We start from the raw sequence: 143,126 nt of genomic DNA on the forward strand, positions 1-143,126 counted from the left end.
TTGTGATAAAAGCATCAAATTTGGTACACTCATTGCTGAATACATGTTTAATGAATCTGGATATTGGGCCATCGCAAAAAAAATTCTGATGGCTGTGGCGGCCATTTTTAAAAATGGCCATTTAAAAGCAGCCATTTTTAAAAATGGCCGCCGGTGGTTACTGGCGAGGAATGCTTTGCCTACCCTACAGCTGCTGTTTCATGTTTTCAGCACCACAAATATAATTTAGAGACATGTTAAAGTGACAAAAGCTTTATTACAGTCTCATAGAAAAGAACATTAACTTTGTATAACTTTTTATTAGGTCTTGATATTCCCATTCACAGGCTACGGCCTCCTCTTTGGCTTGTATTCTTCTGTTTTAAACAAAATAAAAGGTTACTGACACTGTTATAAGTAATAAGACATCACTATAAGTAATAAAAAAAAAAGTCATTATAAGTAATAAGACAGTGTCTTTCACACCCAACAGCCACTGATACATGTTCCAAGCTAACTAGCTAGCTTAAGTACCTATTTTTGCTATCTTGCTAGTTTACTTTTCCGCCAAGGCCCATGATGATTGTTTTTCTCTTTAGCCTTTATGATGTTCATAGCATATTTTATTCATAATTATAACAGGTGAAATAAAATATTTAGACATACCTTGATGGACAGTCCACTGCACTGCTTGTCCCAGGAAGCAAATGCTAGCTAGCTCATTTGCTAGCTTCTGTTGCTCCTTAAAAAGAAAAAATAATTTTCAATATTGTATGACCTGCAACAATAAAAACAAAACACATTTAGACAGAGAAAAAAATCATACATTTTAAAAATTCTACTAGGGTTACTTGTAGCACGTTACTCTTTCTGGCAAAATCCTTGTTCTGAGGTGTGTGACTTAGTCAGGCGGCTTAGCCAAATAAAGGGGACACGCCGGACAAAAGCACCACATTTTTTCCACATACTCTCTATCATTATAGGTTTAAATTTTAAGTAGGAGCCACTTCATCAAGATTGCGGTGATGGCAGCCATATAAAGTCTATGAGAAATGCTATATCTTCCAATCCACTTAGAAGGTCAATCTTGGTGTCAAAATATACATTTTCTGGGTCAAAGAATCATTTAAAGCTATTGAGAATATCACTAGATGATTATTTGATCAAATAGATATGTTCATTTTCACTCAGACTGGGCAACTCGCTTCAAGTGCTGCAGCAGGGAATCCTGAGTTGAAAATGTTTGGAATCAATGTTCACGGGAGAGTGTGGATTAGCTGCCATGTACACTGCTCAAAAAAATCAAGGGTATGCTTTCATCTCATGTCAGATCTTGATCAACAAATTATTTACAGTGAGTCATCTAGTGATATTCTCAATAGCTTTAAATTATTCTTTGACCCAGAAAATGTAGATTTTGACACCAAGATTGACCTTCTAAGTGGCTTGGAAGATATATTGGTTCTCATAGACTTTATATGGCTGCCATCTCCGATCAGCAATCTTGATGAAGTGGCTCCTACCAAAAGTTGAAACCTTTGGTGATAGAGAGCATGTGGAAACATTTTGGTGCTTTTGTCCGGCGTGTCCCCTTTCTTCTCAAATCTGGTCCTAAGCCGCCTGACTAACTGTGATGGAGTTATAAAATATATTTAAAAAAAGAAAAAAAGAACCACATGGGCAAAGGAGACATATGACATATAGTGTGTGTGTGCCTGTGTGTGTGTGTGTGTGTGTGTGTGTGTGTGTGTGCAGAGAGGGATGTCCACATTCCACAGGACATAATTTAACAGTGTCTTATTAAGACACTGTTATAAGTAATAAGACAGTGTCTTTCACACCCAACAGCCACTGATACATGTTCCAAGCTAACTAGCTAGCTTAAGTACCTATTTTTGCTATCTTGCTAGTTTACTTTTCCGCCAAGGCCCATGATGATTGTTTTTCTCTTTAGCCTTTATGATGTTCATAGCATATTTTATTCATAATTATAACAGGTGAAATAAAATATTTAGACATACCTTGATGGACAGTCCACTGCACTGCTTGTCCCAGGAAGCAAATGCTAGCTAGCTCATTTGCTAGCTAGCTCGATGGCTAGCCCGATTGTGGTGGGGCAGGAAAAATAACTGAAAGAGTGTCTAACTGGATTTTTGTTAATTTAATATGTGTATTTACATTTTTTAATTTACGTTTGTATATTTAGTTTAAATTTTTTAAATATTTTAAGAAATAATTTAAATATTTTTAGTAATTTTAACGAAGAAAATGACTGCTATGGCCACTAGGGGGCGAATTTGCGATGGCCTAATATACAGATTTGTTTGAAACATATCCACCAACACATCCACCAAATTGTGTGCTTCTATCACAAAATAAACAATTCTTGTGATTTATTAAGCTAATCCGCCCCACAGGGGATGCACATTTTTGGGGGGTGCTACCCACACGTTTAGCCCCGTTGCTCATTCCATGAATGCACGATCCTTACAAGCTGTACCTCGTTGTAAAGGTGACTAATCAGGCTTTCCAACAATATACAATTAATCACCAGTTGGTATTATTAAAAGGGCAGTTTTTATTCATCATTGATTTATTTGTATAACAAATGCCTGCCACGGCCACTAGGGGGCGCTTTTGAGGTGGCCCAATATCCAGATTTGTTTGAAACATATTCACCAACACATCTACCAAATTTCATGCTTTTATCACAAAGTGAACGATTGTTCAGCTAATCCGCCCCACTAATATAAGTGTTTATACTGGGAAGTACTGGGTCTTTTTTCCAATGTAAGTCTATGGGGAAAAAGGATTTTTGGGCTTGATGGCATTAGTAATAGGCCCAGAATGAGTCACTCCACAGCTTGGCCACGATGTCAAATTGGCTTCAAAGCCCACCAGTGTTCCTGGGGGTTTGCTTCATTCTGCACATTCTGAAACAGGTCTCAGTTTTACACATGTGATGACCATTGTGAATTGAAACAACACTATTTGGTTGGGTTTAGGAAACAATCATGGCTTGGGTAAAAAGAAGTATGTTTGTTACCTAACTTAAGTCACATATAAATGAATTAACTGTGTTTTGTTTTTTTATCCTTCCATCCACCCCGACCTCCTTCCTACATGGACTTTGTCGCTCTCAATACAACAGCATCTAAATACCTCCTTTGTGCCTGTCATAATTACTATGGCCATTAGAGGTCGCCCCCTCTCAATTCTGAACCTCCCTGAAGTGATCCAGCTTATAAAAAAATGATAATGGCCAACTAGAAGGTAGAGCAGGGCAATACCACCTCAAACGGACAATAGGTGCATTTCCACTATAGTCTCCCTCGCCAAAACGCCCCAATTTGAATGTGAGCTGCCCCTAGCGGCCGTTTGACTGGCCGTTTTTTGGCCATGTCGAAGAGCAGGGCCATTTTTCTCCCCTGAAAAAAGGCTGGTTGCTGATTGGATAGAACGGTAAGCGGGATGTGTGGCGGCCATTTGAGAGGGCGTGGCCTGAAACTTTCCCGGCGGACACTTTTTACCCTAATGGAAATGCGCCTAATAGCAGCTGATAATGGCCATTAAATGGGTTGATAACATTAAAAGCAGGTGATTCGGTTGTTTTACATTACATATCAACAGGATAGCATGAAGCTGAAAGCAGGAATGTGTATTAGCCTACCAGGGCCAGCTCTAGGCATAGGCGACATAGGCGGTCGCCTAGAGCGCCATCTGCCGGAGGGGCGCCGCCAGTCAACCTCGAGGGGAAAAAAAAACAAAAAACAATAATAATTTTCGATGCCCATTGTCGCCCTCCCTTCGTGTTCTGTCTTGAAAATTATAAATATGAACAAAAATAAAGAAAAAGATTAAACAGGGCTTTTTCTCACTTGTGGTGCTGAGTCACGTGACGTGTGGTTATTGCCTGCCCCCCTTTAGACGGTCAGATCGCTGTCACAGAGGTCACGTCAAGTGACAGACAGGTGATGTTTTGATAACTTTTGCTGTCTGGTGAGTAGTATCGAAAGAGAAGTAAAGAGGAGGAGAGGAAGTCCCAATATAAAGGTTAAACGTTATGTCATCTTTTTTTAAATGCTGTTTTTTGTGAAGACGTTTCATTTGTATTAGCTTGCTAGCTAGGTTGAAATAAAGCAACGCTACCTTAACACAGTTAAGCACATTTTTCGCAGGGTTTGCACTTTCATTGTCTCTCTTGTCTCTAAGGTCTCCAGCTGTGCTTCTTTGTTTTCTGTTTACTTTGCTAGTTGTTTGCTTTGTAAACCTTGATTAACACGAGAAGTCACACACCACAGTAGGCTACATCATTACAAGGGAAATTGAATCCCTGCCTCAGAGTTTGGAGTGTATGAGGGAGCAAGCCTCCAGTCTGGAGATAAGGAAGTCTTCCTGCTTTCAGTGAAGCCTACGTGCCGGAGGTCTTGTCTCGGCGGGGCCCGGCCTGCCCTGGCTGGATGGAAAGTAGCGGTTTCCTCCGAGCAGGGAGGGACCGAGACAAGCGCGAGCGGGCGGAGTGAAAGTGCACACGTGGACAGTAGACACCTGAGATTGACGTGGACGTCAGCCAATGAGAGCACGGACTGATGACGCCAACTCACCTCTGTTATCCAATGGGACAGTTTATTGGCCAGTAAAAGTCTAAAATGTTTAGAGTCGGAAAAATTTAGAAAAAAAGGTTGTGAAACGAGTCTGGAGGCTGCTGGGAGTCAGACAGAGCAGACAGCTGATGTTTACTTCGTGTCCTAACGAGGAGCAGAGGAGATTTCTATCTTCCTTGGAAAAAATGATGAGAAAATGAGGATGCTTTGAGTTTCCTGACAGAATATACTTCGCAACTTTTCATCTCCAGAGATAAACATACTTGGGTAAGACCCCCCTTTTTTCTTTCTACTTTAAAGGAACTCTAGACTACTGTTTCCTGTTTAGTAGCTCAATAACAATGCATACAATCACTGTGCTTACGAAAAACGGGCTATCTTTGTACATATACTCTTGTTTATACCTTTATAAAAAAAAAAAGATCATAAAAGTTGTTTTTACAGTAGAAGCTTTCATGTTGGACTCAATACACCACAAAACTCACCTTTATGTTGATCTTTACACCCAATAATATCAGATGGCAAACTCAGTGATTACATGGTAAAACATTTAATAAGTTACTCTTTAGGTCCATAAGAACTGATACAGTCTTTTATTATAAACTTTATAGCTTTTCCCCCCACAAGCTTAGTTGTTGTCAGTATTTCTTTTCTTTTCGATGGGAGGCTAAAAAGTGAGTAGTAGTACAGTAATTTATAATTAAAAAGCATAGGAGATTTAGATGGAGGTTGGAAAACTATAATTAACTGCAATCAGAGTTTATTGTATGGTTTAGGCAAGGGCAGTGATGGGCAACTTAAATGCTGGAGGGGGCCACGATTTTTCATGGACGCTACCACATATAGGACCGTGCACTTAACCAGATATGATGAAACTGCAATTTTAAATATGTTTACAGTGCAGTACCTTAACATATTTCATGCTCAATGCATGTATAACAGTATAAATAGGAATGCAAAAGGTTTGAAGCAAATAAAAGCCGCCGTATGTGGCCCCCGGGCCTCCAGTTGCCCATCCCTGGGCTAGGGCATAGCACAGTAATATGCTCCTATTGTTGTTTTGTCATATCATGTTATAATATGGGTTTTTTGAGTGTATATTATTTTTATTTTTCTTTCACACCATTTACTTTTATTCCATTCAGTCATTTTGCAACTGTCAATTTATTGACATTTCCTAACACAATATTTCAGTTACTTGATCTATGATGAATGCAAGAGGTGAAGAAAGAAAAAACTGTGAAGTAATTGTATTTTCTTTACTTCCGTGGTTTCTAAACTAGAATCTATACCACCCTGTCAGAAAATATTGCTAATGTTGTAACTCTATGGTATTTCTTTGCCATCAAAAAAGTACACACAGTTAGTTGAGTTATATACTAATTAGCCTTGGGAAAACATTAATAGATTGCACCTTGGGGACAGAAATGGAACAACGAACGAACCAGGGTGTGGCCAGTGGGACTGATCAGGGTTCCAGAGTTTATAATTTTTTAATTTTTATCAGTATTTTGTCATTTTAGAGATTTTGTAGCCACCTGTATTATCTCAATATAAAATCAAGTACTTGAAATCAGAAGAATTTGCGATATTTTGCTTAAATTATATGTTTAATTGAATAGGAAAATTTTGATTTCATGTGACTTTCCACAATTGCCCATGGTGCCAGTTACAGCCTCTGTTTATATAAAATTGTGACATAAAATCTAAAAAAGGAGAAAAAGTGCATTATTTTAACCTGAAATGTAGTAAAGTTGAAGTTTAAAGTACTATAAAAAAGTTTTAAAAAATCTCAAAATTTTACACTAGCCCAGTACTTGAATGTACTTAGTTAACTTCCGCCACTGAGTATAATAAAATGTGTATTTATTCAGTGAAATCTTTTCCTGAAGAAGAGTTGGAACAGTTTAATCTGGCAACGGTGCTGCACAGATGTTGTCGTTGATTACGAGTAAATCAGCCAAACACTGAAGAGTCTTCCAGCAGCTCTCCAGTGACACAAGGGAGTGATTGCCATGGTGACTTAAGTGTTTTCCTCAGTCTGGAGAGGTTGCACAGGTAAAAGATCCGTCGGACACAGATGAGCTCAGTTTAACATCTCAAACAATCTGTTTCTATTCAGAGTCCTCCTTCAAAAGGTTCCCTTTGTTGCCAGGCAGAATACTGTCTGTCATCTCCATCACAAAAGACAGTGCGACCGTGCACCTTATTCTTATTCTCTGCTCACTATTGATATCACTCCTGCATTGCTCTCAGAGTTTACAAAGCATTATTTATTAATAAGGGGACCAAGGTCAAACAGGTTCATGAAGCCTCTTTATTCTCTTAATTTCATATTTACAGTGAAACCATGAGGAGGCACACAATGGATAAAAGACCACAACACATGACTGACTTTGAAATGCCAGCCTGTTTGTTTTTGATCATTTTCCTTTTATTGGACGTACAGTTGTTCCCTTGACAGAATAGACATGTAGCGGTAAACAGCAGGTGATGGCAGCCTGGTCTGCACAAACACGCACTAGTACATGTATCTATCAGGTGCATCTTTTCCCGCTCTAAAAAAAACATCTAAAAAATAATTTGTTGAGTTGTGTACAATCCCAATTATACGTAAGAGAATTGGGGCCAGGTAGGAGAATAAAATGATGAGAGGAGGATTTTTTTCTTCATTATGCAGTTCAAGAAAAAAGGAATCGTTTTGAGGAAAATCTGCTTTTATGTAATTTATGTGAATTTTTTTAGACATATAACTAAACTTACTATCTAAAATTACTGTGAAAATGTCCTTCGTTTTCTTCTTTGTCAAATTTTTTCATACATAAACCTTTTGGTTGATATGAAATCAGTTTCATCCATCTGATTTTCTGAATTAATAACTTTGTTGGGGCTGCGATGGATAAGGCAAAGAAAATAAAGGTGACCTTTTTGAACCTAAAAGTAATAACAACTAAACTAAAACTAAGAATTTTCAAAAAAATAAAAACAAATGAAAACTAGCAAACTCACTCTAAAAATGAATAAAAACAAACTGAATTTGAAAACAAAAATTCACAATGAAATTAAAACTAAAACTAACGAAAAATCCCAAACTATTATAACCTTGGTAAGAACATTATAGTTGGGTCAAAAAATCTAAGTAAATGTGTCCAATAATCTTTAGACCAAGTGAAATCCCTCATTTTAATCAAGGCAAGGATTTGCACCTATCAATGGCTTCATATCCTAAGTTAAGTTAACAGCAGCCGTTTGAAACACATCCCCTCTGAGAAAGACAGATTTAATGTAAAATGGCTTTATTCAATGTTTTTACATAGGTCCTCCAAAACATGCTACCACATGGTCAGTTAAAAATAGCGACCTACCACTGGTAGGAGATAATTTGTCTTTGTACCCAGTTGTCGCTGTTTGAAACACGTCGTTAATGTAAAGGAGTCACAGTTTGGTCAGGTTAAGGCAGCAAAACTATTGAACTACTTGCTTTACCTTAAGTAAAAAAGTACAAACATGGTAGAAAAAGATAGTTAAAACAGTAAAATAAAGAAACAATATATTTTTCGTATAGTCCGATCACAAACACAAATATAATATATAAACTGCCAGTTTTAAAGTATCTGTACTGAAAACTAAAGAAACTAGAGATTAGTTCAATATTTTTTTTAACATATGAAGTAAATAACAAAGCAAATTAAATAAGATGAACATAGAAAATTAGGAATATAAAGTATAAATAAAACAGTGTTATTCAACAGTACAACAAATGTAGAAACGAAAAGAATATAAAATAAAAGTGAACTACTTTACTGTCCTGAGTGTTTTTGCAGGTATGCAAGACCCAAAATAAACAAATTGCGATTTGTTAATGTTAGAAAGCCCATGCTGTTAATGTTTGTTTACTTGTTTATTTAACTAAGTTCCATTTATTAATGACTTGTTTCTCTGTAAGTTTTCATATGTCCCACACTCTTGAACGTTCCGAAGCCATTCCGACGCTATTGAATGCACCATACCTGTGTGTGAGCAGGAAAAGGTAATCTCTGATTGGTTGTTGTCACGGCCATTTCCGACATGTTTGATCGAGTAAATATGCTCACAGCTGATCACTGTAATGGACCTGAAATTTCTCGTGATCACTAATCGTTATATAATCTCCCAGGCCAAAAATTAAGATAACTTTAGGTTTCACACAGGACACAAACACTGGTTGTCCTGTGTTTGTTTGTTTGAGCCTCCACCCACTTTATGTGGACCTTATCATTCTTTATACTTGTGTCCTTGATTTGGCTTATGCTTTTACACTCTGTAACACCACTGCACTGTCCCTCATAATTACTATGACCACTAGCGGGTGCCCTAACTTCAATATAAATATGTTCCAAACAGAAAATCTACAGACATGTTTTTACATATTTTAAGTTAAAGGTGAAAGCTTTTAGACGTCCCTAACAGGTCTCTTTCCCTTTCCAGACACAAGCCTACCAAGGTCAGTCAAAGGGCTGTTGCCAGCACACACACACTAATTATGGCTGATTATGCTGTTTAACTAAATTGCAGGCACTCCTCCACCTTTCCCTTCCCTTTTCTTGTTTCTTCACATATGCCAGCCAGGCTAAAAATAGTGCATGCTAATGCTAGAAATATATATGCGGTAAATTATCTTGTTTGTTTTGATAAATGTACTACCTGCACTTAAAAGAAAACAACTTATTTTTCTTGCTGGTGTAATATTGACGCAATATTAAAAATATAACCCTGGTGGGTGCTGAGTAGAAATCTGTGTCTTCTGTTGTAGTGCAAGAAGAAATAACATTTTCTTAAACCACTAGGATAGCAGCAATCATGTTTTCCCCAAATTATCCCTCTGCAATAAGGCAGTTATCCATAACAATGCTAAAAGATTTTTTTCCTCCTATGATTCAGGTGTGGTGAGTCATGGGAAGCTTCAAGGGTCATGCGCTCCCCGGAAGCTTCTTTCTGGTCGCTGGGATCTGGTGGACATTGAAGCACTCGCTCTGGCACGCCACCCGCAGGAACAAGAACATCGGTTCCACTCGGCTGGCCAGCAGAGCCTCACAGCGCCGCCTGGAGATCATTGAAAACTCTGTTGTGCTCTTCTTTTCTTTTGTTGGTAAGTAGATTTTTCTATGTTATTAGGTACATTTACTCAAGTACTGTACTTCACTACAATTTTGAGGTACTTGTACTTTATTTGAGTAGTTCAATTTTATGTAACTTTATACTTCTAGTTAGAAGCAAATATTGCACTTTAACTCCACTAAATTTAGCTGACAGCTTTAGTTACTTTACAGGTCGAGATTTAACATAAAAACATGATCAATTAAAAGTGATTAGCTATTTATATAAATGAAACCTCATAACAGAATATTAAGTAGTTAAAATGAGCCCTATCTTGAGAAAATTACCATAAATGCGTCAATAATAATAATAATAATACAATAATATATTTAGAATATATATAACAATTTGAGTGGGATCATTCTGCATTTAGAATACTTTTATATTTGATACTTTAAGTACTTTTTGATGCTGATACTTTTGTACTTTTACTTCAGTAAGTTTTGAATGCAGGACTTTTATATGTATTGGAGTAATTTCACAGTGTGGTATTAGTACTTTAACTTAAGTAAGAGATCTGAATACTTCTTCCACCACTGATTTCAAATGAGCCTCTTGATGTAGCCATAAAATTTTACACTTTGGCTACTCAAGAGTCATCTGCCCAAATCCAGCACACACCAAAGCAATGTTAATGTATACCCTTTAATGAGTATGTGCTGTTTGCAAAGTATGATCCAAGTAGGCGTTTACAGTCTTCACTCTTTAATTAAGGAGATCTGAGTGTTTCCTCTGCTGTGCTCTGCAGGGATGCTGGCAGAGCAGTTTGCAGCAGATGGACCGAAGCTCCAGCTGTACGACTCGACAGAGAAACACTGGGAATATCTGATGAACTGGCAACACACCACCATGTATCTGTTCTTTGGCCTGTCTGCTGCTGTGTCTCTGGTTTTACACACCACAGAGGCTGCCCCACTGGCACTGGATAGGCTAATGCTGGCTATTGCTTTCTTTAATGAAGGTAAGAACCAACACTATTATAATTACGAAAACTAACGAAATAATGAAAAACTAGAACTGAAAAGGCATTTTCGGTTACTGAAATAAAAATAAAAACTAAAGTTTTAAAAAAAAGATAACAAACTAAAACTGTGTTGTGTGGTTACAAAACTAACTAAAATTATAGTGAAAATGTCCTTTGTTTTCTTCTTTGTCAACTTTTTTCATACATAAACCTTTTTGGTTGATATGAAATCCGTTTCATCCATCTGATTTTCTGAATTAATAACCTTGTTGGGGCTGAGATGGATAAGGCAAAGAAAATAAAGGTGACCTTTTTGAATCTTGCACCCAACAAATACCCCATTACAAAAAACTAAAAGTAATAAAACTAAACTAAAACTAAGCATTTTCAAAAAAATAAAAACAAATGAAAACTAGCAAACCGACTCTAAAAATGAATTAAACAAACTGAATTTGAAAACAAAAATTCACAACGAAATTAAAACTAAAACTAATGAAAAATCCCAAACTATTATTGTTATAAGAATTTTCAGAGTGACCCTTCAATAAAGACAGTTGGATTCAGCGTATCAAAGTTTAAGTTGAATTTAATTAAAGTCTTGTACAAGAGGAGCATTTAAATCATGCAACACAGCGAGTAAGGTTACAGAGAAAAAGGCTCACATGATAGTCAAAACTATTGGCTTATATGCATCCTATAGTGGGAGGTTTCCAACGTCTAGCTTACCTGTCTGACACAGATGCTGTTATTCTCAGTTCCCCAAAGTCAAAGGTATGGTCAGCAGAAATACGTCTGACCCGTGTCTGACTCCCCCTGTCATGTGTACTTCCCTTCATCTTAACATATAGTGAACCTTATCTAGCCTGCCAGCCTTTAGCAGAAACACTGGTCTGATGTAACCCAAAGCCAGTATCTCCACATGCAGCAGGCAGGGACACATTTGCTTAATATGATTAAAACGTTGGAAAAACCCCAGATTAATACCAATTTTTATAACATTTATAACCTTGGTAAGAACATTATAGTTGGGTCAAAAATTCTAAGTAAATGTTTACTGAGGTAACAAATCAAGTAAGAAGTAGGACCATTTTGTCATAGACTTTGATGTCATCAGACTTCCTTTTGCAGCCAGTGGAGTCGCCCCCTGCTGGTAAATAGAAAGAATGCAGATTGAAAGCACTTCCTTGTTGGCTTCACTTTTCAGGTCTGGAGGTTGTCGATTGGCATGTGACCAATGCTGGGCTTTCACCAAACGATTTTCCCAGTCCCAGACTAAAAACTGAAAGTCTTTAGTAAATCTAGGAGTCTTACTGGAGTCACAGCGCGCTCCCGTCATCCCGATCGTTAAGTGTAAGGTAGTAATCTGCACTGTTTCATATCAGTCTTTTCCTAGTCTTTGGTTTGCGATCATATCAAACGTGTTTGATATTATCGCAAGTCGCAGTGACGGAACACAATCAACAACCAATAGATGAGCAGACCGGCCAGTAAAACCACTTCGACAGGAAAAAGTTACATCACAATAATGTTAGTAAGCTCAAGCCTAAATACAAATATAGAGATGTAATATATTTACGGCCGCAAGCGGGATTTTGGGGGCGCTGTTTCATAGTAAAGAGAATAGTAAGCAGACCCAGTTAAAATGTATCAATAAATGTATACATAAATAAGTAATAAATAATTGATGATTAATGTGTGATTAACTAAATGAAAGTTGATAGAGCTGATAAGTATAATTATTCTTATTAAACAAATAAATTAAATATAATTAAATAGGACATAAATGTATTTCATGAATTATTTTCTAAATTTTCCTTTCCTTTATTCTTCCTTATCTATTCTTCTTGTCTATTTTTACTGTAAAATAGTCAACTTTTCATGTCAGAAAAACAGAAACCCCTTTTCAGCTTTGTGAGGGGAATTTTGTGGCGTCTTCTTTTCTTTTCTTTTTTTCCAACACAAACCACTGCACACACAAACTTTGCATGGTTGGTAAAAAATGCTAAAAGAATCTAGTTGTAGTCTTGTAAACAGTGACCCTGCAAGATTCACAGTCTCTGTAGAATCTCAGTCTGAGACTAGGCTGGGACTAAAAACACTTGTCTTTAGATGTGAGCAGGTGTGAGCTGATAGTCTTGCAGGAGTCTTTCCAAATCTTTTCAAAGTCTTCTGTTGTATAGGTAGCATAAGGGCCTGTTTACACGACAACACTCTCGGGGGGAAAACGACAAAATATTTTATCAGGTGTGCCTTTTCGTGTAGACGGCGATGGCATTTAAGGGGGTTTAAAACGCAAAAAAATGAAACCACCCTCCAGAGTGGAAATCTTAAAAACACTCCATCGTTGCATTTCCATCTAAAGGGTTATTAATACAAACATGTGCTCTGATCAGCTCACGCTGGCTCTCGTCTCGTACGCTTTTTTTAACATCCATGTGCAGTCCAGGCAAACGACAACAAACATGTTGGACTATTTCCATCAGTCAGACATTCAAGTTGCCCTAGCTGCTCTGATAACTATCCAGGAGTCATTTCAGCAGTTAAGCAGAATTTTCACAGATAATGTAAAAGAACAGAGACGGCAACTGTAGGCTATTTCGCACTACTAGGAAAAGAAGTAGGAAAAAAGAGAGTCTACGCAGTACCACCTACGCAGATTTTCCCCTGAAGACACTCGTCTAAACGCGGAATAAAAGTGAGAACGCAACGCCACTTTCGCGTTTTTTGTCCAGATGGTCTACATCTAAACAGGACCTAAAAAGCAATAGATAGAAGAAAGGATATTTTTCTTCACCTTTGTTATCTGTTTTTTTATTGCTGACTGTGTCTTGTTTTTGCAGGATTTCTTTTCTTCTACCACCTCCATGGCAGGACTATGCTCGACGTCCATGTGCACCAGCTCCTTCTCTACGCCATCTTTGGCGAGGCTCTTGTTGCCTTCTTGGAGATCTTCCATCGAGGTAATATCATTCTGGAGCTGCTGCGCTGCACCCTGACTGTCGTGCAGGGAAGCTGGTTCTGGCAGGTAAATGTGAATGCCTGTTGTGGATGAGCAGATGTTTACAGCAGTGCTTTTACCTCCTGACGTTGCCTTCTCATTGGCTGCAGATTGGTTATGTGCTGTACCCTCCCCATGGCCCTGAGTGGGACCTAAAGGATCACAACAACATGATGTTCGTCACCATGTGTTTCTCCTGGCACCTCGCCTTCGCCATGCTCATCGTGAGCATGCTCTATTGCACTGCCAGCTGGTGAGAACCGCCTCCACACCACGCATCCCATAAACTGCTGGTAGACTAGCAGAATCATCCACTTGTCCCAACAACCTGAGTGCTAGGCAGGGCGTTTGGAAGAAACCTGCCAACTCGGGAATCTATAACGTTAACCATCAATTAATCGATTAATTTTTTATATTTTTATACATACTCCAGTATGTATTAAAACATGCATACAGGGGTAAAATAAAAGATATATATACAGTACTATGCAAAAGCCTGTTTTGATAACATACTCTTTTGTTTTGAAAGGACGAAAAGAGACTTCCTGTTGATTGTAAAACTAATTCAAGTGAGATTAAACTGTGAAGATAATGTCAAGGAGTTCAATGTTTTATGTGAAACCCCAGAAGAGGCATGAGTTTAATTTTCACAGTAATCTTGCATATTTAAGTGTGTTTTGTGTCTAAATAACTTTTGGATAGAATTAAATTCATGCTAGCAATGTTTGATACAGTAAGCTTGTTTTTTTTTTTTTTTAAATGAATCCTCTTGTATTTCTGTGTATTTTATAATTGTTATTGCAACTTTCAGTTTGCAAACTTTAGCTTTATCCATCTTAATTCTAATTGGCTTATTGACGTACGGCCGCTTGGCCATGTTTCAGTTCAGTGAGTACTGATACTCAGTCAAAGATAAAATTAAAATAAAACATAGACAGATCAATTAAAAATCCCACGTGATCGACCAAATTCTTAAAGACCATTAATCGATCATTGATTCCCATCCCTACTGAGTGCTTCTAATGGCGGAACAGTTTATGTTATGTGTGACTGTTTGTTGTGCTTTCTCTGCAGTGTGGTCCGCTCCAGATTGAGGAGGACTCCTCCAATGGAAATGGGACTTTTGAAGCCCAGAGACAGGGATCCAGACTCAGAGGATGAGATTTTATGAAGAGGACTGTTAAACACCTACATAGTGACTTAAATCAGGGATATGAAGTTTGCAGATCCATCAGCAGTACGACTAGAAGCGTGCAGACAGAAGAGGGATAAGGACATGGTTTCTGGGTGCTTTACTTTAGAAATATATCTCTACCTCTGCCCTAATTAATCAGCTGTAAACTCCAGCCTTACTCTCATTGTTTTTGCTATTTATTTTACAGTGACCTTATACTTTTCATATACGCTGTCATATCATTTTTTTCATTATAATTTTGCACAAACAGTATAAGTGAACATCAACTAATAAGGGTGAGCTTTTTACAGATTGCATGCTTTTCATTTGACTCACCAAAGTTGTTGGTGCTCAGTAACGCCATCTTGTGGCTTTTTTTTTGTTTGTTTCATAATGTTGAGTCTCACATGTCAGTCAAACTTAAATGCCAAAAAATACGAATTTTATTAAATTTGTTTAAATTTTCTATTTGACGTTATAACAGATTATATTTTGATTGCTGTTGTTGTTTATGCATGTCTTTTTTTGTGCAGAATTTATTAAGGAGGGCTTAAAGGAAGAGTTGGGGTTGTATGAGGTACTACAAAGTAATTTTGGAGAAACAGACAGGAGTATTGATGCGGAAGCTAAGTAATGTACTGCTGTGGACAGGGACAGCAGCAAAAAAAATCAATATCATTTTAAGTGTACGCTATATTTAGAATATTTCCACCACTTTACGTTGCTGTCAGACAATCCTGTTAAAGTTTACACAGGAGAAACTGAAGCGCTATCTATGCTGCCTTCAAAGCCACCAGTCTCCATTCACAAAAACAGTAATTCTACCTTGCAGAAAACAGGAGTTGCTGGTCTACGAGTGCCTTTAATTAAAAAGGTTATAATAGGACTAGTCACATGTATTAATTTGTGAGAAACTATGAGGTATATCTGACCGAAATCTGTGTCTTTATAAATGGTGTTTCCTATTCCTCTCTATTTAAATAAGTTAATATCAAATTGAAAGTAAATGATCAGTCATGCATCACAGAATCATCACAGTAAGAGGTAGTGCAAGTATCATATCACCTATGAATTGCCCCTGCAGACTCCTTTTTGTTGGGACAGCACAATACAACATAGTGTATCTCCTTGAAATGGCTTCAACAAAGATTGCGTGTGCTTAAAAAGACCAATCACTCAGTTAAAAACGTGTCATATGTCATCTTCTTACTATCTTAACTATTGATTATATTTTTAGTATCAAATTAATTGCCAATTATTTTCTCAATTACAGCGTGACACCACAGGCAAAATATCAGTTTTCTGGACAGATTTTGGGCTATTTTATTACACTATTCTAGTCTATTTGTGTCTGTATATTTCTCCAAAATTCACCAAAAGATTGCACTACAAAATGTCTTATTTGCATCATTTTCAGAAAGCAAACATAAAACTAGGACTGCAAGCAGTACTGAACGAGCCCTCGCAGTACACGCGTGTTGGGGCATGCTGCCGTCGGGGTGTGTGCGTTACAGGGGCCAGTCTATACCACCCCTATGAATTTCATTGCCTTAAGTGTTATAGTGTGGCCACGGTACCAAATATGAAATTAGACTGCCACCACAGTGCCACCTAGGGGCCGATCAATAAAACCTTAAAGGGTTATCCTCAGGAGGGCATTGACAATAGTTGTACCAAGTTTTGTATAATAATGCACAAACTATCCCTTTAATCCTCATACAGTTTCTGTAGGAGGACTCTTAACTGATATGTATAAGTTAGAAGAGGCAGGTAGCAATGGTGGAAAGTAACTATGTACATTTACTCAAGTACTGGACTTAAAGTAAAATTTTGAGGTACTTTTATGCATGTACATTTTATGTAACTTTATACTTCTACTCCACTACATTTTGAGACATATTGTACTTTTTATTCCTCTACATTTAGCTGACAGCTTTAGTTACTTTTCAGGTCAAGATTTAAAATGAAAAACATGATACATTTAAAATGATTACCCATTTTTATAAATTAAACCACTTAAAAGTTTATTAGGTAGTTAAAATGAGTGGAGTAGAGTCATTTCACAGTGTGGTATTAGTACTTTTACTGAAGTAAAGGATCTGAACACTTCTTCCACCACTGTCTTTTTTACTTCTTTACTTTTTTTCTAACTTTTTTTTACATTTCTTTTTTTTCTTTTTTTGTTTGTTTTTTTATTCTTTATTTTTCTTTATTTAATTTTTATGTATTATTATTATTTTTTATTTATTTATTTTTATTATTCATTTATATTTTTGCGCTTCTGCGCATGCGCGGCCTTATTTAGCTTCTGCGCATGCGCGGCTTTTTCTCCGACTCTACGCCAAATCAGCGCATGCGCAGAAGCTGGAAGAGCCGCGCATGCGCAGAAGCGGGGAAACGCTCATGCGTAGAAGCGAAAAAGGCCGCGCATGCGCAGAAGCGAAAAAATAATTTAATTAAAATTAGATAAAAAAACAAAATCCTCAATAATTATGACTTTTTATCTTATAATTATGACTTTTTATCTTATAATTAAAATTAAAATTTATCTAATAACTATGACTTAATCTCATAATTTCGCCTTTTCGCCTTTTGATATGGACAACAACAAAAAATATCTCAACAAAGCCAAGTTTTTTTTATTTGTTTAACTGGCGGAAATGGCCTTCCATAGTTTTGCTATAAATCCATTGAGGTAAATGAAAAAAATCACAGTGAGACCTCTGTGCTGCTCCTCCCAGCTATGACTAACCCTCCTGAAGTGATCCACCTGGCCAGGTAAGCTACCTGACAGCTCCTTGGCAGCAGCAGCCACGTGACGTTGTTGTCCATCCACGCAGATTTGAGGAAACCGGCAAATTTTCTCTCGCGCTCCAGGAAACAGCCACATTTGTTTTTCACCTGTGAAGTCGATCTTTGAGGGATCCTCAGTTATGGATAAATTAAAATCGGTTCTGAGCGGTGAGGAGGCGCGCAGAGAAAACAGAACCGTCCTGGAGGTAAAAACCAAACACCATCTTCAGCCTACACTCTGCTTAAACTCTGATTTATTAACTGATGATTCAACCCAAACTCTGATTTAACAGACTGTCAATGAAGCCTCGACGTTAGGCTGGGGCAACCGTGTGAAGGGCTTCGTCGCCTGTTTCGTGGTGGGGGGTGCGTGCACAATTTTGGTAAGCATCTGTAATCTTTTTGTCTATTAAACAATCATTTTCTTTCGATGTCTTGTGCTCCACGCAACAAGGAAGAGTCTACAGGGAGAGGTGGTGTGGCCCTACTGGTTCTTCTTGCTCTGAGGAATGTTGTGATGTTCATTCATTTAGCATCACAATGCAGTCCTGCCTCAAAGTGCCAGATACAGCTGAGAGATGAAAGATTATAATGTGTCACCCTTAAGGTGAAAAAGCCACAGATTAACTTTATTTTTGTCTGTCTTATAGGGAGTGTGTTGTCTCTTCATCCCCAAGATCGGGCTCACTCTCTTCATTGTGTTTTACACTTTTGGAAACATATGTGCTCTCTGCAGGTCAGTGTCCATAACTATTATTGTGGCTATTTGTAAGATGGTTCTTTCACTTTTAAAACTTGCCTAAAAGGCCACTGATGCACCAGTTCGATTAGGATGTACTCAGGCAAAAAGAAGTCCATTGTCCAGGCCGGATTCAAGTTTTGGTTGATTTAATTTCCAGTTCAAAGCAAACAAACATTTAATGCTTGCTCTCTTTGCTCCCTTCTGGTGCATTACCTGTCACTGCCACCTGCGACCTTTATCAGTGCCCAATGCATGTTTGGCCTGGTGCTTAGTGCCCCTAGTGTACACAAAAATAAATACAAAATAAACAATAATAATATAATAATCAACTAATGTAATAGCTCCTACAACTATGGAAGACATTTTATTTCCTTAACTTTTTTGGGATAACAAGTTAATTCTATTTGTTTTCTCGTTATCACAAGTTTTTCATGTTATTATCTCAACAGTGTAGAGACTTTTTAAACTGGGATGGGCCAAATGAGGGACTGACACACACACACACACACACACTTCACAATAATATTAATTTTTGTCTTTGCTGCTCTACTTTAATTACTTAATGACAAAATCTTGAAGTTTCTTAGTTCCTGTGTTTAAAATGATAATTTAAGGTAAACAGACCTACCAATCACAGCACAACAGTGCAGTAGTGAAAGAAGTATTCAGATCGCTTACTTAATTAAAAGTCCTAATGGGGAAATTACTCCACAATGTTTAATTTGACTAGTAGTTAGCATCAATGAAGGCAGCATATGCATATTGATTATAGACTTAATAACATTTATTTACATTTTAAACATTTTTAAATTTAAATGTTTCTATGATTGTGTCCAACAGCACCATGTTTCTGATGGGTCCAATGAAACAGCTGAAACGGATGTGTGACAAAACAAGAGCGCTGGCCACCACAATAATGCTTGTGAGTGCACAAACATTATTACAAATGTTTCCTTTTACTCTGTTGCATGCCTCATTTACTGTCAGTCTTTAGACTTCTCACGGGAAATTAATTTGGAAAATATGATTACGACAATGATTACCTTTTGTCCCTTTTTTTTGTGTCATTGCTGTCTAGACTTGCCTTGTGTTGACTCTCTGTGCAGCCTTCTGGGTGAGTGTAGTAGACATAGAATTTTGATCACTTCGAATGAATTAAGAACGTAATACAGTATTGGTTAAGTCTGATCTCTCCACTGCATTTTTTCTTACAGTGGAAGAACTTCGGACTTGCTTTGTTATTTGTCATCTTGCAAATCTTGTCGTTTGCCTGGTGAGTCATGATTTTTCCTCATTTATTTCTGTCTATAATGATTAGACCTAGACAGACTTGTCATTCAGTTATACATACAAATATGCACATTGAACAAAATTCTGATAAATTTGCTTACATTGATGAGAGAGGTGTAAATCCCCAGGGGCCCCACTCTACGATTTTATCCCAATATTTGAGTCACGATACAATATTATTGCGATTTTAAGCAGTTTTGCGTTGTTTTTTTTAATCCACAAAATTAGATTCAATCAAGAATTGTTTTGTCAAATAAGAGAAATTTCTCTGTTCTGAATTGCGAGGCAGCCATGTATGTGAAGAGGAGACTTATTGGAACCCAGAGAGCCTATTTTAGTTGAGATAGCATGATGTCAAAGGTCACATGATTGCTTTGAAGATCATAGATCTTTTAGTTTCATATGATACCAGTATCTCCAGTATATTCCTAAAAGTGAGCCCGCTATGGCCTCTGAAATGGCAGGCCGTCGAAACGCTAAATATTGATACTTGGTGGCCATGAATTGATATAATATTGCCACGCAAAATATTGCGATACTATGCTGTATCAATTTTTTCCCCCACCTCTAGTGAAAATATAAAACTGTAAAAATAAAATATTGAAATTGCACAGATGTGTAGCAGCAGAAAGTGTTTTTGTACATAGACAATAGACATAAAAATATAAAAACAAGTTCACAGTGAAGTATAGTTATTATTATTATTATTATTATTATATTAAGAATAATAATCAATTTGTGATATAAAATGTGCTTTGTCTGCAGGTACAGTCTGTCGTACATCCCGTGTGTGAGGTTTGTCATTTAAATATTCATTCAGCTGCAGAAATGTTCAGAATCAAAGTGTCAATCATGCCCATTCATATGCTGATGTCTGATTTATATGAACTTCTTTCCAGGGAGGCGATACTGAAGATGGTGTCGTTGACTTGCTTCAAGTGAGCCCCGCGTTTGTTCCAAGGACTCCGGCTGAATGACGTGTGTTTTAGAAAGGGGCAGGTCTCTCTTACTGAAATTACTGAAACGGCCTCTGCATGAGTCTGTGACTCTTCTGTTTTATCTCATAAGATTTCTTTTTATTGTTTATACTTCATTCATTGATCAATTGTTTTTTGTAATGTATTGATACCAACTTTAATGAGTGTGGGCTCGGCTTGTAATATGTGTAAATATCTGAAATAAATAAATAAATATATTAACGGTTTTATAAATGGATACGACAGCCTCATTATTTTCATTACTAAGAAGTCAAAGTGTACCCTTCAGTTCAGACTGGCAGAGTTGAAATTGGGTTCTGTAAAATTCAAAATGCAGTTGTCTGCATCATTAAATGACAAACTTGGTGCCTGAAAGTTATTTTTGATCCAGTCTAATAATCTGTAGGAATGTCTGCCACAATATTTATCCTGATTCAATCTGTTTTTTTTCTGTACGCCTGCAAAGAAAGGCCCTTGTCCCTGTAGTGGAGGATAAAAAATGTACTTATTTAATTAAAGTGGTTTGGTAGTTATGGAGTTGTGCACCAGTTTTATGTTCAAATGAAAAGATGCTTAAAGCTGAACTCAATGTGAATCTGGTGAGGTATGTCTTAACCAAAAATAAAGTGACTATTAAACTACAAAATATAACTCTTATTTTAAATGGACTGTACTGTAGACATTTTGCAAAACATGCATGGGCAGCATTCTATGTTCACTCAGTTATGCAGGTGTCTTAAAATCATGTCTACAGCTGGATTCAGAATTTCAAAATTTTGAAAGACTAATTAAACAACTACTGATTTTCATTCATCACCCAAAAGATCAAAGTAATTCAGATTCAACAAACACATACACAGCTTCATATGCCACAGGATATTTATTTAGAACATAGCCAAACTGGCATTTCACAGCACAAACATTGGAACCAACATATTTAAAACCACAATGCCCTGTTAAACTAGTGGCCTCATGTTCTTTCTAATACTCCTCGCCCTCTTCTTCACCCTCACCCTCAACAGATTCAACTCCAACCTCCTCATAATCTTTCTCCAGAGCTGCCATGTCCTCTCTGGCCTCAGAGAACTCTCCCTCCTCCATACCCTCGCCCACATACCAGTGAACAAAAGCACGCTTAGCGTACATCAGATCAAACTTGTGATCAAGCCGAGCCCAGGCCTCTGCGATGGCAGTGGTGTTGCTCAGCATGCAAACCGCCCTCTGGACCTTGGCCAGGTCCCCACCAGGAACTACAGTGGGTGGCTGGTAGTTGATGCCCACCTTGAAACCAGTGGGGCACCAGTCCACAAACTGGATGGTGCGCTTGGTCTTAATGGTGGCGATGGCAGCGTTAACATCTTTGGGCACCACATCACCACGGTACAAAAGGCAGCAGGCCATGTATTTGCCGTGGCGAGGGTCACATTTCACCATCTGATTGGATGGCTCAAAACAGGCGTTAGTGATTTCTGACACTGTTAACTGCTCATGGTAAGCCTTCTCAGCAGAGATGACAGGGGCATAGGTGGCCAGAGGGAAGTGGATACGTGGATACGGCACCAAGTTGGTCTGGAACTCTGTCAGATCAACGTTAAGGGCACCGTCAAAACGGAGGGAGGCAGTGATGGAGGACACGATCTGACTCATCAGCCTGTTCAGGTTGGTGTAGGTGGGACGCTCAATGTCCAGGTTCCTGCGGCAGATATCGTAGATGGCCTCGTTATCCACCATGAAGGCACAGTCAGAGTGCTCCAGGGTGGTGTGGGTGGTCAGGATGGCGTTGTACGGCTCCACCACAGCTGAGGACACTTGAGGAGCTGGGTAGATGGCGAACTCCAGCTTGGACTTCTTGCCATAATCGACAGACAGACGCTCCATCAGCAGGGAGGTGAAACCAGAGCCGGTGCCACCGCCGAAGCTGTGGAAAACCAGGAATCCCTGAAGACCAGTGCACTGGTCCGCCTGGGGACAGAATGCAGTAACATAGTTTAGATGATGAGAATCACTTGAGACCAAGTCATTTGATTGGTATAACACAGTAATATTAAATTACTTCATTGTTCTTCACATCAAAAAATCAAAAACAATGGCCTCTTTACACTGACCTGACTCTGTATAGTACTGAAGATAGAGTCAAAGCCACAATTGAACCTAAATTTGACATTAAGCTTCAATGTATATATCACTTATAGTGTCATTGTTAACTCAGGGTCAATGTTACTCATCTTATCTTTTTTAGACTTACATGATAGCTGTTGCTGGCAACTTTATTAGCTTTATCAACGAAAAAACCCCATTAAATCTATGAGCAAACTAAAAAATAAAGAATTTCTTTCTTGTTTGGTGAGATTAAACTTCCTGCTAGTTATTGTCTATAACCTTGTGTTAAAGGGAGAAATCTCAAAGACAGGTTGAATAACCTGGAGAAATTAAAAACAATATATCTGCATGGATCGGATATCATTAGAAGTGAGAAAATTAACCTACTTTTTATATGGAAAATTATTTAGTGCCCTCTAGTGTCACAAACTGTGAACTGCATAATTTAAGTTTAAATTGATTACACTGTCTGCACTGTTTGCACTTTCCTGATACATCAGTCATTAGGAATAATAATTAATCACAGGCTCCTGGCCCCATTATTAAAGTACCCCTCCTGCTGTGAAGCGACTCACCAGTTTGCGGATCCTGTCCAACACCAGGTCAATGATCTCTTTGCCAATGGTGTAGTGTCCACGGGCGTAGTTGTTAGCAGCATCCTCCTTGCCAGTGATCAGCTGCTCAGGGTGGAACAGCTGCCGGTAGGTCCCAGTTCGCACTTCATCTGAGGTAATAGGTTAGATGAAAAATTAAGGGTCTGGCTTACCCAAATCAAACAGAAACTATATTTAATAATGAGTTTACCGATAACAGTGGGCTCCAGGTCCACAAAAACAGCTCTGGGGACATGCTTTCCAGCTGCAGTCACGCTGAAGAAGGTGTTGAAGGAATCATCCCCATGGTTCTTCTCACTGGGCATCTTTTCGTACATCTGTCCATCAGGCTGGATCCCATGTTCCAGGCAGTAAAGCTCCCAGCAGGCATTTCCAATCTGGACACCTGCCTGACCAACGTGCACCGAGATACACTCACGCTGGAGAGAAAAAAGAAAAGGCAAAGTTAAATATTTAGCCAGTTCATTCAACTCAGATGCTTCAACACAACCAAGAAAGATAAAACTGGCTTCAATTGCAGGGAGGAGGGGGTCTGTATAACTACTAAAAAAAATGAATAAGAAGAAGTTTTGGTGAGTTTTTATGACTATGGAAGTAACCAAATTGTGAGAATAAGTCTCAGACTGCCACAGTGTTTGGTTTTCTCATGGGATTTGTAGTTTCATATGTATTCACATAGAAAGAAAATCTCTAAGGTTTCAGTAAAATGTAAACAATGCTGTAGTCTGTAGTCAAGGTTCATACACTTTTTGAGTGGTCAAATTCGAGCACTTTTCAGGGACTTACAACGGTTGTAAGTTGCATGTTTTAGATGAGTACTTACATGCTAAAAGGGGTAATTTCACTAAACCATACTGACAGCGATGGTTTTACACTTTTAACAACCAAAAGTACAGTTTGCTAATCTCAATATTCAATTTATTATTTTTTTCATTGAACATGTGATTATCTATAGTCAGATTGCAAGAGAAATACAGTAAGAATTTCAAGCATTTTCAAGCACTTTATCCAAAATCCAAACACCTTTCAAGCCTTGAAAATACAACATTAAAATTATAACCTTACTTAATGGAAAAAATATGTTTTGGGTTATTTCAATTATTTAAGTTACTATTATATACAATAATTACTTCATTCTTACTTATGGCACTTTCACTACAATTTATGTATTCATTTTCATGTGTTATATTTAAGTTGATATTACTTCTCCCCTTGCCCAAAGTTTATTAGTTCCTACCTGCCCTTGTTTTTGGGGACAATTATATGTGAGGGGTAGTCAAGCGGATGCAGGAGTTTCGCGGGGTTTCTCTTGTGCTGCGGCCCGTTAAGTGGAATGTTCTATGCTGTCCTGCCGATATTAGTTATTAAAGAAGATTTAGAATTAAGTGTCGACCGATCAGCCGAGAGACTGGAGAACGTTACCCCGACAAGAAATAAGGGTTACAAAATTTAAGCATTTTCAATGATTTCAAGCATCCATGTGAACCTTGTGTAGTGGATGCCGATCTGCCTTTGTTAATGAAAATTAAAGCAAAAAAAATGCTTAATTTTCTCAAAAAGTCGGACAAAAGGAATTTTGAGTTATGGACTCCTGCCGTTGAAAACCGTTGATGGTGGAGGAGTCTATTACCGTCCGCCATGTTTTCTACCGTTATAAACGGTTATAAGGTTAGCATCTCTCCTTTTACCAATCAGGGGAAAATAAAACTAGTTTTGAACTGAGCCTTTCCATTATAAGAAATACACCAATGACTATTTTAACACCAGCTAGCGGACTAAAGTTGTACATTGACTAACCTGAAATAAATGTCAACTGCTGAAGTTAACTGAATCATGATTCAGCAAAATGAGTTTGCTAACATTTAGCCGGTTTAACAACCCAACATCTAATAAACTTTACTAAATAACGTTAAATATATGAACTAAATATGATTCCATACATACCATGGCTATCGAGGATGTGAATTGTGAAGATTAGATTATAAAGAATATTAAAGATTTTATGTGAATTTCCGTCTCTATCCTAATTTGGGCTGTTTTAATGTCTATGGTTTAAAACGTACTTGCGCGGGGAAAGGGTCCGCTGAATCTGATTGGTCGAGGGTCAGAAAAGATCTTATCCTATTGGTTAACCAAAAACTCGTCATCTTCAACAAGGCGTCAGCCTGTTTGCTTTCAGAAGTGTAACGTCTCTCGTTAATATAACAGGGTATGAAGTTCATATTTTACCTTTTCAAAATTAATCAGCATTAACAGGGCCATATACTCTAATAAACGTCCAGTGCTCATTAACCATTTTCATGTCAAACCTTTTATTGACTGTATAACACTTCAGTCTGGTTCTGCATTTAAAGATACGCCACCGATTTAAACCCCAATGCCTATCTCTCCATCAAATGTCCCCACATGCAGGGGTGAGTGTAAAAAAAGCATCAAATAGCAAAATAATATCAACGACCACGATAAACTCAGAAGAATGTACACATGCAGTTACAGTATTTTAATAACACTGAACAATTAATTCAAATGTACTTGAAACTGCAGTTAGTTATAATAATACAAATATACAAATATGAAAACTTAAAAAACAGTATGAGAGAGCATTTTGTCCTTGGGCAGACAGAGAGGGATCATTGACCATGTACATTATGGGTCTCGTGTTTCGTTCTCATCTCTGACAGGTGTGATTGAGAATCCAAAATTTCCCCCAGTCTTCCCTCTGTTTGATGTAACTTCTATCTTCTATTCTGAAAATCTGAAAATATTGCAGCTCTACATGAAGGCTTGCTTCAAGTGAGCCCCGTGTTTGTTCCAAGGACTCCGGCTGAATGACGTGTGTTTTAGAAAGGGGCAGGTCTCTCTTACTGAAATTACTGAAACAGCCTCTGCATGAGTCTGTGACTCTTCTGTTTTATCTCCTAAGATGTCTTTTTATTGTTTATACTTCATTCATTGATCAATTATTTTTTGTAATGTATTGATACCAACTTTAATGAGTGTGGGCTCGGCTTGTAATATGTGTAAATATCTGAAATAAATAAATATATGAACGGTTTTATAAATGGACACGACAGTCTCATTATTTTCATTACAAAGTAGTCAAAGTGTACCCTTCAGTTCAGACTGGCAGAGTTGAAATTGGGTTCTGTAAAATTCAAAATGCAGTTGTCTGCATCATTCAATGACAAACTTGGTGCCTTAAAGTTATTTTTGATCCAGAGGAACAGTTTCATAATCTGTAGGAATGTCTGCCACAATATTTATCCTGATTCAAACTGTTTTTTTTTCTGTACGCCTGCAAAGAAAGGCCCTTGTCCCTGTAGTGGAGTATAAAAAATGTACTTATTTAATTAAAGTGGTACGGTAGTTATGGGGTTGTGCACCAGTTTTCTGTTAAAATGAAAAGATGCTTAAAGCGGAAATCAATGTAAATCTGGTGAGGTATGTCTTAACCAAAATAAAGTGACTATTAAACTACAAAATATAACTCTTATTTTAAATGGACTGTACTGTAGACATTTTGCAAAACATGCATGGGCAGCATTCTATGTTCACTCAGTTATGCAGGTGTCTTAAAATCATGTCTACAGCTGGATTCAGAATTTCAAAATTTTGAAAGACTAATTAAACAACTACTGATTTTCATTCATCACCCAAAAGATCAAAGTAATTCAGATTCAACAAACACATACACAGTTTCATATGCCACAGGATATTTATTTAGAACATAGCCAAACTGGCATTTCACAGCACAAACATTGGAACCAACATATTTAAAACCACAATGCCCTGTTAAACTAGTGGCCTCATGTTCTTTCTAATACTCCTCGCCCTCTTCTTCACCCTCACCCTCAACAGATTCAACTCCAACCTCCTCATAATCTTTCTCCAGAGCTGCCATGTCCTCTCTGGCCTCAGAGAACTCTCCCTCCTCCATACCCTCGCCCACATACCAGTGAACAAAAGCACGCTTAGCGTACATCAGATCAAACTTGTGATCAAGCCGAGCCCAGGCCTCTGCGATGGCAGTGGTGTTGCTCAGCATGCACACGGCCCTCTGGACCTTGGCCAGGTCCCCACCAGGAACTACGGTGGGTGGCTGGTAGTTGATGCCCACCTTGAAACCAGTGGGGCACCAGTCCACAAACTGGATGGTGCGCTTGGTCTTAATGGTGGCGATGGCAGCGTTAACATCTTTGGGCACCACATCACCACGGTACAAAAGGCAGCAGGCCATGTATTTGCCGTGGCGAGGGTCACATTTCACCATCTGATTGGATGGCTCAAAACAGGCGTTAGTGATTTCTGACACTGTTAACTGCTCATGGTAAGCCTTCTCAGCAGAGATGACAGGGGCATAGGTGGCCAGAGGGAAGTGGATACGTGGATACGGCACCAAGTTGGTCTGGAACTCTGTCAGATCAACGTTAAGGGCACCGTCAAAACGGAGGGAGGCAGTGATGGAGGACACGATCTGACTCATCAGCCTGTTCAGGTTGGTATAGGTGGGACGCTCAATGTCCAGGTTCCTGCGGCAGATATCGTAGATGGCCTCGTTATCCACCATGAAGGCACAGTCAGAGTGCTCCAGGGTGGTGTGGGTGGTCAGGATGGCGTTGTACGGCTCCACCACAGCTGAGGACACTTGAGGAGCTGGGTAGATGGCGAACTCCAGCTTGGACTTCTTGCCATAATCGACAGACAGACGCTCCATCAGCAGGGAGGTGAAACCAGAGCCGGTGCCACCGCCGAAGCTGTGGAAAACCAGGAATCCCTGAAGACCAGTGCACTGGTCCGCCTGGGGACAGAATGCAGTAACATAGTTTAGATGATGAGAATCACTTGAGACCAAGTCATTTGATTGGTATAACACAGTAATATTAAATTACTTCATTGTTCTTCACATCAAAAATCAAAAACAATGACCTCTTTACACTGACCTGACTCTGTACAGTAAACTGAAGATAAGAGTCAAAGCCACAATTGAACCTAAATTTGACATTAAGCTTCAATGTATCTATCACTTATAGTGTCATTGTTAACTCAGGGTCAATGTTACTTATCTTATCTTTTTTAGACTTATATGACAGCTGTTGCTGGCAACTTTATTAGCTTTATCAACAAAAAAAACATTAAATCTATGAGCTAGTCAAACTACAAAATAAAGAATTTCTTTCTTGTTTGGTGAGATTAAACGTCCTGCTAGTTATTGTCTATAACCTTGTGTTAAAGGGAGAAATTAAAAACAATATATCTGCATGGATAGGATATCATTAGAAGTGAGAAAATTAACCTACTTTTTTATGGAAAATGATTTAGTGCCCTCTAGTGTCACAAACTGTGAACTGCATAATTTAAGTTTGGACTTTCCTGATACATCAGTCATTAGGAATAATAATTAATCACAGGCTCCTGGCCTCATTATTAAAGTACCCCTCCTGCTGTGAAGCGACTCACCAGTTTGCGGATCCTGTCCAACACCAGGTCAATGATCTCTTTGCCAATGGTGTAGTGTCCACGGGCGTAGTTGTTAGCAGCATCCTCCTTGCCAGTGATCAGCTGCTCAGGGTGGAACAGCTGCCGGTAGGTCCCAGTTCGCACTTCATCTGAGGTAATAGGTTAGATGAAAAATTAAGGGTCTGGCTTACCCAAATCAAACAGAAACTATATTTAATAATGAGTTTACCGATAACAGTGGGCTCCAGGTCCACAAAAACAGCTCTGGGGACATGCTTTCCAGCTGCAGTCACGCTGAAGAAGGTGTTGAAGGAATCATCCCCATGGTTCTTCTCACTGGGCATCTTTTCGTACATCTGTCCATCAGGCTGGATCCCATGTTCCAGGCAGTAAAGCTCCCAGCAGGCATTTCCAATCTGGACACCTGCCTGACCAACGTGCACTGAGATACACTCACGCTGGAGAGAAAAAAGAAAAGGCAAAGTTAAATATTTAGCCAGTTCATTCAACTCAGATGCTTCAACACAACCAAGAAAGATAAAACTGGCTTCAATTGCAGGGAGGAGGGGGTCTGTATCACTACTAAAAAAGAAAAAAATGAATAAGAAGTTTTGGTGAGTTTTTATGGCTATGGAAATAACCAAATTATGAGAATAAGTCTCAGACTGCCACAGTGTTTGGTTTTCTCATGGGATTTGTAGTTTCATATGTATTCACATAGAAAGAAAATCTCTAAGGTTTCAGTAAAATGTAAATAATGCTTTAGTCTGTAGTCAAAGTTCATACACTTTTTGAGTGGTCAAATTCAAGCACTTTTCAGGGACTTTCAAGGTCCATTTTCAAGCTTTACAGGACCTTACAACGGTTGTAAGTTGCATGTTTTAGATGAGTACTTACATGCTAAAAGGGGTAATTTCACTAAACCATACTGACAGCGATGGTTTTACACTTTTAACAACCAAAGTACAGTTTGCTAATCTCAATATTCAATTTTGTAATTTTTTTTCATTGAACATGCGATTATCTATAGTCAGATTGCAAGAGAAATACAGTAAGAATTTCAAGCATTTTCAAGCACTTTATCCAAAATCCAAACACCTTTCAAGCCTTGAAAATACAACCTTAAAATTATAACCTTACTTACCGGTAATGGAAAAAATATGTTTTGGGTTATTTCAATTATTTAAGTTACTATTATATACAATAATTACTTCATTCTTATTTATGGCACTTTCACTACAATTTATGTATTCATTTTCATGTGTTATATTTAAGTTAATATTACTTCTCCCCTTGCCCAAAGTTTATTAGTTCCTACCTGCCCTTGTTTTTGGGGACAATTATATGTGAGGGGTAGTCAAGCGGATGCAGGAGTTTCGCGGGGTTTCTCTTGTGCTGCGGTAGTTATTAAAGAAGATTTAGAATTAAGTGTCGACCGTCGACCGATCAGCCGAGAGACTGGAGAACGTTACCCCGACAAGAAATAAGGGTTACAAAATTTAAGCATTTTCAATGATTTCAAGCATCCGTGTGAACCTTGTGTAGTGGATGCCGATCTACCTTTGTTAATGAAAATTAAAGTTTAAAAAAAATGCTTAATTTTCTCAAAAAGTCGGACAAAAGGAATTTTGAGTTATGGACTCCCGCCGTTGAAAACCGTTGATGGTGGAGGAGTCTATTACCGTCCGCCATGTTTTCTACCGTTATAAACGGTTATAAGGTTAGCATCTCTCCTTTTACCAATCAGGGGAAAATAAAACTAGTTTTGAACTGAGCCTTTCCATTATAAGAAATACACCAATGACTATTTTAACACCAGCTAGCGGACTACAGTTGTACATTGACTAACCTGAAATAAATGTCAACTGCTGAAGTTAACTGAATCATGATTCAGCAAAATGAGTTTGCTAACATTTAGCCGGTTTAACAACCCAACATCTAATAAACTTTACTAAATAACGTTAAATATATGAACTAAATATGATTCCATACATACCATGGCTATCGAGGATGTGAGTTGTGAAGATTAGATTATAAAGAATATTAAAGATTTTATGTGAATTTCCGTCTCTATCCTAATTTGGGCTGTTTTAATGTCTATGGTTTTAATACGTACTTAAGCGGGAAAGGGTCCGTTGAATCTGATTGGTCGAGCGTCAGAAAATCTCTTATCCTATTGGTTAACTAAAAACTCGTCATCTTCAACCTTTTATTGACTGTATAAAACTTCAGTCTGGTTCTGCATTTAAAGATACGCCACCGATTTATAACCCAATGCCCATCTCTCCATCAAATGTCCCCACATGCAGGGGTGAGTGTAAAAAAGCATCAGCAAATAATATCAAGGACCACGATAAACGCAGAAGAATATACAAATGCAGTTACAGTATTTTAATAACACTGAACAATGAATTCAAATGTACTTGAAACTGCACAGTTAGTTATAATAATACAAATATACAAATATAAAAACTTTGAAAACAGGTATGAGCGATCACTTTGTCCTTGGGCAGACTCTGTTTGATGTAACTTCTATCTTCTATTCTGAAAATATTGCAGCTCTATATGAAGTGCTTTCGAGTCTTTAAATCTATTTTTTTTCTTAAATATTGGACCTAAATGATATTGTTTATATCATGAGAGCGGTGGTGGAATGTAACTTAGTAATGTACATTTTCTCAAGCACTGTACTTAAGTACAATTTTGAGGTACTTGCACTTTACTTGATTATTTCCATTTTATGTAATGTTATACTTCTACTCCACTAAATTTTGAGGCAAATATTGTACTTTTTACTCCACTACATTTATCTGCCAGTTTTAGTTACTTTTCAGGTTGGGATTTAACATAAACAAACATGATACATTGAAAGTGATTAGACATTTGTTTTTAAATGATACCTCATAACAGTATATTAGGTAGTTAAAATGATCCCTGTCTTTACAAAATTAAAATGCTGCTTACATAATAAATCAATACAAATAATCTAATAATTTATCTAGAATATATATAACAATCTGCATAACGAGTACTTTTGATACTTGTACTTTTACTTCAGTAAGTTTTGAATGAAGGACAGTGTGGCATTAGTACTTTTACTTAAGTAAGGGATATGAATATTTTTTCTACCACTGTTCAAATCTAAACCTTTAACTCAGAAATGCAGCCGATGGATACATTTTAATGATTACATTTTGTATAAATAAGTAATGACGCCACTCTGACACTTGAAACCGGCGCGCGCCTTTTCCCCAACCTCACGTGACCCAACCAGGAAGCACAGTCGGAGTCAGGAGGACTCACTTGTCTGTACATGTCTTTGCTCGAGAAAGTTGTATGTTTCTGTTAGCTCTCTCGGTCCAGAAACATGACAGACATTTTATTAAAAATAAAAAACGGCGTGGCCGAGAAAAAGAAGACAGCTGTGGCTCAGAGCGACCTGCAACAGTGGGGTTTAAGAGGTGCGGAGGCTTTTAAACTTAGTCGTAAAGTTTTTAATTCATGTTGAGTTGTTTCATTCATTTAGTAAGATAGCGTTAGCTAGCTAGCGGGTATGTTTAGATTGTGTTTATGATAGTTTAAGTCTTTGTTGTGGACAGCTTCTGTGATTCACCTCTAAGTGTTATGTGAGGACAATCCCTTCAGGATGAACTCAGACATCTGGCGTTATCATTTTTGTTTTTAATTGCTGTTGTAACAAGACCTCATTGAGAAAGCTTTATGCTGACATGGGAAGCATTATGGTTTCCCAGAAACATCAGACCTTTAAAAAAGATTGATTATTTACTGTAAAAACTGAAGGCATTTGTAAACTATAAAATGTTATGGTTTTGAGAAGCCGGGAGCTTAGTTCTGTGCTTTCCATCAAATGATTACTATTATTATGTGCATTAAAGTTTGGTGTTGCTGTGTTGTGTCCTCTCAGGGATCCAGCTGAGACCTTACCAGCTTGACGGTGTGCAGTGGTTGACTCAGTGTCTGAAGAACCAGCAAGGATGCATTTTAGGAGACGAAATGGGTTTGGGAAAAACCTGTCAGGTATGAGATCCACCAGTCCTCCTTAAAAACTAATAATGCCTGACTTTTGTTTTAAAACACATCAGAATAACTGATACATTCACTGGTATTAATGGGTGATACAGACACTTTTTTTTTATTTCATAGCAATACCTCTGCATGCCTATTTTTCTCCAGCTTTCTTCAATTTAGTCAGATGCCAATGTTTTAAGTCAATATATGTTCTAGTAAGCCATAACAGTGTCACATTGAGCTATCATGCACATCATCCCTGATAATCAAAGTCAAAGTCCATTTATTGTCATGAACGAAATGTTGTTGGTTGAACATGCAAACAACAGACATACAATGAACAATATAATAGACAATATATTGCAGATAGTTATTTAAAGTGCTGTGTGCAAATCCAGCAATAACAATGACTAAAATCAGATGATAATAATAATAATAATAATAATAATACATTTAATTTATAGGCGCCTTTCATGTCACCCAAGGTCACCTTACAAAGTCTAAAATCATAAACATCTTTAAAAACAAGACAACAAGGTAAAAACATCACGACATGGTAAAAACAAGACAATATGATAAAAGCAAGTGAACTAGTGTCCAGTTAGAGTGTATGCCAGTTTGAACAGGTGAGTTTTGAGTTGTGACTTGAAGGTTGTGATGGTGTCAGACTGTCTTATGTGTGGGGGGAGGGAGTTCCAGAGCCTGGGTGCTGAGCAGCTGAAGGATCGGGCACCCATGGTACTGAGGCGTGATGTGGGGGTGATTAATAGTCCAGCAGAGGATGAGCGGAGGGAGCGGGAGGGAGTGTATTCTTGAAGGAGGTCGCAGAGGTAAGTGGGGGCTAGGTTGTGGAGAGCTTTGTAGGTGAGGAGGAGGTTCTTGTAGTGGATGCAGTATTGTACCGGGAGCCAGTGGAGTTGAATGAGAACAGGGGTGATGTGGTCAGTTGATTTGGTGCGGGTGATGATCCGGGCGGCCGAGTTCTGAATTATTTGCAGTCTGTTGATGAGTTTGGTGGGGAGTCCAGTGAGGAGGGCATTGCAGTAGTCGATGCGTGATGTGACAAATGAGTGGACCAGGATTTCGGTGCTGGATTGGGTCAGTGATGGGCGGAGTCTGGAGATGTTGCGGAGGTGGAAGAATGCAGTCCGGGTGATGTTTTGAATATGGGGTGCAAATGAGAGGGTGTTGTCCAGAATTACGCCGAGGCTCTTAACTTGGGAGGAGAAGGGTACAGGGAATCCGTCGACGATGATGGGTGGAGCTGGGGTGTGTTGTGATTTGGTGAGGGTGGATTTGGATTTCAAATGCTGCGCTGAGGTCGAGGAGAATGAGAATGGTGAGTAATCCAGAGTCGGCTGCACGGAGGAGGTCGTTGGTGATTTTGACTAGGGCTGTTTCAGTGCTGTGTTTTGGACGGAGCCGGATTGGAAGGGTTCATGAAGATTGTTTTTATCGAGGTGGGACTGTAGTTGTGTGGCGACCACCCTTTCAAGTGTTTTAGAGATGAAGGGCAGGTTGGAGATGGGTCGATAGTGGTTAAGGTCAGCTGGGTCAGCACCGGGTTTTTTCAGGATGGGTGTGATGGCAGCCAGTTTGAGAATGGGGGGTACAGTACCAGTAGTGAGGGAGGAATTAATTATGTTGGTGATCATGGGGGAAATGGACGGCAGACATGCTTTGACAAGGGAGGTGGGAAGAGGATCGAGCTGGCAGGTGGTGGTTTTTGCTTTATGGATGAGTTCCACGATGGTGTGGTCTGATACTGGGGTGAAGTCAGAGAGGGGGCTGATGTGAGGTTGGCCGGTGGTGGTCATCCAGGGTGGGTCGTTTGAGGGGGTGCAAGATGAGGCCAGTTGTTGGTGAATGGTGTTGATTTTAGATTTGTTGGTGAATGGTGTTGATTTTAGAGCTGAAGAAGTCCAAGAAGGCAGTAAATAAATACACAGGGATAAAGTAAATAGTTGGCTAAAACAAATAAAATAAAAACACTATAAATATAAAAGTGCAATAGCAGTGGCGATAAGCTTGCAGAGTGAAGGGGCAGTAAAGGCTAGATGAAAAAATGTGTGTGCAGTTTGTGCATCGTAGGAGTGGACTGTGTATGTGAGAGACTATATATCTATATACTACCTGTTGTTGAGAAATGCATTGAGGAAACCTTTAAAATTAAATTATCTGACTCCAACACAAAATCCTCACCTATTTCTCTGTGCCAAGCGTGTGATGGGGAATGATGAGCAGGAGACGTCCGAGTTCTCAGTTTAACTTCACTTTTATTACAATACGTCAAGAAATGTGCAGTTTACAGAATGTAAACTATATAACAAGATGAATATCTAACACTTCTTAATCTAAAGTTTTTAATCTTGGTAAGAAACATATAATTTGCAGTGCACTCTGCTTGGGCCAGTTCATGCTTATTTCTCGATTTAATAATCTTAATTTAAGAAATCTTGTCAAGTGAAATTATCTGTCTATGCAGCAAGATAATTTTCCTCAGATTTAGTGTTTTTATCCTGTTTTTAGACACACCTTTTTTGCAGTGCAATAAAAAACGTAACATAACCATATACCATATACGATTTTCAGAAATTCGGGTCATAATACTAAGCTAAGGTTTACAATTGATGATTATTATGATTGATGTTATTGTTTCCTATGATAAAAATGCATTATTTTTAGGTTTTGCTGTGTAGGTTGGACAAAACAAGAAATATAATAACATCTCCTTTGGCTTTAAGAAATTGTGATAATTGTGATGGACCTTTTCTACAAAAATACTGAAACAGGCGCTCTTAATTGCTGTATAAAAGCTATCAAGATGCATATTGTATTATTGTAATATATTTTGTCCCTTCAGACGATCTCTCTGCTGGTGTACATGTCGGGAGCTCTCGGGAAGAAAGGTCCATTTTTGGTGCTGAGCCCACTCTCTGTCATGGAGAACTGGAGAAAGGAGTTAGAATGGTATAGTTACATTCATACATGAATCCACATCCACATATCTATAGCTGAATTCATAGTCAACTCACAACACAGTCCATCACAGTCTATAAACTACAAATATAATCTTATTTACAGCTTCGCCCCTGCTCTGACTGTGCTGTGTTACAAGGGAGACAAAGAGAGACGAGCTGAGCTTCAGAGGGAAACAGACTCTCAAGACTTTAATGTTCTGCTCACCACATATGAGGTCTGTAGTCATTTAGTGAGAAGAAAATAAACTGAAGTTTCATCTGTGTTGAACTGATGTTTTTTTTGTCTTTTTCAGCTGTGTCTCAAAGATGCTTCATTCTTGAGACGGTAAGTTTGTTCTGAATTTTAAAGATATCATAAGAAAGTTTTATTGGATCTTTTGGCACATACTCAACAACTTATCTAGAGGCCATTAGGCCAATATACACGTACAGCAGCTATCTAATAGATGTGGGGAATAAAAATCGATATACAGCGTAGTATTGCAATATTTTACGTGGCAATATTATATAGATTCATGGCCACCAAGTATCGATATTTAGTGTTCTGACGTTTTTTTGCCTTTTTTTTCAGTATATTGCTCACTTTTAGGAATATACTGGAGATACTGGTATCATATGAAATTAGAAGATTTAAGGAATCTTTAGGGTCCATGCATCAGGATAACGTGTCGGGAAGTTGTCGAAATAACGCTGCAAATTTAGGCTATTTTTTTATGTTTCATTGTGATTTTCAAAGCGCTCATATGATCTCAGCGATCTATCATGCGATCTAAATGAAAATAGGCTCTTTGGGTTCCCACAAGTTGACTCTCATTGTGGAGAAATAAATAGACTGAAGTCAGATGAACAGACTGAGAATTTTCTCTTATTTGACAAAACTATTCTGGTTTAAATTTAATTTTGTGGACACAAAATGCTGTTAAACAGTTAAATGGCAATATATTGTATTGCAATATTCAACATATCGCAATAATATCGCATTGTGATTCAAGTATCGGGATAAAATCGTATCGTGGGGCCTCTGCTGATTCACACCTCTACTATCTAATATGTTATCTGTGCACTAGAAATATGGTATGTGTGTGAGCAAGTAGAAGCATTTATACATTTGCATAATAAATATTGAAGAAGATTGCTTGCTTGAAATACATCTCATCATAATGTTTTCATACAGTAATGCTGCTTTTTCTATATAATCACTCACTCAAAATAATCACTCTGCTCCTCAGGTGGAAGTGGAAGGTGCTTGTGGTAGACGAAGCTCACAGACTGAAGAATCAGAATTCATTATTGCACAAAGTCTTGACACAGGTACGGAGCTGTGCCTGGTTTGGGCTGTCAAGTATTTGTTTCATTGTCTTTCCCACCATCAGCTCTAACTTCCCTCTGGTCATTTCTTGTGTAGTTCTCAGTTGGTTTCAGAGTCCTGCTGACAGGGACCCCCATCCAGAACAACCTGCAGGAGCTCTACTCCCTGCTGAGCTTCATTCAGCCCAGCATCTTCACAGCTGATGGGACGGACAACTTCACCGACTCTTACTCTAACGTACGAAGTCAACCTGCCCTCGGTATGACGGATATCATTGGTGTTACTTTCTATATTACTTAAGGGCGCTTTCACAACCCAAAGTTTAGTCTATTTTAATCTAACTCTGGTACGGTTAAAGTCTTGTTATGGTTTGTTTGGTTGCTTGTGAACACTGCAGTTGTACCCTGGTCGTACCCCAGACCAAAACAACTGGTCCAAGACCACTTGCAGAGAGAGTCTCGGCCCCTTTCCAAACGGACCCTAGTGCGGTTGGATTCCACTGTGAACGTAATCCGACCAGAATCCGACCCAATTAAAGGAAATTAACTAAAACACAGTGGATTGTGGGCCACCTGCGCGGTGAGATGTACACAGATAATATTGTAAAGATTAAGTTTGTGTCCTTCAGTTTCACTCTGTAGGCTACCACTGAGCTAAAGCTAATTTGTCATTGCAGAATTATCAACAATTGCTCAAAATAACTTAATATTTGCCTTTTGTGGTAGAAGCACATCGTGGTAGGAGCATCAAGGCACTTCTCTGATTATACAGCTGTCTGATTGCAGCACGTTGGAAATAATGGATCAACACATTATTGACAACCCGGAGCCTCAACAGGAGCTCATTCTGACCGTTTCTCTCCATATTAGTTTGGTCGGAACACCAGAGCAGATTACGGCCGCTTATAGTTAAAGGTACTTGGTTTGCACTCGGTTCCACGTTTCTTTGTTTACATTTTCACCACCAACTTTTCAACCAATAACAAATAATAGTGTGAGTAGATTTTCAGCCCTCCACCTTCGTACATGCCCCTCCTCAAATCTTTTTATTTTATTTGGTCCGCTTACATTTCTGGACTATGAAAGCAAACCAGACTAAATACAAAACGAACCAAATGTATCAATTTCGCTCTGATTCCGACTAACCAAACAGACTTTGGTTGTGAAAACGCCCTAAGTAACGTAACCTTATCCACCACCTCATCTTCCAAAACGAAAAGAAAAATACTGTAATAATTACATCAATTGGGATGTATCTAATGTCGGTTTTAGCAAAAAAAGTACATAATCACCCTGTAAATGGCTCATTAAATCACCACTGGCCGATTCTGTCCCTCACACTGTGCTTCTGCTTTCAGCTGCTGAGCTGCAGAGCATCCTGGAGCCCTTCTTGCTTCGTAGAGTCAAGTCAGAAGTAGCTGTAGATCTACCGAAGAAGACAGAACTGTTGATGTACCATGGCATGTCGGCCCTGCAGAAAAAATACTACAAGGCCTTTCTGATGAAAGATCTGGGTGAGACTTCTTTAAAGCTGGTTCTGGTATTGACATTTGAGAGTTTGAAAAATCGAATACTCTAATAACGATTTTACAGTGCTTAACAAATTTATTAGACCACCGGTTTGTGCCACAGCTGTCCTAAAATAACAGCATTAGTATTTGCCAGAATAATTTTTTATGTTTCTGTAATGGTTGATACACCAGTATGTAGAAGCTCTTTAACCAAAATGATATTTTTAATGCTGAAATATAAATTATTATTGTAATCCATGAATTTTCAAATGAACTGGTTTACAAAGAAACTTTAAAAATATAAAGCATGTTATTATTTCTTGATGAAGATGTCATATTATAGTTATTTACTTGCATTCCTGAACAATAAAATTAGTTTTAGTGGTTGAATGTTCTGCTTGATTAATCTCTGACTTCTCAGAGAAGCCCAGTGAGCCGGCTCAAATCTGGCTATAAAAAGGTGAATTCAGTTTGTTATTTGCCAAATAAATAATAACATCTTTAGTTTTAAACAAGCTTTCTAAAGATTTCTAAAATATTTATGTTTTTATGACAGGTGGTCGAGTAAATTTGCTAAGCACTGTATATCAGCTAATAGTAATTTCTTAACAAAAACATAAACCAACAATCTTTATTCGATCCCTTAGATTTAAAAAAAGAAGAAATGTAACGAAGATGCATTCAGAGTATTGTATAGCATTGTATAGTTGTAAAATCAGTGGGGACAAACTGCTAAATTATTGAACATTATTGCACTTTTGGCATTATTGATTGTGCATTGTACAAAGGGCAAAAATACCTTACAAATAAGTCAATTATTGTACTTCTGGAAACTGTTCGGGGTGTAAATCATCACAGAATCACCTCACATTAATCTCTATTTTTTAGAGGCTTTTGGAAATGAACAGGGCATCAAGAACCGGCTGCTGAACATCTTGATGAACCTGAGAAAGTGTGTTGACCATCCGTACCTGTTTGATGGTGAGATGTGCTCTCAGATAAATGAAAGCTGAACAAGATAATCATCCTATACGATATATATGTCAATATTTTTCCATGTTTCTTGGGTAAGGTGTGGAACCGGAGCCTTTTGAGATGGGGGAGCATCTTGTTGAAGCCAGTGGGAAGCTTTGCCTTTTGGACAGCATGCTGACTTATCTTCACAAAGGGTGAGTCAGTCTACCTGGTATTGGGCTCCACCTGGTGGCAGTTTAGTCTCAGTCTGACTGCCATAACATGCTGACACAATGTACTGATAACTTATTTTATTTATTTATCAAATTTTTCAAAAGAAAAAACTCTTGAGGCAGTTAATTGTACTTGCTGTCATATTTTATCTAATATATTGCTCCATAAACATTAATTTTCTTTATTTCTCTTTTCATGTCTGTGTGTGAAGGGGCCATCGGGTCCTTTTGTTCTCTCAGATGACGAGGATGCTGGACATCCTTCAGGATTACATGGAGTACAGAGGTAATTGTAGGTCTTCTAGCAATTGAGATTGTTACTTGCACTGGTTTGAATTGTCTGATGTAGCAGCGACTTTACGGCACGTTTAAAGATTTTTCTAAGCTTACAGAGTATGGCGATAGAACAGTGACAGTTAACTGAGGTATTTAAAATAAAAATTGGCATTGAAACAATAAGTTTTGGCACTGACAAATGTTCAACTGAAAAAAAATAAAACACAAACATTAAAAAATTACAATCTAACAATCATGTTATGTTATTTCAGTTTTGATATTTTATGCATTTTGATTGGTTTTTCATTTTCATTCTTATACATTTTTACTTGATGTCTCCCTTTTTTTCAATGACAGTTTTTTTTTACGGTGTCAGGACTTTTACAATGTCACTGGGTTTTCAGTTTCGACTTTCTGTCACTCTTTTGGCGTGGAGAGGAGGGGCTTGAGGGGAGTTTTAAATTTAAAAAAAAATTTTTTTTTTTACGATTTTTTTTGGGCATTTTGTAGCTTTATTGATAGGAGAGATATTAAGAGTGAAAGGGGGAGACAGAGGGGAAGACATGCGGGAAAGGGCTCCGAGCCGGATTCGAACCCGGGCCGTCCGCTTACGAGGACTGGGCCTCTGTGGTATGCGCTCTACCAGGTGTGCCACCGGGAACGCCCCTTTTACATTTTTTTTATTCTTATGTTTGTGTTTTATTTTTCAGTTGAACATTTTTCAGTGCCAAAACTTGTTGCATCAATGCCAATTTTTATTTTCAATACCTCAGTTAACTGTCACTATTCTAGCTCCATAACAGAGGCAACTATCTAAACAGCAAAAATAAGTGCTTAATGAAGATTTTCTGTTCAGGATATAGTTATGAACGTCTGGATGGGTCCGTCCGCGGAGAAGAGAGAAATCTAGCAGTGAAGAACTTCAGCAGCAAGGATATCTTTGTCTTTCTGCTCAGCACTAAAGCAGGTGACTGACAGACTAAACCATGAACAGGAAGGCAAATTGTGTGATTTTGTTATGCGTAGGAGTAAACCGAACATTGTCAGGTATACATAGTGTTCATATTGTGTTTATGAAGAATCAGGAATGCTGAATATGGAAAGCATTTTTGGCTTCTTTTTTGTTTGATTTTATTTGTAATGCAAGTTGATTTTCAGAGATTGATTTATACTAAATGTATGATCAGTTACATCACAAACATCATCAGCCACAAAGTATAATTTATTTATTTCTCTGTAATACAAACATATATCTCACACACACTAATGAGGCAGTTTTACATCATTTCCAATTGTTTGATTGTGTTTCTGTACTAAATGTGGCAAACCATCATTCAAGATGTCACAGGCTTGACTTGCATCTTCTAAACCACATTGTGGGATCTACATTTGCAGATAACAGTCGTTTTGTATGAAAAGTAAACACTCACTGAGCAGCATATGTAAATCTACAGCCGGTTTCGTAGAAGCAGAGAGTAGAGAGAGGAAAGGGGACTGATCAAACAGTGATAAGAGCGGCAGCAGGATGACACACTGGTGTAAATAAGGCCAGCCACTTCTCTCACTGTTTTATATGCACAGTGTGAAAGAGAGAAAGAGAGAAACACAATTTCCTGTCACAGCTTGTCACTTTTGTGTATAATTCTTGAAGTTAGATAGGTAAATGAGTATGTAAATATTGAGTGTGCACTGTTTTTTTCAGACATTGTGTGATTTAACAAGCTGTCTCTGCAGGGGGAGTGGGCCTGAACCTCACAGCTGCTGATACTGTCATTTTTATGGACAGCGACTTCAACCCTCAAAATGACCTGCAGGCTGCTGCACGATGCCACCGGATTGGTCAGAACAGGTGATTGCTGAGAAATTGTTCTAAGCAGGCCACAGTGCAGTGTTCTGCTTTGACTAGCTGTGCTATGTACTATTTGTTAAAGGGGCATGCCCAGACTTTACCCACAAAGGTCAAGTTTACCAATCATGGAGAGTACTACTCACACTGTATAATGGCTTCTTTAGCTATGGAGGTACTTTCTAAATATATATTATGCTAGTGGAAGTAGCCACAATGACATCACCCACTAGTTTGTGGACAGTTTTTTGAAGCCTTGAGCTTTAGCATTGTGGCTGTCAATGACAAAAACATGGTCGTGAGTCGTCAATCACAAAGTAGCCACACTCTCAAGCACACATGCTTTATTGTCTATTTGACTCTAAATGGGACGAAAAAATGTACAAAATTAACATTATGATATATTGAAGAAGACTTGAAAGTAGCAACTGAGAACATAAACGCATCAGAAAAAAATCAAGAGATAAGTAGGGTAATTTTCTCATAGACTTCTATACAATCAAACCAGTGGCGTCACCATTGCTGGCCATTAGAAGTAATGCAGGTTTAAGGCACTTCTGCTTTGGCTTCACTTTTCTGACCTGGGTGGTTGCCGCTTCTTGTCGAAACCTTGCAGCTCCATTAACCACAATGCAACTGACAGGCCACTGACAGTTCAGCTTAGAACTACAGACGGTCTTGTCAGCTCACATCTATCTGATATCCTCCAACTTGTATTCATCAGACTCAAATGATGCTGACTCAGGTGGCATCTCTGATTTTCTGACATAGGTATAACCAACATCACACAGGAGACACCAAAGACTTCAAAGAACATACTCCCTTAGACCTGTAAACAGACTTTGATGTGGGAAACCTGTGGGGTTCCCCTTAAAGACCTAAAATGTATGTAAATGCAAACTTGCAATATAGATTAAGAGCATGGAGTTGGAGAAAAGATAAGATAAGGACATTCAGTAGGCCCGGGGACTCTCTGGGTATCTCAGCCTCTGCTCTGTTGATATTGAATATCATTTTTAGATGCTGTCTCTCATGAGTCACTTAACAGCAGGTTAATGCCAAATTGCTGGAGAAGCCCTTTAATCTGTGAGTGACTGTGACACATTACAGGCCTGTCAAAGTGATCCGCCTTCTGGCAAGAGACACTGTGGAGGAAATCATGTACTCCCGTGCTGTATCCAAGTTGCATCTCACTAACACTGTTATTGAAGAAGGACGCTTCTCTTTGCTGGACCAAGCTCAGTCTGCTGCTGCAGGACTGCAGGTTTGTGACCTTTGACATATTGCACGAAAACTCAAAACCACGCAGTTCCCATGTCTGTGTCTGTTTTTATGCAAAACCCCTCCAGTTGTCTTTGTTTTCACCACTGATGTTTCCTGTCCCCAACAGCTTAGTGAGATCTTAAAGTTCGGGGTAGATAAGCTTCTGTCATCAGAGGAGAGCTCTGTACAGGATGTGAAACTGGAGAAGATCCTCGGCCCGTCATGTGACGGACAGTGGGTGGATGAAGACTTCACTTCACTGAGAGAAGAGGAGGAGGAGAAGCAGGAGGAGGGGGAAGAAGAAGAGAGCGGCTCTGAATCTGACAGGCACAGTATGTTTGATCTTTAGATAATAGCACCTGACTTCCTTTATAAAGCTTTCCGAGATAATCAGCGGTGTACGGTACTCTGTTGTTAAACAGATTGTTCAGCCATAAGAGCATTTCACTTTTACTTTTGTTTCTCACCCTGCAAACATAACCACACATGAAAATATACCACACATTTCCTCTATTGGGTTGGTTTTCCAAGTAGAACTTCCTCTGCTTGTGCTGAATAATAACACTCACCACCATGCTGTTCCACCCTTCAGACCACATGTACTACTTTGAGGGGAAAGACTACAGTAAGGACCCCAGCTCTGAGGACCAGAAGAGCTTTGAGCTGTTGTTGGAGGAGCAGATGGTCGAGTTCCAGAGAGCTGCAGGAGAGGGCCGAGCTCTGCGACACAAAGCCGGAGTAAGATTCTCTGTCTCCCTCACTCACAACTGATGGGCACAACTGTGTGTGTGTGTGTGTGTGTGTGTGTGTGTGTGTGTGTGTGTGTGTGTGTGTGTGTGTGTGTGTGTGTGTGTGTGTGTGTGTGTGTGTGTGTGTGTGTGTGTGTCCCAAACAAGGTACCAGTAGGTGCAGTAGATTCTCAGAAAACCAACAAGACCCAGCATTCATGATATGCACGATGTGCAAGGCTGTGCTGTGCAATTAGTTGAAAGGGGTATGTTCAAAAAATTAGCACTGTGGCAGGAAAATGGGTCCTTCAAGACATTGTTCAGAAGCGTACTTTGATTAAAAAGTTGATTGGAGAGGGGAAAACTTATAAAGAGGTTCAAACAATTATAGGCTGTTCAGCTAAAATGATCTCCAATGCTTTAAAATGGAGAGCAAAACCAGAGACGCGTGGCAGAAAACGGAAGACAACCATCAAAATGGATGGAAGAATAAGCAGAATGGCAAAGGCTCAGCCAATGATCAGCTCCAGGATGATCAAAGACAGTCTGGAGTTACCTGTAAGTGCTGTGACAGTTAGAAGACGTCTGTGTGAAGCTAATCTATTTACAAGAATCCCCCGCAAAGTCCCTCTGTTAAAAAAAAAACCATGTGCAGGAGAGGTTACAATTTGCCAAAGAACACATCAACTGGCCTAAAGAGAAATGGAGGAACATTTTGTGGACTGATGAGAGTAAAATTGTTCTTTTTGGGTCCAAGGGCCGCAGACAGTTTGTGAGACGAGCCCCAAACTCTGAATTCAAGCCACAGTACACAGTGAAGACAGTGAAGCATGGTGGTGCAGCATCATGATATGGGCATGTTTCTCCTACTATGGTGTATGCCTATTTATCACATACCAGGGATCATGGATCAGTTTGCATATGTCAAAATACTGTCAGAGGTCATGTTGCCTTATGCTGAAGAGGACATGCCCTTGAAATGGGCGTTTCAACAAGACAATGACCCCAAACACACAAGTAAACCAGCAAAATCTTGGTTCCAAACCAAAAACATTGATGTTATGAAGTGGCCAGCCCAATCCCCAGACCTTAATCCAATAGAGAACTTGTGGGGTGACATCAAAACCAAGAAATGTAAATGAATTGTGGAATGTTGTTAGATAATCTTGGAGTGGAATAACAGCTGAAAGGTGCCACAAGTTGGTTGACTCCATGGCACGCAGATGTGAAGCAGTTATAAAAAAACTGTGGTCATACAACTAAATATTAGTTTAGTGATTTTCACAGGATTGCTAAATCCTAGAAACAAAAAAGTTTGTACAAAATAGTTTTGTGTTTGTAAAGTCAACGGCAGACACTATTTTTTTTTTACACCCCCCTTTGAACTAATTGCCCAATTGCATTGTCTTAACAGCGTGCATATCACGAATGCTGGGTCTTGTTGGTTTTCTGAGAATCTACTGCACCTACTGGTACCTTGTTTGCCATGTAGCAATAAAAAATATACTAAAAACCTGGATTAATCTGGTTAGTCACATTGGACTGCTATTATTTTGAACTCTACTGTATGTCAAACATCATACAAAAGACATCAGCCTATTCCCCTCTTATATGATTCAGAAAATGACCCCAGACCTGGTAAAATGTCCCTTTGTTATCATCAACCTTGCTATCATCAATCCATAGGAGGCATTGTCTGCCATCAGCTTAACCCAGTCAGTAAATTCTGGTTGAGTCTGACACTTCCAGTGGCAAAGAATGATTTAAGCTGTTGTTATGAAGCCTGTCAGTGCTCAACCAAATTCTGCTTTTAATATTCCTGGTGGTGACCTTGACCTGTCTCTCAGTCGGCAGAGTTGGGGGGACATTGGAGCAGTTTTGAGTATCTAAACTGTGTAGTTGAGATCAAAGTGAAGGCTGAATTTGGGGCGCCCCTTTAGCTAACATGGTGAAGCGTGCGCCTTATATACTGAGACTGAGTCCTTAACACAGTGGAGCAAATTCAGTTCTGACCCACAGCCCTTTGCTGTATGTCTTCTTCTCTCCCCCTCCCGCCTAAAAAATGTTATAAAAACAAAACAAGGCCATGGGCGGCACAAGAAGGGGGGCAGGAAGCACACATTTTACACCCCTGACCTGATTTGGTGTTGTGGCTGGTGAGATACTGTCATAAAATGGTCTCAACATTGATTTGTTACAACCCTAATTCCAAAAAAGATAAACCAAATGAAACGATTTGCAATTCCTTTGAGACCTACATTTAGTTGAATACAGTACAAAGAGAAGTTTTCTAATGTTAAAACTGGACAAAACCTTTGTCTTTGTTAATTTAAGCAATTCCTCCTGGGGATTAATAAAGTACTTCTGATTCTGATTCTGAATATATACACTGTAATATATATGAATTTGACCCATTTTCTTTTTCTTTATTGACATCTTTAAAGGACTTCATCTCAGTACTCTCAGCCTTCACACTTCTTACAATTTCCTCATATGGAGTGAATAAGGCAGACCCTTGTGCAGATGAATATCTTTCAGTTTTCGTCATCAAACTTTGTTGTGCCACTATGTCTGGTAAACGGTTTCTATTTAGGGCATGATGGTCGATGCAAAAACCACTGAATAAGGTCACATTCTTACCAGCAGTTTATAACTGTACACATTAGAGCGATGCTTCACATAAGACTCTACACTGCAGCCATTTTTCATAAGGTAGTATGCTTATAATTTAGATTTGTCTCAAACATTAACATACTACCTTCCCTTTGACAATTTAAGTTTGCAGCGCCCTAATGTCCACGCTCAATGTCCCAGATGAAGAGCAGGTAAAAATCCAACTAAAGTTTGTTCAGCTGCACCTCACTGGGCTAAAAAATAATGCAGTATTGGCTAGAGGTGGACATAAAAAATATCAATACAGCATAGTATCGCAATATTTTGTGTGGTAATATTATATCTATTCATGGCCGCCAAGTATTGATTTTTAGCGTTCCGGTCGGCAGTATTTTGGCATTTTTTGTTTTTTTCTGGAGGTCGTAGCGGGCTCACTTTTAGGAATATACTGTATATACTGGTATCACACATAAACTAGAAATTCTAAGGAATATATATGATGTATGTCAGGATATTGTGTTGGGAAGTTGATGAAATGGCGCTGCAAAGTTAGGCTATTTTTTTAAATGTTTCATTCAAAGAAATTCAGAGCAGTGAAGCTTAAAGTTGAGGAAAGTTTGAGAAAATGCTGCAATTGTTGTTGTCCATGCATGTTTGATATCAATTAAGGTATCAATCTGTCTGAATACTTTGTTGGTCAGTCTGTGGGTTTGACTCTCATTGTGGAGAAATAAAAAGACTGAAGTGAGACTGAGAATTATGTCTTATTTGACAAAACAATTCTTAAAATGGCAATAATATCCTATCGTGACTCAAGTATTGAATAAATAAATAAAAATAAAATCTGGGGATATCCACCTCTATTATTGGCTGATATGCCAACTGGACTGTATCTGTTTTAATAAGCTGTCTGAAAGTATAAGGACTTGATGTAATATAATGTGGAAAATGTTTGCTATTTTAAAGTTCTATGGTTGGTCCAGGTTGTGTTTCCACCACAGCTGATAGATCAAACACTACAGAGGTGTTTGCAGTGCAGTGATGGTCACAAATCTGGATATGGTGATTACACATATTTAAGTGAGACTTACAATGTGATTTTCTCTCTTTTTTCCCCCAGGCTTCACTGTCAGTAGCCCTTGGTATTCCAACGAGGAAGAGGAAACCTCTTACTGAGGCTGAGCTGGAGCTAAGGCGCCAGAGGAGAGAGGAGGCTGCAGCTAAGAGAGCCAAGATGCAGGAGGACCTGAAGAAGAAGCAACAAGAGCAGAAATACAAGAAAAAGTAAAGTTTTGTCAATCAATTAATGTATTTTTACAGCTCACGAGGCCCCACGATACAATTTTATCACGATACTTGAGTCAAGATACGATATAATTGTGATTTTAAGCAGTTTGCGATATGGTGAGTATTGAACATATTGCAATTTAACTTTTTAACTGCATTTTGTGTCCACTAAATTAAATTCAATCAAGAATTGGGAGGCAGCCATGTACGGTCATGGAAAAAATTATTAGAATACCCTTGCTTTGTCAAATTTCTTGTTCATTTTAATGCCCGGTACAACTAAAGGTACATTTGTTTTGACAAATATAATGGTAGCAACAAAAATAGATCATAAGAGTTTAATGTAATAGCTGTAATGTATCTAGACATTTTCCATGTAAAATGAAAAAAACGGTGGTCTAATAATTTTTTTCCATGACTGTATGTGAAGAGACTTGTGGGAACCCAGAGAGCCTATTTTCATTGAGATAGCATGAAGCCAGAGGGTCACATGACCGCTTTGAAAATCCCTATGAAACAGAAAAAAATAGCCTAACTTTGCAGCGTTATTTTGACAACTTCCCGACATGATATCCTTCCATACTGGTGCCTATAGATTCCTTAGATCTTCTAGTTTCATATGATACCAGATCTCCAGTATATTCCTATATTCCTCGCTATGGCCTCTGAAAGGGCAGGCCGTCGAAGTGCTAAATATTGATACTTGGTGGCCATGAATCGATATAATATTGCCACGCAAAATATAGCGATGCTATGCTGTATCGATTATCCCCCCCACCCTCTAGCTCTCACTGACTTTTAGTCACTGAGCTCAGACACTTTTGACAGACAGTTTTCTTGTCATGCAGAATGGCGTGGTGGGAGTCGTGCGGCTACAGGTCACGGTGCCTGCCGTCTGTGGACAGTGAAGAAGAAGAAGAAGAAGAAGAGGAGGATGACTGTAGCGTGTGCTCCACAGACTCTGACAGCAGGGCCATAAACTACGTCCTGGGGGATGTTACTCATCCCCATGCTGCTCAGGAGGACGCTATCATCGTCCATTGTGTTGGTATGAAACCTGTATTATCTTGTTGTTACCATAGCAACGTGTCACTCAGTATGATGGACTGATTAAGAGAAAGCTAGCGGCACCTCTGCTACAGTATGACTTGCATTTCTTGTGTAGATGACTCAGGCCGGTGGGGCAGGGGAGGCTTGTTTACAGCTCTAGAGGTGAGATCAGATGAACCACGAAAGAAGTACGAATTGGCTGGCAAGATGAAAGGTAGGATGAACTATAAGTTCACAGGAAATGAAGACTCATCCATAACGTCGGATTGAGATACATGAAAATACATAACTAAGTTAAAGTGTGAATATGTTTTTTTTTTATTTCAGATTTGGACCTTGGAAATGTGCTGCTCTTCCCCATCGATGACAAACAGTCCAGATTAGACGGCCAGGATCAAGTAGGTTGTGTTTAAATGAAAACCCACGCTGCACAAAAAAAACTCTGCAGCCTAGAAATGCTTGTTCACCACCATACATGCTTTTACATACACTAGGAGTGAGCAACAGTGTGTTACATTCATTTGGGTTTAGGCGTGGTGAGATACCGAACAGATAAAACTGAGGAAATGATCAAATAATATCTTTAGCTGTTTCCGTCTCCTTCCTGTCGCCTCAGTTGGCCCTGATCGTGGCGCAGCAAAGAGACAAAGCCAACAACTTGTCTGGGATCCTTCTCACTGCTCTGGACGAAGGTCTGAAGAAGATTTATGCAGCAGCCAAAAGAAACAAGGGTACAGTCAAGCACACAATATTCAAGCCATTTAACAAAAAGTATACAAAACATGTTGATAATAAATCTGCTAATAATTGGTTTGTATTTAAAGAATCATCTGTTGGACAGATCTGCCAAAGTAATAACTAAACGATGTAGGCATTAATTTATTTATAAAGTGTGACAATTATTGTTGTTTTAACTGGCTTCTTTATTTATTTACCTGTGTATTAATTCCCCTATTTATTCACTATCTAATTTATTTTTCCCATTTTTTGATATACTCATTATATTCTTTTGTAAACGTATTCAGTGTATTTATTTATTTTTGCATTTATTTCAGACTTATTGAAAAATGTATTTGTACATTTATATATTCATGGTTTACTTTACTTGTGTATTATTAATTTGTTGTGTTAGTTATGTATTATTTTACCTTTGCATTCTCCCAATTATTAATTTCCACAAACTTAATTATTTCTCTACTAATTTCTTAAAATATATATGTAGGTTAATATTATTCTCACAATGTTAATTTATTTATCTAGTCATTTATGCATATATTTATTTGTTTATTTTTTCATGTATGTTGGCAGCTTCTCGTGTCCGTACACCTCACCTGTCAATAACACATTTTATAATTGAGCCTCTGTGCTGACAGACAGAAAGGAGGGGCATGATGACAGCAGCGGCTCATTGTTAGACTTGACTGACGAGCTATGCAGGACACTTGCGTGTTGTCTTCCTGGCGTCACACTGACAGGAGAAAAATACATGAGAAGAATTTTATTTCCCTCAGGTTATTCAACACAATGGGTGAACACCTGGAGCTAAAACCACTTGCACTTTGATCACCTCACAATGTTATATGTTATTCATTCATTCATTCATTCATTCATTCATTCATTCATTCATTATCATTAACTGATTAACTTATCCGCACACGGGTCGCGAGGGGCTGGAGCCGATCCCAGCTGACATTGGGTGAGAGGCGGGTACACCCTGGACAGGTCACCAGACTATCACAGGGCTGACACATAGAGACAGACCATCACGCTCTCATTCACACCTACGGGCAATTTAGAGTCACCAATTAAACCTAATAAAAACCTGTTTGTTGACTGCGGGAGTACCCGGTGAGAACCCACGCTCACACTGGGAGAACATGAAAACTCCACACAGAAGAGCCACAGGCCGGATTTGAACCGGCGAACCTCCTGCTACACCACCGTGTAGTGATATAAAATTAACACTTTTGAACACTGCTGACAGTGCTCAGCTCCAGTGGAGTATAAACATAGAATAGAAAAGAATATCTTTATTATCATTGTCACATGTACAACGAAATTAAGTGCATTCCTTGTCAGTGCTAGATTTAAAAAAAATTAAAGCAGAAATTAATAAATATGAATATATATTTTTAAAAATGGAGAAAATTTTTAACAACCGATAAACAAAAAAAAGACCATATCAAACTAGATTTGCACAAGTCCTCATTGCATCATTCAAGGCCTTGATGGCTGACGGGTAAAACTGTTATGTTCTGCGTTATGAACCGTCTGCCTCGTGGCAGCAGTTCAAACGTCTTGTGTCCTGGGTTTGTCAAGTCGTGCACTATATTTTGTGCTCTTTTTAGGCAGCGAGCACTGTAAAGTTCCTGCAGAGAGGGGAGAAGCTAGCCGGTGATTTTTTTGGGCCACCTTTATGACTTGTGTGTCTTATTTTTCTATCAAATGATGAAAAGTAAAATATTTTTCCTGTGTTTCCTCTCAAAGCAAGTGTACATCTTCCTCGCATCGGACACTCCACCAAAGGCTTCAACTGGTACGGCACAGAGAGGCTCATCAGGAAACACCTGGCTTCCCGAGGCATCCCCACATTCATGTATCTTTTTAACAGACCATAGCTAAAATATAATAGTTCTCAGAATAGGATAGCTTGGAGTCATTATCCCTTAACTTGATTGACAGATACTATCACAACAGAGCAGTAAAGAACACAGCTCCGCCTCAGACATCTACTTCTGCGACGTCAACAACCTCCCCCAAACCACAGTTGCATAACTCCAACAGGCAGACTGATGAAACAGAAGCAGAAATGCCAGGCCCCTCCGCTCCTCTCCAGAGCCACGGCCCCACAGAGCTCCCTGATTTCATGGGAGGAGTCCGTGTGTTTTTCCTCAACCTGCCTGCATCGGAGAGGAAGAGGCTGGCACGCCACCTCATCACATATCCTTTTAAAACTGGATGCCTTTCCTATTTTATGGTGCTGTTAAACTAGAATTACTTGTTGTGAGATTCTGGTGTACAGTGAATGACAAACAAAATTACAGATATGTTTTGATCAAAAGGTCACCACTCCTTAGCTGCAGTTCACTTATGATGGAGATGAGGAGGAGATCATGAGTCTGGAGGTCACCCACATAGTTGCAGAGGTGGAGAACAGCATCCACTCACAGGTTGGTATCTTGACACCCATTAGTAATTTGACCTCTGACTCAAATAGAGAAACAACCTAACAACTGTGTGTTTTACCAGGAGCTGCAGGATCTGGTGCGTCAGTACCCCCAGGCTGTCCCTGTGCAGAAGGACTGGCTAGAGTCCTGCTTCTCCAAACAGCGAAAAGTCAACACAATACTGTTCCTACATCCGCTCAGATAACACTGTTTCATTGTTCTTTTAATGTCTGATTTTTAAACTATACTTTTTTGTTAAGCTTAAATGAACTTGGGTGGCTGTTGAAATACACAATATACTACATGTCAAATCATATGAAAAACAATATGCAGTCTTTGATTTATATGCAAAATAAGGAGTCGATAAACGAATACTTGTCTCTTTCTATTGTTGTGTCAGAGGTTTGTGTTGACACTTCACTTGTGCTGGGATACAGTTGACTCTGTAGAATCACTAATTAACCAGGGTGTGTGTCATATGCAATAAATCTGGTGTGGGTGGAGGAAACAGCCCCCTCCAACACACACACACACACACACACACTTTACTGTAACATCACAACTAAATGCTAAGCATTACCCATCCCTTACCCTGATTCTGACGTGAACCTTAATAAACTATATCTAGTAGTAATCTTCTTTCCTAGCGCCACATGATAATTCTACTCCTCAAATAAATGTCACTAGCACTTATTGATGCACTAATAGCTCTTATTGCACTATACCTTGATTGTTTGTTTTTATTCTTCCTGTAAGTCGCTTTGGATAAAAGCATCTGCTAAATGACTAAATGTAAATGTAATTCCAACATGCAAGTGCTCACAACAAAGTCTGTTAATTATTATTACATGATTTCTGGAATGATGTTTTTCACAAATGTGTGTTGTATTCTTAAAGATCAAGGTGGTGCATGCAATCCTCTTTACTATTAATTTGATATTTAAGCATAATTTAGACCTTTTGGGGGGGCTAATGGAAGTTTTTCATTTTTATATTCTAAACATTATTAGTAGTACTAGATGAGCTGAACTCCACAAAGCTACAAATCTCTCTGTGAAATTCAGATTTTTAGACTAATCAGAAGGAATTTCTTATTTTTTATACATTCCCTTTAATGACAGTTATATATTCATTATAGAGAAGGCAGACATCTCTACAACCAATGCCTCCTACATGCTGCAACTCACACTAAAACAACCTAAATTGATAAATAGCACTACAGGTACAGGTAAGAGAAAGAATATTGTATGTTTATTTTATTTGAGGGTGAAATGTCTCTTTAACTCTCCTATTATGTTGCGGTTCAAATTGACCCGTTTCAAAGTTTAAACAGCCAAAGAAATAGTTTGAAATATTTTTTTTCGGAATGATTTTTTTTTATGATGATTTTGTAAGTGTTATCAACATATAAATGAAATTGGTTCATTGCACATATGTTTATATTACATAAATACTGTTCAATGGTCAATCTGACCTTGAACAGAATATGTGACTCGTGTTGATTTATCAAATCACTACATAAAATAAAAAATGGAAAATAAAAATTTCAATAACTCAATGTCATGTAAAACCGTTGTATTTTATTTGTAGGTCTTTCCAATGTACATTAAAAAAAGTTTTAACATGCATTTTCTATAAAAACGACTGAATTATCCTCATTGAACCATGCTCTTTGAGAGGTTTAAGAACACCATTGTACTAAATATTGATTGAAATGGTTAGTAACGGAGTTATTAATGAAATATAAACAATGTTTATTGGAATGTTTTGGTTTCTGACACCTGAGATAATTTTAATAATTAAACATGCCCCGGGTGAATTGACCCACGAACATTATTGCTGTTCCTGAGAAACGAACATAACAGTGGAGTTAAACCAAGTCGGAACATTAAACATTTTGAAGGTCTGTCAGAAAAATGTCCTTAGGTTTCAAATCGTCACACTGTTAAAATAATCGCCTAAGTCATTTTTTTGTCAAAATTGTTTTTTTTTTGCCTAAATCATCTCCTCATGACGCCGGCCACCTATGGTAAAATCGCCTACATCCTCAGTTGATCAGATCATGTGATTTTACCCCTTTAAGATAATGGCCTATGTCAAGTGTGTGACTTAAGCGGATTTATTATGCCTAAGTCAAAATAAAATGTGACTTAGGCAATTTTTTGAACATGCCTTTGTGACTTAAGCAAGATATGGTAACACTTTATTTTGAAGGTGTCTATATAACAGTGACATGGGCGTGTCATAAACATGACATGGGATGTGTCATGAACATTAATGACACTTTGAAGTAACATTAATGGTCATGATACTAGTTACATAATTTACACACATTGTTATTACTATACCTATAGCAATCCTTTGTACACATCCTTTTTGAGTGAAATGATCAATAAATGTCATATGTTACACTTTTGGTGAAGTTTTCTGTGTTTCGTGCAAACATTGAAAAAAATGAGGTAGGCGATTATTTTAACAGGGTGACGAAATATTGTGTGGGTTTATCTTGTGGTCCTCACAAGGATAGATGTAGGAGTGCACGGTGCTCATAAAGGTGGAGTGTCCTGGCGGGGCGGAGCTTCTGCGGCAAAGTAAAGACGGAGGTGTCTCTCGTGCGTCAATATTTCTTATCTGTCTCGCCGACACGGCAGCATCAGATACATTATACATTTACTTTCATTTCAGGGTCGTTGCGCTTGTAAATTGTAATTCTTTTTTAGTTTTTACCTTTGAAGGTAATTCTTTAAATCTTAAAGTTGTCGACAGGAGGAGGCTGAGTCACCTGGACACTCGTGAACTTGCAGCAGCGACGGTAAGTGAAGTGATTATACATTTGACGAGACGTTAAAGTTATGTAACTACTTCGATGAGTAACTTCGTTTAAGTGTGCTTTTAATACTTGTAACAGAAATACTGGGTTACAGGTAAGTTATCAGTGGCCATAACTTAGTTTTAAGGCTTTTTAGAGCATTTATCAGCTTCAATTTCACTCGCGAGTTGTGGGGAAAAGATACTAACTTAATAGCAAACTGTCGCTCAAACTGCCGTTTAGATTTGTACAGATACTGACTCCTTTACTGGAGGTTTATTTTTTTCACCTGTGTGTTAAAGTGCACGAAGTCAGCATGGAATAAAAGGTAGACGGAGACATAACTGGGTCAGCTTCAGTCACAGTGGAAAGTGCAAACGACAATATGTGTGTGTGCGACCACAGGAAGGGTTTTGTATTTACATTTACAGGAACTATCAGGAGTGTGTTGCACGGTAAACCCACCTAAACTGAGGTTTTAAAGACCTACATTCATATTAGGTGGTATTGTGTTATAGTGAGTTGTACTTGGAGAATATCTGTTACGAAGGTAGCCCTGAAAATAGCTTTTCTGTCTAAATTAATTCTCATTTGTTTGATATTTCAGCATTTAATTTCCCATGACTTCACTGACAGACAAGTAAAGTCCCTTTACTTCTTCTGAATATTGTTTGTGGTAAATGTGTTTATGTTTTAAGTGTGTATACATATAAATGCAGCCTAATCTGTAACCTAATCTTTTATCAGAATTACTAAGAAATCCACAGAGAATTTTTTTTATTATCTTTTGGAGGTTTTGCGGTTTGATTTTCCTGACTTGAGTCTTGATTCTGCCTATGAAAAGCATCATTTCCTCATTCCCACTAGTGAGTTGATTTGTCTCCGGAGTATCAACCACCAAACATTTAGAGAAAAGTCCCCTGTGTGGGTGACACTGTCATATGCTAAATGTGCTCTTATGCAAGTCGAAAACACCAGCAGAAGTGTGGGTTGTTATAAGAATTGCTTTACTTGACAGCTCTGTGTGTAAATATGCAAAATGAAGACGCTGTACTTTTAATCAGATATTTCGCCTTGTCAGTTTTGTTGTTTAAAATGATGTCTGCTGTCTTCAACAGAATTTCATGCGCAGCTCAAACCAGACACACATGGATGTCAGGAGGAGGAGGCCCAATGATGCTGCCCACTTCGGTCTACTCGGCTTCAGCACCCAATAGGTGACAACAAATAAGTTGTTGTAGAGGTTATACAAATACAGCACACAACCCAACATGCTGCTGCTTGCTGTTGTGTTTAAATGCAAATGTGATCATTGTGATGTTGATGTAACTGGCAACTTATGATTGATTTCTCTCTTTGATCAGCAAGACACTGTGACATGCTTGAGTGAAAATTCAGTTTCACCAGATCTGGGTGGGGGGTATCAACATTTATAATTAAAGGATAGTTGTTTTTTATGTGGGGTTGTATGAGGTACATATGCATAGTACTTTTGGAGAAGCAGGCAGGAGTACTGGCACGGAAACTGTGGACGGCAGCGGCAGCAAAACATATTCTCGCCACCTAAAATAAAAAACTATCAGTTAAGGTGTATGCTATATTTAGAATAATTTCACTGCTTCACCTTGCCTTCATGGAGCTTTGTTTAAGTTTAATGCAGGGGGAACTGAACTGATAACGGTTTCAGGTCCCCCGCGTGTACTTAAACAGGGCTGTCCCACAGCAAGTCTAAGCAATGATAATATTCTAAATATAGCATAGAGTTAAACTGATACTGACTTTTTTAGGTGGTTTAAATACGTTTTGCTTCTCCCCCGTCCAAAGCAGTACACTGCTTAACTTCTGTGTCAGTACTCCTGTCTGCTTCTCCAAACGATGCGTCCCAACCGCCATCTACTGCAGGTAATACACTGACTGACTGTGGATAGGTACCTCATTCCACCCCACTTCAAAGAATCCAAAAGATCCCTTCAGTGTTGTTGATTAATCTTTTTCTCGCTCACAGTCACGTCAGCCAGCTGAGCAGGTACTTCAGCAGCCACCACAACACGCCTGAAGAGGACGATGAGACGATGAGCACCGAGGAGCGAGAAGCCAGTGTCGTCCACAAGCCAGACTCCGCCCCTAACCCGGATGGCCACCGCCCCCATCTGGAGCCCGCCTCATTTGCTGATGACTCCCTGTTCAGCAGACAGAGACTGGATGGAGAACAAGGACACAAGCACAACCACACTCTCCCTCCACCTAGCTCCAGCTACTGCTCCTACCCGCCTTCCCGCAGCTTCCCAGCTGGGTTCAGCCAGCCCACTCCGTTCCCAAGCCAGGCCAACGGCGCCTGGCTCCACCCGAGCTTTGCCAGCAGCTGGTCGGGGTATCCCAACAGCCTGCCATCCACTCTGAACCAGAAAGATTACTCCAGCTGCTCTGGAGATAGCTGCCTGTCAGGGTACAAGTTCTCATCCTTTCCTGGCAGACACAGCGCCAGTATAACCAGCTTAGAGCAGCCGCTCTCTCTGTGCTCCAACCCGCCTTCAGGCAACCTGTGCCACCACACGCTGTCGCCGTACTCGTGTTCACCCCAGGGAGCTGCCTGCTGTGCTCAGCGCCCTGCGGACGGCTTCAACAGGGGGCTTTTGGCCAACAAACACCCCTGGCCTCAGTACCACCCAGCTTACGGCCCATACTGTAAGTCTGCTTAACCTGACACAGACACATAGTATGCCTGTCACAAAACAATGACATGAGCGCTAAATGAATGTTCTACAGTATCAAAAGCAGCACATTTCCTTTCTTGCTTTAGATCCAGATGCCTGTGGACATCCTGGAACTGGATACAGTCAAATGTGAGTTTTTATAAGTTCTTGTTCATTTTACTGCCTGGTACAACTAAAGGTACATTTGTTTGGACAAATATAATGATAACAACAAAAATAGCTCATACGAGTTTAATTTAAGAGCTGATATCTAGACATTTTCCATGTTTTTTTGATAATAACCAAAATCATTATCAAGAAAACAAATGTTTTTTCCATGACTGTATTTGAGCCACTTCCCTCATGCTGCATGTTTCTTACTTTATTATTATTATTTCTATGCAGCAGCCACAACGCTCCTGCTAAAGAGAAGCACCCCCCTAGCACATCACTCTCTCTGGAGCAGAGTAAGTGTTGGTCTGTGCATAATCAGATTATTTACCGAGCAGCTTTTTATACTTCTTTAATTATGTATTCATTGCTGTTGAATACAGGAAGGGTCTTTGTCACTTATGAAGCAGACAACGACAAGCATGTCAATGAGGTCATCAACTTTGTTGCCCTGCTGCGACACAACGGCTTTGACACACATGTATGTATAAGGATAAAATTATTTGCAAGTTTGTCACAGGAACTGTTGACTAGAGGATGTTGGGTGTTAATTAGGTGAAAAACTTTCTGACTCATGTCTTTATTTGTTTCAGATTGATATTTTTGAGCAGCAGTTCAGGAGTATAAGCAAGATAGACTTCATGGAGCGGTATCTCACTGAGGTAAAAACAAGCCGATCTTTCTCGGTTAGTTATAAAAATGGATAAAAAGAAGAAGAAGAAAAAGCACTTTTAATTTAATACGTTGTTGCACCATCTTTTTCCTTCCTGCAAGAGCGAACATGTTTTCAAGTAGTTTAAATAGCACAATTGTGAAAACAGCTCACTGACTGACTGGTTTAGTGTTCGACAGCCACTCATAATTATGTTGTACCCTCACCCAGAAAGAGTACTTGATCATCATCATCATCAGTCCCAAGTACTACGACACTGTGACGGCCTCCCCTGTCGGCCTGCAGAATGACGAGAGGACCTTTAACACCGTCTACATACATAAACAGGTTCGCAGCTACACCTAAGTGCAAATGAAACTGAAATATGCACTTTGAAATTTTTTATTTTTTTTTATAATTTGGATTCTTTATTTCTGTGTCTTGTTTAGCTCCAGAGTGAGTTCATTCAGAATGGAAGCAAGAATTTCAGGTTTATTCCCATTGTGTTCCCCGGGGCTAAAAAGGTTAGTTTAATGCTCTGTGACAGAAGAGCGACTGTAATGCGTCTTGCTTCATTTACACCCTCTGTTATTATGCAATTTACAGTGCTAGTAAACAAATACCGTACATATGTACAAGATCACAACATCATAAACATTTTTCTTTTAAATATACAGTTATGGAAAAATTGTTAGACCACCCTTGTTTTCTTCAATTTCTTGTTTATTTTAATGCCTGGTACAACTAAAAGTACATTTGTTTGGGCAAGTATAATGATATCAACAAAAATAGCTCGTAAGAGTTTAATTTAAGAGCTGATAACTAGCCCTTTTCCATGGTTTTCTTGATAATAACCAAAATCGTTATCAAGAAAACCATGGAAAATGGCTAGATATCAGCTTTAGTTGTACCAGGCATACCACATAAAACTGAAGAAAATAATGGTCTAATATTTTTTTCCATGACTGAATATATGCTCAGCAACTAAACTGTGTTTTAATTAACTCCAAGCAGCTCAATAATCTGATTCTCTGCTGTGCTGTGTGTTTTCATGTTCACAGTGTCACGTCCCAAACTGGCTCCAAAACACACATGTTTACGAATGGCCGCTCCATCGGGATGACATCCTGCGCCGGCTGATGAGGGTGGAGAAGTACAATCCACCTCCTATTGGGGAACTACCGACCATCGTTTCTATCCCATTATAGAGACCTCTGACCTGAAGACAGACTGGACTGAAATGTTTGGGAAAAAAAAGCATGCTTTCTGCAGGACTGCTGGCCATCGTTGAGGTGAACGGGGAGACGTGCAGGATGTTTATGTGATGTTCAGTGTGCCGTGCGAACATTGATTATGTTGCATAAATTCATTTAGCGCCTTTTAAATTCCACATAAATCACAGACAGGTGTCAGTGGAGGTACACCGAAGAGCTCTTTGATCTCTGCAACTAGTAGGTGCGCTTTGATTTTTACTGGTGCTACTCCAAGTTAATTACTTATACAGTAATTCATGACTCGCACACATGTAAATGGACGTTTTCTCAGATTTTATGGACTCACATGTGCACGTGTTTTATAATTAAACAGATGACAGATATGATGAATAGTCTGATGCCTGTATATATTTGCAGAATGGCCAGTAGAGCTTTCATTTATGGGAAGTAAACAATGATGGATACGATGCCTCCGCCATGTTATCTTTCTTATTACAGTGTCTATCTAATGCAAACAGCTGCCCAACTGGAGGCGGGTTACTCTTGTATTTTGAAGAGTAAAAGTAACATATGATGCCTAAAAACAAACTTTGTTTTTTATAAAACTTGGTGCATGGCAAATATCGTTTAATATGGAGGTAATTATACATTTATATATTAAATTATAGACAATATTAGTGTTTTTATCCACAAGGGGTTTTATATTGACAAAGTGCTGATTTCCTGAATGCTGAAAAAGCCACATTATTTTTAGCCCGTTTCCGATAAACACAAGCCGCTCGTTTAACATGAGAGCAGTTGTAATGTTACTTGACAGAAAAGATTGTTTAAGTTTGTCTGCAAGTTTATTTTCACAGAAACCAACCTAGAGCAACATATAATTATGTGAATCACACATGGTTTGTTGAAATAAATCTGGTATGTTAGTGTAGAAATTACATGGTTGCACTGAAAACGTTCTTGGGGGATTCATGTAAAAATATTGTAAAAAAAAAAATGTTCTCATTAAACCTATAGAATTGCATGGTGCGTTGTCCCTACACTGATGTCTCCACTGGGAAATTGATGAATCTGTGTTTGTGAAGCTGGCTCCAAACATGACGGTTAACTACAGACAAGCAGAGACCTGGGACTGCCTTTGCCTGCAGGGCTACATGAGCATACTTCAGACGGTTGGAAAGAGCTGCATTTTTCTGTTTGAGAACCAAAGGGTTAGGTATGCGTCGCTATTAATTACAGATCTGCCAACACACTGATTGACAGTTTGCTCCCCATCGGACCTCCAGCCTTCTCGTCTCGTTGCACTCAGGAGAAATTCACCCTCGGAGCAGTGAAGAAGAGCTCCAGCTGAGTGACTCTGTATCTCCTCGGCTTCTCGTGGTGTGCGTGGAAAGGCTCAAACAGGATGTCACATCAAGATAAGTAGCTGACACAGCTGCCTGCCTGCTGTGTGGTAGAGCTTCTCAAGAATCGGCAACTTTGGATTAAACTGGGTCATCACAACCCGTTTGTGGTTTAGAGAAAAATCACGTTTAACACCATGACACATTTACAGAAAAAAAGTTTGTGTGCAGAATACGATCGGCTCATCATCCTCGCAGTAAAATCAGTAAATAAATCCCGTTTATTACCTGCATGTGAGACATTACTGATTAAAAAGCGGAGCAGCACGACGTGGTTTAATGGTTTTATCTTCACAAGAGGTAACACTGCAGATGTTCATACAGACATCATAAAAAAATCTGAATACAGTGTTTCATATATTCATCCATATATTGAAAAGTACATGAAATAATATTAATTTTAATAACATAACAAAAAAAGGACAATGACATCTGTAATAAAAGTGGATTACAAAGTGACATTTTATGTAAATAACTCTTAAGAATTAAGTAACAGAAAACAAAATCAGACAATAGTTCCATTTAACTGTATGTAAAAACATTGAAGTGCTATTTGTTCAAAGCTACAAAATACACAAGCAGGAAGCGTTTTTGTTTTAATTTCCTTCAAGGAAAAGTACTATAAAATAAGTTACAGTACAGTGAATTTGTCCAAACTGACTTTTGTTCCCGTCTTCCAGCCTTTTTGTAAGCACAAACAACAGAAGTAACTCATACAGGAGTAAAGAGATACTGTTTCCTTGTGAGAGGCGTCTTCCCCAAAAAGGAAATGAACAGCCACGCTGTCGTCGATAACCGTTTCTAGCGTGTTCATGTTTGCAAGAATAGCCGCACAAACACTTCCAAAAAAAAAATTAAAAAATGAAACCTTCTAATCTTCAACATCATCTGCGTGTCCCCCTGCCTGAGTCCTCGGTAGAAAGAACTTTGTACTTCATGAGCTCAGAAAAATTTGACAAATACTTCATGTTTAGTCACATAATACAGAGGCAAGCTCTCATACATCGTCAGCCGGCAAAGGAGGTATGTTGAACCTTGGTCTTGTGAAAAAAGCCATCTTCTCTCTGCAGACAAAGGAAACAAACACAAATGTTCATGCACATTCTGATGTAGTTTTTTATGCAGCACTGCTTTACAAAATAAAGATTGTTACTTTATGTCTTAGATGCAAACATACAGTCATGTCAAAATTATTAGACAACCCTTGTTTTCTTAACTTTTTTGTTCATTTTAATGCCTGGTACAACTAAAGGTACATTTGTTTGGACAAATACAATGATAACAAAAAAATCTCACAAGAGATCATTTTAATTGAGCTGATATCTAGCCATTTTCCATGGTTTTCTTCGTGATGATTTTGGTTATTATCAAGAAAACCATGGAAAATGGCTAGATATCAGCCCCTAAATTAAAGTCTGATGAGTTATTTTGTTGTTATCATTATATTTGTTCAAACAAATGTACCTTTAGATGTACCAGGCATTAAAATGAAAAAGAAATTGAAGAAAACAAGGATGGTCTAATAATTTTTCTACATGACAATAGATCTCCACCTGCTGCCAACCAAAATGTTTTCATTAATACTATTCTCTGTTGAAAATGTCTGTTTTTCTTAATGTATAGTAGTGGATTGAAGACACAAATAAATGTAAAAAAAAATGCATTTTCCATGTTCCTATCCTTTGTCTCTTAAAAGTTATTAGTTATTCATGTTCAGGTATGTCTCAAATGAGAGCAGACAGTGTTGCATTATGGGTCGTTTGTAGCCCTGTGGAACAAGGTTTTTCTGCATAGGTCCCTGTTTTCTTTGTGTGAAACAGACTGCGAAAAAGAAGTGGATATAGCCTCTGGGTCAGAATGGCTGGCAGGGTCAACTCCACTGAGGTTGTATAGAAGTCTATGAGCAAATGATCCTCTTCTCAATTGATTTATGAAATGCTTTATGAAGTTTAGCTTGATGTTCTTTCTGTTAATTATGGTCCCAATTAGAGTAAAACTGACAATGAAGAAGTGTTTGCTTTAGGGCGTGACTACATGTGATCGCTTCAGAAGCGATCTGTCAATCAGGTTTAGTCAGACAGTACAGTACATTTTGTTTTAGGCCTGTTTTTTGCAAGACAAAATTAGCATGCATGGACATGAATTATAGTTATACTGTGCTAACTAAGAAAAAAAACAGCTTGCAAGCATTGAATGCTTTGCAGAGGGTTTATGAGGACAGAAATACACTTGACATGTTTGTGAAACTTCAAAGATACACACACAGCGTTTTGGAGAGGAACACTGAATGTATACAGAAACTTTGTTTGTTTACAAGGAAACTCCACAGGACACCTTTAAAGTTGCTAGGAGGCGAGCCAGTTTCTCCAGGTCTGAAGTGTTTTACTGCCACGGAGGAAATAAATTCCTGATGGGTGAAAATTTGTTGAGGGCATTTCCTGATGTTTTTACTACATAATTAAAACATGGACAGCCAATGACTGGTCTCACATGATGAGGAACTGAAGAAAATTGTCATAATAAAAAAGCTTCTGAAAAGAAAAAAAGAATGTCATAATAAGATTACTTTAAAAAAAGAAAAGAAAATCTCATTAAAAGATTTGTAAAAAAAACAAAATGTTGAATTAAAAACATTACTTAAAATAATGAAAAATAATAAAAAAATAAAATAAAAACCTGAAAAAACGAACGAAAATCTCATAAAAAGACTTTTATAAAGAAAAATGTCATATTAAAAAAGATTACTTAAAATAATGAATGAATAAATAATAACAATAAAGCGTAAAATTAAGAAAAAATTAAGAAAACTGTTTCAATCAAAATATAATAAAAAGAGAAAAGAAAAATGTCAGAATAAAAAAATATTAAAAAAAGAAAAATCTAATAAAAGATTTGTAAAAAGAAAAACGTCATGTTTAAAAGATTACTTAAAATAATGAAAATAATAATAATATTAATAATAATAATAAAGCGTAAAAAATGAGAAAAAAAGAGAGAAAACTGAAAAGATATGAATAAAATGTGTCTGAATAAAAAAAAGATCAATTAAAAAAAAATCAGAATAGAAGAATATGATATTGATGTCCAATATGTTAAAACCACTAAATGTCACTTTAGTGGGTGTGAGGGGAACATTCCAGTGGAGTAACAGTGTATTAGCACAATAATCCCAACCTGAATGTCTGCACAGGTAGGGGCTCCTTCTGGCTCTGCCCCCTCATCTGCAGAACCTCTTTGGAGGCCTTCCTCAGCCTCCTCTCTGCCGCCTCCTCCTGACGCTGCTCCTGCTTGCTCTGGCCAGCCTGCAGCACAGCAAAACAAGAGTGAGTCAGCTGCCGCTGGGTGAGGCTGAACTGCATGTGGCCTCGTACAGTTAAACTGTGGCCGTTTCCAGTCTCACCTGTCTCTGGGCCTCTCTGAGCAGGCAGCGGAAGCGCTCGTCCCTCAGGGCCCAGTGGGGGAGCTCCGTGGTATCCCTGGCTTGCGGGTCCTCCAGTCTGAGCTTCAGCTCCCTCAGGGCGGTCAGCTCCTCCATCAGCTGCCTCTGACGCGTCCTACAGGCCTGAAGATCCAGCTCCAGGTCCAGAGAGGTACGTGTCGGCTGCTCAGCCAGGGAGGAGCGGTACGACTGCTGCTCACACATACACACATGCACACGCAATTTTATTTATGTCAGTAATTAAATTCAAAAAGTGGAAATAACACATTATATAGATCCATCACACACAGAAAAACATTTCATGTCTTCATTTATTTAATTTCTTCTAATTATAAAGATTATGTTTTCATTTACATTTAATGAAGACCTTAAATTCAGTGTCTCAAAAAAAATTAATATTACAAAAGACCAATTTTAAAAAGTATGTTTAATATGGAAATATTGGCCTCTGAAAAGTATGTCCATCTATATGCCCTCAATACTTGGTTGGGGCTATTTGACTTGAACTACTGGAAATGGACTTTTCCATCATATTTTAATGTATTGAGATGCAACTGAAAATGTGCAAGCTGGAGGAAAAACAATTTACCTGCTTATATCGCAACGTTCTTCTTTCTAAAGTGTTCCTGACAAAGGGCGATTTCTTTGGTAGAGTTGAGCTGTCACTGTCGCTGCGATATAACTGGAAGAGAAAATCAGTCATTTAATGTACATTAGAAAAACTCAGGCACTTTTTAAGCATTGGCACGATGCATTTTCAAGCTTTTCCATCCTCTTACAGTTAATATAGATTACATACAGTATATACAGTATACTCGTCATTTCACTTCTTTAATTGCAATACATTAGATGGTCCTGTGCTAGAAACAACAAAAATGTTTTGTGACGCCATAAGAGGAAAACGTTCCATGTTTCAAAATGTGTCATCTGTTTTAACCCTCCTGTTATGTTGCAGGTCAAAATGACTAATTTCATAGTTTAAAAAAAAAAAAAAAAAAGAAAAGTTAAAGGTATTTTTTCACAACAAGAAAAACATTAAAAAAACATTTTTTTTAAATCATTGCATGTTAAACCATTGTATTTTATATGTAGGTCTTAACCAATGTACATAAAAAGTTTTAACATGCATGCATTTTTTTCTGTGAGATGTACAGAACACTGCACTAAATATTGATTGAAATGGTTAGTAATGGAGTTATTAATGAAATATAAACAATGTTTATTTGGAGGTTTTTTTAGTTTCTGACACTTTTGGATAATTAAACATACAACATGAACATTATTAGTGTTCCTGAGAAACGGACGTAACAGTAGGGTTAAAGGACTTCCTTTAGTAACCTTTCACAATGTTCTTTCTCATATGTTTTGAGAAACTCACCCTGCAGACGTACTGACTGCGGGCGCCAGGAGAGAACGTCTGAGAGCGGACGATGGTGCTGCCGCGCATGAACGGAGAGGCGTGACCCCAGCGACCCCCCCTCTCTTTGGGCCGGACTCGCACCGGCTCTGGGAACAGGCCTTCTGTCATGGTGGCCTTCTCCACCTGCAACAAAAAAAAAATTGTTTTAATGCATGTGTGCCAGAGATTCTTCTGCCATCAGTGGATAAAAAAATAAGTCAGACTTCACCTTTACTGTAGGCAGTTTGCTGGTTGTCTGGTCACAGCGCCCTCCGGTGGTGATGTAGATGCCCTCCGCACACAGGCCCTCTGAGAACGGAGCTGTGAACGCTGTGCTGTTGCTGCAGCCGCTGTCTACTGACTCCGCCTGCCAACTCCTGCAAAACACACCTGTCACTTTAATACAGCAGGCAAAAACAAGTGCATTCGTGTTTTAAAATGCAAGAAAATGCTGCCACCTCTCAGATGCCGCCTCCCCCGGCTCATCCTTCTTCTCCAGCCTCTGCAGCTCCAGCTCTGCCTCCCGCTCCTCCAGGTGGGTGGTGGTGGTGTTGGTGCGTGACAGCAGAGTGCATACAGTGTCCTGTTATGTGAAAGAGCATACTATCAGACGCTGTCACACGCTGTCAACATTCCTCCTCCCTGCAGTGACAGCGTGAGTTCATGTGAGTTGGAGCTGCAGTGTGAGGGCTTGTTTGGCCTGTGAGACACATTCCTGTCACTTTAACGAGCCGCACACCTGAAGACTGTAGGCGAATCGCTGCTTTACAACAGTGCGAAGAGGAGTTCCTCTCCGAGGCATGACATGATTTACAGTTTAATGAATTAATTCCACAAATTACTTATTTTTTCCATTAGCACCATAATTGTTATGGATGTGTGCCAGCAGGTGTATACATTAGGGACATCTTCTTTCCTCAGGTTCATAATATCTCACAGCTCTCTCCTCAGCCGCGCCCTGTGCATTCCTTTCATTCTATCGGAGCCGTCACCACATGATTATAGGGACAGCAAAGACTGTAAACATCATTTTGTGTAACAGTTAGTGAAACTGGATCAGCTGGTCATCTGTTATATAGTCATGGTGTCTGGTCAAAATGCATATTTTTAAGTCAGCTTGCAAACCAACAGTGCAGATATCAGCTGTTTTAGTGGCTGCAAATAATGCTAACCTCAGAGCACCTTTAAGGTTTGAGCTTTTTTTTATTTTTAAGGTTTTTTTATAGGGTATAAGGTTGTTTTTTCTTTAAAAATTTGGCAGTTAAACATCTTTTTTTTTAAAAATTATACACAAACTAGCATGTAAAGGGTTAAAATGAATATTCCATCCGATTCCATCACTATAATCAGGAGTTTAAATACTTAGCTTAAGGTGGAAAATAATATCAATATATCATACTGTAGTACGTCGATTTTTGTCAAGAATGGTCAAATTTCACACTGTGTGTGTGTGTGTGTGTGTGTATAATTAATTGCATATGTGATATTGTTGATTCCTGCTCTAATGTTGCTGATCATCACAGGTTGCAGCCGCTCTTTTAAATTTTGAGCGGTGTGTCTGTACCAGCAGCTAACTGTCACTTTCTGCCACCAGTTAGGCTCAGCTGGTAAACAGTAAATTGGTCTTTATATTCTCCATCTGGGGTCTGTTTTCAGATACATTTCTTTTTTACTGAAGGAGTATGTATCTGTGTGTTTACCATGACTCTGGGCCTTTGCTCATCCTCCTGGCTGTCGTGGTGTCTGCGATGGTTGAGGCTCTTCTGTTCAGGCCTGAGCATCTCCGTCCCGCTCAACATCTGCACACGCAGCCAGTGGTAAACCATCTCTACACTTCCCTCACAGTCAGCCAGGCTCACCTGGGCTGTACCCTGCAGGGACACACACAGCATGGTGTTATTTAAGAGGTTAGGAATCAGGCTTGTAACCAGAGAGTCTCCGGTTTGAATCCAAGGACTGACAGGTCATGGACTGAAGTGCACCTAAATGTGCGTGGCGTGCATCTGAATCTATTTAGATATCAGCAGATGTTGTGTGTCGAGATGGTTTCTAGATTGTGTCTATGTATGTATGTATGTATGTATGTATGTATGTATGTATGTATGTATGTATGTATGTATGTATGCATGCATGCATGTATGTATGTATGCATGCATGTATGTATGTATGTATGCATGCATGCATGCATGTATGTGTGTGTGTGTATATGTATGTATGTATATTCTTTTTCTTCTGTATTTAGCTGTTTTTAATCCTTTATATAATTCAACTGTTATGCTTTTAACCTGTAGCACTTTGAGATGTCCTTTAATGCATTATAAATAAAATGTATGATTATTATTATTATTATTATTATTATTAGTCGTAGTAGGAGTAGTAGTAGTAGTAGTAGTAGTAGCAGTACATGTAGTAAGAAGACTCACCAGTAGTTCTTCCTGAGCCTGAGGTCCCAGCGAGCAGACGGACAGCTGCAGAGCACACACCGCCAGGGCGTTTGCAGGGACAGGAATGCGGAAGCCTTCGTTAAAACTCATCTGGGACTGCGGCTCCAACGCCGTACAACAGTAAAACGCACAGGCCCTGCCGGCGTCCAGTGGAATCAAGTGCACCTTCACATACCTGCACATCAACAGAGAAATGTTCACAATAGGAGATTAATACTTCTTAATAACAGCAGTGTAAACAGCTCACCATCAATTCAATAAGCTTGTTTTTTGCTCCTGAACTGTAACACTGCAAACAGAGATACTCTACTATTCTTTATGCCACCTTGCTGAAAATGCATCTTTCATTTTGTTGCAGAGAGTTGCAGCACAATTAGCCACTCTAATATATATGCACTATGATAAATATGTAGCTGGAGCCAGTTAGCTTAGCTTTGCTTAGAAAAAAACTGGAAACTGAGGGAAACAGCCAGTCTGGCTTTATGTAAAGGTACCAAAATCTGCATATCAGCAACTCTAAAGTTTCTCATTAACATTGTTAATGAATCTCATAGTTGTGTTTTGATAAATCTGTACAAAAACTAAAATATTAAAATGACTTTTTGGACTTAGGTACCAAAGTAAACAAGACAAACAACATATAATGTGTGAGGCAGTGTTGTCAGTGGTGACATACTATACTATGACCTTTAATTAAAATTTGACTTCAAACTATACTATGATGTTTTTTTCATGAAATTCTGACATCATGCTATACTATGACCTTTATTATGAAATTTTGACATCATACTATACTATGAGCTTTATTATGACATTTTGACATCATACTATAACGTGTTTTTTTTACGAAATTTTGGTGAAACAGCTAGTCTTGCTTCGTCAAAAGGTACCAAAATCTGCATTATGTTATGTTTTGTTTTTTTAAATCTGTACAAAAACTGAAATCTAAAAATGACAGCTTGTGGGAGTTATGTGCCAAACTAACAAGATATAATGTGTGAACTTCAGAGGCAGTGTTTTCACCGGTGAATGGTGACAAAAAGACAAATCAGAGCCTCAAACTCGCTGTATTTGTTACAATTGCAGCCCAGTTTTTTCAGTGAGCTGTCACTCACTGATTGGGAGGATGGGGGTTCCATCCCCGGCCGTGGCTTTCTACATGTCAAAGTATCCTTGGGTAAGACACTGAACCCCAAATTATAATCAATCAGAATTTCAGAGTTTTAACCCCAAGAACTAAAGTGCTATTAGGTTTTGTTGAGTTATTATTCATTGTGTTTAGAGCATACCAAACTTACTCTTATTAGGCGAAAGTAAGGGCAGATAAACAGGAATGTGGCCTATTTTATTTGACTTTTTATTGAGGAAAACTGCCAACATAGTACAAAATTTTGCCAAAGTCATCACAAGTCACTGAAACACTACTTTTATCTTCACCATCAAATAAAAAGTAGCCTAATTGGGTGTAAACGCCTTGTTCCGCCCTTGTTCCCAGTCTTTAGTGCTAAGCTAAACGAAGCTAATCGTCTCCTCATATTCTCCCAAAGTGTCTAACTTTTGCTTTAGACTACTCACACTTTGTAGCCGTCTCTCACAATGGACCTGTTCAGACTCTTGAGCTGTAGCAGATGCAGCCGCAGAGACTGAGAACTCGACTCCCACCTGGAAGGAGGACAGAACAACAAGTGGATATGGAGTTAGATACTAAAAGTGAATAATTGGAGCTCCCACGTGCAGTCTGAATGAGCAGAATACTCACAGCAGTCCCAGTTGGATCTGGGTGGGCTCGCTCACAGAAGTCAGCTCTTTCATGTACGACATCTCATCGGACTCCTCCGCCCTGTTGGACGAGACACAAAACAAACTGTTATTTCTGTCTCTCATTGGACACAAACTGAAGACAGTTCAGTGACCCAAACAGCAGCGTACAGAGTCTTTTTGTGTGTGTGTGTGTGTGTGTGTGTGTGTGTGTGTGTGTGTATAGATTCACTTCTGTTGTTTCAAATGTTTAGTTCTGTAGGAGTTCTTTAAAATCCCTAATTCAAATCTAATTAAATCATTTTCCATATAAATAAACATAATGTCAAAACCCTCCAAAAAAGAAATACATATAATAACTATAGTAATAATAAATAAATAAACATAATAACTATTATCATTTTACAATGCCACCAGAAAAATGTTCTTGCCAACATATCAAAAACAAAAAAACACAAGACTTCTGTACAATAACCAGCCTCACACTCGTGATTAGAGATGAAAGGTTTTTCTGAAAATGTTTTCACTTTATCTTTTATGATATATTCATTGTTTTTTATGATGATCAGATTCACTTGAGGTTAAATGTGCCCATCCGTTCTGTTAATCATAGTTTCAATGTTGGGACATTAAGTTTTCTTCTGCAGTGATAAGTCCATCGAATTATTAAAATTGACCTGGATTGATCTGAAGATTCAATATCTTGACCAAAGGTGAAGTTATCAGTTCAGTAACCTTATACCCTATTACCCTTTTTTCTCTAAGTCACTTTGGATAAAAGCGTCTGCTAAATGACTAAATGTAAATGGCTAAATGTACCCTTCTTGGAATAATAAAAATGTGTGCAAATGTAAATTGTATTAAAGAATGTCATACATTTATAAAACATGTGTGACTACAATCTAGACTCTCATCTCATATGTACTGTTGCATCTGAATATACAATTATTTTTCCCACTCCACTTTTATGGACGTTGTGGTTGGGTGGCTTATGCCATGTAATGTATCATATAATCAGGATATTATCTGATCTGACCCTATTAGAAGATTAATTTCTAAGATCTAAGAGTGATATTTCTTTGCTGACTTTCTTGCAGTCACTGACGTCCAGTGGTAGAAAAGGTATTCAGATTCCTTAATTCATTAAAAGTACTAACACCAAGTAAAAATCCTGCATTCAAAACTTACTGAAGTAAAAGTATAAAAGTATCAGCATCAAAATGTACTTAAAGTATCAAAAGTAAAAGTATTCGTTAAGCAGAATGGACCCACTCAGACTGTTTTATATATTCTAAATATGTTATTGCATTATTTGTTTTGATGCATTTATGTAAGCAGTGTTTTAATTTTGTAAATATAGGGCTCATTTAACTACATAATATTCATGTTTTTTATGTTAAATATTGACCCAAAAATTAACTAGTGACTCAAGCTTTCAGCTAAATGTTGTGGAGTAAAAAGTACAATATTTGCCTCAAATTGCAGTGGAGTGATGTCGTTGCTGTTGTTTTGTTTTTTTGTTGTTTGTTTTGTTTTGTTCTTTTTAAGTTATATTATCCAATTCATGTCTATCGTGACACATTTGTGCTAATTGTTGTACTCATGTCTACCATATGTATTTGTAATGACCATTCAGTATTGCACCTTAGATATAATAAAATTCCTTCAATAAACAGATTTTTAAAAAATTCCAATTGTAGAAGCATAAAGTTACATAAAATAGAAATAAACAAGTAAAGTACACTGTGTAATGACGTTAAATCCAACTTGGACTAAAGGACACAAATAACCCAACTGTCAGCTGAAAGAGGATATGTGTATTTTAGATGTTCCTGTTCCCTCCTCTGTCACTAGGGGGCGCAGTTGCTCCAGAGAGTTGTGTGTTGATGTTCTGTTTCAGCATTGTGAGCGTGGACCTGCTCACCTTCTGCCCCAGGCTTCGAACACGCCGCTGTCTGTCGCCAGAGCGTCCTCCGACACACCTGCAGAGACTCTCCTGGCCCTCCGCCCGCTCCTGTTGGCGCTGTTTCCCCTCAGAGTCACTCCTACAGAGGAAAACACATCATGTTAGCCATCAGGTCGACTTCATTCCCTGCAACAATGATCGCACCTCTTTCACTTGCCTGTGGAGGTGAACGCCCCCTGAGCTCCGCTGTCTCTGAGACTCTTGTTGTCCAGCTGATGCGCGGCGGCGGGGCCGACCGCGTCCTCGCCGCTCAGCATGGCGGTGTGCGACAGGGTTTGCGACTGGGCCCGCAGCCCCTCTAGCAGGCCGCGGCCCGCCTGCTCCATGTACTCCTCCGTCATCTGGATGAGAGGGCAGTCCTGAGGGGCGGAGTGGTAGGGTGTGTCCATGGGAGAGCTGGGAGGTGACAGGGAGGAGAGCGAGGAGCGGGAGGAGAGCGAGGCCAGGGACTGCGGCGTGTCGTGGGAACGTTTGGTTTTGCTCTGGGTCAGGGGGTCTGAGGTAAACATGGAGCAGTCTCTGGACATGGTCTCTGGTGGCAGCAGGTAGCGTAGGTGGGGTTCGAGCGGCTCACCGGTCCCCTCTAGACGCTCGTACTGGGGGAGACCGTAGATGTCGCTGAAACTGATGGAGCTGAGGGAGCCTCGACTGGACGCCAGCGAGCCTCGACTGGAGGCGAGAGAGCCGCGGCTGCTGCTGGACGACACGGTCAGAGAGCTGGCTGACAGGCTGGAGACAGAGAAGAGAAGAGACGAGTAAGAAAAGTGACTTGACTTTATTATTCCAAAGGAATTTGATCTGCAGCGGGCAGCACATCACATCAAGGACCATGACAAACATGAAATATTGACAGTAACATTATAAAAAAACAAATTTCCACACCACAAATGAGAGCAAGGTACACCTGCCACACTAAACTTGTAGCTGAAAAACATCTAAAAACATCATAAACAGTAAATGACACAATACATGTTAAGTTAAGTGCTGTGCAGAGCTGTAGGAAATTAAATGGAAATAAATACAGTCATGGAAAAAATCATTAGACCATCCTTGTTTTCTTCAATTTCTTGTTCATTTTAATGCCTGGTACAACTAAAGGTACATTTGTTTGGTATAAAGGACAAATATAAAGATAACAACAAATATAGCTCATAAGAGTTTGATTTAAGAGCTGATATCTAGCCATTTTTTGATAATAACCAAAACCATTATCAAGAAAACCATGGAAAATGGCTGGCCCAGAGAGCTCAACAGCATCTCTATTTACTGTGAAAGCTGAGAAGAGCCAGAGCCCCCATCATGTCCACCTTCTACAGAGGCACCATCAAACCAGCTGCATCACTGTGTGGTACGACTCCGGCACTGCCTCCTGTCGCAGGAGCCTCCAGCGCATCGTCAGAGCAGCGGAGAAGATCGTTGGTGTCTCTCCCCTCCCTCCAGGACATCAACAGCACACGGCTCACACGCGGAGCCATCTGCAATTCATCACACTCACCCGTCACACAACCTCTTCAGTCTGCTGCCATCAGGGAGGAGACTGAGGAGTCTGAGGGCCAGGACCAGCAGACTTAAAGACTTCTTTCACCAGGCTGTCAGGAAGCTGAACTCTCTGCCTCTTTGACTTTTTGACTAAATTAAACTCTTATAACAATAATAATAATATTTTTTATTTATAGAGCACTTTTCAGGGTACACAATTATATTTCTCCTTTGTACCTTTAGTTGTACCAGAAATTAAAATGAACAAGAAATTGATAAAGGGGTGGTCTAATAATTTTTTCCATGACTGTATCTAAGAGGGATACACATAAAAGCGAGCAAGTTAGTGAAGTAAATTAAGCTTCTCAATGGCCAAAAGGATGACAGAAGCCCTGGCACGCCTTGTTCTTGTTCTGGGCATTCTAAAACGGCGGCCAGAGGGCAAGAGCCCAGAGAAGCGATGAAGAACAACTGAAAGCTTGAAGAGCGAGTGTGTGCCGCACCTCTTCAGCTGGGAGTGAAGGTAGGTGGTGATGCGTGTTGCCTCCTCCAGCTGTCTCAGCAGAGCGTTCCTCTTCTCCTGCTGCAGGATCCTGTCAGGAGGGACACAGTCATGCCAGTTAGAAGTTAAATAAAATGAATGAGCACTTCAATGAGGACACAAATGAACATACTTGAACTTAAACTGTGACTGTTGACGCAACTGTCAATACATAAACAGTCAAAAATCAAGCGTGCATAGTTGGATACTGAGTGTTATTAATTAGTCAGTTTTCCATTGTGCACAAAACCACATACTTATATATACACCATACTAATATTCCATTAAATGTACCACAAATTATATTAAAAATACATGTAGGCAAATGCTGTTAATTTGTTTCTTTACCTCTCTACATTTTAGGAAGTGTATGTATGTAATAAATACATAAATGAATAGATACATTTAAAAATAAATGCAAAAATAAAAATATAATTAAATTACAATTTATAATTTAAGAAGGAAAGTAAATAAATATGGGAATTCATACAATAATAATACATCATAGAAGAAGAAAAATAACAGTCAGTGAATTAACTGTTTCTTTTTCTTTCTTTTTTTTTCTTTTTTTTTTACAATTAATGGCATATTCATTTATTTCTGGAGTCACTTATTTATACTTTTTAACTACTGTCCTACAGCTCACTGGGATTTATAAAGACTACAGCGTTACATCGATCAGTTTAGCTCACTGAAAATAAGTGGCACATGATTCAAAGAGACCCCAACTGGCTTCTTTATTTAAGACTTGCCAATATAAAAAACATAATAAAGATATAGTAGTGGTGGAGGAGATGCTGGGGCAGAGGAGTTCTCCCACTCTGGGTCAATGGAGCTACAGGTACCCACCAAATATTTTCATATTAAACAACATTAGTTCAACAATAAAAAAAGCTTCCAGTACTTTCTAGAGAAAGAGTTTTGCCAAGTTTAAATTTGTAGAAACAGATGAATGAAAGTACTGCATATGTCATGCAACCATTTATTGTTAAATGTATGTAACTGATTTAAATTACTAAACATGAACCTTATAGTATTAAAACAGATGTAATAATAAAGTATTAACTCGAAAGATGTCATCCTAGAAGTACAAAAATCCAAATTCCCCCCCCTGCCTGCAGCCTCTCATCTTACTCACCTCTGATTGGCTCCCTGGCTCTGGGAGCTGTGAGCTCTCTGCACCTCCTCCTCCAGCCTGGAGCGCTCCTCCTCCAGCTGCAACAACGTCTCTGGAGAATGCTGCTGCTTGCTGACCAGGATGAGCTCCTGCAGGAGGGCCTCCTTCTCACGCAGGAGCTGCATGAAGTCCCGGTCGCGGTCCGCCTCCGCCCGTCCCGACCAGCTCTCACTGTCCAGCTGTGCTAGCTGGTGCTGAATACTCTGCACCCTGAGAGAACAATGTGGTATATATATTTAGATATTTCTCCTCACACCTGGCACTGGGTCCACCATGGATACAGCCGATACATTTACGGTCAGAGGCGGACTAGTACTGCAAACATTTGTTAGCATAAAGGGAGTCAATGTATGTGGCAGACAAATGCTTCATACAATAGTGTTCAAAACAATAGCAGTCCAATGTGACTAACCAGATTAATCCAGGTTTTTAGTATATTTTTATTGCAACATGGCAAACAAGGTACCAGTAGGTGCAGTAGATTCTCAGAAAACCAACAAGACCCAGCATTCGTGATATGCATGGAGTCAACCAACTTGTGGCACATTTCAGCTGTTATTCCACTCCAAGATTATCTAACAACATTCCACAATTCATTTACAGTTCTTGGTTTTGCTTCAGAAACAGCATTTTTGATGGCACCCCACAAATTCTCCATTGGATTAAGGTGCGAGGATTGGGCTGGCCACTTCATAACATCAATGTTGTTGGTTAGGAACCAAGATTTTGCTCATTTACTAGTGTGTTTGTGGTCATTGTCTTGTTGAAATACCCATTTCAAGGGCATGTCCTCTTCAGCATAAGGCAAGATGACCTCTTCAAGTATTTTGACATATGCAAACTGATCCATGATGCCTGGTATGTGATAAATAGGCCCAATGCCATAGTACACACATGGACAAAATTGTTGGTACCCCTCGGTTAATGAAAGAAAATCTCACAATGGTCACAGAAATAACTTGAATCTGACAAAAGTTATAATAAATAAAAATTCTATGAAAATTAACCAATGGAAGTCAGACATTGCTTTTCAACCATGCTTCAACAGAATTATTTCAAAAATTAAACTTTTTGAAGCAGGCTTGGACAAAAATGATGGTACCCTTAACTTAATATTTTGTTGCACAACCTTTTTTAGGCAATCACTGCAACGAAACGATTCCTGTAACTGTCAATGAGACTTCTGCACCTCTCAGCAGGTATTTTGGCCCACTCCTCATGAGCAAACTGCTCCAGTTGTCTCAGGTTTGAAGGGTGCCTTTTCCAGACGGCATGTTTCAGCTCCTTCCAAAGATGCTCAATAGGATTTAGGTCAGGGCTCATAGAAGGCCACTTTAGAATGGTCCAATGTTTTCCTCTTAGCCATTCTGGGGTGTTTTTAGCTGTGTTTTGGGTCATTATCCTGTTGCAAGACCCATGATCTGTGACTGAGACCAAGCTTTCTGACACTGGCCAGCACATTTCTCTCTAGAATCCCTTGATAGTCTTGAGATTTCATTGTATCCTCCACAGATTCAAGACACCCTGTGCCAGATGCAGCAAAGCAGGCCCAGAACATAACAGAGCCTCCTCCATGTTTCACAGTAGGGACAGTGTTCTTTTCTTGATATGCTTCATTTTTCCATCTGTGAACATAGAGCTGATGTGCCTTGTCTCATCTGTCTATAGGACATACTCCCAGAAGCTTTGTGGCTTGTCAACATGTAGTTTGGCAAATTTCAGTCTGGCTTTCTTATGATTTGTTTTCAATAATGCTGTCCTCCTTGGTTGTTACCCATTAGGTCCACTTTGGCTCAAATAACGACGGCTGGTGCGATCTGACACTGATGTTCCTTGAGCTTGAAGTTCACCTTTAATCTCTTTAGAAGTTTTTCTGGGCTCTTTTTTTTTTACCATTCGTATTATCCGTCTCTTTGATTTGTCATCAATTTTCCTCCTGCTGCCATGTCCAGGGAGGTTGGCTACAGTCCCATGGATCTTAAATTTCTGAATAATATGTTCAACTGTCGTCACATGAACATCAAGCTGCTTGGAGATGGTCTTATTAACATTAACATTAAAAATGTATAACTATGATAAAATATATTTTTTATTATGGTGTGAGCTATCATGCTGATATATTTGCATTGTGATTTTTTTGTCCCACCCCTGATATTGAAAGACTGCTAAAAATACAATATCATTAACGTTCTGTATATAATAAACTAAATAAACTTAGCTTCGCACAAACAGTCTTTCATAAAAGGCTGCAGCCAAATAATCCTAATGAAGTCAGATGTTTTCACATAAAGCTGCACATTACTCAGCTTATTTTGCCACAATGGCATTAAAAAAAAACATAATTTTGACTTAAAAATCAATCTAATAATTTGACACTGGATAGTTATTTGGATGAGTACAGTGAATCCTAAACAGCTGCTTATATCAGCATGAGAGTTTACAGAGTTAATGCTACCTGCGGTGTTAAGTAGAGCCTCTGCACGAGTGCTTACAGTAATATGGCAGAGTCAGCTCTGTGTAACAGAGACTTCATGCTGCGACTATAATAACAGCGTTGAGCCCAATAATGTCTACCTGCGCCACGCAGCCAGAGGTGTGACAGGTGTGTATCATCGACATGTTTATTCAGACGGAGTTAAGTGGGATCTGAGACTGAGTCCTCGGCTCTGATGAAATAACTGTGTTTATGTGTGCTGGATTTCAGACAGGGTGACTCAGTGACAGAGCATGCAAGTTTCCACAGGTCTCCCTTCTCTCTCACTCACTCACTCTCTCTCTCTCTCTCTCTCTCTCTCTCTCTCTCCCTCTCCCTCCCTTTCTGATGTCATGGTTGGCATTGCTGCTGCTGGGTCACCACAGCAACATGAATCTTGTAAAAAAAAAAAATGTAAAAAGTGTGCAAGGAGCCAGGGTAATAACATGGTGACTCTTGGTGCTGCTATGGTCACACTGCTGCCCCTTACAGATAAACTCATGACATACCTGCACTGAAAACCAACAGAAACTTCTACCAATGTTGATTCTACAAACATATAATTCAGCCCACGCTATAGGGTGAGCTGGGATATATTTAACCAAACAGTGTGTGTATTAAACCACCTTGTGGAGAAGCAGGGTGTACACCGAGGCAGGCGGTGGGCCGAGCTCTCTCTGGCTGCGCACACAAAGGCAGCACACAGTCAGCAGCAGCGTGGCCAGGCAAGAATGTGACCACCCAGCTCATTCCGCTGGCCAGACATTGCTCAGCAGCCACGGCCACCCGGCGCAAATACTATTCATAACACGTCCTCCCACTGGACAGCGCGCAGGACCCGAGGAGCGGGAGGAGGCTGGCGGGGCCCGTGAGTCAGTGCTGCATGCTGGTGTGTCATACTACTACGACTGATAAACAACAAACACACTTACTTTTTCTTGGCTTCCTCGTACTGCCAGTTCAGTTTCACTTTGTCCACTAAATGCGTGGAATCTTGGAAACCATACTGGAAGAAAAAGTACATAAAATTGATTAAAAGTGTCCTTAAATCACAGCAGTTTACGCAATAAATAGTGGTGAAGACGTGGCTTAATCAGAACCGTTAGTCATTTCAGATATATGAAGGGAGTAAAGGGAGCTTCCTGTGGCTTAACTCGTCATCATTTGAGCAGCTGATTTGTCTTTTATGGCAAAAACATCCCACATCATCCCACAGTCCGCTGGTTAGTCAGTTAGCTGTGGGATTTTATACTATTGTCCTGCAGTCTCTTCATTGGCTCCCTGTTGCATACAGGATTCAGTTTAAAATTCTTACTCTCACGTATAGAGCATTAGATGGTCAGACTCCCCTATATATTGTTGAACTACTTCAACCATAACTGTCAGCTCTGTCTCTTCGCTCAAACACACGATATCTTCTGTCTGTTCCACATACCCGGCTGAAAACATGTGGTGATCGATCATTTGAATATGTGGCCCCCCCAAACTTTAATATTATTATAATTTTGCTTTATTTTTATGGTAATTATCATTATTTTTTTATTTCATAGTTACTTGTTTTAAATTTAAGTTGTGAATATTAATATAGGTAGAGGCCTGTATAAGCCCTTTTGGGTTTCTTGCCGCTACCTTGCACCTTTCTTTTGTTGTTATTTCTTGATCTTTCTCTTTTTGTCTTATTATTGTCCAAAAAAAAAAAACAACCTTCAAACTTTGGAACTCTCTGCCTCTCTGTCCCCATGGTCTGCTATTTCTGTGGACTCTTTTATAAAAGCACCTTAAAACCTATCTTTTTAGACAGGTGTTTGGATGACTAGCCTGCATTGTACATATTATTTTATAATTTGACTTGAGTTGATTTGAATTTGAATTTGAGTTGCTTGCTTACTTACTAACTTACTTGAAAATTGGCAACATTAAAAGCATAACGAAGAAAACAGCAGCATCTTTGTTGTATTATTTCTAAGCCGAATTCATAACATTTACCAGAAAAAGTGATATATTGGTCTGACAATATGATTGCTCAATGTTTTACATTTTATGTAAAGAACATGTTCACCAGAAAATGATGCTTGGGGTGATTGACAAAGATGTTTGTCTTATTTTTAATTCTTTATTTAAAGGGTCAGCAATTGACTGATATAAAGACTATATATAAAACAATCTGAGTGGGTCCGTTCTGCATAACGAGTACTTTTACTTTTGATACTTTAAGTACATTTTAATACTGATACTTTTGTACTTTAACTTAAGTAAAGTTTTGAATGCAGGACTTTTACATGTAGTGGAGTAATTTCACAGTGAGGTGTTAGTACTTTTATTTAGGTAAGGGATCTAAATACTTCTTCCACCACTGCTCTAATCATGTCTGTGTGTTCAGATATGACTACAGTTTCATGTCTCTACCTCTGCCATGCCCCTTAACCTCTCCTTCAGTTTGAAAACCTGTTTCAGGGGGAGAGAGGGAGGAGCAGCAGTGTCTCCTACCTCTCCCATGATGTCAGTCTGACAGCCAGTGTCACAATACTGCTGCAGATTGCACGAGTCACCCACGGTCCCATCGCTGTTCACCACCTCGCCGGCAGAGTCGTGGATAGACAAACTGTTTTGGAAGTTCACGGTCAGCTTCGCCAGGCACTGTGGGATGGAAAAAAGATTAAAAAACAAAAAAATTAAAGAGGACAATCCAAGGAGGCAGACCGTATGTCTTACTCTTCATTCATCATGATGCACAGTATTTCCATTGGATTTATATTTTCAATTGTGATGCGGATGTGATGTGATACTCCATGTAATTATAACATTGGTTCCTGTTCTAATGTGCCTTACCTCCTAATAAAAATATTAAGGAAAAAAAAAAAAGAGGACATACAGTAACGAATAGTCCACTATTGAACAGCTTTAACTGGAGATAAAAAAATAGGTATTTTAGAACACAAATTTATGCTGGATGGACTGTAAACAAATTGGACTCCACACACACATTTTTTGGGACTGTCCAAAACTAAAATCGTACTGGAAGGGATCCATACAGAGATTCTGGCCATTTTAAACATGAATTTACCACTAGACCCACTGTATTTTGTTGTGGGAGCAATCCCAGATGGGGCGACAGATAAATGTAAGATTAAATTGTCATATTTTCTTATTGGTGGCCAAAAAATTATACAGTTATGGAAAATTATTAGAACACCATTGTTATCCTCAATTTGTTGTTCAGTTTAATGCCTGGTACAACTAAAGGTACATTTGTTGGGACAAACATAATGATAACAACAAAAATAGGTTTACAGATAAAGAAAATAGTTTTCTATATTTATATACAACCAAAATCATTATCAAGAAAACAATGGAAAACGGCTAGATATCAGCTCTTAAATGAAACTCTCTTGAGCTATTTTTGTTCATTATGTTTGTCCAAACAAATGTATCTTTAGTTGTACCAGGCATTAAAATGAACAAGAAAATGAAAAAAAACAAAGGTGGTCTAATATTTTTCCCTTGACTGTAACTCGATCTTGGCTCAAACCGCTGCCTCCCACACTGTCTCAATGGCAAGAGATGTTAATGAAGGTGTACATGATGGAAAAAAATAACTGCAAAAGGTCCATCTGAAGTCTGAACATTTTTTTAATTTATGGGCTTATTTATTGTCACTAAATTACAAGAGCAATAAGGTGCCTTTCTGAGTAAATTATAAATCATCTTACTCATTTTTTAAAATTGTATTTCTTTTCCTCTGTGTGTTACCATCATCTACAGATTGTACGTTTGTTTGCTGAAATGTGATTTACTGTGTATTTTCTGACAATGTAATATTCAGATGTCAAGCTTGAATAAAGATTTTGCTTAAAAAACAAAGAAAAACAGTATATAAAAAACACAGAATTATCTGCCAAAATATATATCACTTGACAATATCTCACTGACAAAAAGCATAACAAAATGGAACAAAAAATTAAATGTAAAATTATCAAAATCTGCTTTTATAAATGAACTTCAACATTCACAGTGTATCATCTGCCTCCATGAGTTCAGAAATAGAAGGTGACATTGTCAGGAAATGCCTTTGCAAATGTGGCCCGACAATCAGACTGAATCACTGTCCATTATTCACATGTATATTACTCCATTACATATTTTGCTGTGCTGACAAAACCGTGGTCAGTGAGTCAGACGTCTGGAAATGGGTTTTTATAAAAAGACAATGATGAGACGCAGCAGGACAGTAGAGGCTGACAGACACTAGAGGTCAGCAGAGATTATTCCAACAACAATAATTATCCCAGGAGTCAAACAGAGGCTCAGTCTCTCACCTGGATGAGGTCCTGCCTCTCCTTCTCGCCTGTGCTGATGGCCTTCTTGATGCTACGCAGCTCGTTGAAGATGGCTTGAGCCTCGTCCAGCTTGTAGTTTGTCTGACTGCAGGACATCTTCCGGTCGATCCTTGGGACACAAACACACACACACACACACACATTAGGATGTCTGCAGAGTGGTAAAACTGTTTGGTTTTCTTTTGTTTGGTTCTGGATTTCTGATAAACCTTGCAGTCTTTACCAGCGGATATAATGGAACTCATCCCTAAAATCTACAGGCTTGTTTAGACGGCTCTATGAAGATAAAGTCATATTAAGTTGTTTTCTGCGTTAAGGTTAAAACCAATAAATACATTTGAAAGTTGTTAGCTTGAGATTTAGGTCAGAACCTTGAGTTTTTTAAGCATACAGTCATAGAAAAAAATATTTGACCACCCTTGTTTTCTTCAATTTGTTGTTCATTTAATGCCTGGTACAACTAAAGGTACAGTTGTTTGGACAAATATAATGATAACAACAAAAGTAGCTCACAAGAGTTTAATTTAAGAGCTGATATCTAGACATTTTCATGTTTTTTTTAATAATGATTTTGGTTGCTATCTCTTATCAGATACTTTTGTTGAAGAAAACAATGGTCTAATGATTTTTTCCATGACTGTATAATCAGTCTGATTTGCTGTACTTTCTTATTCAATTCTGGCACTATGGAGCCAAAAAACATGACATGAGAACTTCTGCAAATGCAGTTGTTTGATATGTTCTTTTCTTTTTTTATGTTTGTTTGTTGTTGTTTAATTTTTCTCCTGTTTTTTTTTTTTAAATATTCCTATTATTTATCAATTTTGCTTTTATTTATTTATTTCTAATCCTGCACTGACAAGAATGCACTTAATTTCGTTGTACATGCGACAATAATTATAAAGATATTCTGTTCTATTTTATTCTATTCTACAAAGCAGACGAAAGTAGTAAAACTGAATACATCAAATAAAAAATACAAATTATAAATATAAGATAAAAAAGTTTTAACATAAAAAACAATACATTTAAAATGATTACTACTTTTTATCAATTAAACAACATACAAGTATAAACAAAATGATATAAATATAAAATTAGCCCTACCTTGGCAACAGTAAATTAAAGCTTACATATATGCATCAAAAATAGTAATACAATAATATATTTGGACAATCTGAGTGGGACCATTCTGCATACCGAATACTTTTCCATTTTCCGTACATTGTGATGCTGATACTTTTGTACTTTTTTACTTAAGTAAAACATGAATGCAGGACTTTAACTTGTAGTGGAGTAATTCTGCAGTGTGGTATTAGTACATTTGCTTAAGTTACGGATCTGAATATTATTTCCACCACTGATTATATCACCTATTTGTGTGGAAGATATTAAGTTTTCATAAGGGCTCTCCCCTTCTTAGTTGATCAGTTGACAAATCAGTTCTTTTAGTCTTCGTCAATTAAGATTTCTTCACTCAATTAGTCTTTTTTATGCTTTTTTTCATGCTGAATTAATTATTTCCAAGAAATTTATAAGCACATTATGGTGAACACAAGATTTAAAGTGGTGCTGTTAAATAATTATTTGTGGAGAAACTCAGTTTTACAGATCTGTCAACTAATAAACTGGTTGATTGGTGTGTTAGTTGACTGAGACTTTCTCTAGTAGAGGACAGTCTGTAGTTTTTGTGATATTCCTCGAGCAGAACAGATCAGTTCATCTGTTCTTTGATGAACCCGATAAAAAGGTTAAATTAAAGGTTACAGGTGTCAGGACAAAGACATAAAACATGTGGGAAGGAGGAGAAAAATGTGTCAAAAGTTAAAACTGATCATATGGTGTTAAAGAGGGTGGAGGGGGAGCGGGGGAAAGATGCTGTTGTATTATTATTATTATTATTATTATTATTATTAATAATAATTCTGTGGAGAAAAACAACCCTCTGAATGCTAAACTGAGCCTACTGGGCATTTTACACTTCATGCATCACCATCAGATGATAGTTTGATGCAGAATTGAGTAGAAACAAGTCGTTCCTAATGAAGAATGACATCCCTCATTCACATACCAGCAGCAGGGTGGGTGCTTTATATTGGAAAACAGGTCAGTGGAAAATAAGTCACACACACACAAAAAAAATCATCAGATGAACATCTGAAGTATTTTTGTGTGGGAGGTAACATTCAAGTGTTTATTTTAGACTGTGGTCAGTTATGAAATACTGACACTGCATGTGACAGGCCAGTGTAAATGATAACCTCTGTTTGTTTCCACATGCCTTTAAAGTGCTGCTTTCAAAGACTTGCTCGTTTGGGGGGAAAATCTCAGCTTCAAGAGAGGAATATAGTAAGTCAAGTATTTTACCCAGGATCGATCCAGAACTCCTGCCAACATGTGAGGAACAAACAAATCTGCTGTCCTGCTTTGAAGTGAATAGTCTTATACTTCAGTGTGGGTATGAGTGTGTGTGTATGTGGGTATGAGTGTGTGTGTGGTGGGGGGGTTTGGTTGGTTGGTTTGTTGGTAGGTTGGTGCCTCCTCCATCACTGGGCCTGGCACGTGGTCCCTGCTCTCACCACAGCCCGCTTCCTTCACTCTCCTTCAACAGCAGGTACTGTTCATCCACCCGACCCTGCCTCTTCCTCCCAAAACAAGCTCTGCTTTGTTCCCCCCGCCCCAATGGCACGGCCTGGGAGTTTATATGCTTAGCAGAAAAAAAAAGCTAAAACTACCCCACCCCTTGGTGCCTGCCTGTATTGAACCCCCCACCCTGTGTACTGTAGAGAAATATGTTCACGTTTTCTTGTCACAGCTATACATTTTTAAGGTTGATTAAGTCCTTTAAACCATCAGTTAAGATGTTAGTTATGGAACAGAGTTGGGTTCAGTGTCTGAAAATTTGCTAAATTTGTCAAGATAAGGTGGAATACAGATGAGCGGAGCAGATACTCGTACGCCAAGCTGTTAAAATGATAAACTCCTGATTCCCAACTCCTGAATTCTTTCAGTCGAGCAGTGACGGGCATTTCTACGTCAGAAGCTGTTTGTTTGCTTTATCTGACGCGACATGGCGCGGAGAACAATTAGCTATATTGCTGACAACAGCTGAGATTGGGGAAAACAACAGCCGTAGGGTCCCGGCTGACCTCAACCCGACTGGGCAGAAACCAACCCAGAAGAAACAATAGGAAGCACACACACACACACACACACACACACAGACAAACAAAAGGCACAAACACAAGCATGTATACACACACACACATGCGTAAAGAACTCAAGAGGAGGATGCGTCCATGTTTTCTGCAAGCTGTGTATTCTCCTGGCTATTCTGGGAATCACTCGAGTCGTGTATTATCTAAGAGATAAGGGACTCTTTGCCAGGACTCAGGAAGTGCAAAGGAATTTGCTGCCAGATATCTCTGTGTTTTTGAAACTGCTCTGGAGCCCACACCTCCCCCCCTCCCCTCTCCACGGAGCAACTTCCTCTCCAGGCTGAGCCTTGGCTCCCTGCACTCCACTGGTGCATCCTCTTCCTGAGGTGGAGTCCCCTTTTCCATCAAAAAACTCCCTCCATTTGCCTTTTCTCAAACGGTCAGCTTTGCTTTTTTTTTTTTCCTCCTCCTCTTCTGAGAGGTGGAGCCTCTAATTCTAACATGAAATTTGGAACTGCTCAGAAATGTTCCCAGCACGAAAGACACTATGTGTGTGTGTTTAAATACCAACACAAACTAAAGGAAAACGGGGAAACTGCCTCTCAAATAGGAGCTAAAGAAAGGCTGCATTACTATTTTTTGAAAATGAAATGAAATCCTCTCATTTTCAATGGGTCTATTGGACTTTTTGCTTAACATCTTTAAAATCTCACCACTTTCCACTTCGGTGAACTGAAAAATGGCAATTAATGTAATTAAACTGTACCATGTGAAAAAGATATGGAAATGAAAAAGGGATCATTTAAATAGAAAAACCTTCTAAACTACACGAAATATAGGAGACACATAAAGAGAAAAGAGAGTTGAAGACAGAAGACGACAGAGGACAGAGCCGTGAGGGTGAGAGGGGATAAAAAAGAAGGGAAAAGGCTGCTGGGTGGGGAGCAGTGGTAGGAAGGAGAAGGGTGGTCATGGGAGGAAGGGTGGGCCTGGGACACAGAGGCAGAGGAACACTTACTCCTGCAGGGTCTCCACTCCCATTTCCTTATACTGCAGCTCCTGCTTCACCTGGGCCAGCTCCTGCTTCAGTCTGGAGAGCTGCGGACACAAGGCCGAGACCCACCCGGGTTACCATGGCGCACAATGGACTTCTGTCACCACCAACACCCACCAAAACTGCTTAGTCATGACTATTCACATACAGGAATGCGGCGCCATATTTACACACACATTGGAAATAACACATTATATAGAGCCATTTGACTTGAACCACACGCACGCACGCATGCACGCACACACACACACACACGCACACACAGGGTCTCTGCAGGTTTCAACAAGTCAAATTAAAGACTTTTCAAGACCATAATGAATACAATTAAGACCCATTTCACATCCATACTGGCAAAAAGGTACAAAAAATTAAGGGAAATCAGAGGCCCCGAATTACTATACTGCAAAGTATATGTTATACGTCCTCAAAAATCAAAAAACATTTAAAAGCGAGACTGAAGTTTCTGCCTTTGTTTTAAATAAAAGTAATGTTAATTGATTTTTTAAGCCCTTTTTTAAATTATGTTTAAGACATTTCATGAATTTTCAAGAGAATTTTAGACATTTTAAGGCCCTTAAATCCAAATTATTGGATTTTAGATGTTTTGAGACTTTTTAAGACCCTGTGGATATCCTGACAGTGGATCACACACTGAGCTGTTTAGCTGATTATGAGTTAATGTTGTCATTTATCAACTTTAAAAGGCACGAGTTATGAAATGCCATGTAACCTACCAATTGTTTGGGCTCAGTTATTGTTTTAGGTGATTCCTGAGAACTTGGAAGATCTTGGTACAGTAAATTATAATAATATGGAAGAGAAAAGCATTAACAGTTACAGGAATATTTTGGTTGTACCGTCATTTTTTTTTTTTTTTTTTAAGTCTCTCAACTCTTTACTGAACTCTTATGAAAGAACCATTTTTTATAATTTCTCTGCAGGAATCAACCAGAGAGAATCACAAGAAGAGTTTTCTATGATAATTATGAACATGATGAAACTATTACATTTGGAGGCCTTGTGCTTTTCCTACGTTCAAAAATTATTCTCAGCTCATTGGCTTATTGACGTACAGCCGCAGAACTGAACGCTCTGCTGTGTTTCATTTCAGTGAGTACTGATACGCAGTCATAGATAAAATAAAAAAATACACAGATCTGTTAAAAATTCCATGTGATCGATCAATTTCTTAATGACCATTAATCAATCATTGATTAATTATTCCCATCCCTAATATTCTTTAAAGGGAAACCAATATCTTAGAAAAATGCATTTGATCATTTTGTTTATAAATGACATTGTGGGTGAAAATGGGAAAGTTATGGAGTAAAAGCACTTCAGTGAAACATATGGGACAATCTGTATGAGCTCTAGATATCTGAAACAGAATAGTGTCACAGGACTGACAGGAAGATTAATGTTATCAAAACTAATTACATGTATTTTTTCTGTGATTTCTATAGGAACATTAAAATGAACTCATGTTTGAGGTTAACACGTCTGTGATGTAGGAAACACCCTCACCCATGTGACTGATCTCAGAGAAATGTCCAACTTGTCCCTGTGAGTCAGTGACCTAGCCTCTGCCTGACCCTTTTGATGATGATCTCATCCTCATCCTCTCGAGGCCCCGGGCCAGAGCCACAGTATCCTGTAGGGGCCACACCCCAGCCCCCTTTTCTGCCCAAAAGGGCCCCTCACTTCAGCCTATTGTTCTCCTCCGATAATGACTTACCCGCTCTCTTCGACAAGTTATTTCCACTTTTATTTGGTCGGGGTCGTATTTCGCGTTGGAGGACGAGCCGGAGAGAGCTGTGAACACATGAGAAGAAAGGACGGGGAGAGGGATCGGCAGTTAGTTGATAGTGATTACTTAAGAGTAAAAAATAAAAGTGTCGTCTCACAGTCTTTGCTCACTGTGGACGCCCTCTGGACGCTTTGTGTGCGACAGCTGGCTGGAGTCGGAGGGTGAAATGGGTGGAGGTGGTAAAAAAAAGGGTGGGGTGCACCGGGGATTTGGAAGATCTTCTAAAGACCTGCACCCCCTCCAGCTCCTGACAGGACATCAACAATATAGCATAACCAGGCCAGATAATTAGGTCAGCTAAGGTCAGGTGCTGTAACCTGAGATACAGTGAGCAATCACTTTGATGACCAGACTGAAGACAGAAATAATGTCAAAGTAAAGTAAGATAAAATCTTGATATGTGTAGAAAAACTTGTAAAAGGATGTTTTTTGAAGGTTATCATATTTAAAGGTGTGATAATTCTTAAGAAAAGGAAACCTCTCAACCAGCATTAGTAACAACACACAGGAAGTCTTAGTGCCCATATAAGGTAACATGGAAGGTAAAAATGCTGACACCAACAGAAATCTCAGTCCCTCACAAATGAAAACAAGCAAAATGAACACCCAGCCATCGCCTGATAGCCTCACACCACTCAAACAAAGAAAACAGTGTATGATGATCACCTAATCACACTTCATGTTTACAAAGATACAAATTTAGCCCTGACACCACTCTAACAAAAAAACCTAATCGATGTAAACTGTATCTCATGTCTACAAGGATACATATTGGTAAGAGGGGGGCCTGGGAGAGCCCACCAAAAAAACTGATGTTTTAACGCTATTTAGTAGTTGCAACTAGGGAACTCATTGAGTTTGGATCTTTTTACCTTTGCAAGAATAAAACCCTGCTGCATGAACCTCTGAACGAATCTCCTGCTACTTTTTTGATTCAATCATTTATGAGTCTTAGAGTTTGGAAAAGATTTTGATGCTTGTGTTGTTGACAAGTTGGGAGGCTCTCTGACCGTCTCATGGGGGCATTGAGCTGTCTTAATTGCCACTACACAGGTTCCAGGTCTCACTTCTGTAATCCTTTCATTTTCTTTTGTATGTATGCAGATTGTTTTCATTATGAAGCACAGAGTTGCGTGTCTTACTGCTAGTGACGGAGCGGTTGTCCTCAGAGAGCTCGTGGAAGAGCAACATTTCCTGCTGAGCCAGCTCCAGACGCTGCTGCTTGACCAGGTACATCTCCTTCTTGGCTTTGAGGGCCTCCTGGGCCACCACAAGGTACTCCTTCAGCATGCGCTCCTGCTCCTGCCGCCATTGAGTCCGCGGGTTCTCAATCTGGGTGGTCTCTGAGCACAAGACACAAACACAAGTGACTAATAAGCAAATAATCCTATAAAGGCGTGTGATAATAGTCATCAGAATGGCTTCCAGGAGACAGAGAAGACTCAGTATACTGTGTTGACACTCCGACATCATTCCTGCAGTAAAATCTGTGTTTTTAAAGTGCTTGGAGACAAATGGGAATGTACTCACTGTTGATGTGGTCGATGTAGTAAACTCCCACTTGCTGGTCGTAAACTTCCTCCCACCCGAGAGGCAGTTCATCTCCAACACAGTCGGCAAACGTCAGCGGTTTGGTGATCCTGAAATGATTTAAAATCTATTTATTGCAACAGTAACCCCAAGGAATACTCTTTCATACTGGCTGAAAAAATAACAACATGTACATTATCTTTGATAACTGGATTAGTGCGCCCATCATGTCTCCCATAAAAACTGAGAACTTTTATAGCATAATTGTTCTTACACTGTTATTTTACATACCCTTTAATAAATCTAAAGTTTTTCTGTCTCCCACATTACGTCATTTTCCTGTTAGCATTAACCGGCCTACAGGGTGCTCTGCCTCATTTATCATGTTTATAAAATATGTTTTCAATGTTAATCGAGGGGAAAGAAGCAAAAAGTAAACAGTCAAGAATATTCTCTCCCCCGCCAGCCGGACCTTCAACATTAAGCCTCCATGTGCAGTTTGAGATGCATATCATGCTGTCAACAATTATCCAGAGTGATCATTTCAAAATCTGCCCCATTAAAAATATTTGGGCCTGAGACATAAACAAAGTGCACAGCTTTGTTTCACTGCACTCACAAATAACAATGAATGGAATATGAACACATGATGGTCAATCTTGAAACATCTTTGACTAAATTATTGTGTCAGGCAACTTCTTCAATGGGTAAAAAGGAGGTAATGAGCAGTTATGTTTCCTAACTTAAGATATGCAGTTATAAGTCAGTTTAATTATGAGAATGTGGTATAAAATAATAAAGCTTTATTACCGTAGAGGTTTTCGTAGTTTGAGTTTTGCCTAATTCTTAACACCATTTGAATCGTAATTGTCCGCCCTTAATCTCTGTTGTTAAATTCTTCATCGACCCCCCAGCCTTATTTAAAAATCACTAATGCAATAAAATTAAGCTTTTACATGTTAAAAAGCGGTGTGGCCACCAAAGGCTAAAATTTAGTTTCGAATTTCTCAAAAGCATTCAACACAAAACTTGCAGCTCTCCTGTATAAAAACAGAAGCAAAGAAAATATTGAATTTATAAATAAATAATTAACAATGAAATACTGCAGACTAATCAACAGAGACAGGTCTTTATTTGGCTTGAAACTATTCTTCCTGTGTTGGTGATTGTCCGTTTACAAGCTTGTGCGTTTTACACGGTGACAGAGGTGTTTGGTTCAGAGCGTGGTGGTGGCATGACGTGAAACGGGAGCGTTCTAAAAATAGCACGCATGTCACTTTTCATACATGTACGGTTTGTGGTTGTAAAAAAGGCCGCATTTTCTGTGAATATAGGCTACAAAACCGCTGACCTAGGTTCAGGGCAAAAAACTTTCTGGTAAGGTGTTGAGATCAAGCTGGATTATAGTTACTTTCATGAGATGAGGCAGGAGTGGAACTTTGGAAAGTTTGCTATACATTTCTGAGTACTCTAGCCCCTTTCATAGGGCTGTTTCATGACGGGACATTTACGGCTCTGTAACATCTCACCTCTACTATGAACGCTACCGAAGTGGGATGCCGGGATCAAGTGATCTGTTGGGACTGTTGGAAGCGGGACCACTATGAACGGGCCATCGGGGCGAAGCGGGATATTTGACGTCTAACACATGCCTCCCACTTGGTCCGACAGTCATCGAATCACTGTTCAGCAGCTGCACAGCATCTGCGGCCGCTGTCGCTAACTGTGCACAGCGCCCGCTGCTTATTGTAAACAAACCGGCATGCTAACTGTGCACCGAGTGTTTGGTGCTTGTTGTAAACAAACTGAACACATACTGCTGCAGTGAGGTAGAGTGGTCACCTACTGATCGGAATGTTGGTGGTTCGATCCCTGACCATGGCAGCCTACATGTCGAAGTATCCTTGATAGCAAGATACTGCTCCCGATGCTGCCTTCATCGGTGTGTGAATGAATTCCCAAACAGTCATATCCAATGGTGGCAGGTGGCACCAGTGTGACCTGGTAGCCTCAGCCACCTGTATGACTGTGTGTGTGAACGGGTGAATGAGCGTAGAGTGTAGTGTAAAGCGCTTTGGATAAAAGCGTTATATAAGTGCACTCCACTTTACCATACACATCCTACTGCTACAGAGCTAACTGTGTATCCTATTAGCACTGTGCTACTGTACAGCAGGTCTCTATCGTCTCCTCCCACCTCGTTCCGCGACACCAGACTGCACAGGTATCCAAGGTAGTGCAATCCTGTTTTGGGCAGCTGAGACAGCTAACAAGAATTTGTTCTTTCCTCTCTTCCACCGACCTGGAGAAGGTTGTCCATGCTTTTATCTCTTCAAGATTAGACTACTGTAATGCACTGTACTCTGGGATTAGCAAGGGAAACATTCGTAGGCTTCAACTAATACAAAAAGCTGCTGCCAGGCTTCTAACAGGTACAAAGAGAAGTGACCACATCTCTCCAACCCTGGCTGCCCTTCATTGGCTGCCTGTGAGTTTTAGAATTGATTTTAAGATTTTATTACTTGTTTTTAAAGCCCTGAATGGTCAGGCTCCTGCCTATATCCATGAGATGCTTTTACCCAACGAGCCTGAACGCTGCCTGAGATCCACCGACACAGCTTTGCTTCTGGTCCCGAGGTCCCACCTCATTACAAAAGGTGACCGGGCCTTCACTGTCCGTGCTCCACAGCTGTGGAACTCCCTGCCTGGCGATCTCAGGCAGGCAGCTCAGTGGCTTCTTTTAAATCTCTTCTGAAGACTCACTTTTATCGATTGGCCTTCTCTTAACTTTCTTTTATTCTATTACCTTGTTGTAAATGGTGATTTTAAATTTTAAATTTTTTAAGTCCAATGTAATTTCTTTTTTGTGGTTTTATTTTGTTTTTGTCAGTTAACTGTATTTTATATGTTTTTATATCTGTTGTACAGCACCTTTAAACTTGTTTTTGAAAGGTGCTATATAAATAAAGTTTTTATTATTATTATTATTATTTATTATCATCATGCATACAGGTTAAATGCTGCCCCCCGTTTGTGTGCGGCATGTGGCCAGGCATTACATATTGAACCTTTAACATTTGAATGAGCAGGGACTAAATATCAACAATAAAAGGACTTCCAGAGTGTAATGATTTTATGATGGCAAGTGTGCATGTGGGCCCCTGCAGCACGCACCGTGTCGGGCTCTAACAGCGGCTATGACGGGGCAGAACTAATGACATCAGGCTGATACATCACTAACTCCCTTAATCTACACATATCAGCGAGCTGTGGAGCGGTGCGTCTGATGACAGCAGAACATACAGTAACTGCCTGATTACCATCAATCAGCGCAGACAAAAGAAGGTCCTGTGACAGTGACCCCTTCCACCACAGTATGCTCACAATGCAGACAGAGCATGAGGCCTCGTTCTGGAGAGGCATGCATACAATGAAGGGACGGCCCGGAGAGAGTAGCGGAGGCATTCTGCACCACATTCCTCAGGAGACAGCAGAGCAGCTCCTCTCTGCACACAGGACACTTCAACACATCTCAACCTCAGTTTGGTTGCAAAGATGAGGTTTTCAAGGCGAATGCCACCAGCGCTGAGACACATGATGATGATTGAAAAAAGTACTAACACTTTCAGTAAAGCCTTTATTAAAGTAGCATACCAAGAATATCTAAAAATATGAAAGCTGCACTTGTTAATCGTAGCCTCTGTGCCTTCAGAGTTTTCTAATGCTAATAATGAGTAGTTAAAATATGTTCTTTTTGGCACATGAATTGCTGAAAACAAGCTGAGTTGATGATGAATCACACGGGCTTGTCAAAAATCTCTGACAATGCCTCAAATTCAATGAACTCCCTTTGCATTTCACACATTTTTGGGAAATTCTACAGGCTGCATCACTGATGTGCAGCTTTGCATGTAGGGTGGGATGGTGAGTAGAAATGATTGTTTCTTTTTTAAATTTTACTGTGACAAAACTCACTCAAAACAGATAGAAATAATGTGATCCATAAATAAAGGATAAAAGGAGTCACACACAATAGCCTTTAGACACATTGTGATTCAAATGTTCTGAGAGGAAACTAGACTTCTGTACTGCCTCTTGGACCATTTCAGAGAAAGAGCATTTCTATTGGCCGTCTGGTGAAAGCCTGATTAAATGGCAGAAAAATTTGCTCTTCCAACATTGTCAATAACTGCCTACACTGTAAAGTAACCCCCCGAAAAGGGAAGACGGACCATAGCAGAAGGCTTGTGAGCTCATGACTCAGTATTAGCCTGAACTAAGGTTGGGTCATTGTGTGCAAAACTCAATCGCCTTATCAACCGCAAAAGAAAACTGGCAAAAAAAAAAAAAATCGTCTATTAGCAACAATTTCTTGCCATCTATGAAACGCTTCACTGACGATGACACAGTTGTGTTCTATATCAGTGTGTTAATCTCAAAGGACTTTACTTTACTTTTTCCTCTGTATATCAAGGTCCCAATCACAATAGGGGGGTCTTTTATTCTTATTTTTTACCTTTTCCAGAAATCTGCCAACACCAGCTTCAAAACAATACATAGTCAACACCCAATCCTGCATCAAGATGACATATTTATATGAGTTGTTACCAGTTATGAGTTATTTTTACCTACTCAGATGGTTTTAATTTGAATAATGTTCGAGCCCCGAAGAATAAATGAATGATGAATGAATAAATGAATGTCCTAAAAAGCACACCTAACTTCATGCAGCAGAATGTTTTTGTTCTCTCATAACTAGTTGATTTATCTCCTAACCTCTTGGATACATCTTGTGACCACCTTGGGGGTCCTGAACTCAGTTTATTGCTGGATCATTTCAGCTCTACATCATCATCTGCCCAACCTACTAGAAAAGCATAAGTGTCACAATAAAGTTCCACGTATTCTCCTGTACAAGCAGACATTTGTTAAACATCTACACAGTGAGCTGCTGTATGGTAACAGTGTGTAAAAAAGGATTGTGCATGCAGCCAAACACAAGGACAAGGCAAACACAAGCACGCTCCCCACCTGCGACTGGTTTTAAGTGTTTGTTAAAGGTAAACAAATGCCCAGACACTAACGGCACTTGTAAATACTTAAAAATCACTCTGACAGGAGAGTAGAGTTTTATGTAAATACTGACTGAAGGAAGAACCGAGACGACAAGGATCAGAAGCATAAAGCAACACAAAGTCAAAAATAGACGCATATTTTGTGCCAAAAAGGTCGTAAAAACAGGGGGAAGACCACGAGAACCTTTCGATGGGAAGCCATGTGACGTCAGAGGGAGTTAAGTCCTGAACTGTCCTCTGACCTCCCTGGAGAGACAGAGGGAAAAACATGTCCTCTCACAGATCTGAATCTGAATATGTGAATGTTTGGTTTGTTACGCAGTCTTGTGACAGCAGCTTCTGTTTTTCCCAAGTCATGTCTTGGTCTTGGGAGACTTTGTAACCACTGAAGCACAACACACACACACACACACACACACACACACACACACACACAGACACACAGACACACAGACACACACGCAGGTCTGATGACACACATTCAGAGGAGGACTCAGTTTAAGAAAATAAAAAGTATGAAATCTGCACTCTATAGCAAAACATGAACCATCTTTACGATCACTTCTATGAACCAGACGTGTCAGACGAGCTAAGAGAGAAAAATAACTGTGTCATCCTCCTGTCGGACTGACACAGTTACCCGTGGTAAACCCGTGTTTGCTGACACTGTGAATCTGTACACAGCAGAGTTTGTTGCAGGTCTGACACGGCTCTGCTCAGGTATGTAAGGATAAACACTCATTTCTAGAATAAGTATATAGTATTCTTATAGGATTATTACAGAGCTCCTTTAGGATTACTAGTACTCTACAGCAAGTGTGAGCAGCAACTTTAAAGGAGTTTTTTAGCTATGCCACCAAACAACTAAACAGTTCAGTGACAGATCAGTTGATAAGGAAAATATCCGTAAATTGCAGCCCTTGTCTCAGTTAAGTGTTTAGTCTAGATTAACAAGTTTTTGCATGCATCTTAGGTGCAGCTGCAGAATTTTTTTTATCATTTTATTGCAAATTAACTTTCCATTTCAGTTATATTAAACAAAAGCAGGATGGCAGTTATGCCAACTATATCACACTTGATACCAGCTAGCCTATTCTATTTAAATATTATTAATATGAAAATGTGAATGACTGATTGTCAGGGCATAAAACATATGATCTGCTGATCTTTATGAATCAAGACTTGATGGTCAAAAGCACAGCCTTAAGTTGTGAAAAAAGACATTCGATTTATAAATGTAATGGAATCACAACCTTAAAATCAAAAGTCTAATCAAACGGTGGATTTATCTCCCTGTTGTTAGAGCGTGAACCAGTACTGACATGGTTATTTACAAGCTGCCAGCAGTCAAAGATGGAGATTATTAATAAGTTTTGTTCTAAAAATTTTACACATTCTCCAGGATCCTCTTTCAATCCAAGAGGAAACAGAAAATGAGACAGATATCTGAAATAGAAAAGCGAGAGACTGACAGAATGACAAGCATGTTCAGCTGTGGAGGAAAGAAATGCTGCTCGGCCTGCTCGCGTCTCACAACTTCCCAGCAAAATATATATTTAGTTGGCAAAGACATTTGCTAATTCTAGAATAATCTGTGCCATCCTGGGTCGTCCGGAGGATATTTCTATCTGCAGCCGCTTGCCTTTGCCTGGCGACGGGCTGCTGCATGGGAACGGCATGTGAAACTGGAGTCCGGTCTGCTCCTCAACCTTTGTCTCTCTGCTACAACATAAAGATGTGCCAAACAATGGACTCTGCATTACATAACAGACAATATTCCATCTTATATGTAATTATGGGGTTTTGACACCTTGGATGTGACCACAGTAGCAACATAAGAAAATTCAAAGGCACTTCTGTTGCTGTGACTCACTCAGTTCATATTAAATTGAAAAAAACATGTAGCTGATCTAGGGCTGGGCGATATATTGATATAAAAAAAATATATAGATATATTTTTAAATGTGATATGGAATTAGACCATACTGCATATATCGATATAGTTCAATTTTTTTCTTTCTTTATATATAAATGCTGCCCTTACTAGGGTTTGTCATATTTCGTTTTTTTTGTAATGTTCGTTATACTTTTCTCATATAAATATATTTATTTCAGAAAAAGACTGGCCTATTGTGACATGTCATATTTGGCTTTGACTTTGACTGAACATTTGCTCTCACTTTGCGATAAAAATATCAGAATATGTATATCATATCGATATTCAGCCTAAATATATCGGGACATGACTTTTGGTCCATATCGCCCAGCCCTAAACTGATCACTCCACCAAATGTGTTAATTGTCACCAGTGCTCACCTCAGTGCACATGGGATGAATTTTACACTGATGTTTAACTGTGTGATGCTTCACTCTGTATAAATAAACCAAGCACCAGTGTGATAAAACAGCCAGTCATGATGAACCTATCCAAGTCTTTTATCGTCCCTGGGAGTCAGCTGCCGAAGTCTACAAATAAGAAGCCAGGCTTGACCTCCGGATTACAAGCATTGCATATGTGACCGGAAAAACAACAAATGTGATGACACCTACACAGCGTCGTGGACGGGCACGAGGCTGAAGAGAAAAGTTCTGCGTGTTCCCGTTTTAACACCGATATGCACCACAAACACCACCTGCTTTCATTCTCATATTGTTAGCTCCTCTCTGTGATAGACACAGTCTGTGAGAAAAAAAAGGCCACAAGTGTTGTTGGTCTACAAATTCCTTTCTGTGTTAAAAAAGAAATGTGAAAACAACTTTGGGAGGAATGTCATTTATGTCCAGCCTCTCTGAGGGCCTGGTGCAGCATTTCAGAGTGAGGCCAGAAGCAGCTGACAGACGGACAGACACTCGCTTCTTCCATTATGTGTTGAATCCTATGGAAATAGGTCTCTATAAGTAGACTGACATCTCTGTCTCCGTACACATTTAGACAGCGTCTGGACTCATGGGTAGGGCTTGTCTTATTGTGAGTGAGTCGGGTCTACTGTGTAAGTGAATGGCCGCTATCAAACACACTGTGAAAGGACCAGTGTAGCATCCAGAACATAATCAGTAAAATGCCTCCAATTGCTCTCAGTTCAGTGATGCTATTCATGTTGAGAGCATCAGATTGCTTTATGGGATGCATTAAGGTTCAAAGTATTTACGTCTAACACTTGCCCGTCTGAGCGTTGACCACATACCTCGGCAAAGATTGGTAACACTTTATTTTGAAGGAATAGTTTGAGATGTTCGAGTGTTGGGTCAGTATGAAGCTATGGCCAGCAGATGGTTAGCTTAACTTAGCATGGGCAAGACTAAAAACGGGGGAATCATGGATGTATTATAAGATTTGGATGCCAGACCGAAAGATGGCGCCTATTCAGTCCAGTAAGAATTTCTCGTCTGGCGCATACAACAAAAAAAAGTTTCTGACTTCTGTGCTTGCTTCCACAGTTTGCAGCCTGCTTAATATGCCAGAAGTGATTCTCACACAAAGTTTCCAATCGGCCCATAGACTGTACATTGTAATGATGTCACAGATTTTTTGGGGCATTTTATAGCTTTATTGATAGTAGACAGACAGACAGTGAAGGGGGGAGAGAGAGGGGAAGACATGCGGGAAAGGGCTCTAGAGATGTTGATAAGAGCTTTAGAAGTAGAGGTGTGAATCAGCAGAGGCCCCATGATACGATTTTATCCCGATACTTGAGTCACGGTACAATATTATTGTGATTTTAAGCATTTTGCGATATAGTCAGTATTGCGATACAATACATTGCGATTTAACTGTTTAACTGCATTTTGTGTCCACAAAATTAAATTCAATCAAGAATTGTTTTAGTTTAGTTTTAATTGTTTGTTTTGTTCTACTTCAGTCTTTTTATTTCTCCACAATGAGAGTCAAACCCACAGACTGACCAACAAAGTATTCAGTTAAACTGAACTAAACTGATTTCAAACATGTATGGACGACAACAACTGCAGCATTTTCTCAATTTTAAGCTTCGCTGCTCTGAATTTTTTTGAATGAAACATGAAAAAAAGCTGAACTTTGGCATTATTTCGACAACTTCCCAACAAGAAATCCTGACGCCCATAGTGTATATAGATTCCTTAGATCTTCTGGTTTCATATGATACCAGTATCTCCAGTATATTACTAAAAGTGAGCCCGCTCCAGCCTCCGAAAATACTGACGGCCCGCTGGCCATGAATCAATATAATATTACCACGCAAAACATCGCGATACTATGCTGTATCAATTTTTTCCCCCAACTCTACCAATTACACAAAATAGATGTTGATAAAAGCTTTAGAAGTGCTGGCAGATGGATGTTGTTACCTTTTCACAGAGCCAGGCGAGACGTTTTCAGTCTTTGTGCTAAGCTAAGCTAACCAGCTGCTAGCTCTTGCTTCATATTTACAGTACAGACCTGAGTCAATTTTCCATTCTTACTCTTAGCAAGAAAGCAAATTTACCAAAATGTCAAACTATACCTTTAAAGTCACTAACTAACTTGAGTGCTGGTGTATCAACAGACAACAAAAGACCACGCAATATAATATGAAATATGTCTTATTAAAGAAGTTATGAGTGTTGACATGTGCTTTTCTTAATAGACTTTAAACCGTCTTTAAATCTGCTTACAACTACATCTCAAGTGTGTTGAGTAAATGTTTAAAAAGCGTTTATAAGTAAGGATGTTACCAAAAAGTGCTTATTAAACTACAAATACAAGAAAAGCTGTGAAATTACAGCAAAAGTTTGTGATTTCAAAAAGCTATGTCGAGAAATGTATGCAGCAAGTGGGCAGAGCCAGTGTTGTCAACTACATTTTTCTCTCTTTTTGAATAAGAATTGTGTAGATGTGTGGAAGGAAAAAAAACAATGGTGGCCCAGAGCTCGAGGCTGGTCCACTGAGTTTGGCATGTCCTGTTTAGGTAGCATTCTTCACAATATACACATTAAACAAGCAGCCTACAGCTGGGGCCGCTTCATCAACACACAGCCTGAGAACTGATGCAAAGCAATATCAAGGCATTTAATAAGTGATTATTCAGAAATATGGGTAATCTCTTGTTGGACTGAGAGTATGGATGGGAATAATTATTCCATGATTGATTAATGGTCATTAAGAATTTGGTCAATCACATGGAATTTTTAATCATTCCGTGTATTTTTCAATTTTAATTCCATCTCTGACTGCGTATCAGTACGCACTGAACTGAAACATGGCCGATCGTTCAGTTCTGCGGCCGTACGTCAATAAGCCAATGAGCTGAGAATTAAGTTGGATAAAGCTCCAGTGTGCAAACTGAAAGTATATGTGTGCAATAACAATTATAAAACACACAGAAATACAAGCATATTAATTTGATTAAAAACTAACATAATGTATCAAAACTTGCCAGCATGAATTACTAGGTTTTATTTATTTAAACTTATTTAAATACAAAACACACTTAAATATGCAAGATTACTGTAAAAACTAACCTCATGCCTCTTCGGGGGCTAAAACATGAAACATTGAACTCCTTGATGTTATCCTTACAGTTTAATCTCACTTGAGTTAGTTTTACAATCGACGGGAAGTCTCTTTTCAAAATAAAAGCATCCATTATCAAAACAGACTTTTGCATAGTACTCTATATATAGCTTTTATTTTGCCCATGTATGCATGTTTTTAAACATACTGGAGTTTGTATAAAAACATAGCCATTAATCGATTAATTGATCGTTAACATTATAGATGCTCGAGTTGGCAGGTTTCTTCCAAACGGCCATCCCTAACTGACAGCTGTAACGCTACCAGCTGGATGTTTGAACTTCCAGAACAAGGAGCAAGGTGGAAGCTGAAGACAAACATATTGTCTGCTTGTGAAAAAGAACACAGAAAACACATAGGGCCGAATGACACCGGATCAAGCAATGGCAAGTTTGTAACCTCCCCCCACCAAAAAACAAAAAAGAGCCATCATAATGAAAACACTGGGGGAAGCAAAATAACAGCGGGGTTCAGCGCATGTGAATAACCTTTCGGTGCTGGAAACACAGCTCACCCTTTCCAGAATAATTGAATTTGGTGTGCTTTGTGACCAAGTATAAAGGCCTCCCTTTGCTGAGCGGCAGGCCGGCCATGGCTGTTGCATAACAGAGCTAATAAAGGAGGCCTACAGGGCCCAGGATGGAGAGGAGGAGGCAGACACGTGGGAACTGCCTCTGTTCTGCTGCTTTGTCTGGGGCCGCGAGCAAGCAGAGCCCCTGGGCATTAGTGTAGGCATGCCTGACATAACGCTCATTCCACAGTAACAAAAAATCCCCACAGAAGTGCTGGGCTTATCTGCAGGAGCTGGCAGGGCCGCCCCGAGCTGCTCGAGGTATCCTCCGTCCTTAAAGACGTGACGGTCATCAAGAGTGATCTCGATGAGTACTGAGATGTTTACAGGTTTTCACTCATCACGGACAAGCTAAACACTTGAGTTTGCTCCATCAGTTTCCAAGGTATCTGTGCACCGCGTTCACACATCCATCTCATTTTTCACTACAAGCTGTCATCCAACCAAAACCATCAGGCTTCTGCAGACGTCCGATGTAACACACTTGACCTCCGAATGATACGCAGCTCCGTTACAGCACATCATGATCATCATTGACAATTATGGCTGAGCTCAATGGCTGTTGTGTTTTAGTGATTAGGCAATAATTCACCACTGACACGCCTCTCTGCAGGTCAGCAGCCCCGGAGGCTCCGACGACCCCGGCCTGTACGACACAACAGATCACAGGACAGCAGCACCTACACACGAGGTTAGGTATATACTGAGCTTTTGTTTCTCTCCGGCGTCAGTTTCAGAGGAGCTCCCGAGGCCTTCTGCAGACACAGATCATGTTATGCCCAAAATATGGAGAGTTTGATCCCTGCCAAATTAGGCGTGTTTCAGTCCCCTCAGCTCCACATCTGTCATGTCAGTCTCCAACACAAACTGCCACGGTCCAATGAATACAGAGCAGAGATCAACTGTATTTTACAACCAGTTATTTCAGATTAAATTCACACTTCCCATTAGGGCGAAAATCCTAATCACCAATATTTTGGTACAATATTGAGATCAAGATTATTTAACATGACTGCTCAGTGAAAGGGGGTTTCAAGGGGTTTAAGATATAATATATATATATATATATATATATATATATATATATATATATATATTTATATTAGAAGTGGGTGAGAAATCGAAACAGCATAGTATTGCGATATTTGGCGTGGCAACAGTATAACGATTGTGTCGGGGAGTTGTTGAAATAACGCTGCAAAGTTAGGCTTTTTTTAATTCATTCAAAAAAAATTCAGAGCAGTGAAGCTTAAAGTTGAGGAAAGTTTGAGAAAATGCTGCAGTTGTTGTCGTCCATACATGTTTGATATCAATTCAGTTCAGTTTGACTGAATATTTGTTGGTCAGTCTGTGGGTTTGACTCATTGTGGAGAAATAAAAAGACTGAAGTTAGATGAATAGACTGAGAATTTCCTCTTATTTGACAAAACAATTATTGATTGAATTTAATTTTGTTGACATAAAATGCAGTTAAATATATTGTATTGCAATACTCACCATATCGCAAAATGCTTAGAATCGCTATAATATCGTATCGTGACTCAAGTATCGGGATAAAATCATATTGTGGGGCCTCTGCTGATGCTGATTCCCAACTCTAATCGATATATATTTTAATAAATACATCAAATATGTTGTAGTGCACTGCCACAACTTACTGAACTCTATTCAACATTTGGGGAAATTATATGTTTAATGTATTACAGTCACTAACTCTCTGTAACTGGCTGAAAGACAAAGAAAGAGCATCATTCTGAGACTGAATGCGACATAATAATCATTTTATCTCCATTATCTTGTTGTTGTTTTTTTTACAATCGTTAGAAGTCAATTGAAGTCATCGGATATCTCATTTTGTGTAGGAAAAAAAGGAAAAGGCCGCTGAGGGCTGATTTCTGAAAAAAATTAAAATAAAATATTAACAGATCAACAGATATTCAGATCCAGTAAAGTCTATAATTCAAGCTAACATCAGCTAATAATATGAGTATCCAAAGCTGTCCAAATATTTTTATAATAAAAAAAATATGGTAAGATTAGTGTCAACTTTGACATGTTTTCTTTTTCTTTCTTTTATTTTTACTATTTTCTGACATTTTAAATCAGTTATGAAATATTTATTAGTTAATAGTAATAATCATAACAATAATAATACATTTGTTTTCTATAGTGCTTTTCTGAACCCTCAAAGAGGCTTTACAGACAGAAAAAGTAAAAAAAAATAAAATAAAAAAAAGTCAGTGATTGTAGGCGGATTTGATTAGTTGCATCCTTAGATAAGAAAATCATCTCACATACTAAACAAACTGTTTATTCACAATGATGTCACATTTATATATATATATATATATATATATATTGCTGATGTTGGCTTGAATTATAGACTATAATTGCTCTGAATTTCTATTGATCTATTCATATTTTTTCTTTTTTTCAGAAATCAGTCCTAAGAGGCCTTTTCCTTTTTTTAAAACATTTTATTTTAATCCTACCCATGTGCTTTCTATTTTTTCCTCATTTAAATTATTTTATTTATGCCATTTTAAATGATTGTTATTTGACTTTGTATACGGTGTGTGAGGTTTCAATGTACTATATGATATTAGTATACAAGCAATAAATACAGTATAAAAAAGATCACTTCACACCTCAGTGTCTGAAACAACTATTAACGCCTCCACCTGACTACATTTGTTTCATTTCTCTGATTGCATGTGACACATCTGAGGAATCTGCTCGCACTCACTTTGTTTCTAACTCTGCAAGTCTCATGAAGCAGTATGTCACACTGCGTTAAAGCCTGTAACTCATGATGATGAAGCCCTGTAATAACATGTGGTAGATACCAGACAACAATCCTTAAACTATCAGCCTTTGATTTTTAGTTGTACTTAAAACAAAACAGCTGCCAAACAGCGGCCATGACAGGGGAAACTATGAAACTCTTATCATCGCTGCATTCATCTCTCTGCTCCTGACATCCACATCAAGCTTTAGTGGCATGCAAACAGTCCATTAATCTGCAGCTGATGGACAGAAGTACCCTTTTTTTAAAGAGCAGCAGCAGCTCTGACTGAACGGCTGACACCTTTTTGTATCTGTTGCATGTTAGCAGAAAGTCAACTTTAGTGCTGTATAGTACTGTGATTTATTGGAAAGTCAGTATCAGGTGGTGACAGAAGACATTCCTCTGGCCTAGATAACCTATAAATCACTGCGCAGCACCAGAACAAATGCAGAGAACATTCTTTAGTCATGCAAACGAAAAACCCCAGATCCCCCTTCACACGCTGACGACTAGAAGATCTTGTGAAGCTGCTATCAGCTCCACATAACAATGCTTAATCAACTTGCAAGGAGGAGGAGGAGGAGGAGGGGGGCATTCAAGGAAATCAGGTTTTTCTTATCTAGATTACATGCAGCTACTACATTCCCACTGCTATAATCAGCTGCAACAAATCTGGATTTAAATGTTGCACAGGAAGAGAGGTTGAAACTCAACCGTACTTGAGAGCGTTGTTTTTGTCGGGCACTGTGAATTTCTGCCTTTCCCTCATATTGCAGTAAAGTTAAAATACTTGCTATAATTCCCAGTAATCTCACAAAGTCTGCTTTGAATGCCTGATTGAGCTTGTTTCTGGGCTGGTGAAATCCCAGTCCCCACAAAAGCACATCCTTGCAGCTTTCCCAGTGGCCCAACTAGCATTCCTAACATATTTTCACAAAGATTTCTGGGAGTTGGAGTTTTTAAAGCTCTCGCTGTACTACGCTCCATTGTCAAATCCAGTGAAACACACATTATGGGGATCAACTGCAACATTATGGAGCAGACTTGAGAGCTGACACACTTACAGGACATACAGGAGGTGTCTGTGTATTTAAAGGAAAGGGGAGCTGAATAACAATAGCTCACTGTGTTAGGTGTGTGAACCAGGAATGTTTCAGGTCACTGGAAGTCATAAATCTCCTGATCTGACTGATGAGTCTGAATGATTGAGTTCTGACATCAAGTTTCTCTTGACAGAGTAGTAAAAAGTGACAGGGTTTTAATGTGAACACAGGCTGCTGTAACACAGCAAACCGGAAAGGCTGGGCTGCTGTCTTATTCCATGTCAAACATCTGTCAGACTTTAACTTTTAAAGATTGGGAGAGTTTAAGTGTGAGCTGCTGCTGCACGGTAGGTGACCAAGGGCGTTACATCCCGTGTTTGTATGGGGACTCTTCAAGAGGTGGGGAGGCCACAACTGCTGCCAAATCTCATCTGATTCATCGGTCGTGGCTACAATATCTACCGCAACCTTGTGTCACATTAAAGGGGATGGTAATTTACTGCCATGGTCCCCAAAACACAGCAGTAGTGGCCCTGCTCCGTGCAGCCGCCCTGACATCCCCCTGCAGTAAGTTATGGTAGTTTATCAGAAGGACTTGTTGAATTAAAAGTGTGATGGTGTGTGTGTGTAATCCCAGTGCTCCCAGGCCTTCAGCATACCTATCTCTGGGGTCAATCCATGAAGTTTGCCGGGTGTTGTGGTCGATAAAAAACACTCTTCCATCGTAATCCCGGGCTTCCTCCCAGCCCGCGGGCAGCGGCAGCTCCGAGCTCTCTCTCCGCTTACCGCCGCTGACCCACGGCATAGCGTCGGGATGGTGAGAGGGCTGGAGCCCTCTGCCCTGCTTTTATCCCCCCGAAAAAGTCGCTCTTCACTGCATTACAACAAACTCGACCTCGACGCACTTGTCGGCGCACAGAATGGAGAGGCAAATACGAAACTTTCCACCGAGGTTGTCCGCTGAAAACGTCCCGCTGGAGGTACATCCACGTTTCTTGTTCTTACAACCCCCCCAAAAAACAGTACGGCGGTGCTCTCACGGTCCTCGGTCCTCCATGTTCGCCTCCTCCACCATATTTCATTCCTCCGTGTCCATATTCGGCTAGAGGTGATTTGCATAAACGGTCGGACGTACGACTGAGCGAGCTGCTCCGTCCAATAGGAGAACTTCAGAGCCCAACACTTCAGTAAAGTGTATTATTGTCGCTGTGAAAACATGGCTGATAACATTTATTTTAATGTTTTACCTCAGCCTGCAGCAGAAGACGAAAAAATATATTTAGCTCAAGTTATTGTATAGTTGTCAAACAGCAACCTGTGGATTCACTCGATATCACTGCCCCCTAACTTCATTTTAAAAATATTATTATTATTATTATTATTATTATTATTATTATTAACTTTATGTCAATGGCCAACTACAGAAAAACAGGTGAACAGTTTACACGAGTTTAACTTTAAATCTATGGACAACTCCCCCTGAACACAGTGACAACCCGTGGTTTGTTGTTGACTGGAGTGGAATTGAGTGGTACAACAGCGCCACCTGGGGCCAGATTCACAAAGCATTCTTAAGAAATAAAATGCTTCTTAAATGCCACTTTTTTCTTAACTTTGCTCTTAAGACAAAACGTAAGAAGATTTTGTATTCATGAAGAAATTATTATCTTTTCTTTAGTCTTTTTTTTTTTAACTTTCTTCTTATTTTTTTTCCCTCAGATAGAACTTGAGAACAAATGAGAATCTTGAAAACAAAGTTGTTAGATTTCCTCTCATATTTCTTCACAACTTTAAGAGAAGCCCTCACCAGTCCTAAAACAGCTACAGTGGAAAGGAAAGTCTTGATTTGTATTTACTTGAACACATTTGTATGACATTTATTTGATTTCTTTAATATTTAGTTTAACAAATTTTGTCCATTGAAGTTGGTCGGAGTAGTTTTTGTGAAAGTATTACATAAAGCTTATTCTGGCAGTTTTCTGGTTATTCTGTTATTCTAGTTATTGTGGACTATTCCTAGATTACACTACAATGTACTCTTAGTAAATCACAGAGGCAGTTGTTGTATTTGATACTACTAAATTAATGATCTAGTGAACTTAAGTTAAAAATCTAAGAACTTCCTAAGTGAGAAAACTAAGAAGTTCCTAAGACATACGACAACTCTTAGGAAAAAAATGGTGAATAGCATTTAAGAACATTCTTAGGAACATCCTATTTTTTTTCTTAAGAATTTTCTTAAGTTTTATCTTAAGGACACTTTTGTGAATCCGGCCCCTGGTGTCTGCAATAGATATAGCAGCATGTACAACACCCACTGCTGCCTGCCACCATCCTCAGAGAGGCAGGGACGGATGAGGCCCAGCCTGGGGCCCAGAGTGGCAGCAAGGCCACCCTGGCCTTCACATGCAACAACTCACACATAACGACCATGAAGAGGTGCAAAATGACTGCAAAGACCACAACGAAAGAGACAGTCAGGTGGCTTAGGACCAGATTTAAGAAGAATGAGGACATGTTGGACAAAAGCACCAACATTTTTCCACATGCTCTCTATCACCATAAGTTTAAATTTTTGGTGGGAGCCACTTCATCAAGTTGGCAGATTGGAGATGGCAGCCATATAAAGTCTATGAGAACCAATATATTTTTCAAGCCACTCAGAAAGTCAATCTTGGTGTCAAAATATAAATTTTCTGGGTCAAGGAATCATTTAAAGCTATTGAGAATATCACTAGATGATTATTTGATCAAATAAATATGTTCATTTTGACCATATATTTATGTAATTTCCAACTCAGTTCCTAAGCAGTCGGACATATACAGTATTGATACAGGTCATATACAGTGCATAAATTCTGAAAAATTAACATATCTATTTGATAAAATAATCATCTAGTGATCTAGAAAATGTATATTTTGACACCAAGATTGACCTTCTAAGTGGCTTGGAAGATATATTGGTTCTCATTGGGGGGTTTTTATGGCTGCCATCTCAGATCCGCCATCTTGATGAAGCATGTCCCCTTTATTTTGCTAAACCGCCTGACTAAGACACAAAAACACTACAAAGAGACATAAAACAGCTGCAAAGAGACTCACAATGACTAGTCTATGAATAGAGGCAAAACAATAAAAAAAAATGCACAAGGTGAAGTTAAAGTGAAAGTGAGGGTATGTATGTATGTGTATCTGAGTCCATAGCCCATCCCCATACTATATACCATATTCAGGGTTTTTTTGTTATCAATACTACTTCATTTTTATTTATTCATTTGTTTATATTTTTTATGTATTTATTTCTGCATTATTTTCATCTTATTTTTTAAAATAGTTTTAACATGTTTTCTTATACCTTTTTGGTGAGAGGAAGAAGGATGGGAGGGACAATAGGTAGAAAAAGTTTGCTCTGTTGCATACATTAATGTCTTGCTGTTTGATTTGCTGTAATTTGCAAACAAAAAACTAATAAACATGTGTTAAAAAAAGATGCAAAAAAACTACAATGAGACACAAAGCAACTACTATAAGAAGGGGAAAACTAATATAGCTTAACAATATCAAAAATACCAAAACAATTGAAAAGTGACACAAAACAACCACAGACAGACACAAAATGACAGAAAATGACCACTGAGAGATGCAAATGATCAAAGGACTAAATGCCAATAATTACAAAGTTACTAAAAAAAACACACACAGAAAAGCAAAATGATAACAGAGAAATCCAAAACAACAACAAAAAGTGGCTAAACAACTAAAATCTGTGTCTTCTCTTCTCTTCGCATGACTGTGCCCAGGATCCCACTGACTCTTAATAAGCCCAAGAAGAGAGGTCCCTAAACTGTTTATGTACATTGAGACATCTTGACTTGTCAGATCAGGAAAAGAGCAGGTGTAATTGATCACATGAAAAACGGCTGCATTCCATTTAGGTGAGCTGACACCTGGTCCTGGTATTGTATTGTGAGTACTGGCTTCCTGTCATAGCTTACTGGGACACTTAATATCACTGAGCCACCGTTAAAAATTTGTTTCACTGGTGCCTTTCCTGCTAGGATATCTGTTACCCTCAGATGCATAAAAGCTAAAGATTCATTGTGTTGAAATTTTTCACCATTTGAACGCTGTATGTACCACTTAAACACAAGAAACTGAAATGATAGGTCGATCCAGTTTTGAGGCTGTTATTATTTCAGTATACAGGTGCATTTTAATAAATTAGAATATGATGGAAAAGTTAATTTCCAGTAGTTCAAGTCAAATAACCCCAACCAAGTATTGAGTGCATATAAATGGACATACTTTTCAGAGGCCAACATTTCCATATTAAACATCTTTTAAAATTGGTCTTTTGTAATATTAAAAATTTTTGAGACACTGAATTTTAGGTCTTCATTAAATGTAAGACGTAATTAAATAAATTAAGACATTAAATGTTTCATTCTGTGTGTAATGGATCTATATAATGTGTTATTTCCAGTTTTTGAGTTGAATTACTGACATAAATAAACTTTTCTATGATATCCTAATTTATTGAGATGTACCTGTATATTGTGCTTACATGGTGCATCAAATTATCACAAACTGATAATTCGAATATACAGTTCACAAGATAAAAAAACCCAAAGTGGGTTAGTCTGGTCCTATGGAATTGGGGTGTGTAATTATGAATGCTCTTTGTGCCTTTTCTTATTCTTCCTGTTTAAATGATATTATTATAATTTGATCAATCTTTACAGTATGGTAAGTTCTGCTTAAGACCACTTAGGGTCCCTGAGGACATGTTGGGACCAATTATTTGTCCCTTACGGCTATTTTATCATTATGGACAAGTTTTTCATTCATTTTTTTTAACATATAATTCAGGAGCTTTGTTGACATCTATCTGTGACCAGCAGGAACTGCAACAACACTGATTAAACTCATTTCCTCATAGTTTTCTTAAGGTTTTGAGGAGGTGATTGAAATTCAGTGTGACGTAAAATTCAAGTGGAATTTTCATTGAGGGGAATTTTTGTTGCCAGACAGGTCACATTATGACACGTACACTCCCCAGAATCAAATCTGGGTCATTAAAATAGATGACTTTCTAAAAGTTATGGTTATGGCGGAAAATGTGTCTTTTTTCTGGTGGGGTTTGGTATTGCCAGTTGTTCCAGTTGCTGCTGCAGACTGAAACCAGTGCACCTGACTGTGTGCGTGTGTGTATATGTGTGTGTATTTTCATGTGTGCAGCCAAGCAAACTGTCAAGACGTCAGTGCAGTCAGCTGAACAATTTATTCTCCAGATGAGGAGGAGGAGTTTAGCAGGCTGGGGATTTTATCTGTGCATTTTTGTTTGTGGTTGTGTGTTCATCTGTGCATGTGTTTACGCCTGGGAAACAATTTCTCACATCAGAGCTTTGATCTATCGCCTCCTACGATCATTTCCCACAGGCTATGTGCTAGTGTTCATATGAGAGTGCACAATAAGCGGCACTGTTGTTTCTCTTTCAGTCACATGCAGCTAAAAGCCTGACTGTGACAACAGCCGTCACAAACTTATGAATATAATCCATTCTTAAAAAACTGTCATGCATTATCACTTACTATGTACTACTCTATGTATCATCATTAATAAAGCTGATGTAATGGCCCTTACATAATGTTATTACATGGTTAATCAGGGAATGAAGTTGAAGGCAGAGGCGTTTCCACAAGTTTCCTGGAAGACTGCCTTTAATATATAGTAATAAAAACTGTGTTTATGACTGTAAAGAGTGGATATTTTGTGGACAGCAGTGAGTGCTCTGAAAATATCTTCTAATCTTAATCACACAGATTAAATAGCTGATAATTTATAGCTTCTCTAGAGGCTGCACAGTTAACGAGAAGCTTATCTTTGTCTGGCATTTATAAATAATAACTTGACTGTGCTGCTCATTTGTCGGCTTATTTATACACAGGGAGGACACACAGGATGCACCCAAAATGGACATCAATGGTTCTTGCATAAAAATCCACATTATAATATCCTGTCTACATTTAATTTCGTCCCCTGCGGCGTGCTGTTGACACTGGCCATGTCTGCCTCTGCCCCCGCTGCCCATTGGCACAGCAGCTGGAGCAGGAGGGCCGCAAAGGGGGAGGGCCGAACGGGGCCCCCCTCTCCTCGCTCCAGCAGAAGATGTGTGCTCCTCTGAGTGGGAAACTGTTTGTGAAAGAGCTCAGAGCCTGAGCCGGTCAACTCTAATTATCAGGTGTTGCGAGGCAGCTTTGGACGTCCGCAGGCCTCTTCCATCTGCCAGAGAAGAAGAAGAGCTCTTGTGGCTCTGCTGAAGTGTGGAGGCCACAGAGAGAGAGAGAGAGAGAGAGAGAGAGAGAGAGAGAGAGAGAGAGAGAGAGAGAGAGAGAGAGAGAGAGAGAGAAGGAGAGATGGACACGTGCGCCTGCGCTTTGGAGCTGCTGGGGATGCTGGTCTACCTTGGAGCATGGCTGTGCGCTTTAGCCACCACTATCTTACCGCAGTGGCTGACCATGTCCACTGCTCTGCTGCCGGTGGAGAGCTACGAGCTGGGCCTGTGGGAGACCTGCGTGGTCCAGGATGTCGGCGGGATGGAGTGCAGAGCTTATGACAGCCTGCTGGGCCTTTCCAGTGACCTCAAACTGGCCCGCATCCTCATGTGTGCCTCCCTCACTGTGGGCATGCTGGGAATGTTGGTCTCTATTCCTGGACTCCACCTGATCAACAGCTGTAAAGAACGCGGATCCTGCAGAACCAAGAGGACTTTAACCGTCATGGGAGGCGTGCTGGGGATGATCTCTGGAGTTCTGTGTCTGATCCCTGTGTCCTACATGGCCCATTTGGCCGTGATACATTTCTTTGATGATAAAGTGCCCGATGTGGTGCCACGATGGGAGTTTGGCGATGCCCTGTTCTGCGGCTGGGCCGGAGGGTTTCTTCTCATAGTGGCTGGGCTCCTCCTGGTCACCTCCTGCTCGTGTTCACAGGTGGAGCCTCAGCCCGTGCTGCAGCGCAGATACCAGGTCATGAATACAGATGTTTCCTACAAGAAGCGCACAGAGTACGTTTAAAGGACCAGTCAGAAAATAATCACCTGACAGCACGACACAATCACCTGTAGAACTGCACTTCAAACTGCTTTAAAATAATGTAAATATCTGGTTTTGTATCAGAGACCACATCCTGTGTAAGGGTTGCTTTATCGTTTGTGTTGATCAAATGTTTTGTAGAACAAATCCTCTGTGAATTTTAAAGTTATTTTGAATGACTCACCTGCCAACATCACATTTTAAAAGAACCTGCTGTGATCAGTGAAAATGAATATTTTTTTAAAGAAATGTTTTTAAAAATGCTTTATATTCTTTATTCTGGGGGGTTTTCAGGATCTTTCTCTCATCAGTACAGACAAAGAAAACATGCTTTGCTTTTAAAATGCTGTGATTGTAAATTATTCTTTATCTTTATTAAAAAATATAACATATGTAATTGGTACATTCTTACAGTTCAAACAGGACTGAAAAAAAGAAATAAAAGTTAAACCAGGTTACTAGTTTTATTACTTTAACACTGATGTCTATACTGTAGATTTGTGTCAGAGGTATCAAATTATTTTGCCATTGATTATAAGTTATTCTTAATACTAAAACATAGAAAAAGCATACATTATTCTGTGCCTGGTTATGTTTGCTTATGGACATGCACATTCAGATGATTCACATAAAGATTTATATGGAAATTCTCTTGAAAACTTGTCTCTTTTTTCACGTAAAACAAAGGTGTCATTTACAGTCATGGAAAAAAATTATTAGATCACCCTTTTTCTTCAATTTATTGCTCATTGTAATGCCTGGTACAACTAAAGGTAAATTTCTTTGGACAAATATAATGATAACCACAAAAATAGCTCATAAGAAATTTCAGAGTTTGCATGTTCTCCCCGTGTCAGCGTGGGTTCTCACCGGGTACTCCGGCTTCCTCCCACAGTCCAAAAACATGCACTTAGGTTTAATTGGTGACTCTAAATTGCCCATAGGAGTGAATGAGAGTGTGATTGTCTGTCTTCACCCAATGTCAGCTGGGATAGGCTCCAGCCCCTCGCGACCCGATAGTGGATAATCGGTTAAGGTTAATGAATGAATGTATAATGTATCTGTGATTATGTAACTTCCAACTGTGGTTTGGATGAAACTTAATTGAATTGCATACAGAAATCAGGAGAGTATTTAATTGAAAAATGTAACACTGTGTAGATGGTAAAGCAGAAAATATAGGAAAGAAGTTATTCGACAGATTGATCGTCAATAGAGACATATTCCTTTTAAGAAATTCTTTAATAAGTTCCTCTGTTCCTTTGTTTATTTCAAGAGCTGATATCTAACTATTTTCTTTGATTTTCTTGATAATGATTTTGGTTATTATCAAGAAAACCATGGAAAATTGCTAGATATCAGCTCTTAAATGAAACTCTTATGAGCTGTTTTTGTTGTTATCATTATATTTGTCCAAACAAATGTACCTTTAGTTGTACCAGGCATTAAAATGAACAAGAAAGTGAAGAAAACAAGGGTGGTCTTGTAATTTTTTCCATGACTGTATGTTTCAGTTTGTGTTGATAAAATGAGACGTGTATGTATAACAATCAGCATATTTTTCTCCAGTTATGTCAGAGGTGGAAACATGGCTGCTCTTTTGCTCTCTCCCCATCCGGTCGCCTATTAGTCACATAAACCTCGGTCTGAAGTGGTCGCCGGGGGGACAGAACACAGCCGTCTTGGTCCGTCAGGTGTGTCTGCGGCGGTGGAAACACAGCTTGAGACTAATTCCATCAGATTTCCTGGTCACTCGCTGAGCTAAGCTGTGTTTAATGAATGCTCTAATGGGCAGCGTGTACTGTGAAGAATGTAGAACAGGTTGCCCTTGTGGCTCCCACTTTGACATAATTACACAAATTTGCCAAGGTCAAAGGTCGCCGCCGCTTTCTGCACTCTGAGACTGTCTGTATCATTTACATAGACACAGGTACAGTGACATAAATGTGTTATTGCATGGGAGAAGGATGACTTCTAAACCTCCACATCCTAATGGTTTTGCAGTAGGCAGCACTTATAGAATGAAGTTAATGAGAGGTAATGATGTTTTCCCAGAAGCATATGTTACCAGAGACATGACAGACTTTTCTTTTGAGGATATAAAAAGTGCCAGGCAGAGAGCACGGAGCGGATTGAGAGGCACCCTATTCTCCCCTGACGCCATGCAGGCTGCAGGGAGGGCCTGCTGTCTCCCAGTGTGAGGGCAGCTATCAGCAGGGGAGGCAGCGAAAACAACTGCAGAGATGTACTTCTTGATTACCGTAAGAATCCAATGCAGTGCTGTGGCGCACGGACACACAAAGGAAATGACATGTCGTCTCCTAATGAGGAATTATGTTTAAATGCAAACAAACAAACCCACCCTGAGCTGCTGCTGATAAGCAAAATTCTCTAAACTAAGCGACTAAATGGCGACACATCAGCTCAAATCATACTCTTATGAGCTATTTTTGTTGTTATCATTATATTTGTCCAAACAAATGTATCTTTAGTTGTACCAGGCACTAGAATGAACAAGAAATTGAAAAACACAAGGTTGGTCTAATAATTTTTTCCATGACTGTATATGTCTCTTTAAAACGACTGACTGTAACATGACCTTCTTTGCTCAGATAGATAGTTGAGATGGAGATGGAGATAATCCGAGTTCAAACTTTGATAAGTTGTTGGTGCAACAGGTTGGGAATTACAGTTTTGCGAAATCAGTGTTCCATTGCTCAACAGGCTCATAACAGATAAACCATCATGATAATGTTCCTATACCCTCACAATTACCATACAATAACCACATCCATTTATCAGTCTTATCTGACAGAACAGAGTCAGAGGAAGACAAGTATCAGTACGACAATCTAAAATACTCCATTACAAGTAAAGGCCCTGCATTCAAAATACTTCACTTAACCAATTACCATTCGGGGTGGATGTTTTGGGGAGATAGCAGGTCAACAATACATAGAAGTGGTGGACATCATCTGAAAGTTGAACCTGAAGATTAATTTGAGATGCAGCTCAGCACTGTGTGTCAAGTTGTTCTGGTCAAACTCACCTAGTAAAAAATGACTTAATGAATTAATTATTTATTTATTGAAACCTATTACGGTGTATAAAGGGTCATAACATTAGTGGACGCTTTCTAAAGTCCATTTTCATTTTCAACCATATCACTAAATTTCACATCAGCAAAATTTACTAAAAATATAAAAGTAAAAGTCTTTTTAAAGTTCAGAAAAATTACCCCTGTAAGTACACGGTCACCCATAAAGTTGGAATAAAGTTGTTGTTGTTTTTTTTACCTCTTTCTATAAAATGATTGCGACAACGTGATTTATTCTTGACAGATAAAGTGTATGTATTCTCAAGAAATCTTCAAAACATATCAGATTTAAAATTAAACCAAAATCAACAGAGGATTGTGTCTGAAAACAAAATTATTCCAGATTTATGGGCAACCACGCATTATTTACATAAAGGGGACATATAATGGTTATTTTCAGGCTCATGTTTGTATTTTGGGTTTCTACTAGAACATGTTTACATTCTTTAATGCTCACAAAACACAATATGTTTCCCCTACCATCTGTCTGAATATTCCACTATCCACCTTCTATCTGAAAAGTTTCATTTAAGCTCCTGTCTCTTTAACACCAACTCCCAAAAAAAAGCCCAGTCTTCTGTGATGGGGTCAGTGTTTCCAATTCTTCTGCAGCTGTGCTCTGAGGCAAGCCCCCAGGAACAGTGCTGAGCTTTGAAGCCAATTTCAGTGGTCAAACTTTGGAATAACAACTTCCGTGTCCGCCACATGATTCAATGGGACCCAAAAAGACTTTCCTCCAATTGACTATATCGGGAAAGAGATGTTGTTACAGGACAAATGCATGTTGTAATAATATTGATGGGATCTGCTCCAAAGGTACTATGCTAGCTGCAGCTAAAATAGCCTAATAACTCCCCAGCGAGTTTTCAGCTCCAACCAACGCTGACTCAAGTGACATCACTTGAGGCAGGACCTCACAGCTCTCCCCGAAGCCATGAAACTCTCTCAAAACAGACTATGATGTGTAAAATCTGTGGAGTTCCCCTTTGAGAGAGAAAAATTAAGCTTTGGTGAAGCTGTTTTTTTTTGTCACAGAGCAAAGAGGTTGTAACTTAATCTTTTAAGAGTAAAAGTATATTAATCTGGAGAAAAAAATAACCTAATCTCAAGAAAAAGTGACTTGAAGTAACTTAATCTTGAGAAAAATTAAGTTTCTTCTTATGACTAGCGATGCATTTACTTGCTGTTAATGGGAGTAGGACTTTCTAATTTGACTGGTCCCAAAATTCCCATCATGCACCACACGACCATTTCCGAATGACTGTTGATTGATACGTCCTCATTCACAAAAAATCAATAGATATAATACATTTTATGTTAACATAAATTTACATATGCACATTTTTTAAAACTTTTTATTTAGGGAATAACCAGTTTAATCTTTAAAAAGATGTTACATTTTAAAAGCTTATCATGTAGGCCTTTTTTTATACAAACTGAAATCAGTAAAGTTATATCTTTTAAATGACTGTAGTTTTTAAACTGTAGTTGCTACACATGGATATGGCACAGACTATAATAAATCTTATCTGATCTTGATCTCTGGGGACGACTGCAGAAACCATAAAAGAAGATAAAAAATAAGCTTACATCTGCTTTACGATCAATCCTCCCTCTTGAATCTTCCTAACTGAATAAAATACAATCTTTGTGAACTTACTGTATGGTTGGCTTTAGACAAAATGCTACATACTTTGATATGACTCATGCTTTATTTTAATTTCACCAATCAGCTTCCTTCCTTGGAGAGTCTCTTTATCAGCATTCATCCATTATACATTACAGCTGATAGAGAATATGACTTAGTATAACAGATTAGATAAAACATAACCAGCTCAGGGTATTATGTCATGCTTATGTGTAGAGGGGAGTGTGCTGAAGAGAGTTGAAGAATTATTTAAATACTTTGCCCAATTCTCTTATCTAGAGGAATGCTTTTGAAAAGTACTCGATTAAATTAATATCAGTGGTTCTCAGTGGATCACTGATTACTGGCACCAAGTCTGTGATAAAGCACCTCACCATCTTGCAGGACTGGCCACAGGTCTACCTTTCATCCACTTCTGGGACTTGTGTTTTTGACAGAGAGCTGCACTCAGCTGAAGAGGGCCTTTTGTTTCCCAGCAGCTAGCCGCCTCCAGAGAGGTGCAGCGGGGCCACTGGGCCACAGTGTGTGTATGCATGTGTGCGTGTGCACGTCTTCCCTGGCAACAATCACTACTGTGAGGCGGCCCCCTCTCCATACTCACATGCCTGCTCTCGTCAGCCTCCTACCCAGGTCACATGAGCAGGGCCCCCAGTCAACCTGACCTGCTAAGATGCCTCCTCGCATGGGGCCCGTTAGAAGCCCACACCTTGGCATGTCATGTCACCTCCCCCAGACTGTGTGTGGTGATAATGCTGATCAGTCATATTCCTCACTCTAAACAGCACTGCTGGATTACACTAGAGAGATAAAGTTTATTATAACATCGGAGATATACAAGATATCCGTCCCTGAACTCTGGCAACACAAATCAGATACAGTTAAAACGCATGGACTTAAAACAGAATCAGCTGGTACACTATCGTCTGTAGCTTTTATTGATGACAGCAGGAACTCATATCATACACAAAATCTTATATTACAGTACAACATCAAAGTAGTATGATGGAGTATTAGGGCCACATTTAGAAAAAATAAAAATAAAGTCATAAATATTGAATTAATGATGAGAATAAAGTCTTTATGAGAATAAAGTATTTATGACTTTATTCTCGTAATTAATTCAATATTTTCGACTGTAATCTCGCAATTAAATTTTTCCCTCCTAAATGTGGCCCTAATACTCCATTGTAAAGCAGCTATAATCTTTTTTATTTTTTTATTTTTACAAATGACTATGTGTACGTGTAATGAACCAATGTATAATTATCACCAACTCTTCAGCTCCCCACAGCCCTGCAGAGTGTTTAAGCATCTTTCAGCTTACTGTTTTAGTTTTCTGCCCATAACTTTTTTTGCTTTGATTCACTCTCAAAGCTCTCACAGTGTTCTTTTCGGCCAGTCAACTGTTTTCAGCACACAAAAAACCCTCCCCAAGTGTACACCAGCACAAATGGGCAGACAATGTTAGCAACAAGCTGTAGAACATGGTTGAGTATTTAGCAGCTAAAGAGCTAATTTAGGCTGAATACCTTCCGTCAGAAGTGAAAACCAAAACAACTAAAATTAGAGTTAATATTAAACCTATGTTTGCCTGGTGGTTATAAACACAACTTAAAAAAAACGCAAAGTTGCTCCCATCGTACGCTAGCATATAGGCACAAATACCAGACAGAGGAAGTTAACCACAAGCTGGTGAACATATTGGAGCATTTAGCAGCTTTACAGCTAACTTAAGCTAATTATTTCTTTCTGGAGTTACTGAAAACCAAAACAGAGCTAAAATGAAAACTTATATTGGATTTACATTGATAAGGGGGACATTTACAACAGCAAAAATGTATGCTAGCCTTCCAGTACAAATGACAGACAAGGTTACAGATAACCTGGTAAACACAATGGAGGATTTAGCAGCTAAAGAACTAATGTAAACTAAATAACTTCTCCAAGAGTTAATGTTAATGTTAAATGACACATAACTACAAACAAGCCCCACTGAAAGCTATCTTTCCAGTTCAAATGGCAGGGAAGCTAAAATTTGCAACAAACTGGTAAACATGTTTAGTAGCTAGATAGATAGATAGATAGATATACTTTTTTTATCCCAAGCTGGGAAATTACAGTAGAGAGCTAACGGAAGCTAAATAATGTGCTGGATATTTCAGGTTAACCTACAAAGTCAAATCAGTGTTGTTTTTGTTCCACTGTTCCAAATTGGTGGAAAAAATGTGTAATTGCAGGTTGAAAGATGGACTCTAGCTAGATAACTGCCACTTCCATTTTCCCCCCGTAACCAGAGATTTCCCAGCGGAAAGCGATAATTTTCAACCACCACTTGAAGATATTTCGAAAGGTACATTTAAGTGAAATTAGTCAAGTTAAGACTAATAATGTTTTCGTGTTTGGAATGGTTGGTAACTTGCTAACGTTATTGTTAATTTCCAATTTACCATTTTAACCGGCTCTGGTCGAAAAACCCTACAAGTGGTGGTTGAAAATGACCGCTTTCCGCTGGGAAGAAATGTAGGTTGCTATAGTAACCTACATTTGTAAACTTTTCCACTTGGTCTTTTGTGCAAGTAATAGATATCCCTCCATTTAATAAGAAAATATATGGTGGTTTTTTTCAGGTAGTAATAGTTAAATTTTTTTTTTTTTTTTTTCAGATTATGGCCCAGTGATAATAACTAATGGATGATGCTGTATTTTGATGTACCCTCCTGGTTCAATGTGTGGTTCACAGTTCTTCTAGTGATATGACATGGCTGATGTTCCAGAGAAACTCACACTGTAAGTCAATGAACATTGTTGTGATTCAGTGGCACAGTGCTTTGAATCTTTAAACGTTCCCTTGGATGAAAAAGATGAAAATCCAAGATTGTAAATTAGCAATAAAGTGTAGTAAATAGTTCTTGATGTTAAGTTTTTCCACTATGAGACTTCTTCAGTGTGAAATGCAGGATTATCCCTGCCCTGGTTGTCTCCTTTTCGTAATTCAAAATTTGTTGTCAGGGTCGTGTCTCCCTGGAGCGGGTCCCTGGTGCCTCTGGGGGCCTCTACACTCAGGGCCGCCCAGGCGTAACGGTAGCTGAGGAAAACCAGCCCGCTGAAGAGCATCAGTATGGAGGCAAAGATGCCCACTCCGATGGCTGAGCCCACTTGCTGCCTGACAGGAGCTGCAGGGAGGTGGAACTCAGGAGGGAAGTCTATGGTGCTGTTTTTCAGCACAGAGCTCATGTTCCACACTAGTGGCACCAAGCAGAACGTCCCCGTCAGCACATACAGGGTCCCTGCCAGCACAAAGACCAGCCTTATGCTCCTACGATCCTCCACGGAGAAGTAGACCATCCTCATGGCCACTGCAGCGATGATGTTCCCCGCTAGGCCACAGATCACCGCCAGCACCATCATCACCTGAGCCACGGGGATCTCCGTAGGGGCAAAGGTGTCCGAGATGCCGATGCTCTCACAGTTCTCCATCCTGGGAAGGGCCTGACTGAAGAAGCACGCCTTCCAGATGCCCACCCAGGCCACGCCCGAGGTGATGACAGACATGTCGGCCACGTGCCACAGCCGCCACTCATTGAGGCCGGTTGTGACCATGATGAGGATCCAAGCCAGGATCCCGGCCACCAGGCCCAGGAACTGCAGGTGAGCTGTGTGAGCGAGGTAATTCATCCTGCCAGGTGTGACTGCTAATGCTCAGAGAGACGGATCGCTGACTCACACATTGTTGAGTTCACACTGTGAGTCTGACATCCATCACACCTCCTGAAAAAAATATATTTATACAACATTAATAAATACTAGTTTAATTACAATTCAATGTTAAAAATGACTAAATTGGACAAATACTAAATCCTTAAATCTGGACTCAATTTCCCTGCCTGCTAAATACTTAATAATTGCTGAAGGATCATTTTTTCGTGTTCCCAGGATTTCTTTGGCACAATATATTAGACTGCATTGACCTTGAGTGATGTAAATATCCTAGATCTTATATTCTAACTTTTTTTCTAATTATCAAGGATATAAAAAAAACCCTGGAAAATAAGGTTTCTGCATGTTTCAAAAAGGTACATACAAACCCCATTGTGAATTCAATCTATCTATTCATTAATCTATACTTATTTCATGTCCATGCCATCACACTGTACAATAACAAATAATAGTCTGGTTCATTACATACAGTCGTTATGCACTTTATGTGTTTTTTATGCACACTGTTAATTGCACCTTATTTGTTTCACGGCACCAACATTTTTATACTGCATATTCATATTTATTCTGCACTGGAATTCTACTCCTTAATACATACTCCTTCTTTAGACACTTTATTTTTACATTACATTTTATTGTATTTTTATTGTATTTTTATATTTTATTGCTTGAAGTATGCCTAGGTTGTTTTTTCTATTTAATTGTGTTGTCATTGTCTCTGTGTGTAATGCTGCTGCTACACTGTAATTTCCCAGCTTGGGATAAATAAAGTATATCTATCTATCCATCTATCTAATGGCAAAAAAAAGTAGAAAAGATATGAAGGAAAATTTGAGTCTCAGAATCACTTGCAAACTAAATGAATTTACTCTATTCCTTTCAACATTCAACTGAACATGACTTCACAGAATCGTTAACCCAACTTTATTTATCCAATTAGACCTGTCAAAAGGCCTAAATTTCACAAATACAGTGAGGAAAAAGCAATTAACTGAGCAGGCTTTGCAATATACAGTCATGGAAAATAATATTATATAACCCTTGTTTTCTTAAATTTCTTCTTCATTTTAATGCATGGTACAACTAAAGGTACATTTGTTTGGACAAATATAATGATAATGATTTTGGTTATTATCAAGAAAACCATGGAAAATGGCTAGATATCAGCTCTTGAACTCTTATGAGTTCTTTTTGTTGTTATCATTATAAATGGTAAATGGACTGCACTTATATAGCGCTTTTATCTAAAGCACGTTACACTACACACTGCGCTCATTCACTCGTTCACACACACATTCATGCTGGTGGCCGAGGCTACCAGGGCACACTGGTGCCACAAGCCACCATCGGGAATTCATTCACATACCGATTCAGTATCTTGCCCAAGGATACTTCGACATGCAGGCCATGATCGGGGATGTACCTTTGGTTGTACCAGGCATTAAAATGAACAAGAAAATGAAGAAAAAAATGGTCTAATATTTTTTTCCATGACTGTTCATCAATACCATACAAAATGAAAATTCAAAAGTTGATCAATTACGCTGAGAAGTGGAATAAAAGTCCTGAAGAGTGTAGAGAGGTCAAGAAAGCTTGTCTCGCAAATGTAACTACATTCTGATCAAGCATTACTGGAGTTAATGATTGTCAATTTGAATCTTTACAAATGCAGTAAAATAAAATAAAAATCTTGTCACATTTTGTTCTTTTACTCACCTTGATGCGTCTTAAGTGATGATTTGTTGTTTCAATATACACTTAATCCTTCCACCGATGTTTTATTTATCTCAGGAGATTGAATCTCTGTCCACATTGTGCTTTGCTACGTGGGAGAAAGGTTGTAGCACATGATTGTTAAAGATACTCCAAAGTCTTTACCTCATTATCAGCAGAGAGGAGGGCGTGTTGGAGTTAATGAATGACAGTGAAGAACGAGCTGATTGCTGCACAATTAAGCACAAGACTACGTGATTTTCAGCAGACTCTTTATTTGATATAAAGAAGCACAGCTGGTAAAGTGTTAGAGTCAGGCTGTAGCAGTGCATGAAGCGTGTGAAACTGTAACAAATGTGCAGAACAAACATCCTCCAACAGGGTTTCACCTTTGGGAGACTGAGTCAATCCTTCAAGCTGGTCAAAATGCTTTGGAATGATTTAGTTCCATATTTGGTTGCAAAATGATCAACCTGAAAAATGTTGTTTAGTGTTGAAATTTATCTAGAAGTCAAGTAAGAACTATGCATTCAACATCTGCACCGTGAATAACAAAACACAGTGAAGTAATAAGACAAAATACAGAAAACACTTGGTCAACTTATACGTGGTAATATCATAATCTAAACTTTTTTTTCTGGTTGTGAGTAAAAACAGAGTGAATGAAAAGAACGGACAGTGTTTGCAGTGACGTGGGTGACTCCCCGGGCACTTCAAATGTGGATTTCACTTGAGTTCAAGTCTGGAAGTGAAGTGCTCTTCTGTTTGGTGAAGTCAAACAAGTGCTCGTAACAATGACCAGAATCTGCACTCTTTCTCTTTACAGGTACATTCACAGGGCTGCTGCACTAACATCCCACCATCTTCTGTTTATTGCAGAAGAAAAGGAGGAAAGCGAGGGCACAAAAATCTTAGTAAAAAGGCCACTAGTTTATATATAAATGTTAAGAAAAACTTGACTGAAATATTGGGCCAGATTTGATGGGTTATGTTTATTCAAACATGATAAATACTCAGCGTGTAACTCACATCAGGTAGCATGGCTGCTCAAATCAGTTGAAAATAAAATACTGTCCCCTCCTGCGCAGATTCAAAAGGCTACAATAAATTACTAAAAAAAATCATGAAAATAAAAACAAAGCAAAAATGGCATGAAAGACATTAGATACAGTGGTTTGTTGATGTTGGGAAGAGCAGCATCTTTTATAAGGGAGTTCCTTATGGTGTTAGTGGTGTTATGGCAGGCCAGTAGGAAGACGCTTCACCACAGAACTGAAGAGTGGCTCTGCAGATAGCTCATCTCTGTCTCCCTCTGCTGGACGCAGAGCTCAACTGCAACTCAGAGCAACAAGTCTTTATCATGAGTGGTATTTCAAAGTGTTCTCACAAGTTGAGCCTCTGCTCTATGGGCAGACTGTCTGTCAGACACTTGAGCTGCTCCTCGCCCAGTTTGATTTTATCCTCAAGCTTGCGCTGCTCGATGATGAGCGCGGACTTCATCTTGACAAAGTGCTCGTAGTCCGTAAGGCTGTCCTCGGGCAGGTGGTTGCCCAGGATTTCATAAACCACGCGTTCCCGACGGTCCAGGTTCTCCTTCAGCTCCTTTGCATCCTCGTGCTGTCGAATCAGCAGCTTCCTCTTCTCGATCAATGTGCGCTGCAGATGAAAGAAACTTATTAGGATTTAAGAAGACGAGTTCTCTTTAAATGGTTCCTAAAGTGAAATTTAGGGACTTTTAAAGGTACATTTTTAAGCTTTTTAAATTACATATTTATACACAGTACATACAGTATATACATTATACTCATTTTTGTACTCCTTCATCACATTTAATTAGAGGGTACTGTACTATAAACAACCAAAATTATGTTTAATGACTGCATTCTACAGAAGGGGGACAGATTAAAGCAAAGTTTCATGTTTCAAAACGTACCACCTGTTTGTAAGTAGACTTGATCCTAAATAAACCCGAATTTGCAGTTTAGAACACTATTCAAATCATCACAGTAATTCATGCAGCTTTTTAAGAGTAACATTTTTCAACTTTTCAAGCACATTCAAGGTACAGTACCTAAACCAAAATTGTCCAGACTGTGTAAGCTTTACCCATTTAAACACATTTAAATTGTTACTATAAATGCAATTGTGAAAAATAAAGTTTACAGAACTAATTTATACCCACAGCAATCAATGTATATTGTCACATTTATTTTTCCAGCTTTTGATATGAACTCTGATTGTATGTTTTGATGATTATTTAATGCTTGTTAATTTCCAGAGGAAGGTGTCAACAGACGACTTATCTAGCTGATGAGTGAACACAACATGCTACAGTCGGCTCTGCATCTGGTGTGAGAAGCAAGATGGAGGTACCAGACAGGCTTTTTTTATTTTCTGTCAAACTGTCAAACTGTCAAAATTGCACAAACTTTGTTGATCACTACCAGCACCTGTAGCAACTCTGTCTTTCAGAGCATTTTATTTTTATCTGATTTCTAAGGTTCACATTTCCTCACCCTGTCCTCAGCAGTAGCATCCTCCTCCAGACTGTTGAGGGCGTTCTCCACTCTGGCCAGACGGCCTGACAGGGACAGAAGCAGGCTCACCACCTTGTCCAGGTCCCCAACAAACATCCTGAACTTGTCCAGCTCGTTGGGTTTGCAGATCTGCTGGACTCGGGCCTCCACCTCGTCTCCCAGAGCGTTGTTGTCGAGGACGTCCTCCTGAAGACTCTCCCGGGCCTCGCGCAGTACCTGAAGCTTTTTGCTGAGGCTGTCGATCAGCTCTTGCTGCAGATAAGAAAGAGAAGATACCAAACATAAAGTCAGGCCTTTAATCTCATCTTTACTTTCAAAGCATGCACACAACGTCAGGTTTTATCACCATGTGAAGACTTAACATGAATAAGTGTTTGTTACCTTCTTATTGGCCAGATCAATGTCCAGTTCGTCTTCAGAGTCTTCCTCCTCCTGCTCCTGCTCCTGCATGTCCTTCATCTTAATAAGAAGCTCAGCTTTGGGAGCAGATGTGCTGTAATATGTCGAGCTGGTCACCATGGTGACAGCTGCTGCCATGCTGTCCTCTTTTTCTCTGAATGACAAGTAACAAATAATGTTTCTCACATTACCAAACAAAAGGAACAAGGGGCATCATGCACACACACAAACATATTTCTTCTTCTGTGGCACTTAGTGACTTTTCTCTCAGTGGTTTCCAACCTTTATTTACTGATGTTTTGTCTGTTTTTCATACAACTGAATTGTATTAGTTGTAGTTGATTTGGTCATTCCAACATTCCTGCTACTAATGCAAGGAGTGGCAAAAACTGATTAATTCAACCATGTATGCGTAAGTTTAAGTTAATTATAACAAATGTTTGTCTGTTATTTTTCACTCAGTATTTAATGTGTTTATTCAGGCAGTAGCAGTAGCTTTGTGGCGGCAGTAGCTCAGTCTGTGGGGAATTGACTTGGGAACCAGAGGGTCACCAGTTAGGACCAAGTACGGGATGCAGACCGGTTGCTGGAGAGGTGCCAGCTCAGTCCGTGGGTGCTACTGTCCTGTTGAGTAAGGCATGTGTCCTGTACACATGCCGTTGGGAGTTCCTGTTTGTGCATGTGTGTTTAATTTGGGCCTGTGTTTGTGTAAAAATAACAACAGTTGCCTCCATCAACCAGCTAAGTCGCAGCTGACATCGATGTCTGTCAGGGGCTCATATGTAGCCATGACGGTACACAGTGCTTTAAATACGAATGTTGCTGCAAAGACGCTATGAATTCCAAAACATGGATGCTTCACGCACATTTTCAACCCAACAGCACAGTCGTAAGGTTATGTCAGTGTCACCAATTCAGTATCTGACCAAATGTCCCATTCTGTCCCGAGTTATGGCGCTGAATAATGGCCAGAAAACAGTTTTTGCAGACTATTATGATGTGACAGGGAAGTTGCCCTTTGACCCTTTAAAGACAATGTCATTTCATGTCAAATGTCATCACTACATCATTTTATCCTGTTAGACATATGTGTGAAATTTTGTCATGATTAGTGGATGAATTCTTGAGTTAAAAAACAAACATACTTTGTGAGGTCACAGTAACCTTTGACCTTCAAAATCGAATAAGTTCAGGCATAAATACACCTTTGTTACATGTTTGAGTTTGTTTGTTTGTGTTTTATTCTACTGTGTTAATCATCCTTGGGTCTCATGAAAGGCACTATTTTTATTATTCTTATTTTTATTAAGTTCAAATCTAATCTAATAGCTTTTATTGTCATCATATACTCAACTACACAACGAAATTGAGGGTGCCACTGCTTAAGGTGCAAAGTTAAAGCAATCATAACACAAAACAAACATGAGTTAAACATGTAAAAATATGTTAGAACATTGAGCTTCAACAAGGACAAAAACAAGGACAAAAACAAGGATGTGTGACGTAATAAATAAATATAAAAATAAATAACTGACCACTGAAAATGCTACAAAAGTTATAGATGAGGTAGATAGTATGTCTGTCTATATTGTGACAAATTTTGAAGAAATACCTTCAAGGTGTTTCTGAGATATCGAATTCATGACAACAGGATGGATGTATGGACAGATGGATGTGTTTTGGTTTCTTTCTGCATGTCAAATAATTCCGTTGATGAGACGGTATGTTATTGGCAGCTGTATTAATATGTTCTAATTATTTCTGGTCACCTATTAAAACTATTGACATATTTGTCTGCTGATTTATGACAGCAATACTCGAAGCTCCGCAGTGTGATTTTCTTACATTTTTTTCATTAAACAGAAGGATCCACAAAAGAATGACTGGGAAGACTAATATGAGCATGGTCAAATCTCGTGATTAGGCGGTATAAACTGAAACAAGTAATTTTTATAAAGTTTGCAAAAGAGGGAGAGAGATTTAGGATAAGAGTGAGAAAATTTCCTTTTATGAGGTATATGAATTAGTTTCACCTCGTATGCACTAAATGTAACAGAGCTAATGACTTTCTGATTAAGATACATGCACCCCAAACAAAATGCATATGCTGAGAGTGCATACACACTCTACAGGTCAAACAATGCAAGTGAGCAGGTGAGCTGTGTACAAACTGTATGTGCCTTAAACAATGCACTTGGCTGCATGTAAGAAATATATACAGGTTCATCTCAATATGTTAGAACATGATGGAAAAGTCCATTTCCATTCGTTCAAGTCAAATAGTCCCAACTAAGTATTGAGTGCATGTAGATGGACATACTTTTCAGAGGCCAACATTTCCATATTAAACATATTATTAATACTTTTTTTTCCAAATTTTTGAGACACTGAATTTTAGGTCTTAAATAAATGTAAATAAAACATAATCTTTATTATTAGAAGAAATTAAATAAATGAAGACATGGAATGTTTCATTCTGTGTGTAATGGATCTACAGTCACAACAGTGTACAGGACCAAAATTATTAGACCCTTGTTTTCTTCAATTTCTTGTTCATTTTAATGTCTGGTACAACTAAAGGTACATTTGTTCGGACAAATATAATGATAACAACAAAATAGCTAATTCGAGCATTTTCCATGGTTTTCTTGATAATGATTTTGGTTATTATCTTATTTGGTTATCATTAAAACCATGGAAAATGGCTAGATATCAGCTCAAATTTAACTCTTACGAGCTATTTTTGTTATCATTATATTTCTCCAAACAAATGGACCGTTAGTTGTACCAAACCAATTTTTTCCATGACTGTATATAATGTGTTATTTCCACTTTTTGAATTGAATTACTGACATAAATAAACTTTTCTATGATATTCTAATTTATTGAGATGCACCTGTAAACAGTATGAAAGCTAAAGTGCATGCTGACCTTTCCTCAGCGGGCCGGCTGACCGTCTGTTTCGGGGACACCTTCCTGCGCTGGTGAGCTCCTTCCAACAGCTGCTCCCCCTGAGGGAAGATCCCCTCCATCAGGTCCATGGTGGTCTTCATCTTGCTCTGGTCCAGAATATCAGCTAGTGATTTGTCCTTGCCCATGATGTCCCTGGCCAGCTCCTCTCTCTTCTGATCGTCAGACAGCCCTGTGGTCACCCTGTTGCTGCTGGGCTCGTCTGTGGGCTGCGGTGGCTGCTGACTGTTAGAGTTGATGTGATCCCCAACAGTGGTCATGTATGTGTCTGTCTGAGGCTTCGGGTCCGTCTGTGCTGCCGGCGTACTGTCGGGCTCCCTCTGACGGGTAAAAGCGCAGAAGACTGAGTCCTGCCCTGCAGCTCCCAGACTGCCTAGCCGGGTCACACTGGGACCCTCCGCTTCAACTGCAGGGGGGTCACTGTGCTGCAAATATGGACAGTTCTCCTTCTCAGTGTCCCCCTCTGAGTGGACAATTCTGATGGGCACTTTCTTCACTGCAGAGTGCTGGTTTTCTATCACATGCTCCATCCTGAAATATCAGCAAAAGAGAGAGAAAAATTGTATAAATAGAAGCTCTTTTTCAGTTATTCCAGCCATTCGCTGATTTAAAGTTTCACTGCATGATGAGATTTTTTCCATGCCCAGTAAGCAGGAATATCCAAGACATCTGGACTCCTCCCACCACTATGGTTTCTGCTCGCTGTAATAATCCTACTATACAGTCACTACAGATGATATCAATTAGTTTGGAATCAAGAAGATGAACAAGCTGCTTCACAAAAGGCGCATTTAGACTACATTTTAGGCATTTGGCTGAGATGTGCCTAGAGCGCCAGTGGCTTTTATAGAAATGTGGAGAATCCCTTTAATTAACTGTGGCTTGATAGCAGTCACGTGTTGATTCTAAAAAGGCAGTGACTCTCAATAAGCTTCTGTGTAGCATAAAGACACGAGGAGTTACAGTTACTGTGTTCTGGATTAACTTAGTGGTACTTTTATAGCTGCGGCAGCACATTTGAATTAATCTCCCTTCTGAAGAAACAAACAAAAAAAAGAGTTTACCTGTTTGAGTCTTCATCCTGTAGAGAGACCGGAGGTTTGTCACTGAGTCTCTGTGGGGAAAACTGTGGAGATGGAGAGCGCTGCCCCTCCATAGCGGCCAGCCCTGAAGGTCTGTAGGAGGAAGCTGGGGGAGAGGAGGCCGGCTGAGGATTGGATGTTGATAGATGATGTACTGCCCCTTGTCCTTTGTCCACAAGTCCTTTGCCCTGCTCAGAATCTCCCTTTGCAGAGTGGGTGGGGATGAAGGCGGAGTTAGGGTCAGCGTTAGGAGAGCAGCGGGTGAAGATTTCGCTCTGGGAACCGGTGAAAGACTCGTGGGAGTCGACCTCTGGGCATCTGGGTGGGGGAGGCTTCTCCGGCGGCGCAGAGGGCTTCCTCCTCGGCCCAGACGGCGGCTCAGTGTGGCTGTGGTCCTCAGGCTGAGGGTGGGCAGACTCTGTGAGACTGTGGGAGACAGATGTGGGTCTGTGGTTGACGGTGGCAGGGGCAGCTCTGTGTCTGCTGTCAGGGTTGGGAGGAGGTGGCGCTGAGTAATGTTCAAACTCCACAGGCTTTTCTCTCACTTTACAGTCGCCGGGCCCTCTGTCAGAGAACCTGAGGAACACAATAGAAAGCTTTTAATTACACACTGTTCAACAGCCAGGCAGCACGGGCTATCATCTGCAGCTCAATCAAATAATACACTGTGGCAGAGGCCTTGTTCGTCTCTCCTGCAGCCACTATGATTATGCCAGCATGACAAGACACACGTCTCCGTCTCTTCTGCAAGCCTCCTCCCTGCTCAGCTGGCAGCTTGAAGAGGAATATTTCAGTTCCCACAAATCAGCATAGAGGAATAAATAATCCTCCAGTGCAAAGAAGCAAGACCGGATCACTTTTTCCTGCCTGATTCACATTCACACTTTTAACTCTTTGGAGGTAAAGTTAGACATGAAGAAAATAGTTCAATATTTGCAGAAACTGTTAGAGTTCTGACAGTGAACTAAGTGAGCTGAAGTGATTATATAATACGTTTTGAACCAGTATGTATTCTATACTTTAAACACAATTCAACCATACAGTGTTTATCTGAGATACAGACTTTATGGTAAAAGCATGCAAACCTGCCTGTGGTTTCAGCCCCACAGATTACATTTCCATGCATGCTCTGATACTAATTGAATCAGGAGTACTCAGAGAACATTGACACATAAACCACGCAGCTTTGATTAAAGTAACTGTATTGATTTGACAGTCACAAGATTCAGGTCGTTGACTTTTGGACAGACAGACGCCAAACCTCCCAATTGCAACTCTTACATGCTGTGACAAGTTACCCAATGAACAACTGTAGCTGCAGCTTACACCCTCCCTCGTACCGCAGCTCTGCATAGAGTGTGAGAAAGTTACCCCACAGAAACATGAAACATGATACCAGAGATATTACTGCAGGATCCGGTAGGAGGGATATGAATTATGTTACCGTGATGTAGGGTGTTCTTTAGGGTGACGGTTTGGGCAATAGGGATACACAGTATAAGTATAAGTAACACAGTTAAGTAACATAATAAATCATTTTTGAAGCAATATTGCCCATCAAAAGTGTCCAATATGCCTGTCACAGATACATATACAAATACACTGTTTGTTTACATCATTTTAGCAAGCATGATGCCAGAAAAAAAGCTGGGTGAAGTGAAAATAAGGTGTGGGGAAATTTTGGGTTTAAGCCCCACGAGAGAGGAGTTCCTATTAACATGAACACACTGGTTTATATTGACTTTGTTTAAAAACAGTGGTGACATAAAGTGGCAACTTGTTGTTACTTATATTTAACTTATAACTAATATAATGTTGCTTAGCACTTATTTTCTTCCACATTTAGAAACCGGACTGGCAGTATATTGCCTGTGAAGGAATTAATCCCTCTCTAAAAGATTACATTTATTTGTTTTAGTTGTGTTGTTTCATTTTATTGATGTTATATTTATTTAGGATTATATTTATTATCAAGGGTTTTTCTTTCACATTTCAATTCCAATGTCTGAATATTCTTAACAATTGACATATCATTTTTTGCAATTATTTCTGGGGCAATATATCGTCCAACAAAAGTAGTTACCATAAGGCAGGCTTATGTTTTATTATTACGACTTTTTTTCACTGATACTTTATAAGATGATGATATGTATGATAAGAGACAAGAAATAAATTCTGCTTGTTATTCATCTTTACAAATATAAAGCAGTGGAAACAATAGTTATAATAAACAGTCATGGAAAAAATTATTAGACCACAATTTTTCTTCAATTCCTTGTTCATTTTAATGCCTGGTACAACTAAAGGTACATTTGTTTGGACAAATATAATGATTACAACAAAAATAGCTCATAAGAGTTTTATTTAAGAGCTGATATCTAGACATGTTCCATGGTTTTCTTGATAATAACCAAAATCATCATCAAGAAAACCATGGAGAATGTCTAGATATTAATTGGGAAAAAAGAAGAAAGAATTGAATATACCAACTCACCCTATGTAGCGATTTATTGCTGTCATTTCCATTGAACACGAGTATTAAAAAAGGCAAGCGTGCTGTGTGTCTGCTGGTCTCTGTGACAGAAGCCACCTGTTGGTATCTCTTTACACCTGTATCAATAACACTAACTGGGTGGAGCATGCCTCACTTAGCTCATGTCCCAGACTACAATGACAGGAACATCCTCTACACTGTTATTGTAATGCAAACGTGAGTGTCATCTGGTGTGGCTCCTACAATAGGGTTGGCTCAGAATGAGATACTTTACACCCTTCAATGAGTTTCACCTGTGGGAGTTTACATAAAAACTCCTGAATAACTGGTTACAAACCATGAAGTCATCTTGACCACGTCACTGTACATACTTTAACAATGATTCCAAGTAATCCAAGCAAAGGAGATTAATGTTTCAAACACATGTGGTATTAAATATTAAAATCCTCACAATGTTTCCATTCCAAAGCATTACTCCAGCATTACTTAGTTTTGTACTTCCATAAAGTTGGGCCAATTAAAAAATAAATAATGGTCTAAGTTGAAGCAGTCCCCAAAACACTTGATACTCAATTTCCCATAATGTAAAGTAATAGCACCTTGTATTAAACCCTCCCCGTCACGTAAATAGCCAATTCTTTCAAATCCCAATTTCATCCAATTTTAAATGCAGACTTTCTGTAAAAACAACAACAAAAAAACATAATGATGCAACTATATTTTCAGCTAAACTGAACTTTATGTATAAAAGTGGTGGTATGCACCTTTAACGAAAGAAAACAATGGCTACCACTCAGTGGCTGGACAAAGGAAAAACATTTTTTTTCTAAATAACATTTATTTTCAAATAAAGGAACATAAGTGAGGTGAACAGGCACAACAGGCACCATCATACTTTAACATTAAACAATAATATCTCACTGTTTTCATATGACAGGAGTTCATACGGGATCATCAAAGGATCACATGAAATTGTCAAGGTTACCTGTAAACACCTGTGCCCTGCCCATAAAGCAAACAGTGACTTATGAAGGAAAGAGGTTTTACCCAATGTGACTGAACCACTTTATATACACAGACAGCTTTATATTATTGTTCGCTATCTAAACCCTTCAAGGTTTACACACAATCCTAACAATGTTATAGTTTATATTTCCACACTCTTCTCCTGCCATTTAAAAAAGGTGAATTTATAACAATAGGTTAGCCTGCATAAAGCTAGTTAGACTCACCTAATGTGATACTGTATCCTCAGTAACCCATATCCAGAAACAAACTGAATTTTTCTAATACCTTTTTCTCTTCAAAGTTCTGCAGACAGGCCTGGGCAATATGGAGAAAATCATTTATCATAATGTTTTTGACCAAATCTCAATTTATTGTTTACCATCTTAGTGTAGCGTGCTAGCCTGCTAACACTTTCTAATTAGCTGTACAGCCGACGCTTGATGGAAATGCCATTGGTTTTGTAGATATTTGTCTTATACCAAGGGTTTTGACAAGTTAAAATGTTAATGGTGAAGTTATGAGATCACTTCAGTTATTAGAGTTCATCCTGAGGGGAACATGAATGCCTGAATCACATGTCATGGCAGTCTATTCAGCAGTTATAGGACTAAAGTGGTGCACCCGTTGACAGACCCACATTGCTAGCGTGGCTAAAAATCCAATTATGCAAAGCAACAGATCTTATTGATGATAATTTCATGCCTGCGGGGCTGGCCCCCTGAACTCGGGTCCCCATTCCATTCTGATGGAGGGCTGCAGAAACACTTCCTCACTGTCACAGACATGGTCAGATGCCTCGCCTACACCAGTAAACCTCCAGTAAATGATACAAAGCGCAGCCAGAGAGACAGCTTATGTTGTCACAGCTGCCCCAAGGCAGTGCCACTGGTATGCCTCGAGACATTATAAAGACTTCACTGTTCGTCGACAAGCCTACTGCCCTCTTTCACTGATAAAGCTCAGGAGTAGAAACGCAATCAAATAGCACAGTAAATATGTTGATAGAATGATGAAGACACTGATGCAAGCCAAAACACTCCATAAACATACAGTCATGGAAAAAAATTATTAGACCACCCTTGTTTTCTATTCTTATTCTTGATAACGATTTTGGTAATTATCAAGAAAACCACAGCAAAAGGGCTAAATATCAGCTCTTAAATTAACTTTAATAAAGAAAACAATGGTCTAATATTTTTTTCCATGACTGTATTAGCTCTCAGTTTCAATTTAGCCACTGATGATAGATAATAATATCCGTTTACTTCCACTGAGATAATTTAAGGTGACCCAGGAGGACATTGTTAGACTCCCCAGAGTTTTGCTTTTGTATATTGGAGAGATAAAAGTAGTCCCACTACCAAATACACTGGTGTACCAGCAGGTACATCAAATGAAATTTACTCACCCCGTGGCACTGATGAGCTGTTCAGCAGGTTTACTCTCCGTCTGGGAATATTCTGTCTCAGACTTTCTTGCAGGAACTTGAATCTTCTGTAAATAAAGTTGAACAAACACATAATCTGTTATGAAAAAAATCCCACAGCCAAACACAGAAAAGACGCTTCCAGTTATCCAAAGAGCCAAGAGCTAGTCTATTGTTACATATTCTAACCAACACATGTAATTCTAACTAACACATGTTGCAGCTTCCTGGTTTTCCATTGTGAAAGAAAGGAACATCAGCGTGTTGATGCCCCTCTCTCTTCCTTAAGCTGAGGGTGTGTCATTATGAACAAACATGGATTAATATTTGACTTGGCTCTTTCCTTCCTGCCTCCGTTCCTTTCACTTCACAGAGTGTGTTTGTCTTCACGAGATGTAAAGCCACCTCGAGGGCTTGTGACTGTTGCAATGTTTAATTGTGCAGTTTACTGCCACTAGGGGTCTCTCAATCAATCAATGACCAAAAAACAAATAATGCTGTAATTGCATGTAAGGTTTGCTCAGGTTATTTAACTTGAAGATTAAAATCCTCCATCCAGTTAAAAGATATATTTAAAAACAACCAAGATATATAAAGTGTTTCAGAAAAATGTGGCATGAAACTGGATAAAAATATATGACAACTTCTGGCAGACAACCACAGTGCTGACATATGTGCAGAGGGGATATAAACATAAGTTTTGCCATTTTTAGATATTTTAATGAAAAAATGTTACATTATAATTGAATTGACTTAAACCAGGTAACAACCAAGAGGCCTCTCATTTTAATTATTCAGACAGTCAACAGTCAGACTCACCTGTCCATAGGTGTCAGCTGAAGGAGATGATCTGGATCTCTCGTGGAAACAGGTGGTTGTGGTTCTGTCCTCCGGTCCTGGATCCAGGATGTTATCAGCTGACCGGTACCGACCAGAGGCTCTTGTTTCTGGAGGGGGTTTCTGTATATTCCACCTGGCCTCATACTCAGCGAAGGTGCCCAGTCTTTGCTGGTCTAACTGCTTGTTTGCAGAGTAAGGACCTCCCTGGACCTCTTCAGTGTACTCTCGGCTCCTGATGCCTCTCTTCATATCGTCAATGTCACTGGCGGAGGCAAGACTTCGGCTCTTAGTCTCTGTGGGGTTCTCGGTGTAGCTCTGAGGGGGAATGTGGTTGGGGAAAGCAGGTTTCCCACTTTCTTTAAGAAGCTTCTGTTGGTCTAATGAGGACCTTTCATTGCGAGAGTGATCTTCCTTCACTCCAACTTCATGGATTTTGTCTGGTTCAGAGAAAGATCTAACCTTCTTTTCTGCCTGAAAGCGCTTACGGCCACCAATGCGAGTTACCTGACCTCCGGCAGGCCCTGACTTACTCATTACAGACTCTGATACAGTTGGCAGCGGAGTAACATCTTTCCGGGCCAGTGCGGATGATGAGTAGTCCAGGTCTTTTCTCCTGAAAGACGTAGCCTTGAGCACCCTTGCTTGTGCTTCCTTCAGATTATCCTTGTAGGAGTTGCTGAAGGAGCCATCGGCAGAGGACGGTGGAGTATTTTCACTGGACTTCCAGACATCATGGGCTTCTTCAGTCTCACCCTCAGCACCGGGAAGAGTAGCTGCACTCATGCTTTTCTGCAGCTTGGCTCTTCTCATCTGGATTTCATTCCTTAGTGTGGTTGCAAAACGGTCACTGCGTCTCGCCTGCTTGCTCTCCAGGGACTCCTCAGAGTTTGGGCCTCTTGTTTTGTCATCTTGGCCTGCAGCATCCATGGATAGAGAGTGAAGCATGGGGGTCGCCTGGGGGCAGATCTTGTTGCTCACTTGGCTGTGATGTCTGATGTCTTCTCTATGTTGTGCTGGCAGAGACCTCCGCTGTTCAGACTGTCTGCTCGGAGGATAACTCATAAACTGAGCATCTGCATTTTGTCCTCTCTGGCTTCCCCTTTCATCAGAGCTAGATTTTGATACAGGGGTTTCAAGCACAGTAGTAACTTGGTGCTTGCTGTATCCATTACTGTCTTTACTGTGAGAGGAGTGTTGCTGCTGCTGTTGAGGCAGATGATACTTGACTTTGGAGACTGTCTGTGGGCTAAGAGAGTTCCGCTCATTTCCAGTCTGTGCCAGTTCTGTGACACTCTTCCTGTCCTCTGATTTTCCTGACAAGGGCTGTGTGGGCTGACATGTTGTGACACAATAGTATCGGCTTTGCCCGCTGCTGTCAGGGGTTTGGTCAGTGGCTGCGGTAGACAGGGAGGTGCTTAAGTTCCTTCTCTGGTTCTGACCAAAGTGTTGTGCAGAACCGTTAGTAGGCAGTTCCTGCATACTACAATAGTAGCCACCTACGTTCTGTGGCTTTGGTGCGGACGTAGCCCAGGGCTGAGAATAAAAAGTGCTTTTGTCACTATGGTGCCTTTGATGGTAGGGCTGGCCTTGCCGGACGTCACTGCTGGACAGCGAGTACTGCTTGTTTGAGCTGAACTGGTTATGATTCGATTTATCAGATGAGGTGTAGAAACCATCGTCATTTTTCAGGGGTGGGTTGTGGCTGCGGCGGTTTTCAGTCTTACAGGGAACATGAGCTTCAGGTCCTTCAGGGTGAGCTATAATGAGCCCCCTTTCGTGAACTTTTGTCACAGCAAAACTGTCACTGCGTGCAGGTGGAGGGGGAGGGGGAGGAGAGGGGGAAGCAGTCTTCTTTTTTTCAGGGACATGCCAAACAGGTCCTAAGCTGATTCTACTTGAAGTGGAATGGCGAGATCCGGCCGAGTCGTCAGTCTGTGGAGCCGCGCAGCCTGAGCCGGCTCCTGGCATCTGGAAGTACGCCACCCTATCGTCCTGTTTGACTCCTTCCATCAGGCTCTGGCTGTTTCTGCCATTGTTGGGCTTTGCTCCTGCATCCCACTGACTCACTTTATAGAGCATGTTCTCTGTGGAGGCAGTGTTGCTCTTCGAGAGGGTATAGTCTGGTGTGCCAGAGCTGGTGGAGAAGGAGCTGTAGGCCGAGTCTCGTTTCCCTCCTCCGAGGTGCTCCATACTGTTGTTGGACTTGGCAGGTGACAGCTGGCCGGCGGGGTACGTGTGTGGGACATGTTCTAGACTGTCCATACTGCCGTGAGAGCTGAACTGGTCAGACACTCTGCACAGGTTTGTTTGCTCCCAGCCAGAGGACAGATCAGTTGAGGATGAGCTGGAGGTTAAAGCAAAGACCGAGTGTGAGAAAAACAAAAAAAATGTTTCTTACAGATTGTTGTTGCTCATCAAGTTATGAACTATGGTATCTAATACTGTACAATCTCATGGCCTTCACATGTAGGTCGAATTGATTTTCAGCTTATTGGTTTCTGGATAATAGAACAATATTAGCAAAGACAACTTAACCCTCTGATCCCAAAGCCGTTTCAGGGTGTGTTTTTTTTCCACTGTGGCCTCATTTTTCACTGCAGTATATAATTCCTGTGCCTCTATGGAAACACATAATCATGGTAGTTGGGAGAACTCAAAAATGTCTTTTGTGCAGCATAACACAGTAGTAATGCCATTCATTATAAAGAAATACACAAACTGAATATCTTTGATAATTTCATTTAAAGAAATTGGGAAAAATGTAATCTATAAATACACATTTGTTTGTGTGTTTCACAACCTCTATGTACAACCTCTCGTCTCTGCTCTGTGTAAACAGCCTGCAGTTGAATTTTTGTCACATGACTGTTGGTCTAAGTCAAGTCATTCAGGCTTCCTAGTTGCACTGAATAGTGAAGAATTTAATGTTTTTTGACAGGATCTGGTTAGTGCAAATGGGATATTTTGTGATATGAGACATTTAGATTGAAGTTAATTTTATAATATATCAGTAATTTAAGCATAGATTTGGTTATTTTTCCAGACAAAAGTGTTAATTCAAGTCCGACAATAATTTTGTTTTTTACTATTTACTACGATAAGTGCTATGACTATGATAAGTGCTGACATTTTGGCAGTGGGTTGTGGGGTTCAGAGGGTTAATACATATTAAAGCCTAAATACATGTCTTTTTGTACTTACAATTTGTAATTCTATGATTGCAGAAGGACAGTATTATCAATAAAATTAACTTTTAACATCTGAGAAAACAGACATAACCTTTTCCAAAAAAAAAGGAAAAAAAAATCTAACAATTCGATCCATCAACTAGAAGACATAATGTGTGTGAAAGAACAACACAGAGAACATGGCCAACTGTTTTAAATGTAACCCCTTTGAGCCTAGTCATATACTTTTAATCTGAAGTGCTTGATATCTCACACACTGAGACTCAAGAGGCAAACTCCAAGATCCCAGAGTTACCTTGCATCATATCTGGTGTGCCAGACTTGCGTGGGTGGAGACTGTGTTTTGGCAGTCTCTGATTGGCTTTCGTTGAACTTGGTGGAGTGCCAGGAGTGAGGCCTGCTTATGGGTTCATTCCGCCTGCAGAGAGGGCAAAAAACACAGACTGGATCAGAGACCTGCCCCTTATGGAAAACAGTATGTGCTTGCACATATGAATCTGTACAACTGAAAGTTACTGCTATAGCTACAACCCCCGTTCCAAAAAAGTCAGGACACTGTGTAAAATGTAAATAAAAGCAGTATGCATCAAATTCAGATTCGGTTTCAGTAAATATACAGAAACAAACATCAAAGTTTCTCAGTTTTTTTTAAATATATAGCCCAAAGGATTAGAAAATGATTGCATTCTGTTTTATTTATGTTTTAGACAACGTCCCAATGTTTTTAGAATTGGGTTTGTTGTATTGCAACTCAACTAGTCAAATATGTACTTGTTTGGAGGCATTTTCTGATTTAGTCCATTTACAGATGGATAGTTGTTGTTTTTTTATCCACATTGCTGTTTGATCAGAACCTTTGTCCAGTTGTCAGTAATGCATATGAAACGTACCCTTTAAAGCGATTCTTTCTGAATTGCATGTCAAGAAAATGTGAACAGAACATATCAGCAGAAAATTACATACATCAAAATTAATCTTTACTCAATATAGACAGCAATACATGTGTATACAGGTCATGAACGGAGAGTGAATTGCATGCTGAATGAATGGGATGAATATAATTTATCTAATGACACGAACCACAAGGCAATCCAAAGAGACATGCCAATGAGGGCAGGTAACAAACCACAGGAGAGGGAGAAGTATGAAGACTATACTATTACAACACGAATGATTAATATGATTATGGGCACAAGAAGTGGAAAGAAGGGAATAGGTACTACTGATTACGATGAAGCCACAGAACTGTACCTCATGGAACTTCGCAAAATCTTCGTAAGAAAGCTTCTTGCCACATGCACGTCATTCTCAGAGGGCATTTTCTGAGCTACAATATCCACCATTTTCATATTCCTGGGTAGCAGGGGGAGGAACACACACACTAAGAGCTCATCGAAAATTGACTAGACTCACAGTAGAAGACAGGACATGTACTATCTGACATTTATACTGTTGATTGTTGAAGGTTTGAGTTTTCTGCATTGCTACAGTGTGCACAGTGTGTTGGTGAGGTCTAAAAAGTTCACTAGGGCAAAGGTTTTCTAAATCTCCTCTGATCCAACTGAATTATCAGTGTTCTAATTCACAAGACAGTCATATGCAGCACGTCTCCTGATACATGGTGTTATAGCTCCCTCTCCTGGTCAAACTTATGCAGGGTCATGATGTCACACTTTTGAGTGTCATGGATATTGAGAAAGGATGAGAATGACCCTGTATGATAAACCTACAACAGGAGACAAAACCACTGTACAAACAGACACAGTTTACTCGTCTCTCATTAGGCTCATTATCTAACCAGTACATAGCTGAGGTGAGCTGGTTGTCCTCAGACTTATTGCCATATGGTCCCACAGGGAACACAAGCTCAGCATGGGGCAGGGGGCTTAACAGAATAGAGAATCTCTTACACAATCAGATCAGCCACATCAGCCCTCGATCCAAGCTGTCGTCTGCCTCACAGACGGGCACAAGGGACTTTAGTAGTTGTTTGGTACACCTATAGTGATATTCATGTATTACTAAATGTTAAGGGTTAAAGGGTACATTTTATTAAAGCATATATTTGCCAAAAAACTAATTGATTACATGAGTGATTGTGTAGATGAACAACCAGATTTTGTTGAAATCAAGCCTTTTTCTAATAACATAACTGTTAAAGCTAACATTTAACATCCAAACTTATAAGACTTTTGAAAGCCTGCCAATCACTGCAATGCTAGTAAATACTTTCAAATGTATTTTTAGTCTCAGTGTAACATGGTATTGTAGACCTAGTTTTAATGAGAGGAAACTGTGAAACACTGGTCAAGAATTTTAGACAATGCTCTTCTTGCTGACGTTCTCATTGGACTCAAGACTTGCGTTACAAAGCCATGAGGTCAGGAGGTCCTGCCCCCTCAGTCACCTTATCTAAAGGCCTTCAATGATCTGATGACAAGAGGTCCAAACAACAGCTTCCTTTAGACGGAGACCTAAAAACCAACTCCTGGGTGAAATTAATAACTTAAGCTATTATATTTGCATCCTACATTATTTTTTATAGATTCTCTCTGTCTGAAAATTCCCAGAGATTTGGTTAAGCTCAATAAAGTGGGACAATTCCCCAAAATTAATTGTGGATTAAAGTTAAGGCCTGTTTAGAGGACAAAGAAAAGCCAACATGGAGCCCAGTCTTCCTTGTCTCCTCACAGTCTGTGTTTCTAGGGCACTAGGAGCTAGCCACACATGGCGCCTGCTATTGGTATGTAAATGAACCTGGTTTTATTAGGCCTATCGTCAGGGCTACAGCTGGGCCAGCACAGATATGCTAGGAAAAGTGAATCAGTTGGCTGGAATGGGGGGCAGGGGGAGAGACTGTTTTCTGAGTGATCAGTTTAGAGCCGCGTTTCACTTCAAATGTATCCGGTACCAACCAGTCCACATTCAAAAATAAACAGCTCACATGAAACCAAACAGACAACTGGTAAACAAAGTTGCATCCAATTAATTAATAATACATTAGGAAAATATTCACAGATTATTTTGTTTTACCTATATCTGTTTCCCTCAAAGATTAATTTGCATTTGGTGCGGAAATGCTAAGTCTTGCTGATCATGGCTTAACCTAAATGATGGATGACCTCATACTGAATGATAAGACAAAAACAAACCCTACAATAACAGAGTATTAGGGTCATAAAGCCCAGCACAGAAGGCCCCAATATGTCCCCCAGTTATTCACTGACATAAAACACAAAAGCAGCAGGTATGATGGCCTTCAAACAACAAAAGTCAATAGTTTAAAATTGATTAAAACATAAAATAATGTTTACTTTGACTCACCGAACATCTGGAAGAAGGAATTCAAAATGTGTTATCCCAGTAACCATACAATAATATTAGGCTGGAGCTCAATTTGGAAGTGAGACCAGTTGTACCCGTGTGCTGGTCAGGCACCACATTCCACAGACTCTTCAAAGATGAGCCAAAATAAAGAGACATGCAGGCCGCTGAGGTCTGAGGAGCATCATGGCACAGCTCTGATCCATTATCTCCGAACACACACCAACCAACAACTGAAAAACCTAATATTCAACCCAGAATGGCCATGACTAAAACTTTTCTGGACAGAATTAGTTTGAACAGAGGGCAGATTTCCTTCAGGATTACGGGGGTTTTACCCCAGAGAGGGGGTGGAAGGGAGTCCAGAGAAGGAGGAGGGCTATTGTCACAGCCAGTCCCCTTGGAGTATTCCTGCACCTTGCCTCGTCTCATTGGCTCTAAGGGGCTAATATGCTAATGATGGGATGAAATGCCGGACTCTTGTCTTCCCATCTCCCCTCTTGTGCGGCAGACATGCATTTCTACCATTACTATGGTAACAGGTTGCTCTATGGGGTGCAAGGGCACCCTATTTCCTGAAAGCCTCGGGTAATGAGAGTCTGCCCAAGCAGGGATGTCAGCAACACATGGCAAATACAACTTAGTATTCAAAACATTTTGTAGTGCTGCTCATACTATAAGGATGTGTTTAATTGGGCTTGTTAGTTGTAGTTGTAAAAATAATTTAGGTAATAATAATTAAATTTAATGACAAATCTTGCTTAATTAGCTGTGAGTCACTCTATTTTCCTGCTTTAATTTTCACATTTGGAAGATCATAATTTTATGCAACAGCAGAATAAAATGTTAAGGAAACTTGTCTGCAACACCTTTCAAATCAAAGAAACTTAAAGGACAAATGTCTATTCCTTTGCCAAGTTATCTGTACAGATGTTTAAACAGCTGGACAGATTATAGAGCAGTTAATCGAATTTCATTATTAATCACGATTTTGGCTTCCAACGATTATGAACACAAGATAAACCAGATAAAACAATTATTGTGCCACATTCCGTTTTACAATGAAGCTTTAGTTTTGTCTTTTAAATACAGCAGAGCCCGTTTTTCCTACAGTGATGTGATTTTGCCCGTTTTCCTTGAGGTAGGAATAGGTGCAATATAGTTTACCAATATGTTGAATACATGTTTAGTCATTTTCAGTAGGTTGTGGCATTGAAATAGGGCTGAAAGGATTAGTTGTCTGATAGATTAGTTGATCAACAGAAAAAATATCTAACCACCAACTATTTTGACAATCGTTTGTCATTTTTCATACAAAGATTGGCAGAAAATTCCTTTTTTTTTTTACATGCCTCTCGAATATGGAGATTTTCAGCTTCTCTGTTTTTTATCATATTAATCAAGAAAGAAGAAAACAATTTAATTATTTTCTGATATTTCATAGACCAAATGATTTGTCATTTAATCAAGAAAATAATCAGCAGATTAATCAATAACGAAAATACTCCTAGTTTGCAGCTCTCCAGTGCACTACAACATAACTGATCTTATAAATTCTCATCTTAATTTTATTTAAGTGTTTTTATATAGTATTAATTTCATGTATACATTTTTTAAACATTATTTTGTATTTGTATTTATTTTCTATTATATTTAAAGTTGAAGAAAATCCACTGCTAAAAAAGACACTCCTGTCTGAGGTTTATTTTTTCCTATTGACGTGTCCTGGCACAACAGCAAGAGGTCTGGTGACAGGCAAGAAGATTAGCAAAGAATGGTTGCAACCTAAAGCTGATAGGGCAATAAAAATACAGCAATAAAATACAGCAATAAATTTCACAATGATCTATTGTGAGAGAAGCAATCAAGCATTGAGTCCAAACAAGGTTGTCTATTGTGAGGTACAGCAAATGCATTACTTTATTTACAAGTTTAGCAAATGCCTCCTGTATTATATGGATATTAATCTCATTAAATACGTTTTGATTTGACGAAGGTCTGAG

At 39.2% G+C, this 143,126-nt stretch overlaps 10 protein-coding genes across 13 annotated transcripts in view; 5 read left to right on the forward strand and 5 right to left on the reverse strand.

Moving 5' to 3' along the window:
* The first annotated feature begins 4,556 nt into the window (after positions 1 to 4,556).
* Positions 4,557 to 15,321, forward strand: tmem45a (transmembrane protein 45a). 3 transcript variants are annotated; one of them, XM_059342063.1, is made up of 8 exons: positions 4,557 to 4,850; positions 8,530 to 8,613; positions 9,051 to 9,066; positions 9,504 to 9,711; positions 10,468 to 10,680; positions 13,524 to 13,708; positions 13,792 to 13,934; positions 14,756 to 15,321. In XM_059342063.1, the coding sequence occupies exons 4-8, from the start codon at positions 9,516 to 9,518 to the stop codon at positions 14,850 to 14,852; spliced, it is 834 nt and encodes a 277-aa protein (XP_059198046.1). In that variant the 5' UTR covers positions 4,557 to 4,850; positions 8,530 to 8,613; positions 9,051 to 9,066; positions 9,504 to 9,515; the 3' UTR covers positions 14,853 to 15,321. The 3 variants fall into 3 exon arrangements, with proteins under 3 accessions (XP_059198046.1, XP_059198045.1, XP_059198044.1); XM_059342062.1 differs by lacking the exon at positions 8,530 to 8,613; XM_059342061.1 differs by lacking the exons at positions 8,530 to 8,613; positions 9,051 to 9,066 and having other exon boundaries at positions 4,559 to 4,850.
* A 2,325-nt stretch (positions 15,322 to 17,646) lies between these two features.
* On the forward strand, positions 17,647 to 20,895 carry sft2d2a (SFT2 domain containing 2a). The gene is made up of 8 exons (XM_059340715.1): positions 17,647 to 17,854; positions 17,942 to 18,031; positions 18,299 to 18,384; positions 19,231 to 19,312; positions 19,469 to 19,504; positions 19,605 to 19,663; positions 20,446 to 20,475; positions 20,580 to 20,895. The coding sequence occupies exons 1-8, from the start codon at positions 17,789 to 17,791 to the stop codon at positions 20,620 to 20,622; spliced, it is 492 nt and encodes a 163-aa protein (XP_059196698.1). The 5' UTR covers positions 17,647 to 17,788; the 3' UTR covers positions 20,623 to 20,895.
* A 439-nt stretch (positions 20,896 to 21,334) lies between these two features.
* On the reverse strand, positions 21,335 to 25,435 carry LOC131977420 (tubulin alpha chain-like). Its single transcript, XM_059340714.1, has 4 exons — positions 25,316 to 25,435; positions 23,562 to 23,790; positions 23,333 to 23,481; positions 21,335 to 22,619 (listed from the first exon to the last, which is right to left on the reverse strand). Exons 1-4 carry the CDS (start codon positions 25,316 to 25,318, stop codon positions 21,639 to 21,641), a joined length of 1,362 nt encoding a protein of 453 aa, XP_059196697.1. The 5' UTR covers positions 25,319 to 25,435; the 3' UTR covers positions 21,335 to 21,638.
* A 1,632-nt stretch (positions 25,436 to 27,067) lies between these two features.
* LOC131977467 (tubulin alpha chain-like) lies at positions 27,068 to 30,982 on the reverse strand. The gene is made up of 4 exons (XM_059340783.1): positions 30,825 to 30,982; positions 29,058 to 29,286; positions 28,829 to 28,977; positions 27,068 to 28,169 (listed from the first exon to the last, which is right to left on the reverse strand). The coding sequence occupies exons 1-4, from the start codon at positions 30,825 to 30,827 to the stop codon at positions 27,189 to 27,191; spliced, it is 1,362 nt and encodes a 453-aa protein (XP_059196766.1). The 5' UTR covers positions 30,828 to 30,982; the 3' UTR covers positions 27,068 to 27,188.
* Positions 30,983 to 32,028: 1,046 nt separating this feature from the next.
* Positions 32,029 to 52,460, forward strand: chd1l (chromodomain helicase DNA binding protein 1-like). The gene is made up of 25 exons (XM_059341853.1): positions 32,029 to 32,289; positions 32,754 to 32,866; positions 35,721 to 35,827; positions 35,942 to 36,053; positions 36,132 to 36,163; positions 37,068 to 37,149; positions 37,244 to 37,406; positions 38,505 to 38,660; positions 39,546 to 39,638; positions 39,730 to 39,826; positions 40,057 to 40,130; positions 40,977 to 41,087; positions 41,855 to 41,969; positions 43,077 to 43,230; positions 43,357 to 43,561; positions 43,822 to 43,967; positions 47,691 to 47,854; positions 48,706 to 48,905; positions 49,023 to 49,121; positions 49,235 to 49,305; positions 49,524 to 49,638; positions 51,395 to 51,503; positions 51,590 to 51,843; positions 51,992 to 52,077; positions 52,157 to 52,460. Exons 1-25 carry the CDS (start codon positions 32,196 to 32,198, stop codon positions 52,277 to 52,279), a joined length of 3,075 nt encoding a protein of 1,024 aa, XP_059197836.1. The 5' UTR covers positions 32,029 to 32,195; the 3' UTR covers positions 52,280 to 52,460.
* Positions 52,461 to 54,660: 2,200 nt separating this feature from the next.
* Positions 54,661 to 60,623, forward strand: traf3ip2l (TRAF3 interacting protein 2-like). Its single transcript, XM_059341538.1, has 11 exons — positions 54,661 to 54,686; positions 54,831 to 54,886; positions 56,002 to 56,100; positions 56,889 to 57,568; positions 57,684 to 57,726; positions 57,982 to 58,043; positions 58,131 to 58,228; positions 58,341 to 58,409; positions 58,631 to 58,747; positions 58,849 to 58,923; positions 59,461 to 60,623. The coding sequence occupies exons 3-11, from the start codon at positions 56,036 to 56,038 to the stop codon at positions 59,605 to 59,607; spliced, it is 1,356 nt and encodes a 451-aa protein (XP_059197521.1). The 5' UTR covers positions 54,661 to 54,686; positions 54,831 to 54,886; positions 56,002 to 56,035; the 3' UTR covers positions 59,608 to 60,623.
* A 664-nt stretch (positions 60,624 to 61,287) lies between these two features.
* wwc3 (WWC family member 3) lies at positions 61,288 to 105,662 on the reverse strand. The gene is made up of 23 exons (XM_059341804.1): positions 105,245 to 105,662; positions 89,579 to 89,688; positions 89,191 to 89,391; positions 87,977 to 88,053; positions 86,206 to 86,285; positions 82,009 to 82,138; positions 80,180 to 80,329; positions 78,625 to 78,698; positions 75,181 to 75,429; positions 74,005 to 74,094; positions 72,180 to 72,751; positions 71,981 to 72,101; positions 70,058 to 70,138; positions 69,874 to 69,960; positions 68,278 to 68,473; positions 67,555 to 67,725; positions 66,313 to 66,437; positions 66,084 to 66,231; positions 65,834 to 65,998; positions 65,045 to 65,137; positions 64,417 to 64,647; positions 64,191 to 64,318; positions 61,288 to 62,080 (listed from the first exon to the last, which is right to left on the reverse strand). Exons 1-23 carry the CDS (start codon positions 105,388 to 105,390, stop codon positions 62,014 to 62,016), a joined length of 3,492 nt encoding a protein of 1,163 aa, XP_059197787.1. The 5' UTR covers positions 105,391 to 105,662; the 3' UTR covers positions 61,288 to 62,013.
* Positions 105,663 to 111,002: 5,340 nt separating this feature from the next.
* Positions 111,003 to 112,327, forward strand: LOC131978098 (putative claudin-24). Its single transcript, XM_059341616.1, has one exon. It carries the CDS (start codon positions 111,003 to 111,005, stop codon positions 111,660 to 111,662), a length of 660 nt encoding a protein of 219 aa, XP_059197599.1. The 3' UTR covers positions 111,663 to 112,327.
* A 5,033-nt stretch (positions 112,328 to 117,360) lies between these two features.
* Positions 117,361 to 121,996, reverse strand: cldn34a (claudin 34a). Its single transcript, XM_059340765.1, has 2 exons — positions 121,859 to 121,996; positions 117,361 to 120,193 (listed from the first exon to the last, which is right to left on the reverse strand). The coding sequence occupies exon 2, from the start codon at positions 120,098 to 120,100 to the stop codon at positions 119,354 to 119,356; it is 747 nt and encodes a 248-aa protein (XP_059196748.1). The 5' UTR covers positions 120,101 to 120,193; positions 121,859 to 121,996; the 3' UTR covers positions 117,361 to 119,353.
* Positions 121,997 to 122,828: 832 nt separating this feature from the next.
* shroom2a (shroom family member 2a) overlaps positions 122,829 to 143,126 on the reverse strand; it is a 38,201-nt gene continuing 17,903 nt past the window's right edge. The window contains exons 4-12 of one of the 2 annotated variants that reach the window (XM_059340762.1): positions 139,051 to 139,152; positions 138,095 to 138,217; positions 134,591 to 136,955; positions 133,754 to 133,839; positions 128,826 to 129,419; positions 127,723 to 128,292; positions 124,774 to 124,945; positions 124,372 to 124,644; positions 122,829 to 123,511 (exon numbers count right to left, since the gene is read on the reverse strand). In XM_059340762.1, the coding sequence (XP_059196745.1) occupies positions 123,239 to 123,511; positions 124,372 to 124,644; positions 124,774 to 124,945; positions 127,723 to 128,292; positions 128,826 to 129,419; positions 133,754 to 133,839; positions 134,591 to 136,955; positions 138,095 to 138,217; positions 139,051 to 139,152 (4,558 nt within the window). In that variant the 3' untranslated portion in view covers positions 122,829 to 123,238. The remainder of the gene's footprint in view (positions 123,512 to 124,371; positions 124,645 to 124,773; positions 124,946 to 127,722; positions 128,293 to 128,825; positions 129,420 to 133,753; positions 133,840 to 134,590; positions 136,956 to 138,094; positions 138,218 to 139,050; positions 139,153 to 143,126) is intronic. The other variant, XM_059340763.1, reaches the window with a different exon arrangement.

Source organism: Centropristis striata, chromosome 9, assembly GCF_030273125.1.
Source record: "Centropristis striata isolate RG_2023a ecotype Rhode Island chromosome 9, C.striata_1.0, whole genome shotgun sequence".
Classification (NCBI taxonomy): Eukaryota; Metazoa; Chordata; class Actinopteri; order Perciformes; family Serranidae; genus Centropristis; species Centropristis striata.

Bases quoted from the DNA above. Each gene is read 5' to 3' on its own strand.
- tmem45a (XM_059342063.1), top strand. From the start codon at position 9,516: ATGGGAAGCTTCAAGGGTCATGCGCTCCCCGGAAGCTTCTTTCTGGTC. The intron at 13,709-13,791 runs GTAAATGTGAAT...CATTGGCTGCAG, and splicing joins AGGGAAGCTGGTTCTGGCAG to ATTGGTTATGTGCTGTACCC. The intron at 13,935-14,755 runs GTGAGAACCGCC...CTTTCTCTGCAG, and splicing joins CTCTATTGCACTGCCAGCTG to TGTGGTCCGCTCCAGATTGA.
- sft2d2a (XM_059340715.1), top strand. From the start codon at position 17,789: ATGGATAAATTAAAATCGGTTCTGAGCGGTGAGGAGGCGCGCAGAGAA. The intron at 18,032-18,298 runs GTAAGCATCTGT...TCTGTCTTATAG, and splicing joins GGGGTGCGTGCACAATTTTG to GGAGTGTGTTGTCTCTTCAT. The intron at 19,505-19,604 runs GTGAGTGTAGTA...TTTTTCTTACAG, and splicing joins CTCTCTGTGCAGCCTTCTGG to TGGAAGAACTTCGGACTTGC.
- LOC131977420 (XM_059340714.1), bottom strand. The intron at 23,482-23,561 runs GTAAACTCATTA...CTATTACCTCAG, and splicing joins CCTGGAGCCCACTGTTATCG to ATGAAGTGCGAACTGGGACC. The intron at 22,620-23,332 runs GTGAGTCGCTTC...TTCTGTCCCCAG, and splicing joins TGGACAGGATCCGCAAACTG to GCGGACCAGTGCACTGGTCT.
- LOC131977467 (XM_059340783.1), bottom strand. The intron at 28,978-29,057 runs GTAAACTCATTA...CTATTACCTCAG, and splicing joins CCTGGAGCCCACTGTTATCG to ATGAAGTGCGAACTGGGACC. The intron at 28,170-28,828 runs GTGAGTCGCTTC...TTCTGTCCCCAG, and splicing joins TGGACAGGATCCGCAAACTG to GCGGACCAGTGCACTGGTCT.
- chd1l (XM_059341853.1), top strand. From the start codon at position 32,196: ATGACAGACATTTTATTAAAAATAAAAAACGGCGTGGCCGAGAAAAAG. The intron at 35,828-35,941 runs GTATAGTTACAT...TCTTATTTACAG, and splicing joins TGGAGAAAGGAGTTAGAATG to CTTCGCCCCTGCTCTGACTG. The intron at 37,407-38,504 runs GTATGACGGATA...TTCTGCTTTCAG, and splicing joins ACGAAGTCAACCTGCCCTCG to CTGCTGAGCTGCAGAGCATC.
- traf3ip2l (XM_059341538.1), top strand. From the start codon at position 56,036: ATGTCAGGAGGAGGAGGCCCAATGATGCTGCCCACTTCGGTCTACTCG. The intron at 57,569-57,683 runs GTAAGTCTGCTT...TTCTTGCTTTAG, and splicing joins CCCAGCTTACGGCCCATACT to ATCCAGATGCCTGTGGACAT. The intron at 58,044-58,130 runs GTAAGTGTTGGT...TGTTGAATACAG, and splicing joins ATCACTCTCTCTGGAGCAGA to GAAGGGTCTTTGTCACTTAT.
- wwc3 (XM_059341804.1), bottom strand. From the start codon at position 105,390: ATGCCGTGGGTCAGCGGCGGTAAGCGGAGAGAGAGCTCGGAGCTGCCG. The intron at 74,095-75,180 runs GTGAGTAAGATG...CCCTCCTGACAG, and splicing joins AGCCAGGGAGCCAATCAGAG to GATCCTGCAGCAGGAGAAGA. The intron at 70,139-71,980 runs GTGAGCAGGTCC...CTCGTCCAACAG, and splicing joins TTCGAAGCCTGGGGCAGAAG to GGCGGAGGAGTCCGATGAGA.
- LOC131978098 (XM_059341616.1), top strand. From the start codon at position 111,003: ATGGACACGTGCGCCTGCGCTTTGGAGCTGCTGGGGATGCTGGTCTAC.
- cldn34a (XM_059340765.1), bottom strand. From the start codon at position 120,100: ATGAATTACCTCGCTCACACAGCTCACCTGCAGTTCCTGGGCCTGGTG.